At 40.4% G+C, this 114,162-nt stretch overlaps 10 protein-coding genes across 12 annotated transcripts; 6 read left to right on the top strand and 4 right to left on the bottom strand.

The window, feature by feature from the left end:
• Window positions 1–7,079: 7,079 nt before the first annotated feature.
• On the bottom strand, window positions 7,080–27,279 carry LOC306715950 (growth/differentiation factor 11-like; the record flags this gene model as incomplete). Its single annotated transcript, XM_079186456.1, has 3 exons — window positions 7,080–7,460; window positions 12,757–13,130; window positions 26,865–27,279. 3 exons carry the CDS (start codon window positions 27,277–27,279, stop codon window positions 7,080–7,082), a joined length of 1,170 nt encoding a protein of 389 aa, XP_079042582.1.
• A 3,394-nt stretch (window positions 27,280–30,673) lies between these two features.
• Window positions 30,674–37,119, top strand: LOC306693983 (uncharacterized protein). 2 transcript variants are annotated; one of them, XM_079156675.1, is made up of 6 exons: window positions 30,674–30,875; window positions 31,179–31,253; window positions 33,156–33,191; window positions 33,401–33,562; window positions 33,706–33,789; window positions 34,553–37,119. In XM_079156675.1, the coding sequence occupies exons 1-6, from the start codon at window positions 30,777–30,779 to the stop codon at window positions 35,057–35,059; spliced, it is 963 nt and encodes a 320-aa protein (XP_079012801.1). In that variant the 5' UTR covers window positions 30,674–30,776; the 3' UTR covers window positions 35,060–37,119. The 2 variants fall into 2 exon arrangements, with proteins under 2 accessions (XP_079012801.1, XP_079012800.1); XM_079156674.1 differs by having other exon boundaries at window positions 30,677–30,875; window positions 33,153–33,191.
• An 870-nt stretch (window positions 37,120–37,989) lies between these two features.
• Window positions 37,990–47,051, bottom strand: avil (advillin). The gene is made up of 20 exons (XM_079185395.1): window positions 46,986–47,051; window positions 46,626–46,740; window positions 46,338–46,412; window positions 45,964–46,160; window positions 45,772–45,880; window positions 45,561–45,671; window positions 44,185–44,390; window positions 44,008–44,086; window positions 43,692–43,790; window positions 43,347–43,500; window positions 43,131–43,231; window positions 42,663–42,800; window positions 42,335–42,493; window positions 42,067–42,246; window positions 41,329–41,486; window positions 41,097–41,241; window positions 40,771–40,959; window positions 40,622–40,690; window positions 40,141–40,251; window positions 37,990–38,678 (listed from the first exon to the last, which is right to left on the bottom strand). Exons 2-20 carry the CDS (start codon window positions 46,683–46,685, stop codon window positions 38,565–38,567), a joined length of 2,454 nt encoding a protein of 817 aa, XP_079041521.1. The 5' UTR covers window positions 46,686–46,740; window positions 46,986–47,051; the 3' UTR covers window positions 37,990–38,564.
• Window positions 47,052–51,599: 4,548 nt separating this feature from the next.
• Window positions 51,600–56,056, top strand: olfml3b (olfactomedin-like 3b; the record flags this gene model as incomplete). Its single annotated transcript, XM_079156859.1, is given in 5 exon segments — window positions 51,600–51,620; window positions 51,624–51,710; window positions 51,714–51,824; window positions 52,560–52,845; window positions 53,753–56,056. Coding segments are annotated over 5 exon segments (1,290 nt in total). The 3' UTR covers window positions 54,538–56,056.
• Window positions 56,057–56,764: 708 nt separating this feature from the next.
• cdk2 (cyclin dependent kinase 2) lies at window positions 56,765–60,715 on the bottom strand. Its single transcript, XM_079186156.1, has 7 exons — window positions 60,311–60,715; window positions 59,450–59,527; window positions 59,220–59,340; window positions 58,949–59,119; window positions 58,596–58,697; window positions 58,261–58,464; window positions 56,765–57,663 (listed from the first exon to the last, which is right to left on the bottom strand). Exons 1-7 carry the CDS (start codon window positions 60,424–60,426, stop codon window positions 57,559–57,561), a joined length of 897 nt encoding a protein of 298 aa, XP_079042282.1. The 5' UTR covers window positions 60,427–60,715; the 3' UTR covers window positions 56,765–57,558.
• A 3,833-nt stretch (window positions 60,716–64,548) lies between these two features.
• On the top strand, window positions 64,549–70,621 carry pmela (premelanosome protein a; the record flags this gene model as incomplete). The annotated part of the gene is made up of 12 exons (XM_079156790.1): window positions 64,549–64,606; window positions 65,810–65,905; window positions 65,996–66,142; window positions 66,495–66,632; window positions 67,060–67,221; window positions 67,325–67,609; window positions 67,709–68,587; window positions 68,670–68,813; window positions 68,936–69,038; window positions 69,240–69,445; window positions 69,533–69,623; window positions 70,054–70,621. The coding sequence occupies 12 exons, from the start codon at window positions 64,549–64,551 to the stop codon at window positions 70,205–70,207; spliced, it is 2,463 nt and encodes an 820-aa protein (XP_079012916.1). The 3' UTR covers window positions 70,208–70,621.
• A 4,350-nt stretch (window positions 70,622–74,971) lies between these two features.
• prph (peripherin) lies at window positions 74,972–81,488 on the top strand (the record flags this gene model as incomplete). Its single annotated transcript, XM_079186113.1, is given in 10 exon segments — window positions 74,972–74,998; window positions 75,002–75,606; window positions 77,286–77,346; window positions 77,757–77,852; window positions 78,581–78,745; window positions 78,830–78,955; window positions 79,053–79,273; window positions 79,675–79,727; window positions 80,553–80,626; window positions 80,727–81,488. Coding segments are annotated over 10 exon segments (1,500 nt in total). The 3' UTR covers window positions 80,799–81,488.
• Window positions 81,489–82,714: 1,226 nt separating this feature from the next.
• timeless (timeless circadian clock) lies at window positions 82,715–91,152 on the top strand. The gene is made up of 29 exons (XM_079156644.1): window positions 82,715–82,802; window positions 82,921–83,074; window positions 83,317–83,431; window positions 83,533–83,595; window positions 83,741–83,842; window positions 83,939–84,094; window positions 84,177–84,310; window positions 84,538–84,625; window positions 84,749–84,925; window positions 85,155–85,372; window positions 85,455–85,558; window positions 85,773–85,942; window positions 86,028–86,153; window positions 86,283–86,434; window positions 86,524–86,621; window positions 86,713–86,833; window positions 86,939–87,140; window positions 87,254–87,393; window positions 87,567–87,646; window positions 87,747–87,870; window positions 87,975–88,057; window positions 88,221–88,375; window positions 88,593–88,809; window positions 88,922–88,990; window positions 89,144–89,262; window positions 89,429–89,666; window positions 90,152–90,203; window positions 90,303–90,364; window positions 90,565–91,152. The coding sequence occupies exons 1-29, from the start codon at window positions 82,721–82,723 to the stop codon at window positions 90,693–90,695; spliced, it is 3,732 nt and encodes a 1,243-aa protein (XP_079012770.1). The 5' UTR covers window positions 82,715–82,720; the 3' UTR covers window positions 90,696–91,152.
• A 2,751-nt stretch (window positions 91,153–93,903) lies between these two features.
• Window positions 93,904–106,715, top strand: LOC306714448 (transmembrane protein 198-like). 2 transcript variants are annotated; one of them, XM_079184482.1, is made up of 5 exons: window positions 93,904–94,326; window positions 102,409–102,649; window positions 103,634–104,209; window positions 105,438–105,515; window positions 105,725–106,715. In XM_079184482.1, exons 2-5 carry the CDS (start codon window positions 102,496–102,498, stop codon window positions 105,775–105,777), a joined length of 861 nt encoding a protein of 286 aa, XP_079040608.1. In that variant the 5' UTR covers window positions 93,904–94,326; window positions 102,409–102,495; the 3' UTR covers window positions 105,778–106,715. The 2 variants fall into 2 exon arrangements, with proteins under 2 accessions (XP_079040608.1, XP_079040607.1); XM_079184481.1 differs by having other exon boundaries at window positions 105,438–105,586.
• Window positions 106,716–106,952: 237 nt separating this feature from the next.
• Window positions 106,953–110,844, bottom strand: mmp19 (matrix metallopeptidase 19; the record flags this gene model as incomplete). Its single annotated transcript, XM_079156860.1, has 9 exons — window positions 106,953–107,795; window positions 107,897–108,024; window positions 108,109–108,273; window positions 108,413–108,538; window positions 108,736–108,981; window positions 109,071–109,283; window positions 110,280–110,410; window positions 110,537–110,622; window positions 110,752–110,844. The coding sequence occupies 9 exons, from the start codon at window positions 110,842–110,844 to the stop codon at window positions 107,565–107,567; spliced, it is 1,419 nt and encodes a 472-aa protein (XP_079012986.1). The 3' UTR covers window positions 106,953–107,564.
• Window positions 110,845–114,162: the final 3,318 nt, after the last annotated feature.

Here is a 114,162-nt window from a genome sequence, read left to right as displayed (position 1 = left end):
AAGCCTCTTGAAATTTGAAAAGCAAGCCAAAAAAAGCAATTCATTCATATACACAACGGCAAAAAATACAATAAGCTCTGTGAAACCAATTTCTGTGGGACATGAAGTTAAACCAAACACGCAGAAAATTGTTCCTATTTGTGTGTTTTGTTATTTTCTTGAAGGTGGTGGTGGGGGGTGGGGGGGTAATGCTGACTTGATTGAGGGTTGTGTTTTTGGAGGTTTGATCAGTGACCTGGATTTTTTTAGTGTGTCCAGCTCTACCACATTAAAGACGGAGTGCAGCTGTGTCCTTGTATAACCGTCCTGTTTATTTTATTATATCATCCCGATGAATTTTATCTGCGATAACTCAAGAATAGAACCAGCAGTTTTGTCAATACTTCACATTATAGAGAAATTAGCATTGTGATGTTTTCATTTTGTATCTTTACTTTTCTTGCCCCCCCCTAATAACAACTCTAATATTAAAAACACTGCACTTTGATATTTCTGTGTTTTAATATGCAGTTATAGTCGAGCAACATATTGAAGACTTTGTTCCCAAAGACAAAGCGGGTTTAAGATTATTACCAGGACTGCAGGACAACAGCGTGGGACAAAAGTTTTTGTTTTTGGCTCTCGGGCTGATTCCTGTTGTTGCCAAAAGAGAGATGTCCGGCTGACGTTCAAGTAATCACATGCTGTGAGGAGCATCCAAAATAAGTAAATGGAATGTGCAGATTGCTGTGTATTGGCAGAGGAGAAGCTGGTGTTTGATGTTTTCAGTCATCAGAATGTTGTACCTGTGTGAACCAGAGAGAGAATTCATTTCTCACATTCGACTCTCCTGCAGGAAAAATGTATGTTTTGCTTATTGATGTATCTTCCCCAAAAATATTTGCAGTCTGAATTTATTCTTATTTCAACATCATGTCCTTTGACCTCTGAAATGTTTTAAATACATTATAATATCTTAAGATCATGTTTTGTCTTGAGAATATCTACATTTTACATGAATATAAATAAGGTAATTCTAGCCACTCTTAAATATATTCCTCTCTCTGGAGGCAAAGAAGCAGAAAGCTACAGAAGATTATGAGAAATACAGGACTTTCTTGTTGCTTTTTAAAAACTACTTCAACAGTTTAAGCTTTTACATGTTTGCATTATGAAAGTATTTGTGATGTTGATAGAGTCATTGTGAATTGCTGTTATTTTTCTATACTTTCAGTGTAAATTGTGCTGATATTCTCACATTAAAACACAAAAGAAGATTTCTTTCTCTTCCTTAATGCCAGATTTAATTTAGACAGATTTAATTTGAATCAAACTTTGAATAAACTTGTCTCTCCATTATTTTGAAATGAATCTGTTTACCCAGCACCGTTGTCCATCTTTCTTGACTAAGACACAGGTTCAAATAGTGCTGAATCTTTAATTTTTCATCTGAATGAAAAGGCCCCACTGCATAGAAATAGTGAAACACCAAAAGGATGTGACTATAATTAAGACCTCTGTTGCTTCCCTTGTTGGCCTGACAGTTAGAAAGGAAATCCTCCAGGTACTCTCAGATCTGTGGGACGGTGCCGCGACGTGCCCCTGCAAGGCAGGCAGGAGCGTCAGTCAGACCCACCGGACTGCACCTCACCACCATCGATGGCAGTGATTGTCAGCTTCAAACCAGATGGTGCGCGAGGAGAACAAAAGAGTGACAGCTGTCATTCACAGAGACACTAAACCACCACAGTGAACTGGACCTAAACTGATTTAACGACTGCAACTTCCACTACAGGTGAAATAAAATGAGAATGGATCCTCATGAATGACATTTTTTCAAAGTAGCCTGTTGTCAAAATTTAGAATTAATTCCAGAGTTTACAGTGACATTTTATAGCATTTTATAGCAGACTTAGCACATTTATTTCTTTACACTATGCTAAGTTAATGCCAATCATGACAGCATTTAGTACAACACAATTAATAATAACATCAAGTGCTACGTCAAATAGGGATGTGACAAGGGTGTTTTCCATGAGCATACCAGCAAAACAACTGATTTATAATCTGAAGATGATCTGGTAAATAAATCCAGACTGACGCATTCAAAAAAAAGTATTGAAGAGATCAATTAAATGAAGTAGAGCTTATGTTGCATTTGAAACAACACATTTGTTGGAAGTTTAGAATGACAACTCAGTTGAGGAGAGAAGATATATGACTTAGTGATAGCTCAGTTCAAAATACTCGTTGAAATACTGTGAGTCAGTATGTCCACGTTGAAACAAGTGAGATACTGGTGACAGAAATAACTTTTAAGATGTAATGTTTATGTTGTATTTATTACTCAAACATTTGATTTGATATCCACTTTAAGAAGGTGAAATTAACATATTATTCCTCATTATTTTGAGGTACAGCAGAGTTCAAGAAACGTAACGAGTTATATTCCCCAATTATTCCTTGTTGATGATTTCAACTCATTGAAAATCAAATCTTGTGTCTCCACTGTTTATTTTATTGTCATGTGAGATTCTTTCAGTGTGTGTGATCTTCCCTGAACAGTTCCCCTCTCTAAACAGCGGTCAGTCAACGAAACAGACAAAAAGGTGTTACTGATGACTGTGTCCAGCAATTTAAGCTATTGAGAGCTGCCCCCAGTTCACCTTCTTTCTTAACTTTATGGCTATAATTGCCATAAATCCTCTCAGCCCCAACTGGCCTTTCTTAAGGGCTTTATATAATATTCAATATTCCAATTCTACTGTACTATTTTTACTTCCACAAATTCCTCCATGGCACAGCTCAGTCATTAATTAATGAAGCTGGGTCAGAGTTCATCATGTTATTAGTCTTAAAGCTTCTAAAGCCTCTAATACTTCACGTCCAACTTGTACAACTACTCCTTATGTGCCAAAACAATAAAAACATCCATCAATGTCCTCCCTTGTCTATGTAGGGCGGGTATGACGGATGATGTGTACCGCACATTGATGCACTTGAGGGGCAGGGGACTGTGTGAATGTTTGTTTATGTCAAGTGAGGATTTGTCAAAAGGTTTATGTCATTGCTGGCATCAGTCTCCTCGAGCTTGCACTGGGTGGTCTTTGTCTGTTTGCATCCGTAAAGAGCTTCGTTCTCACTCTCATTTGTCCCCTATTGATTCTCTAAATTAGGTTGATGAGAGGCCCTTCTATCAGGTGGCATATTAATTGGGTCAGGCTGGATTTTATATGACATCCAAATAATGGCAACCTGAACCCCAAGACTAAACCTTTGTCCTCTGAACGCTCTCTTTCACCAATTAGCCTCGCGTGAATCTGCTTCCTGTCACCTCTGCTGCCCGTTACTGTTTATTCTATGAATCAGGATGCTACCGGTGGCTTAACCAAGTGTGTGTGTGTGTGTGTGTGTGCTTCTCAAGGTGTGACAGCAACCTGGGGAGAGTGTATATTCTCCAATAAAAAAAACTTGGTGCATATTTGACAAATTGATTCCAACGACTCAATCTGTTTCAATTTGCCTACCAATCAAACAACTAAACGAAATAAATAAATAAATAAAGGTTACTGCTTTTGTTTTAAAACAAAAAGATTGTCAATAAAGTTTAATGGGCCGTATGTTATGTTCCCCTGTTATTTTTGTAACTCACAGCTCGTTAAAGTGTCTTCCCATTTGTAGCAGAAACAAGCTGTAAACACAAAACTGACATATTTTCATCTTTTAAGTTGATATGATGCACATGTTAGCAAACAGTTGACTATTCACACATGTAGCAGACACGGAGAAACATAAGCATGAATTTGAACGTGATGGATGCAAATCCAATATTCACCCTCTTTTAGCTCTGTTTTTGGTCTCTACCAACTCCTGAGAGAAATATATGTGTCTTTAGCAGCTAAGTGCTCCACTGTGTTCACCAGCTAGCTGCTAAATGTCTTCTGTTTGGTGCTGAGCAGTTATAGTGAACAGTGGGTTTATCACAACTTTCAGAAATAAACAACAAATCCCATAAGCTAAATAAATGATTTATTGTACAAAAGAAAAATGACAGTAAATAAACAACAAAAGGCAAAAATAACAATTGAACAGTTATTCATATGCACAACCATTAAACTACAAAGTTGGGGTGATTTTCTTTTTTTAAAACTACACAAAGAATGGAGGAATGAAGGGGGAAAGTGAGAAAAACATTGGAAGCGGCGAACCTGTCCAAAACATCATAAATGTCAACATTTGGGTAGGTATTTACATAGAGATTTCTTACTCTCATATATTTATATGAAAACACTCTCACACATACCAGTATACAAACACTAAAATTCAAAATGCGACTTCTCACCAAGCCATAGATGTGGGCACAGCTAATTATTTCTTTTGACCACACATTACCAGAGCCGCTACCATCAGTCACTCTGTCAATAACTCAATCTGAACCTGAGAGCAAGGAGACCCTGTGGTTTTCATCTACATTTTTTGGGGGGTGTGGGTGTGGGTGTTGGGGGGGGGGGGTCTTATTGGTTAAATGTTTGCACAGATTAATCGATGACAAATTTAAAAAAGCAAGGTTTTGAGGGGGCTACAGTGAGGTAGACAGACTTTGAAATGCATTGTAATTAGTATTAATAAATAGACAATTGACCAGTTGAATTATTTCCAACCACTGCCCCTAAACCAGCTTTTTCCTCCCTTTGAAATGTTCTAGCATATTCCTGCGATCACAAAAGTTACAGCACACAACATGTCATCCTCTACTTTGGCTAACAATCCCTGGATACTCCTCCCATTCTTACATGGGTGCTTTCACTTAAAATACACACAAAGGCAAAAACATGTCTATGCAAGACAGTCGACACATTGTTTCAGTCAAAAGGACGTAGTCTCTCTAACATGGTAACAGATTAAAGTTGGTGGGCGGGCCATTTCCAGTTAAAGCATTCTATTTTCATTGATCCAGACACTTATTATACATATGACTTATCACCCACAGTGGGCAAGGAGGCCTTTCAGGCCGCTGGTACAGTACGTCCAGGTTCCAGATTGGATAAAAGTGTGTGAGTGTATGGACAGGCCCCCGCTTCAGACAAAAGTCAGGAAAGCGTGATGGTATCAAAAAGAAGTGATAACCTCTCTAGTTCATGGTTTATCACCAGAAGCTTGAATAGTTTTTTTTTTTTTTTTTTTTTTTTCATCCTATACTGTACAAGCTCTCTTGTGCTTGGTAAAACACAAACAACACTTTACCTCCTCACGCCATGAACGTCCCATAGTGCAAAATTTATTGTTGGTAAGGTAGAGTGCCCCAAAAAAGGTTTTTGTATCCCTTTTTTTTAATATATACATATATCATTTATATATAGTGTCAGAAGGCTCTTCCTTTATCCAACAGCATAGTGCTTTCGTTTACAACAAAAGGATATCTTTGCTTTGACATCCAGGAGACAAAGACAAACTTCAAGCGTTACTAATCTACTCTGTGTTCAAGCACTAACAATATTTTATGATGACGGCGATAAAGTCGAGGTGGAGGTGGATGGGGGCATTTCAAAAAGCAATCAAATATGTTCTCTAAACAAAAGTCAGTTGTTGAGTTACATTGTCTTGATCTGAACGTGTTCTGTGGTCTGTTGTGATTTATAAAAGCTATTATTTCTGAGTACAACACTGCACTTAAAGGATTTTTATGTTGTTCTGTTCTGAAACTAGCATTCAGAAAAAGTGAATGAACTTTGTGAGTAATGAAGCTACCGCTCTTTCTAAATTCAAAAGCACTTTTTAACACGGATGCAAACACTGCTGTAAGTACGAGGAATACTGTGATCCTGTGTTGTGCTATTTTCAGTTCAATAATTCACAGCAGGGTGAACATTTGAGCATTACCGTCACCCTCGTATGTTGTATTTCAGGGTATGGATTTAGCTTCCTGTCTGTTATTACATGCTCAGTCCTAGGCCCCCTTCAAGTTATGAAACTGTGCATTTACTTCTCTGTTTTAAACATTTAATGCAAAAGTTGAGGGTGTTAAAGTGAAAGATATGTGTTGGTGTTCTTGTCATCCTGCAGGATCCTGCTCCTCCTCCTCCTCTCCCAGGTGGTGCAAAATAACTTCAGAATGCTTCTACATTACAGTACTTAGTTTTAGACTTTAGTGTCGCAGTGAAACCTAAATATGTCTTATCTACATTTGCAGAATGGCAGAAATAGCTATACTGGCTTTATTTATCCGCTTTGAAAGACAGAGTGAAAATAGTACAACCTCTTCTCTCCCTGTTCCTTTTTGAGTTTTACAAGACTACACATAAAAAAAGATCAAAGTACCTGTGAAAGGTTTCATAGATACTCAAGAATGTCACACTGGAGTGTTATACATTAATAGAGGGTATAGGTTTGGTTTTGGATCTCCTCAACACTTTACATCTCTAGAGCACATCTCTAAGCATCTGTAAACAAGATTTTGGATTTATACAAAGAGTATTTCTAAAGGTAAACCCTCCTCATATTAGCATGGGTTTAGTTCTTTTTGTTAAAGTGATGGATTACAAAATAGTTCTGATAATGCCCCCGTGCAAACATTGTTGTGGATCAAATCTCACCCGTAAGTAAGCGTATGTGTATATTTCCAAACTCACTTTAGAACTGAAATTGCTTTAAAATTATTGTAAATGCTTATGTCTCCTGTCATCTCAATCCACTAACCTGGACATTTCACAAAGATGCCATTTAAAAAAACAAAAAAACAAAATAAATTCAAAACCCCACAAAACTAACACGTACTCTAGAACATAGTTTTGTCTCATTTACCGTTTTCTGAAGCTGCTCCACAAGGACAACCTCTTTAATTATTCATAATGTACTGTATTTCCATCACTCAGTTCTTTTTTTGATTCATGTTTCATTCATAACTTTTTTTTTTTTTTTTTTACAGTTAGAATCAATTTAGTTACTGGACAAATGGAAACCCAGTGAGATGATTTTGTGGCTGAGCAAAAGTGAAATCTGGTGCCGAGGAGTGGGTTCTGGTGCCAAGGGAGAGCTCCGTAAGGGTTTTGGGTGGTTTGATGGGATGGTGGCTGTACACAAGTGTGCGTCCCCCCTGCAGCCTAAGAGCAGCCACATCTATCCACCACCATCCCTGGGATTTTGCCATGAATGATCTGCTGCTTGTCATTGAAGTAGAGCATGTTAATGGGGGACATCTTGGTCGGGGTACAGCAGGGCCCTGCAGAGCCTCGGGGGTTAGCGTGCTGCACCAGGTGGGTGTGCGGGTATTTCTGCATGAACATGTACTCGCACTGGCCAGAGCAATAGTTGGCTTTGTAGCGTTTGGGGGCAATGATCCAGTCCCAGCCGAACGCCTCGAAATCCACAGTCAGAGGGTAGCGACAGCAGCGAGACTCAGTGGAGTGCTCATCGCAGTCCAGGCCGAGGTTTCTCCGAGAGCGTTTGGTCGTCTCAAGAACTTTTACTTCCAGGAACGGCTGCTGGAATCAGGGGGAGGAGAGGCAGGACAGAGAGGAAGAGGTGGTTATAAGAGAACAACAACTTGGCTGACATAACAGTGAAGAAAAATACAATTTAACTAGAAGAAGAAAACCTCTGCAGTACATGACATCACTGGTTAATGGCACTTTGTTAAAAGGACATTGTACGCTTATTTGCTCGTTTTTTTTAGTTTTGCTCTTGCCCACTAAGGCTGTGATTATCGTGACCCAAATAATTTACCATAAGGATAATATTGTGATATCTATAAAACATTTGAAGAGAAAGATGCCGATGCTAACAGTCAAATTCATCTTTTGTGTGTTTTGTCTCTTTTTTGGCAAATTAATTACACCCAAAATATGAGTGTAGGAAGGTGAAGAGAGAATCTGTAATCCTAACTGTATTATTAAACTAATTTAAGTGGCGCTGGATTATCGATGATATGATCATATGTGTATGATTTACATTATATAACTATTTCATTTTGAACTATCCCCTAGTGGTAAATGGACTTGTACTTGTATAACGCCTTTCTAGTCTTACGACCACACAAAGCACTTTAACACTACATGTCATCATTCACCCATTCACACCCATTCATACACTGATGACAGGGGCTACCAGGCAAGGTGCCACCTGCCCATCAGGACTCTAACTAACCATTCACACCCATTCATACACCACAGGCACAGCTTGTGGGAGCAACTTGGGGTTAAGTGTCTTGCCCAAGGACACATCTACATGGACTAGGCGATCTAACCGCCGATCCTCTGATTGAAGGACGACCCCGCTCTACCACTGAGCCACAGTCGCCCCAACACCTCTAAAACTCACTAATTATCATGTTGTGTCTGTTGTTTTAATCTGTGCACAGACTGAAGAGTAAATGACAAGTTGTGGTTAAAAGGGGAGTGAGGTACTGTAACTGTTTGTTGACGAATAACATTTAAATCATCCACCCGGCCCTTCTGTGTCTCTACTGGTTACCCGGCAACTTCACGGCAACGACAAGACTCTGGGAAGTTACAGCTCCGAGCAGTTATTTGCCAAGAAATAGTTACAGCATGCAAGTCTCCATAAAGCCTCAGAGTGTTCGTTTTACAGTCCTGTTTGTGGATTAAACAAAATAGTTTACAAGGTGCTGGTGTGCAGAGTTTTGAACAGAACACGAAACTAACTGTTGATGCAAGACTATATATATATCTATATATATAGATATATATATATTTATATATACGTATATATATTGATTCATATCTGAGGAGGACTGCATATTGAATTAGTTTTTTTCCAAGTAAAGACACAAATATACACAAAGTCAATTGACAACTGCACTTATTTTGTGTTCGATCCATGTGTCAGCTTTCCTACAAACTCACAGAAACTGGGTTACAAGCTACAATCGTCTGATACCTCAGTAGTCTAAAGATGCCAAAGTACAGATTTAAACTGCTTCTACAAAGTGAATTAAAGAGTTCAGCATAGAGTATTCTAATGCTGTGATTTCAGCATTCTCTGACTGCTCATATTCTTGTTGTATCATTAAATGAAGTAGACACCATGATATCCGTAAGATGAAAACTAAGTGTAAATGTCAACGGAGGTGTTAGCCACTAAACAATATAAAGAAAACTAAATCTTCCTCTTTCTACATGTCAAGGAGCTGTGGAGTGATCTTCCTCTTAATATGAATAGAAACAATTCCTGGCTAATCACACTAGTAACAGCAAAACTAAAACACAAACTGATGATCCTCTATAAACAGCAGCCCAATCAGCCTTTTTTCCACAAAAAGTCAGTTTGACTTGTCACAGTAAAAACACAGGTGTAATTAATACAATTAATTAATTAATTAATGCCATTTATCTGCTTCAGTTTCATTGTGCATGTTGACTCACTGTCACACTGTTGGGACACTTGAACAGAAATGAGTCATCGGTAATGTTCTTAGTAACACCTCTGCTACAAAATGTCTGCTGTGAAAAAGGCTAATTCAAAATCAACTAGTTACACATGTGCAGCAGTTTTCAAAAGATTCTTCTACTCCTGAGAGTAAAAGAAACCAAACCAATAAGCTTAAACTGTTGATTGTCAGTGATAGTAACATTTTAGAAAACGATAACATTAAAAGCCCTCTACTTATCTGCACCACTGGTTTGTAAAGTGAGAATCTGATCTGATCGTTAACCATGACAGCAGAACAGACCGCTTTTCACAGCAGACATTGAGGCTCGTCATAGCAGGAAAATCAGCAGGTGCAAATGATAACAAACAATTGTAATACACTGAGGTGAGGTGGTTCCAGGGTCCTGGTGTCGTGCTCACTGATGAGGTTTACTGGGACACGTGATGAAACTGAGCCGTTATTAACAAGTCAAAATGTCTCCTGTCTATCACTTTTGAGCATCTAGAATTCTAAAAGAGTTGCAAAACTATTATTAATGCAAAGTTTGGCAAACATGTCCTCACTAATGTAAATGAAAATGCATTATGTAAACATAGAGGTTAGTCTTTCAATTGTAATTTCCAGTGAATTCAAGGATTTGTAACAATTTGTACATGTTAGGTTTACATCGTAGGTGTCTAACACCCACATTTTTTAATTCCCTCAATCAGGTCTAGTTATTTTTTCCAATGGAAACTTCACCTTTTATGATGTTGGTTAAAGAAAAAAATTAGGTACTCTCTCATTTAGCTTAGCTTAGCATTACTAACAGTTAGCTAATGACCAGTTTTTCTCCAAACTAAAACGTTGACACTTTGACACCCTGAAAGGAGCCAAAAGTGACAAAGAAAAACGGTTAAAATACCTACTCATCTGATATTTCACAAAAACATATGAATTAATTTGTCATTTTTAACGTAGGAACACAATGTGCTATGAGTAGAAACTGTCCTTTTCTAACGTCGATGGCTGACTCTGTATACTCGATTTGATCCATGACCCAGCAGGTCATCTGCAGGCTACCATAACCTTGACCTTTGGGCAAAGCAAGCGGATCAAATATTTTACTCTATCATGTTTGTTTTACAAAGCCTTCCTCTCCCCACAGTGATTCCAGCTGGGCTCGAGCACAGTTTTTGTGACGCATTCAAAAGAGGAAATAAGCTGAAAGACCATCGGGGTGAGACCATGTCAGCTTGGCCTTTAGGGCTTTTGTTGCAGAGAAAAAGACCCAGAGGATCAGGGAGAAGCAGAGTTTGACTCTTTCTTTGCTTGTTGTGAATTGTTTTATTTTGGTACGCCTGCCTGTGTTTTTCATCTTTTCCTTTTTTTTGGTTCAAGAATAATATTGCACACTGCTGTGTGCTCAGAGGGCAGAGATTTATTGGCAAAGACACCAGAGCTGACCTCTGATATGTGTTGTGAAGATCTGACGCAAATGATCACTTGGTAAATAGTTGGTGTTGCGTAACTTGGATGAGTGGCCTACATAATTCAACGTAGATGTATGTATGTACGCAATAACTCTGGGATTTCTGACTAGATTAATGATTCACAGATGGTTTTGCTTCATCCATGCAAACTTATTCAATACATTAGAATCAACCGAGAACATTTAAATAAAAACCTAAACAAACAAACATAAAGCATCCTTTCAACAGGAGGCTAAATGATGAGTGAAAAGCTTTAAAGGGACGTCCAAAATATTCAGAGGAACATCAGGTTACGATCCATTCACATTTTGCAAGTAGTACAATCTTTTCTACTTTATCTTTAAATATAATTGTCTGTGCAGGCACAATTTCAGTGTTCAACTCCACATGGACAGAACAATGGAAAATGGTGCATTTGCACAGAAAATGCGTGTTCATTTCAGGATTTACAAAAGGCAAATGTGAAGAATATGTGAGTGGTGGAGGCTGATCAAAACAAAGCAGCTGTTTTTTCTCATGACTGAACTAAATATAGAGAGGTCATGACTGACATGTTCAAATAGAGTGCAATGTCGATGGTATTTAGGGTTACAAATGCACGACGTTCAATAGACTCGCCATTTTAAGTTATACAGTATGTAGTCATTTTTTTCAAATCACCTTTTCACAATATGGCTAGGATTGAAATGAATCATCTACAATTTTGACACATAATGGAGCATGTGAACATGTGTTCCTACATGTAAACAGCCTTCAAAACCTTTTGCATATATATACCTAGCAGTAACGGAAATGGAGGTCTTTGAGTCCAGCCTTCAACAGATCCCTGCTGCTTCATGCCTCGGCTTCAAATCACTCCTTTCTATGTGGAGATTTACAATCAGTGTCTTTAACTAACACAACAAATGCATGTTTGTGTTCGAGGTGAACCTGTGACATAAGTCAGGGGAAGCTGTTTTCTCAACAGTGTGACTTCACGATTTAGGTTGTTGGAATGAATGCAGCTTTACAAAAACGTGTCGGCTTGTTTGTTTAAAACCATTTGTGCTTTTACAGAAGTGTAGCTGCTAGCTGCATTGGCTGTGGCCCAAAACTTGGATTTTGATGTCAATATGGTGCACACTGAATTACCTATCACTGTTTATGTCAACAGTTCATCACAGCATTTGTTATGTTTTAGTATTTGTAATGCAGATTGATGCTACATGATGCGACGCTGTCCTTTTCGTGGGGCTCATATCTCATCCACTGAGAATTAGAAGTGGTTTTCATTCATTTCACTGTAACGTGAGAAACAGCTTGCAAATGCTCAAAAGTTGCTTATGATGAACAAACCTTTACTGTGTAAATAATTTCTGCTACAATCTACAGGCTGTGTGAGATGAAGTAGCACCGATTTTAGAATCTTGTCTCTTGACACAAGCCTGTAGTCTCTGAAGTTGATTTTTATTATTTAAATTAAATAAACAGTGGCTGCCTAGAAGGTAGGAAACAATATTTATAAATCCAAAACACAGCAGTGTACTTTTACTTTTTAAAATCTGCTCCGAAACCAACACAAATCATAAAGGATGCAAGACAAATATTGTAAGGCAACATCAAATCTGATAACTAACTTGTACATCAATATAGTAGCCTGTATTGCATCCTCAGATGTGGAGGGAGAGAAACGGCTATGACATGCAGGATGACTTAAATGCCATCCTTCTTTTTCTCTACGTATACTTGTTTAAGTCAATTTTAGTCTCGTCTAGTTATCAATACACATCCACATTCTTCTTTGGATCAAGTTTTTTCTATCTAGCATGAATTTGGCTGACGTCCTTTGATTAAAATACACATTAACATTTGCAGAAATGTGAACTTTAAGAAAAGTGATTCCCCTCCTGCCCCAGGGACAGGTCTGAGGGTCCTTACCAGCCCCTCCCCCCCGGGTCGCAGTGAAGTAACTGCCAGGTCATTGCCGCTCTCATCAAAGGCGTTGATGTCAATTCCCCAGTTGGTGTGGGGCTGTTTGAACCAGTTCTGCAGCACGTGCTTAAAGTCAATACTTTGCCAGTGGCCGACCCTGGAGTTGAGCTCTATCTTCAGGGAGCGGATGCGGATGTGGCGGCTTCCCTGCTCCGTGACGGGCTTCAGCCGGAGGATCTGCAGATAGACAGTGGAGGTCTGCTGCAGCGGCCGCAGGTACACCCACAGCTGGGCCTTCAGCACCTTGGTGAACATCAGTTTGGGGCTGAACTTGAAGAGGCAGCAGCTTGGCTTCCCGTTAACCTGCACCAGGGGCTCCGCTGTGGAAAAGAGGACAGTTACATTTATAAAGGTATTGGATATGCAGTTTATTGTATACATAACATGATCAATCATCATCATCCTTTACAAAGCGCTCAACACTGATCCCGCTGTGCGTCCAGCAAGGGACTTCGTTTTCGACGATTAAATAAAGGCATATAAATGCCAAATATTATGCATAATATTCATGTTTTTATTGTGGTGCAGGTGGTGCTCTTTTCTGTCTGTTCAGTCATTCACCAAAGGAACAAGCAATGACTCTCTTCATTCATGTATTGTTAATAACTACAATCATACAAAACTGAGATGGACCCTCTCTGATAGAGCCAAGCGAGGACTAGAAAAAGATAAATGAGAATTTACTCCCAAAGACGCACAAAGAATCCACAACATCTCTCAGCAGTTTTACGAGGAACTACCAGTAGCTCATACTTTTGTCACAGCTTCCAAAAATTCACACAGCAAATAGGAAAGTTGTATTATTGAAGTGCAAACTTTCCCCTCTATGATGCTAACAAATACTATATTCTGCATGAAACGAGAGACAGTGGTAGGTACAATTATTACAAGTTGACGCTATACTCCTTTGTGTTTATGTTGTGCCATGATCCACCACCTAACATTTTAAGCTACATGTCCCTCACCACAGTTTTCTTTACTTACGAAAAACAAGCTATTCCATTTTTAAAACTATTTCTTCAATAACACAACCTGATTCAGTGTAATTCACACCTCACAAAGAGACAAACGCTATTTTGTAATAAAGTAGACATTATAAAAGGTGTAGTTTAGAGTGTTGTGATTCCTTGGCAGGTATTCCTTGAAAAGAAAGTGGTGCATGTGTTTTGCACACTGACCTTAAAGCCAGACACTACCACAGATCTGCACTTCACTGAGAAGTGATAACAAGTTGGCAGACTTTTGTGTAACTCCAGCTCAGTAAAACACTGTTGTTGTCGACATATGGGATATTGGTTGTTTTTTGCTCTGTGATGAACCTTAATTAGGACTCTTCAGATTGAGTCCAAGTCATTTACAGGAAAAACAAGCACAATCCATTTCCCAGAGAAGATAATCCGTATCTGTCACAATTTGTAAGACCGGGGTTTCGTAACTGAATGTGAACACTGCTTATTTTGGTAAACAGACTACCATTCTCTGCCCAACTGCTCATTTTAGTTACATCTGCATGAAGGCTGTCTGTTATCACATGTGCACATGGTCCTGTTGTTTGGTCCATTCTGTCAAGTTACATTTGTGATTACATCAAGGTTGATCTATTTGCATATTAAAACAAGGATCAGTAATGGTGGCCAGTGGCCAGATGGTAACCTTAGATTCCCCTGGGTCAATCGTAATGAAATGGTCTACCGCTATATTACGAATAACAAAATTAAAACATCTCAAGTTTTTTAGTGGCTCATCCTTGCTGAAAATATATTTGGAGTGTGGATTAAGGGTTATGTCAAAGAACACAAGCCAACTCCTAAAATAGGCAGATTTATTCCTGTCATGATCCTCGGCTCTGGTGTTTCTGTGATTTGCACCATATGTCAAATCTGCTCATGGTTCATTTACATAGACCTCCATCTGATATAATGACATCCATCCATTGCATTCATACATTCATTTCCATGTAAAACGTTCATTTATTAAGGGAAATTTATTCTGCATCAATCTGGCATAATAATGTGCCAACTGAATACAATAGAATATCTAATCTGCCCATTTTCTCTGAGCGTTTTTGACATATTACAACTCTAGATGTTGCAAATAAACTGTCGTTTTCTGTCATTTAGCTTGGAGGGGAGTGTTGTTCTTCCTCTTTAGAAAAAAAAAAGCGGATAAAAAAAAACAAAAACTGTTTGGAACTGTCAATCATAGCTAAATCTGAGGTTGCTCAGGCAACCTGCAAATGCTTCCTGGGTCAAAAGGTTATTTGGCACCTCAGCCTAGTTAAGAAATGGGATCAGGGGTCAAAACCGTCAGCCTCTTTACATCTCAGTGGTGCTGGGGAGGGGCAGCCCTAATAGCCAGATTGAGTTTGAAGGTCAAGGTCGACCCCATGGCAATGGTAATGTGTCTTTTTTCACAACACACGTTTGTTTTTTTAAACAGAGAATCATCTACATTCTAAAAGACACAGCAGCACTGAAACGGCCACAGTTTGTTTTTGTTTTGATTAGGGTGGAGATTCTCCAGCCAATAGTGACTTTGTTTATCAAACCTCAATTGGCCAGGAGAGAACACTGCACCAGACTGTTTTCTTCTTTTTACACTAAACAAGTGTTGTAATTGAATTATGGGCATGCATTGAGGGATATGAATTCACCGAGGTACAGATGGACTATCCATTAGAACAGTCCAGGGCGAATATTGAATAAGGGCCAAGCCAGGGACAGACGTGGTCCTTCAGCCTGTATTTCCAGGGACAGTCATTAGTGAGTGTAAATTATACAGTGTCTCACGCTGAACAAACAATATGTCAATGTTCCTTTTGGTGGGTTGCTGGGGTCACAGCAATTAACGTGGGTGGTGTTGTGTTTGCTCATCAGCACAAAACTGGGAATGAATGATTCTGCAGTTTGCTTGGGGTTTACGTGTGATTACTACTTTTTGTTGTTTTTAATAGCTGCAGATGGGGACCGACACACACCAGCTCTTCCTTTGCAAACAGTTTGTATCGCTTTTGTTGAATTCTAGGAAGAAAACAAAGAAACACAGCAGAGCTGAAATGGTTCAGCTTCTCGAGCGGAGACCTTTTCTTGAGGAGTAATCTGAGAAGCGGGGCCCATATACTGTGATCCAGTAAGGACCTCCGTTATTAAACACACATGCACAACATATGAGCTACGTCATGTTAAACAATGACTGCATTGATAGGTGAAATCAATTTGTGCATTTATAGATCCTGTAAGTGCACAAGTAAGAGGCAAACCACAGAGGATGAATGCCTGCAGCTTAATTGCACCCCACGTCTTGGCAGAGTGTTCCACTTGTGCAAAATGAGCAAAGCTAGCTTGTAAAGACATTTAATGCCTCTACCTGAACTAACTTAGCTCCTGCTGCCATAACACATTATTGCTAAAAGAGCTCATAATTTTACTGCAACTGCAGGACTGTTTTTATGGCTTAATTTTCCTGAACAATTTGCTTAGTTATACTTCAGTTTTTCAACCCTGCAGTAAGGATATGAACTCTGATTTTGCATTCAGCACCACCTACTGGAGCAACGACAACACCTCTCTCCTCGGGCAAACTGTAGATGCAGATAGAAACTAGTCCTTATACAGAAATAACGCTTATGTTTATCAAAAAGTAAAGAACAAGTAAAGTTAAGTATGGACAGAGGCTGTGTTTTTCCAAAGGAAACCGGCTTGTTTGCTTTTCCTCCTCATGTTCCCAGCCTACTTCATTATTATAGCAGCTTATTTCCCTGTGGTATAATTGCAGCATATGCAGCGCATGAATTTTACTGCCAGCACGCAGCAGGCCTGCAGGTGAGCCTATCAAACATCTGGCGGACTCCCTGGGTACCTGAGTCCCATAGTTAGCCCAGAGCCTATATGAGTATATTAGGGGGAGACATATGTATATAAGAGTTTATTCACCATGCCATCTGTCCATTTTAATATGACCGTAGCCTGTTTCAAAGTTAAATGTTCTTAATAATCAAATGCAGTAATGTTGAGCCAGTTAAACAGTTAAAAAACAGATGGAGAGGGAAAGTTAAGGTGCAGTTATACAATGAATAGTTAACACATGTTACCGGCGAGGCTGCACTAATGTTGGCAGTATGGTAAATGGACATTTATCAATCTTTGATTTCCATATAGAAGACATGTAAAAAAACAGAGTTGGCAGAGTTCACAAAGATTTCTATGCTGCTGCTTCTCACACTTCCCCACACTTTCAACTTTAGCAACAAAGAGCAACTTCACAATACTTAGTGCAATTACAAGACCCCCACCCAATGATCATAACATGATATAATGCATTAGAAAGCATAATAAATGAATCTAAGAGTTGAAAACTGGGAGCAGTTTCATATCTCTATATCAAATTTGTCAAGGCTCTTTGTCAAATGTCAGGCAGCAAAGTAAAAAAGTAAATGATGAATTTGTTTTACAGTGAATGGTAACAGGATTTTTATATCCATTTTTTAAATAATTTATCACAAAATATTTCTAAATTTTAAAATGATCTACACACATCTAGCTCATATTTTAAAACAAATTCATTAGAGTTCACTTCTTTATCCAAACTCTTGAAAGGCGGTCACGCTGTGTACATGTGCTGTAACATCAAATCAGGTGAAAATCTGGAGCTAAAACGAGGCAGCGAGAGAAACGGTCATCTATTGTTAATATCCAAATGGATAATTTAAAATGGTATAAACCAAGATAGGAGTTTCATTTGCATATATATATCTATATTTTCTTTTCTTAATGGGAAATGCAAATGTGCCATTTTGGGGTGAGTGTGTGTTTGGGAGCCCTCATGTTGAATAAATGTGACTCTAGGGTATCCCCACGCACCTCGGTATATTAATCATCGTGACACGTTCACGACCCTTCTAATAAGACAGGGGCCACAGTGCACCCCCTCAAACATCCCACCCCACCCCAGCCCCACTCCCTCTTTGTCTCTCGGTCAGTCCCAAGGGACGGGAGAGGGTGGTGGGGGAGGCCTGGCTCGAGCTGGGGATGGAGATGAGGGGGGTGTGTGTGTGAAGTTAGACCCCCTCATTCAGAAGCCCTCCCTTGGGACAACGGCAGGCACAAGACTCCTATTAGGACTGAGAACAGTAGCCCCCCAGGAGCAACAAAAGACACCTCCTAAAGCTCCCTGTTCTAGCTCAGTGAACACACACATGGAAACATGCAACTACACATAAACACACGACATACACAAGCTCCAAACTGACTGTCTTCAGCAAACAGAATCATTGTCTTTAGTGTTGGGGTTATATGTGTTTCTATTAGGAGGGAAACGTCTGTGGGACATCTCCAGCAGGACGGGGACGGATGATGAAAAGAGCGAGCGTGCAGTGAACTGCAATTAGGTGGACAGCTGGACAGCAGGAAGCATGCTGGGGTCTTACCGCTTGTGTTTATGTGCATCCACACATACATGCAAGACGTTAACGTCAGAGGACAACGCTCTGCTCTGTTTTAAAAAGTTAAATCCAAACTCAATTTTTGACATATATAAAAGCAGATATTTAAACAAGACAAGACAGGAAGGTGGTTTTGATTGATTAGCAGGCTCTGTTTTTAATGCTGCTGCTTTGGATTGGTGACAGGCTTCAGTCAGATAAAGAACAAATACTAACATATGCATGTGAATTCAATGGGTATTTTTGTACTGTATTTAAAGGAAACACCACTGCCATATGACAGTCTAAGACAGCACTTAACAGTTGTTATATTTTAAGACTATCATGCACACTTGAATTGCATTTTAGCTGCTGATCATTGTGGTCCAATCAACATTAAACCTGTACAAGTACAGAGAAAGTCTTTAAACTAACATGACTTGGCTAAAACTATTTAGCTTTTGCTATTTGGAAGCTGAGCATAGTTTTGTAAACTCATACCAAGCAGCAGCCCGCAGTTGTGATTTTGTTATTGTGAAGCATTGAAGAGGACATTATCTTCAGTGGTGTTTATATTGTAATTAGTAATTTATATTTCACATTTCTTCTGCTCAGATGAATCTCCACCAAGTTGACAGGCATAGCCAAAACATACAGCAAACTAAAATGTTGTTGTTGGAAATGTATCTCTGTCTGAAATGTGTTGCAACTTAACAGTGTGTTAGTATACCCACGTGTCAATTTGGCAGTGACCCTCTTGAGAGATTAGCGTTTTACAAATGGCTGAAGCCCAGAGGCGAGGGCTTCAACAGGGACGTAGCTCAGAGGTGACTGATGGAAAACAGAAGGAAGAGAATAAACACTTGAGAGGCGGTTAGAATTTCAGCCATTACTGTTTAGAGAAACTTCAAACTCATATAGATTTAACAGATCGTCTCTTGATTTGCAGGCTGACCATATGCCACTGAGCATGGTGATTTGTATTTCTTCAATCGTATGCTGAGTTATTTCACTGTAGAACATGATACATCTGTTGATTATATTTAAACAACCCGAAGACAAAATGAACACCTATTATCAACTTGCACTGCAAAGGAAGTCTGTAAACAAATGTCACAAAGGAAATCTGCAAAACTGTGCATGACAGAAACCTGGTCACCTTCATCAGTTTGAGTCTTTTACAACTTACTTATTTACTCTTGCTTAATGTAACACAGCTAACCCAATATACAAACTCTGCAGCAAAAAAAACAAAAGAGTATGAGTCTACTCTGTAACAGAAACTAAAGCAGTTCAGTTCATATCATGTTAGCTAACATCACTACAACAAAGATAAATTACTGGTTGGTGACTTAGTTTGTTCATCTCAGCAGTTATGTGAAGACCTGTAGCAGAAGGATTATAATTCAAACTTCCTGACTGCTGATCTTCTGTTGTTGGTTGAATTGTTTGTTCACTTGTTTGATGGAGCAACTTTTAATAAAAGTCTGTTCTACATCATCACATGCTAGTGACCTACAGCAACACATACTGTAAAAACAAAACACAAAGACTCAGGTTTGACCTCTGAGCCTTTCTCTCTAGTGAGTCATGGCCACGGGTATTTTTTCATGTGTTTTAGAATAACGTAATTGTTAATGTGACATTTCATAAGGAAAAACCGAGATTGACATTAATGCTGTTCAATGAAACCAGAGCAGGAACCAGGTGCAACTCTCCACAGGCCATCTGAGAAAAGCTCTATTAATTTATATTACAGTACATGTGTGTTAGAAATCATTCAACAATGCCATTGAGCTGCTGTAACAATAAATTGCATTAGACACATTTTCTGCACTTTTTGTTGTTGTTTTACTATCACTTAACCATGTGTTTAATTTACTATTGAGTACAGAAAACTATTCTTCCCCCAAAGACATATAACATGTTTAATATTGTGTGTCCTATGTCTGAGATTATTTGTCTGTGATAACATGTGATTTCTTCACTGCAGAGGACCAGTAGGTTGATCCTAGTGCATTCATGATCCTTCACTGGCTTCCCAATCGTGAACACAGCAAATCGTGTTTGCTGAAATGAGGAACGACCAGAATTGAGGCACTGCTACTGCGATATGAGCTGATCATTTTTCCCCATGCCATCCATGTTCTAGACATCGTACATGACTTTTGATACTTTACAAGCAAAATAATAAAAATACCTATCCTAATTATGCAGATGACACCCACGTGTATCTCTCTCACCCAGTAGTCCCAATGCTACCTCAGACTCAGAAAGCAGTGTATTTAACAAATCAATGATTAGATAATACAGATACAGACAAAACGCATGTAGTATTTTCTCTTTTGAAACATCACATGTCTCTCTGGTAGCAGTCTGATAAACGCTCTCCGACACCAAACTAAACATGGAGAAGCACTATTAAGTTGTTATGCTCCATGTAGCTGAAACAAACTTTCAGAATATTTAAGACAATGAAGTTCACCTGTAAAAGCAGTTTAAAAACGAGTTTGCTCATCATCTTAAGACACAACATGCATGCACCATGGCATGAGGGGGACTGATCAGCATTGATGAATTTATTGTCACTCAACCTGAGAGTTCTCTCAAACTGAGCGACCAGCCATAGACTGTAGGTGGACGTAGTCATCATGACGTCCCCTGTTGGTTTATGAACTGCAGTTTTAAAGCCTAGAGTTCAGAATTCGGCACTGTCGCCATCTTGGCTTTTGGCCTTCACCATCTTGTTTTTTTGGAACCAGAAGTGACACAAAAGGGTGGAGCTAAGTACACCGAGGCTAAATTAGATGACGAAGAAATGCAAAGACAACTCCTACACCGGACAACACTGTGGCAGCGACCTGTCAATCACTAGGTAGCCACTCCCTAAAGCATACCCTGCTTTATCATCTATTTTACACTAAATGAGACCCCAACTTTCTAAATGAACATCATGCTGCATTGAAGAAGATTAGAAACTAGTGATTGAAACCATAAAGTCACAATGTTTACTGAGGTAATAAAACAAGTGAGAAGTAGGGTCATTTTCTCATAGACCTCTATGCAATCAGACTTCTCTTTGCAACCAGAGGAGTCGCTCCCTGCTGACTAATAGAAAGAATGAAGGTTTAAGGCACTTCTGCATTGGCTTACCTTTCCAGACCTGACACCAACAGGTCAGAATTGCTTTTCCAAAATACTGTATATGTCCTTGAAACTAATCAGTGGTCAATATGTGAGTATTGGATTAATCACTAAAAAAATGTGCCATATTTCTGCCTGGAAGTATTTCTGTTTGAGTGCACTCAGTTACTGAAAAAAATCTCTGAAGCCACCCAAATCTGCCAGCGTCTCGGCCAACTTTTCTCGAAAGACAACGTTTAGTTTATTGTGACCAACCCTCCGTCTAGGAAGCATTTACTCCCACACTGTTATTTTCTAAGCAACGTGAACATATCGTTCCCTTTATGAGCTGTGTTGTACATTATATAAATCAAACTTGGCTCTTGTCCCTAAAGAAATCACTTCGACTGTGAATTTTCCCTAATGAACTTCCTGGGGTGATGTGGGTATGGAAGGCGGAAATACAACCACAGGTGATAAATACAGCGAGAAGCTGCTCACCAGGAAAATGGCTAATTAAATTTTCATGTTGATAATGATGAGGTAATCCACTGTTAATTGTGCTTCCATCCGACACAGTGGCTCCCTCATGGGATCAAGCATTATGCCCATGCAGCATTTCCTTTGCTTAAACGCCTCATAGATTTAATGGACTCTTCCATAAACTGATCCTCAGCAGCTCCTTGCACACGACCACACAGAGCCTGAACGCATCCATCAACAATAATCCCCTCAATGATCTCCATTTTATCTTTTCACTCCCCTCCTCCTCCTCCTCCTCCTCCTCCTCACTCGTGTCCCTACACAGGGCTTAATTACTGGTGTGAAGTAATTATTTCCTTTATTAGTGAAACGTAACATCTGTTTCAGGTCTTTTTAATTGTACCTATAAAACCCTTGCATGATTTCTGTCCCTTTAGGATAGGACTGGGCTGCTTGTTGCTCCCTGTGGACTCCCCCACCCCCCCACCCCTGCAGCATGAGCTGCGATGCACCTAACTCGATCACTGTCTTTGAAATCCTTTAAAGAACCAACGCGGAGCTCACCAGTGCTCACCAGCAGTAAAAGGAAAGATTGTCTTTTTTTTAACAAGGGGGCCAAAAATATTCTTGCACAGCCATGTCTCCAAACTGACATTAATGCAGTCTTACATCCGTTCTCTCAAATTCTCCGTGTAGTATATTTGGTAAAGCATGCATTAATTCCGAAGCAACATATTCCAAAATGCCAAGAGAAAAGGCCGGCTGCAGGAACTGGTACACGGGAGCGTGGGAATAGGGGAAGGAGGGTGAAAGGAGTGAGATTCCTGAGGTCCTGGGGAAATTTTGTCCCCGTATTAATAGACTTTGGTCCCTTTGAAATTTTATTAGCCATAAAGTTGACAGTATGTTGTGCAATTTCTACAGACCTTTCTTTCTTATGTTTTTACTTCTTTTTAAACAAACCGGTCGTGCCCCTCAGTGTCCAAACAATTCAACACCAAAGTTTATCTTTCCCTCAACTGATGCCAGCAACTACACAGGGAGAACAGGTGTCATCGTCAAACTGAGACCTCCATGGAATAAATAAATCTATAAAAACCTCACATAGTCATCAACTTCCATCAAACACTGGCCAGTGAGTTGGAGACAGTCCGACTTCTGCTGCTCTGTCCTTTTAGCGCTCTCCCTCTTAATTTTTATGGTTCCTGCACCTTCAGGAAATGACCCTTTTATAGGGTCAACACTATAAAAGACTTGTTTTTTTGTGGGAGGGGTTAGTGGATGAGTGTGTGTGTGTGAGCATGTGTGTGTATGTGGTGGGGGATAAGTGTTCAAGTTACTACCGGTTCGTCTTTGCTGCCAAAGAAAGAGACCCGATGAGGTTAATAGTCTCCTCTTCCAATATATCACATAGCTGTGAACTCTGTGACCCTTTTTGTCAATAGGAGAACTTTTCTCTGGAGTGTGTGTGTGACTGTGTGAGTGTGTGTGCCTGAGAGAGCATCCTCATGTGTCTACACAAGTGTGCACATGTGGAAATGTGTACATTCATGCCTTTACATGTGTGTAGATGTTTATTTTTCAACTCAAGAGTTGTGTAAGCCTGTGCTTGAACTGAATGTGCCTCATTTAAAGAGGATTACATAATAATGGCAGTATAGCACTTCCTAATGTTAGCCTACACACAATCATGATGGACAAGATCAAATTGTGGCTATGAAATAGTTTAACAAAGTAAGAAGTTTCAAGAATAGCTAAATGGAAATAGGAAATGTTTCAAATGCGAAGTTCTTTATGTCTAAACCTCAGTTTTCATGCCTTTAAAATGTAAAGTTTTTCCTTGCAGATAGTCATTGATTTCCTATGTTTTGGACACACTGCTATGAAAAATGTAAACATGGAATAAAGGCTCAGAGGGAGGGTAAGTAAGTGCTGCTCTCTGCTGGATTCTCTCTTACCGGACAATGTCAAAATTACTCAAAATGTCACAGAACAGAAATTAAGTTTTCTCAAGAAGATGATGCATTAAGCTTTTCACAAACAACCTAAACTCAAGTCAAGAGTATTCCTAGGCCACAAAGGTGCCTCTTCTCCTTAAATTGTTTTCCTGATGTGCTCTGGCAGGACTGTTTTTTAGCAGTCAATGTTGCTGGAGTATGGAACAGTGTGCCGTTAATCAGCATCAGAACATGCACACAGAGACAGAGTAAAAGAAAGGAGCAATAGGCCCCTGATGGGAGAGGAAGGTCTGCTCTAAATGTCTTGGACAGGTGACAAATGGGAGACTTGTGAGGTCAGATCCTCACCACACCTCAGGCAAAACTGAGATCCAAAATACACACTACGCACGCATGATTAACCACATAAATCAACATATACAGACAGCTCATATGTTAATGCAATATATTTGTTAATAAAAATCGACACTCGTTCACAATGTTGCGCTAGAAAATGACCCTGATAAACTGCTCCAAACTGACTCATTTTTAATGCATGAACAGCAAGCGGAGCGGTTACCTACACAACACACTACATGGAGGGAGATGTTTTAGTGCCGCACTATGATATAAATAGCTGTACTTTTCCATGAAATTTCATAGTAATTAGAGACCAGGAAGCATGGACCCTCTCAACCCCCACTGCGGCACCCACGTACCTTGAGTGAATACTAAGAAGCAACTCTGGCACGTGTCCAGTTCAGTATGTACTGTGTGAACTCACATGGCCCATCAAAGGCAGTGCACGACTGTGAAAGGGTGATTGGGTTCGAGGTGCGCAGGGAATAGTGTTTGAAGTCCTCCTTCTATCAGAGAGACAGAAAAGGCACTTTTAATCCCGTGAGATCACTAAGGCGCCACAGGCAAAAAGAGATGCACTCATTCTCTCAACTCTTCCATGGGTACCGGAGAAAAAGAAGAGGAAGGAGAGAGGGGGCTAACAGGGAGGAAGGTGGGGGGGATAGAGGGAGGGGGTGAGGGGTGTGACAGAGAGAAAGAGATGGAGAGAAGGAGCAGATGATAAAAACTGCAGCTGACGTAAAGAGATGAGGCAAACAGAGCAGAACAGGAAGTGCTGTCACATGACAGATACAGCAGTAATGTCAGTCATTAGCTCCTCTGGCTGGCACAAGGCCATTAGAAATATGCAATTAGCCAGCGTCATGCATAATGCCTTTTTTTTTGGCTTGAGAAGGTGTCAAATCGCTTTCATGGTGTGTTCATGTGTGCGTGAGGCTGTGCAGAGGTTGGGAAGCAAAGAGTCAAAAATGCACTTTGAGGATATTGTTGATTTCACTTGTAATGTGTAGATGAGTGCGTTAAGCATGCAGAGTTTCATCTCGTCTGTATTTAGAGGTTGAGAGGGAATAATAATTAATGTAGGTTTGATCTGCACATCAGAGAGATAACAGCAAGTTATTATAGAAGATCTTCATTGTCAGCATGAATTGCATACATGCTGTGTGAGTGAGCAAGTGATATTAATGGAAACAGAGGGGGATACTGTAGATAGATAGACAGATTATTTTGTGGAAATGTCCTAAAAATATCTGGCCCATCAAAAAAACAGTTGACAAATGACAAATCAAACATTTTACGCTGCCTCTTTCAATTCACCTGTAAGATGTAAGACATCTCTTTAGGATTACCGGATTGATCACATCAGTCCGGATTAAAAACATCTCTCAGAGTAAACAACTATAAAGTTCACAGAGATGTTTGCAAGTAGTTTAAATAATTAACAGCTAAAAGCTTCTTGGTGAAATAGGAAGGATAGAGATCAAATTCAGATGACTTTTGAGTCTGCAGCTGATTTGCAGTAATCACAGATAATATATTAAAATATACCTATGCCAACTATAGCGATAGATAGATTGATATATGGATAGATAGATATTATAATGAGGAATTAATAGTGTCAGACATCAGATGAGGCCAAAGTCTCTTGCACATAGGCGTATCTTTGTTCGTGGGGTGAAAAAAACTGATTATTTGGAGTGTGTTTTATCTGCCTTATGCAGAATATATTACGTGTGTAAATGTTGTTGAACCCCGCGATTCACCAGGAAAAGGTCACACACTCCCCTCGACCTTAAGTGATTCTCTGTCTTTGTGTACTCGTAGTGAAAAAAAAACGAGCTGCGCCCATAAACTTCGCATTTAAAAGGCAAGTGCGGTCGAGGGGGGCCGCTGCGTGAGGGGAACAATAGCAGCTTTTTGGACACACTTTTTCTCCCTGCGATGAACAGCAGGGAAACCGGTAGAGCCGCCTATAAAAGACCGATAGAGCACAGCTGCCAGGGTTCAACAGTAATTTTATAAAATGTCTCCAAGGGGGCCTGCCTGCGGTTTATCTGTGGTTTTATGGGAAATTATAAGCGAGCGAGCAAATTGTTAGAGGGGCAATAATCAGGGAGCCTCATAACGTGATCATGACTCCAGAATTTAGGGCCTTTATGCAAAAGAATACCTAAAAGAATGAAGTGATGCAACTGCCAGCCAAATGCTGCTTTATCATTAGTAATGCACTTGACATTCACACGGGTCCGTCATGCGTTTACTCCCCGTCAAACACACAAAAGGCATCTAAAAGGGGAAAAGTTTGAACATGACAGCAGGTGGCTGAGAAGCTAAACACTAGACTGCTGCTACAACAGGGCTCAGCCCTCCATCATCATCATCATCGTCATCGTTATCATCACCACCATCTATACAAAAGTTCATCAGGCCATATTGGAGCTGTCTGTTTCAGTGACGAGGCTCTTTATACCGCTGATTATTGATTTGTCAGCTTCACGCGTAGTCCCTATTTTGACAGCAGTGGCCATCAGCTGACTTTTTTTTTAAATATTATCAGTCAGACACACAGAGTGGACCCTCAATCTCAAAAAGTAGGTTTGGTCACTGACTTGAATGAGCACCAGCTTCCACTGTCCACGGAGCAGGCCTGAGTCACTTGAACCTATCTGCTTGGCAATTACGCACATGACGCATTTGGAGAGAATAGTGTTGGGTTGTAAACTATTACTTACGCTCAGAGGCCATGGTGATCACGGACTCCGTGGTGGCGTGGTACTCATCCTCCTCCATAAACTCATCCTGGGACGACGCGTCTCCCTGGAAGTCGTGATGGTCCAGCAGCTGCTGGAGCGGAGGCGCCTTGGGCAGCAGCTGATTCACCACCTCCCGGCTGATGTTGGGCGCTTGCTTCAGACGCAGCTTGCTCAGTATCTGGGACTTGATGGTCTCCAGTCTCAGCACTTTGCTCTGCTCCCTCCAAACACAGGCGGAGCACTCGTGGGAACCAGCGTCCTCGTCCAGCAGGGACAGCCCGGCGTCCGTGGGCGTCTCGCTGGCAGAAGGCAGCAGCAGATTGGGCTCATCGCTCCCCGACTGTCCTAAGGAGATGAGCACCATTAAGCACAGTAAGAAGTTGTACCTCGGCATGACGATGCGTGGACACCAGGCAATGCAACTTTTTTCCTTTCTGTTTCTTGTCTGTTCACTCGCTATATCCCGTTATATCCCCTCTCTCGGATGTGCGCCTCTCCTTTCCTTACCCTACAAGAGTCAGGCAATCAGTGACATGCATCTAATCCAATACGATCAACCCGAAGTTGCTGTTTTTGGCAGCAGGAGATTCTGCAATCAATTTTCCCAACAAAAAAAAAAGTACGTCCCAGTGTGTCTCGGTACAGACTGTTTGGATTGAAAGTGAACAAATTACGTGTCTGATGAATGCATAGCACGCTCACGTGTAGTGTAGTGGCTGTTTTGGGATCTTCTGTACAATTTAGTCCATGGAGGTGTGTGAATGTTCAGAAGTGTCACTGAAAAATGTGCAAGTGCGGCCAAAAAGGGGCTCTTTATATATCTCAGCTGCCCGGTGTCGTAATCCGTCTCCATTGGCTAAGATTGCAACAAAAGGCTTTTAGGTCTGTCACCAAGTCAAGAGGGACAGAGCGAAGGGAGGGTGCACACACTGTTATGAGAGTATAAATGTTTTACAGTGCACAAACAATGTCTCACATTAGAGATATTGCCCAATTAGGTTATTATGATGATGACATAATACGGCTCATTGCGCCTGTTGTTACAAATGGTTTATTATGGTGTAAATTGAAAATAAGCTTCATGGACTCAAAACGAATTCATTAACTCCTAAATCACATGCATCTATATATTTGCGATGCATTTTAACAAGAAACTGATGAGGAATCTCCATGTAGACCTATGGTTAAATGCTTATTATTTAGAAGTTGCACGAGCTTGTCCGATGGAGGGCTGTCTAAACTCAGCGTCAAAGTATCTGCCAGGAAAGTAATAAGAGATCTTTTCATTTCAAATCAAGGGCTCTAAATTGCACAAACGTGGTTTTAAGAAGGCTGCATTCAACGCTAACAATAAAAGATGTATGTTTAATAGATTCATTTAAGTCATGCAGTAGCAGCAGGTCTGCTAAGACTATAGGCCTATATGCGGTTATTGACATTATATTTGCACTGATCAGGGTAGTTTGTATAAGCCTTATGGAAATGTCACATTTTAATCGTTTCCTGATTAATTATGGATTGTAGAATCTAAAGTCTTCTGAGTGTCCATTTGAGCTGTAAACCCACAGTATGTCAAGACATAGGACCTGAACAAAATGTTGCCCAACTTCAAACCACTGCTGTATTCATTACTAATAATCTGCTTAATGAAAGCTGTGATATTTCTGGAACTGATTTCTTTATGTACAAATTGTACTTCACGGAGCAATGAGCCGCCTGCTCTCAGTAAACCATCACTGACCCACTAGTGTCATCTGCTGGAGGGAAACACAGTTGCAGCTGCAGAACCGTTCATGTTTCAGTTATAATATTATAGTTACCATGTGTGCTGCATTTTTCATTGCTTGTTGCAGTCAGATTGTGGTACTTTATTGTGAAACACGGCCCAGTCATCATTTAGCTTGACAATATTAAATCTTTATAGATCAAATACTGATAGGACTAGAAGTTAGTGAGGATCGAGCATTAGAGCAACTGAAAGCAATCCTGTTGACTGTTGTCTCTTTATAAGGCTTCCCAGACATCACATTCCCTTCTTTCCACTTTGATGGAAGGAATCAGTGTTACTAAGCAACAATTACACATCACTTCACTGGTGACCTGAAACTTCTTCAAAGATTAATATAGTTAGAGTGACAAAGTTTACCAGCTTTCTCTGAATGAAATAGATGAAAACCATAAGAGTCCTCAAGGGATAAGATAACAAAGGTGTTCACCGTTTTTATTTTAGCAAAAATGCATGTCCCCGCACGATGTGTTTGAAGGTTTTCATGTTATATGCAGATGAAATGTGAATAATCAATAATAGTCTTGAGTCTCAGGCACCAAGACCTTCTTTCCAGAGAGGAAGCCTCATTTCTGAGTCTGAGATCACAGCTTCAGGACCTGCTGGACTTTTTGACCGTCAATCCAACCTTCTGATGCTGAGCATCTGTCTGTCGATGATTATCAAGAAATTCAGAGTGCAATGCTGATGCTATGGAACAGGAAGAGAGCTGTAAAGTAGTTCATATGCTCCTTTATATGAATAAAATCAATCAAAGCAGCCAACTCTTCAGTCATTGTATCCACCGTGAACCTCACTCAATATTTTTTTATCAGTGAAGGCATTTTGACAAAAAGGTGTATATTAGAATTATTGATTGCTTGATTCCATTCAGCTGCATGCTTTGGTTTCATGGTGCTGGTATTGTGCACTTTCTGTCACACTGTAATGGCTTACCTCAAATACAACTGAGCCATCGTTGATGTTATTAGTCACAGCTTTGCTTTTCCTACTTAGACAAGTCAAAATATCTGCGCATAGGCATGCATAAATCATGTTATAGTAATAATCTATCAATGAATGAAGTAAAGCACAATTTGATAGATTAATTGATAAAAGAGATCAATAAACGTAAAGGCTGCAGGAGGGAATGAGAGGGCTTGTCTCTGTAGATCCACACAGACATAACAGATGTTGTGCTCCGTTGAGTTGTCTGATCTGATACCCAGATCATGTACACCGTGGAGCAAATATTATATAATGTAAATAGAAGTTCAAAGTATTTTGTATTGTTGACAGTGGAATTATAGGTGGTTTCAAATATTGTTGCTTAATGAAAGTAGAAGATGCTGAAACTGAGTGAAATAAAAACCCCAGAGGTCATCAAATAGGGAAACTCTATAAATATTGTGCATAATCTTATAGACATTTCCCTAATTGACCCTAATTTAGCACCTTAGTTATATTTGCGATGTTATGTTTTATTTTTGCATTCTTGAACTGCTTCAAAAGTCCCTCTGGATGAATAAAGTTAAGAATACAGTTTATTTTCTTATTTTATCTTCAGCTTTTGGTATCCGTGGGATTTGGGAGAGTGTTTGAACAGTGCTTGACAATCCATCTAGCTCTTGTGATGATGATGACTCTAATTTTGCATGGTGATTGGCAGAGACGAAGATTTTTTGATGTAGCCTATTTGTATTGTAATTAAGTGTGATGAGTTGCTTTTTTCTATTATACTCTCTTCCACTGAACTTCCCTCATCTACAAAATTTCCACAAAATTCACACAAACCATAAAGCTCACCTGAACATCCCTGATAGGCCTTGTTTTCATTGAGGAGTTGAAATGCGTCATGGTTGTTAACCGAACCTTAAAACCTTTTTTTTTAAACTGCCAACAGTTTCAAAACAGTGATCTTTGACTTCTCTCTGTGTCTGTGTGGGTGGAGTGAGGGCGGTGTTAAACACAGTTTGGTCCTCGTGGCTCTCCGTAGACCACGACCTGGGCGTCGGCAAAATACTTCACTCACTGCTGCTGCGTCAAAAACAAAAAACAAAACACCTCTTCTTCACACAGAGGGCGCGTAGGTGTCTCTTACATAAACGGGGAACTTAATATAAAACATGCACTCAGTCACGCTGGACAGCAGTGTTTCGCCAAAGAAACGGACGTTATCTCGGGGGCTGAGCGAGGATGAGTCGCTCCGCAGCATTATAAAAGAGGTGAGAAATCACGACGTCATTACTGTTTGTTTAGAGCTAACGTTAACGTTGTGTTACCGCTGAGTATTGGACGTTTTAAATGTTTAACTTCAGCAAAGTTGTCAATGTATGAATTTCTGCCATTTTTTCTTAAACGTTTAAGAATGACCAACGGCTCAAAGGACCAGTTGGGCCTGTAGCGTCAGTTCACTTCCTGATTCATGACGTTAGCTAGCTAACGTTAGCTAGTTGTTGTGTTTCTGACTGTGATGCTAGGCTATTTCGCCTACCTGAGGTGTGTTTTTTGTTTGGTCTCCTTATCAGACCGAGAGTTCCTCCAGGCGTCTGACACGAAGCGACAGCCGAGCGGGCACCACGAAGAGGCGGACTGACAGTCAGGTAGGAGCCAGATAACACAACCAGGAGCCAGGAGTGGACACAAAAATCGAAACACCTTTACATTGTTTTGATCTCTAGCTAATCAAACATCTCCACAGTCCTGAATGTCTCCAGTTTATGTCTCTGATCATGTATCATTATCATTGCGGTAATACATAAGCAGTAGTGGAAATTTACTCAAGTATTGTGCTTTGCACATTTTTGAGATACTTGTTTGAGTTTTTCCATTTTATGACGCTCTATACTTCTACTCCATTACATTTCAGAGGGAAGTATTTGTACTTTGTACTCCACCAACTGACAGTTATAGGCAGATTACAATTTACATAAATATGATATAATAATCATATACAAACACAATGCAATGTTACATATTTAATCACTGATTCCCAATTTATTTATCAGATAGATTTGTTTTAAAAACAGCTTGAGGTCAATGTGAGGAACCACTGAACTCAACTAGCTAACAGCTCCACCTCAACCAGCTACAACAGTTAAATGCTGCTTACATAGTGTTGCATTGGTATTAAAAATCAATTTCATATATTATAATATATCAGTTACACAGGGCAAAATAAGTAATTAAACGTTTGATAATTTTCAGTACCTTTTGGTGAATACTTATGTACTTTTACATAAGTACAATGTTAATGAAGAGCCTTAACTTGTTATGGAGTGTTTTTGTTGTATTAGTACTTTAACTAAAGTAAAGAATCTGAATACATCTTCCTGCACTTAAGAGACATAAACTTTAGCTAGGTTCTGATAAACGCCTTTGTGTCTGTTCGGTGTCTCATGTCACAAAGGTTTTTAAACGTTTATTTACAGAAAACCCAAACTTGTGTTCAGTCACCTTGTTGGGACAAGGTGTGTACCTGGATTAAAAAAAAATCCAAAATCACATGCTGTACTTTGAAAGCTGTTATCAAGCATGGTGCTAAACAGTGTTTGATAGCTGCGATTGTGGTGTACAAAAGTCGGTTAGTTGTTGGAATTGTGACGCTAGACACCGGGGAGGCACCGTTTTCGGTAAAAGCTGCTATCACACAGAGTATGTGATAAGGTATGATTAAACATTAACGTTTGCATTCCTAACTGGGTCACAGGATTTGGTGCAATACCCTACTTTACAGGGTGTACAGTGTAAAAATAAAAGGTTTCATATTAAAAAGGTCCATTGTTTTTTGGCTTTCTGAGGACTAATAAGCCTTTTTGTTTTACAGCAGACATTGAACTAGCACAGGTGTTAGTTATAACATTAACGATGACTCCGTTAATTTGAAGAGTCCCAGTAAGTCATGACAGTGTGTCAGTGAGCCAGCAGGCTTAATACCAGCACCCTGAAGAAGCTAAATCATATTCAGCCTCATTCATTGTATTATTTACACCTGTGCTTTTCCTACCCTGACATGTCAAAACGGCCTAATAAATCAAAATAACAGCTATTGTCCATGCAGTCATCAATAGAAGTGAAGGAGCATCCTACTAACAGAAAGAAACTACTAACATTAATTAAGTACTCCTTGTTTTTTTTTAAGGACAAATAACTTCACATATTCACAAAAGTAAAGATTTTCAAAATTTACAGAAAATTCTACATCACAACACATATCTGAACTTTGCTTTTCTTATGGCTCACAGAGCTTACACAAGCCAGCACGTGGTACTTTATGGAGCTCAAAACGATTCATTTGTGAATTAAATTGATTTTAAATTCTATTTTTTGTAATTTGTTGTACAAGTCATATTATAGTTCTCATGTGTAAACGAGAGCAGTATAGGAAACAGATCCAATTGGGCCTTTTAGAACATGCTTCTCTTCATTTCACTTTATTTAAAACACTTGAGAATTATTTACAAATAAACTATTTGAAAAAAATGTTTTTTCTCCTCTTTCAGCAGTCGGAGCAGGACCTCTACATGGGACTCCCAGAAATGGTGAGTATTTCTTACTGTAATTATGAAAATGATTACTATTTAAAGACTGTTCTGTGAGGTGTCATAGATCACTACATTATTACATATGAAGGGATTGTCGTGCTCCCACTGATGCCTCTGAGAGCTTACTAAACACTTGTCCACCCACTGATGGGCATGTGTTCCACTAAGTTTGCCCACACTGATTTGTAACTGTGTTTGTGGTGCAGCTGGAGCTGCAGGCCAGCTATGAAGAGGTGGTGCAGGAGCTGCGTGGGCTGGAGGTCGAGCGAGAGACTCTGTTGTTCCAGGTGGACGTCCTGCAGGACACGCTGGAGGGTGTAGAGGAGCTGCTGGCGGAGGCCCAGAGGGAAGCTGGACAGGCTAGTCTGGTACGTCGAGGCCTCACCAACACTGAAGCACCACTTAAATTCAAAACTTCAGCAATATATAGACGTCTAATGACAAGTTTGTTTTTTGTTCCTCGATCCTACAAAGTACGACACTAACAAACCATTTTTCTTTGCACTTGTAGGATTTGGAGCGAGAGAGGGAAGCCAAGAGGAAATCGGAGAGCATGGTCTGCTCTCTGATGCAGGAGGTGGAGAGATTAAAAGAGGTAAAATTAGGGGGTTTAGGATTCTTTAGAGTTCTGATGGCTTATGAATACTTCAATGAATGAATACTTGATATTTAAATACCACAGAATTTATAGCATTGAAAAAGTACCATCTACCTCAATTTATATGGTTTGAATTTCTCCCCTTGAAATTTACAGAAATGTGATTTCTAAATCTATATGTAAAAATAATTAATACTTGAAATCGGGTCAAATTCAGCTGGTCCATAGAAACATATGATGAAATCATATATACAGATATCATGATAAACAATTAAGTTGTCTAAATTGATCATAACGAGCACACGCTAACTCAAATTTCTCTCTCAAAAAAGCAGATTATTATGCACTGAAGCTCTTGATTAAATGAAATTTGTCTAGTATTTAATTCCCACAAGATTATACATAACCATGTGGTCATTTCATATTGCATATTTATGAATTGAACTAGCAGAAAACATGCTATGTTATCGAGACGATCACCCAAACCTAATTTGAAGTTTAAATCTAAAAACTAATTTTTGAGATGTCATAAAGTCAGTGATGTTTGTTTATTTATTATGTATTCAGTTAAACTTCACAATCATGTCGTTTATAAAGTTACATTTTTCATGTCTTTTCTTTCCTTCCATAAAGATCAGAGATGATATTAAATTGACACGCACATTTAGATCAAATACTAGTAGTTTAAGTAGTAACTATACTGTGTTTTATCTGAAAGGACACTCAATGTACTTATGGACAACTCAATTTCTCTTTGCAGGAGAGGAATAACGAGGCTTCTGCTACAGGGAACACACATGGAAGTGTGGATGTGGTAACGACACAAGGACACCAAATGAAAAGGGATGCAAAGGAGATGATGAAAGACTCCTTGCCGTGTGAACCTCAAAGAAGTGAAAGCCGAGGCAGAGCGTCAGAGAAAGAGGATGAGGGAGGCGTCCTGAGGAAGATGGTCACTAAGCCCCTGGGCCAGTTGCTGTCTCTCGCAGTGGACGACCCATCCTTTGGAGACGGCATCCTGCAGAGGCCTTACGAATACGACGTCGGGGACGGACGAGACCCTTCTCCGGACAGGAACGACTCAGACAGCATAAGTGCCTACGAGGACGCGTCCGCCGAGACTCCAGAGCAGGACGGGATGTTTCCGGGTGAAGCGGGCACTTCGGAGCTGCCTGAGGATTCAGAGAAAAGTTCTACCAACAACTGCCTGCTCAATGACGAGACAACCCAAGACCCCAAAAACCCTGAAGCTTGTGTTGTGTCTTAATCTGTTTTATCTACTAGTGGACAAAAGGGCAAAGGTGATTGATTTTTGATTATTTGGTGTAATTCAAGAGCTCTTTGATCTGCAGTTTACCCACATCTGATTTTAATGTTCTTAAAAAAACTTTGAGGCCAACAATAGCAATTTGAAGACGTCACTATAGGCTCTAGGGAAATATTATGATAATTTTACACTAGTTTTTGAAATAGTTTAATAAATCAATTATTCAGCAGCTTCCTTTATAATTGGTTGTAATACACTGTAGTAGAACTGTAAGTTTTAGTTTTAAATTCTCAACAAAGAAACTCAGGATCCAGGTGGTTTACTCGCTGGAATTCCACTACTGACTACTTAAGATTATTTGCCAATCATTTCTTTTTATATCCGTCATATCTTTTTTGTAATTCGTGGATCGACATGGACAATAGTCCGTGCCGCTTTGACCGTTTACCTCTTTTAATAAGGTTTGTTTGTATACTAGCATCAGGATTTACCTGTGGACTAAACACAGTGAGCTCTGTATTACAGAGAAACATTACATCAGAAACTTTAGGAATTTAGAAACTGGCAGTTGTAGATCAGCAACGGGAAATCAACGGCAGTTGTTTGAAAGATTTACAGAAACCGAAAATGGAAAATGCCATCTATTTGCTGCCTTGCTGATCTTTACAAGAAGATACATTTTTTTTTAACTTTCCCTTTTTCCTGTTTTTATATGTTGAATTTAGGGAAATTGATTTGGCTGCATTTGCACTTTTTAAAGTTCTTGTATTGTGGCATCATTTTGTACGACTTCATTAGAAACAACATTCCCGTAACAACCAAACACGTCAGTGAGAAGTAACGAGTCGACCTGCTGCAGGCTTCTTCTCTGCTGCACGCTGATACTGTATGTTTGCACATTTGCTGAAAGTAATCTCTTTTGACTTCTCTGATTGCTGTAAACACTTTGTATTTAATCACAATTTTTTATGTTTGTTTTTATACAATGTGAGGTTTCTTTAATGCTCGAGGCAGGAATGGACCCTTTCACCTCATTCGTGATAGTTTGCATGAGCACCTAAGAATGTATATTGATTTCCAAATTGCACATGAATTGACGTCATTAATCAGTACTTTTGCACGCAGTACACGTATATAAAATAATACTTTGAAAAGGTATTTACTGCGACAATTGTTATTTTGAAGGGATTTTAATTTTGTTTGCAGATAATGTATCGTTCTGTCATTTCCTGTTCTTTCATGGTGGCTCTTTAGCAAAATCAACAATTTCAGTTTTGATGGAACAAATCATGAGACACTAATTTTTATATCTGATTCTGTTACACAAAAAAAAAAAAACGCAGCAATATCAATACATTTGAAGATGGGTAGAATGTTGCTGCATTGAGCTGCTTATTTTGTTGGTTTATGGCAGCGTGACTCAGTTGCCTTTTTTATTACTTTAATCAGTCGCATTTGAACATCATGCTGGTTCACTTGCTAGTACCTGATTATTTGTTGTGTTGGCTGCCGTGATGCACAAAGCCTTGGACACAAACCGCTCAGATTACTGCTGTTTGTTCCACAAAATATGCCGATGGAAGGTTATTGTTACTGTCGTCCTGTGTGGCGGTGCTGTAGTCAGATCTAGAGCAACCAACGTTGGTCAGACTTTTTTACATGATCATCCACAATCATTGATTGTTTGTGTTGTCCATGATTCATTCCATGTTCCTATTGGTTTCCTGTCAGGTCAAAGCATTTGGTTTGTTGTAATGAACCAGTAAAGTTACATCACTGACTTTTAACTGATAAAATATTTGTTAAACTTCCATTACTGGAGCTGTTTTGGATTTTGAACATAACAGTGGGTTTATTGACCATTTATCAAGTAATCAAATTGGTTTTGTGTTTCATTTTCCTTAATGCAAAACATCTGTTCTTACTGTAAGTTGATGTGTTTTATGGGTCTACATATGTGCTTTGTATGAAATGTTCAGATGTAACGGTAAATTACATACATTTATACTTGTAACGGAAAATACATTCCAGACATATCAAAATAAAAACAGTGAATAATGCTAATGCAAATTAGTCATTTCTTTCAACTTATTTGTAAAATATTCATGACGTGATAAAGGAATCGGTATATAGCAGATAGTTGAAAGCTGAAAACACAAGGACATTTCCTTAAGCGTCCTTAAGAGAAACTCATGGAAAAAATTAAAAATTGCATTGATGATAATTATGGAAATTCTGAAGTCAAATGTCTCTTTCTCCCTTTGCAAGGTGATCTGTTCCTGTGAAATTTAAAATGCTGTAAAAGTATAACAGAGAAATCCATCCTGGACATAGATGGAGGAACTTTTAAACATGTTTGTTCCCTGAAATATTTTGGCCTGACGTGTTGTAATAGATTTTGTCCAACAGATGGCAAAGTAGACCTCAGAGTTATACCTACTCAGTAGAGTTCAGATCTCCGTCAAGTATTTCTGGAACGACTCCTGCTAAATTCTAGGCACCGATTTGTTGTAATGTAGGCAGCTCGAAGTCATTGCACAAGACATACAATCTTGACAAAAACAAAATTAAACTCACCAAGCTGTCTGCCCGCTTAGCAGCGGTTGAGTGGCGGCGATGCACTCGCCAGTGTTATTGCTTGCAGCGGCCTCTCAAAGAGTCGTGTGTGAGGAGTCAGTCAATGGCAGTATAAAACAGGAAATAAAAGGTGTTTTGAAAGTATGAGTCACCGCAAGCATGAGAGGTCGTTGAGCATGCAGACATAACTGACCACCCAAAATATTATGCAGTTTGCTGCAGCAGAATGCGAGATTAGCAGTGGACAGACGCGGCCTACACACGCAACCTTTCACATGACCCTCTTGGCAGAAGCAAAAATAATAAAAGAAAAATAAATGTTTGGTACTGATGAGTTTGATAAATTACACGTTTTATTTTTTTATTATTGTTTTTAATGTTCGGGTTACATTACAGTCATTTAGCAGTCATTTAGCCTTTTTTAAAGAAGCATCTAAGAGCATAAACCAGAGCAAACGTACAGTGAAGAAACAAACTATTATGAATACAATAAGTGCTAAGTGGAAGGCTCAGGGTATCTCTATGTATTCATTCTAAACATATTTTTTAATATACAACAACAAGTAGTTGTTATGTCTTATTGGCCTTTTATCACATGCTCTCTTGTTCAGGCGGTGGTGTGTTATCTCAGAGGAGGTAAGCCATGACACAAAAACACACAGCAGAATAAGCAATACAGTTTATATTTTTTCATACTGTGAGTTTAAATAATATTATCACAAACAATGAATCAGTGTTGATTGTACAACATCAGCACAGGTTTAAAAATAATCAAGTAAAGAGTTGTATTACAGTAATTTGGAACTAATTTATGAATTGAAAGACAATCAGATTGAGTTTATGTGGAAAGTCATTAATTGTAGGGGAGGGGGGCTGACACAAAGTTCCTTAATAGTAGTAACTTATTTCAAATACATAAAAAATCTGATTAAAACATCCCCTTTTCTTTCTTCATGCTCAGTTGTTTCCACTGTGGCATGCTGACAAAGTCGTCTTTGGTGACCTCAAATACGTGGTTGAAGTCGGAGTCAGACAGGTATTTCTGAAAAGGCAGTTCTCAAATTTTAGTCAGTGAAAACAAAAGATTAACAATACATCTAGCAGCAAAGCATCATGCTTACACCTCACAACAGGATGCACAAAATGTTGAGTGGTTCATCAAAGACAGAGCAGGGAACAAATCAGGGACTGTGCTAATTAATGAGTAGCTCCTGAATAATAACAACTGAATCAAACATGGAGCACAATGAGAATAATGTGAAGACTTGAGAGAAAATATGTAGCAAAGCTTTGTGTTATGGGTCTATAGTTTCAAATCAATTGCCAAGGAAGTTTCTGAAAAATAAATATGTAATCTTGTACAAATAAAAAGGAAAATGGAGAGAGCAGGTCAGCCAAACATTCAAAAAATGTGAAATGTTTCTACCGTCAGCTTACAATTAAATATATATTGAGAATGAGGTTTCCAATAAAAAAAGGAATGATTAATACATACCTTTAGGTTTAAATTGAGCTTTTCTTTTAAGGACATTCCTTAAAGCCATAAAATAACGCATTATGAAATTAAGAATTTCCACTGTGGGTAATTAAATGTGGCATTTGGAGGAAATCGCTTACTTTTATTTTTGTTTGTCAATACATTTTTCAAAGTAAAAATTTCAGAATAAAGTTTCAGTTTTGTATTCTCGATGTCTGAAAAGAGTATGTGAGTCACGGCTGCGCTGTTGCTTCCTAGTGTTTCTCCCCCCCTGTGTTTCCAGCACATCCCTGTCTGTCTCTACTTGCCTCTGTGTCTGTGTCTGTGTGTGTGTGTGTGTGTGTGTGTGTGTGTGTGTGTGTGTGTGTGTGTGTGTGTGCGTGCGTGTGTGTGCGTGTGCGTGTGTGTGTGGTCCTCCTGGCTCTCCTTGCTCCCAGCGCTGCTCATCACACACACCTGTCTACAATCAGCTAATCAGCCCTCCCAGTCTGCACACCTGCTTCTCATCAGCCTGCAGTAAATCTATCCCTATCAGTCTTTATCAGATCATTTGCTCAACTAATGTGGTATCTATGCTCAGGCCCAGCTTTGTGAGTTTTCCTTGCATACTTGTTCCTGAATTAAATCTGGTCTCGCAATACACTTCATTAACCTACACCAACTGCTTTTCAGTGTCCTGCGTTTGGGTCCACCTGTACCACACTGCAACAATGTGCTATTTTCCATAAGGCATATATCACCTTCTGTTAATATAAGGGTATGTTTCGCTCTATAAGATAACAAAGAAAAAAATAAACCTTTTTGTCAAAACAAACCAGGAACATTGCAGTTCCAGGAACATTGCAGTTGTTTTGTTTTATAAAATATCATCTAGCTCACCATCAAGGTTTTATTTCTTCCATGACTGGTTGGATGATGCAGAAGATACATTGGAACTGTTTCAGGTGCAAAGTGCACAAATGTGGTGGCTAAACTTTAACTTTATCACATCATGCTAGGCACCCACTCCCCTCTCACACACACATACCTCTTTCTGGGTTGGGTCAACACCTTCAGGCAGCTCGCTGGCAAGCTTGTTGACCAAGTCGTCAGGTGGAAAAGACTGAAAGCGTTTCTCACTTTCAACACAGTCCTGCTCCTAGAAAGTCACATTAAGGTTCAGTTTAGGAGAACAAGTACTTTGTTAATGCAAGTTTTTGACTCCTGTCCCTTACTTTGTTTTATAACTCTTATACATATTCAAGGTTAGCTAGCCAAAAGTAAATATACAAAACAATCTTTCACGTCATTGTAATGTCTCTAGTACTCCTCTCAAGAAATAATTGCTAACCAGTCAATGCTTGAGGTTAGACTGGATGTTTGCAGTCCTACAGTAACACAACATCCTTACCTTAACCACTAACATAGAAACGTGTTCCTACATGTGACGTGCATTAAGAAGAATGGTAACATTTTGGAAACCATGGCATCAGACACATTTTTCAAAAAATAAACAAGACCTTACATACAGTTGTAACATTAACCGGTGCTGCTTCTTCTCCCAACTCCTTCTTCAACTCCTCATAGCTCTTTCCTCCCTAAAAGAAATAAATATATGTTATTTTTTTTCCTCGTCAATGTACATGTTGATGCTCCATTTCAGTTCAAAAACACTCACACTCCATTTAGAGGTGTCCCAGGCTGTGAACCACCCAGTGAATGTGGGCGGCTCAAATCCCTGCTTGATCAGGACGATGGGGGTGTCAGGGTCTCTGGCGCCCGGGTGGGTGCGCAGGTACTCGTGGCTTGTCACCACTGACTCTTTACGCTCTACCTCATTGGTCCCTTTACCGATCCAGAGAATCACCTGGGACCAACGATAAGAAAAGGCACTTTTAAGATTAAGTAACTTGGCACAAAAAGGCTACACAGAAATACAAGTGTTTTGGAGATGCTGCGACCATGCTAATGTACCATAGACACTAAATTAAGTGTCTATCATACCTGGTCCCATGTGTCCAGCAGCATGACATCATCCTCATTGAGGTCGTCCTGCGTGAACTGAGTCACCTCGGTCACAATGAAACGGCCCGTTTTATTGGAGCATTCGAACAAGCGCGGCTGGTAGTCAGAAACCGTCTGCTGTAATCTGCAATCAACAACGTGACATGCGTATTACCATTGCTGCAACAGTCATTTTGCCATTTTGCAAATCTTAGTATTGTGTCATGATCACCTCTTGTCACTAGCATAGGGAGCTTTCCCTCCGAGCAACTCCCAGAATTCAATGGGCTCCTGACCCTCGGCCACAATCTCTTCAGAGAGGGGCCGTGAGTTCTGGCCAATCACAGAGCTCACCTCCTTTGCCATGGCTCTCTCGTCTCCACTGGATCCCTGGCAACAAAAATTCAGTTATAGTTAGTTACCATGTACACTGTATGGCCAAAAGTAAACCGGCAACCAAACATTACACCCCATATGTGATTGTACATCTCATCCATAACCACTGGTAACAACATGCTGCTGTAACATTATTTTGGATTTTTACTTTCCAACTGGTTTTTGAACCTGTCCACCGGGAACTGCTCCCATTCAGCCACAAGAGCGCTGACTTCCTCGATCCAGTGCAATACCTTGCTTTGTGCACAAGGGCCTTCTCCAAACTGTTGCCACAACGTTGGAAGCACACTGTTGTCTAAAGCGTCATCGTACTCAAAACATGAAAACAGTCCCAGACAAAAAGTAGACAAATGTTTCTGGATGTGGGTTTCTACATATGTTTGCCATGGAGTATCTTTACGTATACTTTTTACCTTTATGTAACAATACAAACAAGTGTGGACATACATACAAAAATACATAAAATACAAGAAACCACAAAAATGCTATAAAAACTGTTATATTGTATATTCACCCTGCTAACACAGTTCAGTGAATTATCAGTGTAACTATCTGATTTTAACACCTTTCTTACCTTTCCACACCACAGATGGATTCCTGATTGGCTCTTTAGTAAAAACACATCGTTGGAGTTCAGAGAGGTGGCCAGCGCAGGAACCTCAATGGCTTTTGTGTTGGACGGGTCAAAACCATGGACCTGGAACAACCTTATCGGTGGCTCTGGGTCAGAGGGCCCTTTTCTAGACGTGCCCCCCTTTCAGGAAAACGAGAAATAGGCTGTACTGGTAGAAACTTTATACACCAGAACACTTCCAGATAAATGATTATAAATGCAGTCGTACCTCAAAGATGACCATTTTACCCTTGAACATCGCCAGAAAGTGTCTTGGTTCTTTGCCCATTGTTAATCTCACTTGAACTGGCTCATCACCATACTTCTGATCCAAGGCCACAGCCTGAAATGCTGAGGCTGCAACTTCATCCTGTGTCGCATGACGACCCTGAATAATAAGGGGTGAAATATTGCATCATATATTACAGTAATAATCAAAAAACGCTGAAGCAGGGACAGTGAAGGATATACTGTTTTTAAGCATTATTGAAAGAATCGTGTATGAACGTGAATTATTATCATTATGTAATACACTGGCTGTTAAAGCAAACCCTCACCTGCCATATGTAGAGCAGGTAGTACTGCTTGTTGTTAACCAAGTACGTGTAGAGGATCAGGTAGCAGTCTCCTCCATAGAAGTATCCGTACGATTGAGGGTCCACGGGGACAAGCTCCAGATTCTCGACTCTCCACACCTGGGAGCATCAAAGAGCTTCATTAACACAAAATCACAGAGTTGCATTTAATGTGTGTAGGGAAGTTAGTGCCCCTATGAGGCTGTAACACTCATTACACATTAGAAAAAAAGATTGTTGGTAAGAAATACAAAGCAAAGTATGTCTTTTTCACAGGACACATTTTGACATGTCATGGCTTAAGCTGCTTAGCTGCACTTTGAGCTGGTAGCATCGTAGCATGGTAGCATAGCACGACTGAAGCTGACAGTATTCAGTCATCAGTTTTTCGACCTGTTGATACAGTAGATGATAGACTGATCCTCCTTAAAGTTAAATTGTCACAGTTACCTCCACTTGACCTGAGCCATCGTCCACCATTCGCTCCTGTGCAGCGACCTCTGGCATCATGTGCATCAGAGAGGCATCAAACTTTTCCTGTTTGATATGAGCTAAAGCAAAATTTGGTCACAAAACAAAACCGATTTGAGCTTCTTTTTATTTTCATCAGGAGCATTACTTTTATCTGTGCTTGTTGTGTTTATGCAAATTTAAGAATACACATACCCACTTTTCCTCTTGTATGCACTTTGCCCAGACCTTGAGTCTGGTCCTTTACAGTCCACCTCTGGAACAGCTGCTTGAAGAGAGCTGACTCCGCCCCGTCATTTACTGTCTCCACATTTGTAGTGATCGGGTAGTTTTTAGATTTGATGAACTCCTACAATATAACAGCCAATCAGATAAAAACATAGCAAATACACTCTGGTAGAATGTATTGCAGGCCTGCTGTATGAGACTGCATTAGTTTTAGCTAGGTGTTGTATTTTGTACACTTGCAACTGAGTGCGTGCAATAGCAATCAAACACAAGCTAAGGATACATGTGAAGGTCTGATGTAAAGTCACTCACCAAAGCTTTGGCCATAGCAGCCTGTCTCTCAGCTTTGTTTGCTTTCTTCCCCTTCCATACAAACATCTTTGTCCCTCCCTGATCCAGGAAGTAGCAGTCCTAAACAGATAATTATATAATAAATCATTTCTTACCATCAGTAAATAAACTATTTGTTCGAGGCATTTGAGTCCAAACAGTAGTGAACAGGAATAGTGAAATGTCACAGTAGACGGACAACCATACCAAGTTTCACGGTGGCATTGGCACCCATCTTGGTGTGGCCATAAAATAAAGCCTAGGCGTTCTTTATTAGGTCAATATTGCACCAACTCACTTCATGGTTCAGGAGATCCTGAACCAGTGGTCTGGAAGCAACTTCTGTGACCTTCATCTGACCATCAGCATCTGTCACACTGAAATAAAAGGCACAAACAAATGAGTAGTAGCAAACTACTTTAACTGGACATGAACTACATGAAATGCTGGAAGCCACGGCCTGGGAGCAGCTCACTGGTAGAGAATGAGTTTTGACTTCTGTTCCTGGTCAGCAGTTTCATCTGGAGGTCCGTCTTTTAGGTCTGAGCTTCTTGCTCCAAGAACACCATTCAGGATCTCCATGTTCTGAGGAGAGTGTCTCTCTGCGTCACCTTCGATCACCCGGATCTCTGCCCGACCTCCTCGCTCTCTGTCTCGGATGTCTTTGGCCAACATCATACCCTGAGAAGCAGAAGTACAACACAGACAAACCACAAAATCAAGAAATCCTCGACAAAAACAAAACACCACCAGTAAGCAAAGAAATGATAGTTAGAAGTGAGATAAAGTGAGATTTCATCAGTGTGACAATCTCATTGCTAATTAGTGTACCCTAATAAACATAAACAAAGAAGTTTACACATTCAGCAAAATTGTTTTCATTAGCACACATTGACATTAATCACCTAGAAGCAGATATAAAAGTGCACCATACTGGATTGGGAGGATTTCTATTGTCTCTCAACGATTCTCAACATGGCGACAGCTGAGCCGGTGACTCGCAGCTAACGGTGCCGCTAGAGCTAACAGTGTTTACTTGAGGGGGAACTGGGGGGGGGCTACACATTTCTGTGACAACGCCGTTGTGCCGTGAGCTGACGAATGGGACACCTTCACATGCACATACATGCATAAACGATGTCAACAAAGCAAGGAGAAGCTTCGACAACAACACACACACACAGAGGGAGTGCAACATCATTCTCTGCTCATAAACATGTAACCTAACTAATGTATAAATAATATATCTGAACTAACTTAAATGTGGTGTAGACAAAATGATGTAAGCACCTAGAATATGAATATCAATGCCCTGAAAGCTTCAGTCCTCACTGCATTGCTGTTACGTAGTTTTGAACTGAGTGCAGTGGGATAATGAATCATTCATAGTTTCCGACCTTCTTGCAGGAAGAAGGAAATGAGCTACGACTGCACACTCCCACAGCTTTCCATAAAGGTTTAAATATGATATTTAGATCTGGTGAGGGCAGCACGGAAAGCCTTGTTTCAGTGTCCACGCCTCAAACGTATGTCTCACATTCAGATAAAATGCTGCAAATAGCACACGAGAGCTGAAAGAGCAGGTAAATGTGCCTTCCATGTCACTTTTCAATTCAAAATGATTATAAAACATTTTTATATAAGAACATTTAGATAGTAGAATAGGTAAAGTTATTGTTATGCTATTATTGTACACTCGAAAATACAGTACATTTGAATGCAGTACATGGATTCAAAGGTAAGCTGATTTTCTGAAATCTTACTGCATATCCTGTATTATTGAAAATGAAGAATATAAGAGTTTTTTCCCCCTACTTAACACAGACACCCATGCAGTCACATAAATCTTACTTTCATCTTTTCCTGTTTGTTACACTTGGGTCCGTTCCACTGAACGATGGTCTTGCCAATGTCCAACAAAAACACATCTCCAAGGTTGAAGCTCTTCCAGCTCATCTCCACCTGAAACAATTTAAAACATAAAGCACTCTCTCTTCCTGACGCCCCATAATGTCCCATAATGTCCCATAATGTTAATTAACCACTGTGAAGTGTGACGCACCTCGTTTGCAATCACTCTTTTCTTCCCTTTGACATGAAGCAGTCTCTTAACGTCATAGCAGTTGGTTTCAGTGTGCCTCATGCCTGATGCAACTCCACCTTTCTTATAGCTAAACAAGACAGGATGATGATTAGTAGGGTTTCTTTCACTGTCTATAAAACGATTGACTTCTGCACCAACATTTTCACTCACATTACTCCTTGTTTGAAGTAGCCCCTAAAGGCATCCGACTCGTGGCTCTGAACCTCGCGGTGCTGGACCGGAGTGGAACCCAAAAATTCATCGAGCTGTATGGTGTAAATAGCAGCTGCACCCTGTTCATCCTGGGTGGACTGTGAGCCGATCCAGTAGTGGATATCATAACAGAGAGAGCTGCTCACCTTCTGGGTCTGTGGAGAGAGGAGAAACAGAGCGTGTGGGGTGATGTGCAGACCAGGATGTTATCTGATGTTAGCATTTTGTTTCTGCTGCATTAAACAAAGTCTACAAATACATCAGTGGGCTTTACTTTTCAAACAAGCAGCCACGGCACCCAAAACCACAATTAGTGACCTTCTCAGACTTACAGACAGAAGTACGTAGCAGTCACCCTCATAAAAGTTTCCAAACGATTTCTCAGGGACTGGTACCAGCTCCATTTTCTGTTGCACAGAGAGAGGAAAAAATAAATCTATATATCATGTCTAATAACCAGTATTCCTCAATCTCTTTTTTCCCCACATCATCACTGCTGTTTTAGTCATTTACTCCAGGAGTAGCAGACTTTTTTCTCCTTTTCCCATGAAACCAAACAACTGATTTGGGAAAACTTCAGTCTATAGAAACCGTTGCGTCATACTGTGAAATCAAAGTACCTCGACTCTCCAGATTATGATCCCAGAGCTGTGAGTTACTGCTCTAAATGTGTACTCCATGTTGCTCGGATGCACTCGGTGCTCTTGTGCACTTTTGTTGCTTTGTTTTCTTTTTCTAGAAGAGGAGATCATTATCAAATCACATTTTTTTTGGTACATTAAACACAATTTCCTTCAGTACAGACCTACATCAACACATTTTGACATTATTTTAAAAGGTTTTCCTCTTTAGTCTCTTTTCTCTTGATAAACTGGACAACATAAGATTTGTAGCAAACCTGTAACGAGCCAACTTGATCAAATCTCATAATTTATATATTTATGTTTGGATATATTTATATATTATCCAACAGAACATACCTGGTGTTCTTGTCCTCTTGGAGACTTCCCTGCAATCTGATAGCAGAAGGCCCTCGATCCTCTTCCCCTCACTGCCCCTAAAACATTTGCCTGTGTTTGCATGTTTCAGGACCTCTCACAGTGTTCTACCCAATCACTGAGGAAAACACAAAATCCTGTAGGCAAATGTGCTGAAAAGAAGGATTGACTCATATTCAAATGCACAAACACACACAGTAATGACCGCCATCTTGTCACCATACCCTGTACAACCATATTCACGCCATATATGGATGTATGGCTGTCCACTGCGGGACTAATAAAGGATTATCTTATCTTATCTTATGCACAGCTATGGGTTGAAAGATTGTCTATAAATAATAACTTTGTGTTAATGGACTTTCACAAGAATGGTATGGCACATTAATTATTATAGCTACTGATAAGAATAAAGATAACAATGATTATATGTTTAAGTTAATTGTAATGGTAGTATTAGCATTCCTTTTAGTAGCATTATATACCTTGTATATCTGCTGTGCATGCTATGAATATGATGACGAAAATGTGAACTTCTACACATACACACTGCAGCAGATGAGGTCAGGCCTTGTTGTTCTTTACTCTGACCCTGACACACCTGTGTGAGATGGGTTTGTTCGGTGACATGAAGGAGACAAGGCAACAGTTAGCACAAAGGTGTGGCCACATCCAGGGCGACTCTCCACCTGAGAGGGTCTGAACACACACTCACATTAAGACATTTTGATGAAATAAAGAATAAATACTAAAGTACACACATTTTAATTTGAAGGAAAACTTTATACATCACAAAGTCTGTTCATAGGTTTTTGTACCGTAGATGTGAGAAAAGTTGTATACAAACCTTTGTGGCTGCAGAAGGAACTGTGTGATGTCTGATAAATTGACTCAAGTGATGTCACTAGAGTCAGCGTCAGTTGAGTCTGAGGACAAGTTTGAAAAAAACAAACAATCTGGAGGTGTGGAGTTAGAACGAAGTGAGCTGACCTGACCTCTGTGGATCGTGTGCTTGAGGTAAGCTGCTCGAGGCTACATTAGCGGCTGCTAGCAAAACAACACACTAATCTCAGGTTGAACTGGCGGTGGACATGTTGCATTGTGGGTAGTAAACAGAGGAATATGTGGAATAAAAAAGACGATGATTCCGCTGCTGCCTTCATTTGGACCCTTTCTCTTTCCAAACTAACCATCGTGAGTCCAACAATGTTATAGAATAGCAAAGCTGAATCTATGGAATACTCTTTTAAAAATGAAATAGAGACCGGACACCAGCTCCAAGCTTCCCCAACACAAGTACATCAAATGAATTATCAGGGGTGGATGAAACCACAGCATTTGGTTCTGATCTGATAATGAGTGATACAACACACAGGACGGCTAAGGTATCATCATGTAGGGAAAAACATGTGGCAGGATTTATGAGGCGAATGCACCGACTACTTCTGAATACATATTCCTCACCACTCAGAGATTTGACAAACATTATGAATCTCTTTCCACTGGTCTCTTTAAACGACATAATACCTAATTCTCTGTCAGTCACTTTCATATGAAAACAAGAGTTTTTAACGATAAATAACAAATGTTTGTTCCGTTATCATCAAACACAGTCACTACCCAGGAACATATTTATGTTGCATACTAACATTACCAACTACGTCAATAATAATAATCAGCTTATCCTGTTTTTAATCATATATATCCAGGTTGTTATAACAAATTGTAGGCCTGTATGCTCACTTTTAAAAATAGAATCACTGAATAAATAACAAAAGACGCATATTCAAATAAGACCATGCTTATACAAACAAACCTTGAGCAATGATGGAACAAAGTGTGATGAACTAGAGTCATAAACTCGCCTCGCACTACCAAGAATTAGAATGACTGTATTGTAAATGATGTCCAAAACAATAGACCTTCAGTTGTAGCAGCGTTAAACAGCACCATCATGAGTGGTGCCATTCGTGTGTATGAAGCTCAGATGGCCTGAGAGCCACGGTCAGATTCACAAATGAGTAACACCATTGTACACTTGTTTGTAGGAGGGGAAAAGCTTGGATTTGAAGAAGTTATCGTTGGAGCTCATCAGAGGTGAGGGCATCCATATTTGTTGTTTTATTTGAAGTTAAACCATCCACTTCTTAGGGTGAGCCATCATCAAGTTGGGACATACACTCACACACGAGCTTAGTGTGATCTCATGGCAAGTTAAGTTAGTATCAGCAACTTTTATTGTAAAGATAAATCTGTAAAAAGACTTAGTGTACATAGTTAGCAAACTTTAAATCCTTTACGTAGCAATGTGTTTTAGTTTCATCATATTGTTCTACACACCACAGCAGGACTTTGCTGTCATTCAAGTCGTGTTTCAAGGTTTTAAGGCGCACTCGTCCAATTTGACATGTGTCTAAGTTTTATTTTATCTGCCACCAGTACTACAAAGCCTGCTGTGGATATATATCTGTGGATAGCTCGAGTAACCCTTTAAAGTAGAAAGATGGATTTATCCAAGAGTATAGAATATTTTAGAATATGATTTTTTAATATTATATAATATAGTAAACTCTGACCCTGCCACATGTTTTTACATTCCTTGATTGATTTTCTAAACTGCTTTTTTGTGTGGTGGTCTGGAGCCAATAAACAAGCATGAGGCAGGATACAATGGGCTACACATCTTTTCTTATTTAAAGTGAACTATTTTCTTTTAACTTTTTAAAGCTGTCTTTTATATTCCTTTACTTAGAAGACTGTCTTGGAGAGATGAGAATTCAGGACATAACCGAGCAGTGCAGAGCAGATGTCATCTTTAACACTTCATGGTTTGTTTGCATCAGTTAGTGACATAACGAGGATGAAAGCTGCCACGCTGTCAGTTGTGACCTGGCCAACATCAGCAGGGTCTTTAGCTTGATTAAGCTCACCTGGGCCTTTCAAGCTAAAAGCTTTGGACACTCTCTCCCTGGCTGACATCCACCCTGCATCGGTGGCTTTTGTTTTTGCACTATCAACACTTCCCCACCACACTTCACATGCATCTATGCATGTCTTTCATCACTGACCTTGATGATTTACACGCTCCACTGTTTGTTTTCCATTTTGTTGGTATGATGGGACCAAAGGACCGTGAATAGGGAGACTTTCTGCCGTGGTGCTGAAATAAAGAACATGCAAAACTATGGCGTTGTAGTTTGTACGGAATGAAAATAATACTATTTTGATTTGCAAAATCGATTTACCATTTCAGGTTCACACCTTTACATAAAATCATACAAGAGAGCATGAATGAAAGACTGACTGCAATAGTTAACACAAACATATATATTAAAAACTTCTTACATCAAGTCTCTCCTCCACAAATGTGTTTCTACTGAATATTATGTAATGTTGTTCACAACCCTGTCAGACTTTAATAGACAGGAAGAATAGGCCTATTGTTGTATTAAGTATAGCATGAGCACAGTCTGAGTTTCAGAGATAACTAGCAAACCAAATAAAGCCAGCTGTGTTGAAAAAGAGGTGTTCAGTGATGTCATTACTGACTTTTTTACAGCAAGGTAGTCTCATAATTACGGGTGAGACCAGAGACACTATGTCCTATTTCCCCAGTAATTCACTACTCGCCAAACTAACCACTGGTTTTGTTAAGCTGCAGACATTCAGTATTACTACTGTTCCTGTAGGCAGACACAGCTGGAAAACACTGCAGACACTGATGTTACAAGACAAAAATATATTAAACTTCCTACAAATGTTTCACATACTATTTTGAGTAAGTCCACCACTGGTTCACATGACAGCTCAAACAATACTCACGTTTTAAGGTCCTCCACTCTCTTTTGTACCTCAGCTGTGAAACATTTGAATGACATGATGCTTCTGTTTCTTGAGATACGGGTAGTGTATAACTCATGGTTGGACGTCTAGTTATGAAATGATCGATTGTATCAAATGCATTGTTTTTTAATTTGTGTGAGCGTTACTACTGAGTGTCATTTATTTGTTGCCAGATGTGACCTCTCTAACTTGTGTCTCTTGACTTTTGTCTGACCTCCCTTTTTAGGATTAATAACGTTATTTTAGCCAAACCTCTGGATCTGTTTGCATCAATGTTTCATGTCATGTCAAAATGAAGCACATTATGAGTCTACTTTCACCATTCAGAATAAAGCTACCTGTTTGGATTAGCGCTCAAGACATAATTTAAGGAATTCATCTGTTAGAATAGTTCATATCGTGATACACAGAATAGGTCATTACTGTGTTGTTAGAGAGTTTAATGTAGTCTACATCTACAGTCGATGGTCTTCCCCTTAACACAGGAGTACAGTGCCTCACTGACTCCTGACTCCCACTCACATTACGCTTCCTCTTCCTACGTAATGTTTGGTAACAGGACGTAGCTTTTGGTCCTGTTAGTCATGTGTTCTGAGTAAAAAAATGACCACCTCCTTAAAGCCATACATACATTTAAACATCAGATTATATATTATATGTATTTTTAGTTTTTTAAACCGGTTAAAAGCTGATGTAAAAATAAAAACCAGTGTCTTGTCTCTCTTGGCGACTGTGTGCCTCCATCTTCACCAGATGTATTTGGCTCCTCCCAGATAGCTTACTAAAACATTCCAGCCCACCTCTGGGAATCTGCTGCCTCCCCAGTACACTCTCACTCAACTCAAGGAGCTAAAGAAACTGAGCTGACACAAAATGAGAGGACTTGTTGTCTTGGTCTTGGTTACTTTGCCCTGCTTTGCCACCGCCCAGCACCAAGCACTGATTGACTACTTGGAGCGAAGGCTGCTCGCTATTGAGGTAAGACTCCTTTTACCTCCCTGCCGAGCCCTGCGCTCCTCAGTCCCTCTGAGAGGAAACTTCCAGGGACTGGGCAAAGGCAATGGAATGCAGATGTGGGCAAATCCTGGGGAAAATGCTGGAAAATACAGCTCACTGAAATATATAGGGAGTATGAGCTTCTTGTTCTGTTCTTATATTGTGGTTTTGTTTATATGAAAATATTAATGTTCTGGGTTAAAGTCATTTGAACATACTTCACTAGAAGTATTTTATTAATCCCTCTATAATATATTAACAGAACTTTCTCAAAATATTTTGTATCCACATCCCATAGTTGTTTTTCTCTGTAGTGTGCTGTCAGACTTTACTGATCACCTGTAGAGAGACATTGTCCTCCTCCACAGCGAGGTCAAAGGTGAGGATCTGCTACAGAGCGTGCCGCTAGGAATTAGTGTTTCGCTAAAAAGTTTGAGCAGGGTGGAAACATGCCACGTGTGGGCTGAACCTGGCTGTTTGAAGGATGAGTGTCCTACTTATTATGTCCTTCTGTCCCGGTCTATTTACTGAGCCTGAAAATAACATAAAATTATGGCCTTCTCAAAGCTTTCTAGAAGTGCAGTCATAGTTCCTGTAAAACAGACATCATGTATTGCTCACATTACACATTACATTACTGAAGTATAAACGGATGAAAGGGGAACAATAGTGACCACTTCAACTTCAACTAATTTGTGTCTCCTTCTTTAAAAACAGGACCGGATCTCTCTGTGGCATGAACAGACCGCCCGCTACGCCTCCGAGCTGCGGGCTCTGAAGCAACAGATGGTTTCCCAGCTGGAGACCCTGGATAAAGAGAAAGAGACATTGAGAATGAATCTGGACGGTGTGGGGACGAGGGTGGATCGGGTGGAGCGTGAGCTGGACTACCTGGAGACTCAGAACGGAGCTCAGCCGTGTGTGGATGTGGACGACAAGCTGATAGAGCAGCAGGTGACGCTGGTGAAGGAGAAGCAGAAGGCCAAGTATTCAAAGCTCTCAGGTGAGATATGATGTGCTTGAACTGCACTATTATAACCTGTTTATCAGAATAACCACCGTGTTTTATTGAGGATGAACCTGAAAATACTTTGTCTGACCAACAACTAAGACTCAACATACTCAATCGAGAATACATTTAAATGGAGAAAAGCAAGCAAATCCTCAGGTTTGTAATAATGTAACAGTTATATTTTGATAGGCCACTTATCAACTACTTGAAGTGTATTAGTTGGGGATAATATTCCACACAAACACTTCACTGGTGAGTCAATGACTAGACAAAAGCCCATCCTCCACTTTGGCTTCGTTGATATGTAGACTGACTAACTTGTCTCTTAGAATTACATTGTTTTGCACACATAACTTTTCAAAAGTCCCCAAAAGTGTTTTCTGTCACCTGTGTGAGGTACGGTGGCCCTGTAGTGAAAAACACAACAGCAAGACAGAAAACGCTTTTCACAACTATGTCCAACACGTACCTACAGTTTTTACACAGCCAAGACACAAAGCCCGGTACCTGAGCCACATTTATTGAAACCACTAACTCATACAAAAATATATTATTTTGAAGACTTAGAAGTTTTGAATTAAGTGTTTGCTTTTGCAACAGATTTAAGATGTTTTATATTTTGTATGTTTTTGTTTTTACGAGGACAATAGTTTAGAAACTGTGTATTACAGTTTGAGTCTAATCAAATATTGTTGTGAATTGTCTTTGGCTGTTGTGTTGTGCACTTTAGGGCCACCGTTGTGAGGCTGTTTAGCAGGTGAACAGGAAGTGGCAATGATCTTCAAGTCTTGACCGGAAATAACATATTCCCTAAAATGTTGACTGATATGATTAAATGATAGTAAAACCGAAACATTGTTAACATATCTGTGACACCTGTCATGTCTCTCCTGTTCAGACTGCAGCGACATGATCTCCAGCATAAAAGCCATGAAGATCTTGAAGCGAGTCGGAGGGCCAAAGGGCATGTGGACCAAAGACACCAGCAGAGGCTCTGGGAAGGTCTACATTTTTAACGGGACAGATGAAGACACCATCCATGAGTTTGCCTCTGTGCAAGACTTCTCCCGCTCGCTGGGCGTTACTCTGTCCAAGAACGTAAAGCTGCCGTCCGCCTGGAGGGGAACAGGACACGTTGTCTTCAACAATTACGTGTATTATATAACTCAGGCTGAAGAGATAACGATGGTTAAATTTGACATGAAGAACAGCTCTGTGGCAGACAGCACAGTGTTCCCAGTGCAGGACCATGTCCCAGTCTACGGCCTGACCCCAGAGACGGTGATGGACCTGGCTGTGGACGAGGAAGGCCTGTGGGCCATTTATGCCACGCGGCAGAACGAGAGGTACATCTCTCTGGCAAAAATGGACGCCACCACGCTGGACATCGAGCAAATGTGGGACACAAACTGTCCGAGAGAGAACGCGGAGGCGGCTTTTGTCATCTGTGGCACTTTGTATGTAGTGTACAACACCAAGCAGCCCGGTCGCTCACGTGTCCAGTGTGTGTTTGACGTCAATGGTATGGTGACCGACGAAGACGCACCACTGATTTACTTCCCAAAGCGTTACGGATCGCACTCCAGTCTGAAGTACAACCCGCAGGAGCAGCTTCTCTATGCCTGGGATGATGGCTACCAGATCCTGTACAAGCTTATCATGAAGAAGAAACTAGAGATTTAAACTAAATAACTACCCAAACCCCCTTAAAGTACCATACCAGTGTTTTTTTTTACAAGTTGTGGCTCCTTAACTACAAAACACGTGTACTAAATATTACTGCTGAGCATTAAATGCATGCGTTAGGATTTAAGATTTTTGAACGTGCCCCTTGAAACTTACTTAATACAGTGACCGTCAAGTTAATTTTAGTTATTTTGACCTGACAGTTAAAGTCCAGACTAATTTGAAAAGCCTTAACAATTACAGATCTTTTTGTTTATGTGTGCACTGTGACATCTGAAGATAGTTTCAAGAGTCTGCAACTTGATTTTAAAACAATGCGAAAATGACAACGAAGGCTAGAAAAACAAAGTCAATACTGTCAAAAGTCCAAACACTCCGTATGCAACATGATCAGAACTGATGTGAAGTATTCGTAATTTGTAGTGAATCAACTAAACATGCAATATCACTGGTATGGGGTTTAAGTCTTAATCTCCAAACACCTAAAAAGGTTCAAAAGTGCTGGATCTGTATACTTTCATGCTTTCAGATGTGAATGTTTGACATATTTTCTCATTTTTAAAGGTATCATGTGATTTCAGTTTGTCATTGCTGCCAAACACTTATTTCTAATCAGAATGCACTTTGCTCAGTCATATCTGTGTCTACTGGTGTGTCGACTTGCCTGTGATCTTCTCTTTTGAATCACTCAAGCTTGTTTCTTTTTGTTCATGCTGCAAATATTATCATTTTAAATTGGTAGAATTTACCTGACTGCTCACTTTAATCTCACAATCCGTCCATCTTTTTATATTTTACATGTCATTTTGCCTTATGAATAACTTTTTAATACATCTTTGCTGGATGCATAAAAATATATACTGTACTGTCCTAATCAAAGTAAGTACTATGGTGTTGTCAGGTATAATGCTACCACAACAATGTTGCCACTATGGCAGGCAACCTCAGAGCTGCAATAAACATAACTTGGATGTTAGGATACGTGCATGAAACAGCTAGCTGGCTAGCGCTGTCACATTTCTCAGTGTATGCGTGGGATGAACTTTTCTCAGAAGTTGAGCACATACGTATTTTGTGGTTTTCATTTTTTTACCAGATGAAATCACAAAAAAAAGCACCACTTTTTCAACTATACATCTAATATAATGTAATTGTTTATTAATTTATATCTAAATATAACATATTGCTTTCCTACTGCTTGCTTATAATATGCAAATTTCCCCATTTTCATCTATGCTTTCTGCCTCTAATTATTGGTCATTTTGAAAAGAAAAAGGCAGAGTACATCTGTTAATGCAAGAAGTCTGTCATATACAGAAAAGAAGATACAAACATATTAAAGCCACTATGTGTGTAAGATTTAATCATTTTAGACTTTGGCACCCTCAGTGGTAGAATACTAAAAGACTGTGGCAGAAAGCAATACATTACTTTCTCTGTGATTTAGATTTGCTGTGCTGACTTTCTGTTGCTGTACGTTTTTTCTTGATTTCAATTTTGTTTCTTGAAGCTGACCTGCATGAACTGACATGACGTCTAATTACGGCGTGACTAATAAAAACTTATTTAGTTGTAGGTCTGTTTATATTTCATTGGAGCACCTAATTCGTTGTTTGGAGTCTTTTGTGCAGCTTTTTTCCATTTGCTTAGATAGTTTAAGAAATCCTGACTACTAGAGCAGAAAGAGTAGATTTCAAACTCTGAAATGAGTGTTTTAAATATCTAAGTTTGCCAAGAACGATAAATATTACACTTAAAACACTGAGGGTATGTATTACTTTGCATAATTTGACTGAGAATTAAAACATTAAGTTGTTACATCATCACTGGCATTAGCGGGTCGTCTCGGCTGCAGGAAATTACAACTGAACGGGTTAACTAAACCATTCCTCATTAATGTGGCGAGAAGCCAACCGTAGAGGTCGGTGTGTGAAGTTGTCCAGCAGCCAAAGATAAGTCAAGTGTAAGAGGAATTTGATTTAACAACGTGAGACGGCCTTTGACTCTGGTATTTGAGTCTCAAACTTGGAAATGTTTCCCTTTAATGCAGAACAGAAGAAAGCATCACTCACTCAAACCGTTCCAGACCCTCCAAATGAACCACCTGAAGTGCAGCCTTAAGACAAAAAATCATCCTCACACAAATAAACAGCAACAGTTGTTTAGACAAGTTTATTTTTGCAAACTGTAAATAAACAATATCCATAAAAAAGGTTCATTACATTTGAATAAAATCTAGAGTCAGAAAAATGCAACAGCATATTGAATTCTGTAAAAATCTGAATTTCAACAGGGAACGTTTGTATATCACAACGGTATGTACAAAGCTGAGAACTTCTGTTTGGTAAAAAAAAATCCTGCCAGCAAACCTCAACGACCGATAAACATTTCTGTGTCAAACAACCAAAAGGTGCTGTTATGAAAGAGGTAAAGAATTAAACTGCAAGAAAATTGACCTCAAAGAACACGATCGTGGTCTCGCGTTCTTTTAGCACAAACTGTGGCGCGACGACCGACACTCACATCTTTCATTCAGCCGCTGCTCAGTCTCACAAAGCATGACATCTGTTATTTGCACTATCCCACAAACCTACTCACTCATATTTAATTCTAACTACTTGACTATTTGAATTTGGACGCCTTAAAGCCAACGTATCATTTAAACTGGGGGAATATAACGGCAGACAACTAGATTGAGTCTACCCGACCTGCACTCTTAACTCCCAATCACAAATTGACATTTACATCAAAAATGGCAGTCGCACAGAAATATATGCAGAATAATTACGTTGAAAATTACAGTTTAAACGTTCAGAACTATTATAACATCGCTGCTGGAAAAAAAAACAGCGAAACTCTCAGGACGTCTATCGGCTAGAACGCTGGTTTTAGGTATTAACAAATATCCATTTAAGGATCCAACGTATCCTGTAGTGTCCACTTTTTCTGTCCATTCCAGTCGTGGATATGAGGCGTGGCGAGGAGATCCTCATTTATGCATTAAAATGGACCGATGACTCAGAGTCTCAGATGAGGGATTGGCATGGTGACGTCGCGGAAGTATCGATGTACGAGGGCGTTCTTGGCAGACAACCTTTTGTTTGGGTCATAATTCAGCATTTCCTGCAAGGACAAAAAAACAGAAATTGAGAAATATAGTCCAAAAAGAATAGTTCTCCATTATATTTATTCCACAGTTAAAAGTCACATATCCAGATTGTTTGTTTTATTTTAAAACAAACCTAAATATAATCAGTTTACTATTGTATATGATTATCAATTATTGGAATTTATGTTGATTTTCTATTAATGGATTAGTCAATGAATCAACTAATTGTAGCAGTTCTACTATAAAGGTTTAATATACCTGAATGGTGCTGTGGATTTTTATTTTTTTACTGTATTTTCCCCTTGTTTGCTTACAATGCAATTTCATATCCTTGATAGGACAAGTGACAAAATAAAAACTAAGACATAGCTGTGTACTTCTGCCACAGCTTGTAATGAACAGACTATATCCTGGGACACATGTGCCTGGTTTTGGTTACATCTAAGTGCAGTAGTTCCTGCTCTTTGACTCTTTTCACCAACTCTAACATATATCTCATCGTCATCTTTGGATCTCGCTGAATAACACACAAACATACACACAAGACCAACTTCCTTCTCAGAGGCCATTAATGCTAATTGAATTCATGAATTATTGACAAAGGTTCTCACTCCAAGCAGTTCTCTTCCATCCTCATCAAGAATCGGCACCACTTTGGATAAATCCTGCCGGGCCCACTTGGGGAAAGACGGTTTGTAGTCGGGCATTGATGTGACTCCCGGCCAGGCGGTCTCGTCGGGCGTCCCCAACGTTCGGAAGATTCGGAATAACTGATCAATCTCAGAGTCGCCGGGGAATAAGGCCCTCTTGGTGAGCTGTACAACAGTGGACAGTGAGGGGAGTCTGTTGGTTAGATGCGACGTTTGATCCGTGTGCATCATGTGCAGGCTTCATTCATTCACAGATATACGCGGATTGTAAAATATGAAACCGAGTGCAAAGTTACCATTTCAGCAAAGATGCACCCAAGACTCCAGATGTCGACAGCTGTGGAGTAGTATTTACAGCCCAGGAGGATTTCTGGTGCTCTGTACCAAAGTGTTACCACCTGAAAAAATATCACAGAAGCAGTTTGTATTTAGGAAAACATAATTTTCTCAGGAAGAAATTAACCCTGAATTAAATTGTGAGATGTTTTTCTCTTGACCATATCGCAATACTGAATTCACTTAAGAGGAAGCATGAAGGAGTGCATTTTGCTGCTGCGGTATGGTCATGAACATGCACTTTAGACCATATAACTAACGAACCATTTTCCTGAGGAAGCCTGTTGGGTGTGTGTGTGTGTGTACACGTTACCTCATGAGTGTATGTGCGGACAGGCACCCCGAAGGCTCTAGCTAGGCCAAAGTCAGCAAGCTTGATCTCCCCCTGAGCATTGATGAGGAGGTTCTGGGGCTTCAGGTCTCGATGAAGAACCCTGTGAGAGTGGCAGAAGGCCAGGCCTTGCAGCAGCTGGAAAAGGTAACTCTACAAAACACACACACACAAAAACACACACCCAGGTAAGTCACCTCCAGAGAATATTTACTCTTGATTTATTGGAGGAAGTGAGAAAGATCTGTTTTACCTTAACCAGAGGCAGCGGGATACCAGCAACTGTGAAGGAGTCCATGAACTTCTTCAGATCCTGATGAAGGAACTCAAAAACAAGGTAGAGCTTGTTCTCGGTGTGGATGACATCACGCAGTCTGAAACATGTTAACAGGCAGGTTGGCTTAAAAAAAACGGACAGAACCAAGTAAAACGAGAAGCTTGTAAACAGGATTTAGCTAAAAATCTGTAACATCAGGCACTTACTTGACGATATTTGGGTGACTGAGCTCTTTGAGAAGGGAAATCTCTCGGATGGCAGTGCTGGGAACACCTTCTGTTTCCCTGAAGGAAAAACACAGTAAATGATTATGTTACTGAAGCTTATTCACTTATCTCAAGTTATACTATTTTACTTCAATGTTATTTACTGCAGCTTGGTTATTACACAATATATGTGCTTGTTTCAATAAGATATTGGAATCCTTATATTCTACATTTTGTGTATATTCACCGGGCAAACCGTCAAAGGCAACTTAATACTGGCACTGCATGTATATATCACTGCCAGCTAACATATCAGCCAACAAAAGATAAGCAGAGGAAACACTGGGTGAAGTGATGCCACCTGCTGAAGCCCGGGACACCCTGCTCCTTGGCACAGCATGGGGGCAAATGAATATTGCAAACAATGAGCAACCTTTAAGGCCTACATAAAAGGAAGCATGTTGTAATGGCACAGTGCACCGACACAACAATCAGATCCACCGTTAAATATGCAATACGTATATATTTTTAATGGTTTTAAATATTTTTATATATATATATTTTTTTTTATTAATTATTTCTGGCTCGTGACCCCTTATAATGAAGCGATGGCTACTTGTGACCCTTCAATACGTATTAATGCCTAAGTGTGGACATAAATTATTGGACATGAAACTTCACTACAAAAAAATAGTCTTTTCTCCTCAATCAAAGTTAAGTAGCTGCAGTAAAATGTGTAGAATGTCATAAGTATTATGTGAGCAGTACGTGTAAAACAGGAGTCTGATGGGAGAGCAGCACACTTTGAAGCAACAGAGAGCGTTAGCTTGGTGATGAACCGACACTCATGAGTGAACTTACGTGTCCAGACGGATCTTCTTGAGAGCAACAGTTTCTCCGGTGACTTTGTTCTTCGCTTTGTAAACCACTCCATACGTCCCTTCTCCGATCTTTTCCACCTTCTGAAACGTATCCATTGCGCTTCTTCTTCCTTCAAGACAACAGTAGCAGGAGGTCTGGCGGTTGTTTAGCTCGTTAGCAGGACTCCCCTCTTTGTGTGTGAGCTAACGACTGCTCGGTGGCTACAGAGACAAACGTTGAGGAGCAGCATATAAAGAGCGGTCTCACCTCTCGGTTCTACCGGACCGGATACAGCCTGTGAGCAGCTGTCAACGGTACTCTGTTTTGTTTTTTAAGATCAGAGCGTGAACGCTGTATTGTGGGGTCAGGTCATTTACTGTCTCTGATAATGATGATCTCCGTAAGGATACGTATTAGTAGCTGCTTCTCAGCACTGAACCAACACAAGAGCATTTCCCGCGTTACTTTACAGTAGCGCTCGTTTTTGTGTTCACGACACACCGGCAGATGGTTCCAGGGGGGGTGGTGTTTTTTAAGCTCAAAGCCTCTTTCCTTTAGGAGTCGTTGTGAGGAACACTGGTGCCGACAAGTAAAGACAATGTTGTCATTGTTTTTAAAAATATATATACTGTCAGTTGAGTTTCAATTCTTGGTTCGTTGGTAGTCCAGATGCGGAGTCGTGTTATACCGGGAGAGGCACAAACTGCCAACAAGCAAACCTCACCGGTCAAACTGTGACAAGACGATGACGTTTTACGTCATCAACGTCACAGACGGAAGTGGCAGCAAATAAAAAAGCGGACTGTTGGTTTTTTGTTGACACAAAAGAGCAAAAGTACAAACTTCTTGTGCTGTACTACAAATAAAACAGGTAGATGAAATATATTTCAAGAACGGAAAAATACAATAAAATAGCAACATAAATATGTATACATATATTTATACCTGTGTATATACACACATATATATATATATATATATATATATATATATATATATATATATATATATATATATATATATATATAAACATATGTACTGTCTATATAAATATATATATATATATATGGAAAACAATAAATATATATATCGAAAATATATATATATAAATAAAAAGGTATTATTCAGTTTCATACATCAATTGGTCACACAATATATAGGTTAGACAAGCAGTTTTGTTTATTTTTGCATACTTTTTGCACCGTAACCATGCGGTCTGGTATGTTTCTGAATGTCAGATACTGTACTAAATGGCCCCATGTTTTCCTAGTGTTCTGAAAAGGACAGAATGAAGGACAAATACAATTTCTCCCTCTACTGGCAGTAGTGTAGCTGTGCACCCCCTCTCTGGAATTCGATCATGCGCCTTTGTAGAAGCCAGATAAAATAGAGTCATAGACATCAGCAGACATTTTGACTTGTCATTGCAGGAAAAGCACTGGAGAAATCCACACTATTCAAGATGTCTATGCTCCATCAATCATTACAACATGTTGCAGCAATTCACTGTTTTTTAAATGATCCTTGTGAAGAAGATCATTTCCACTTTGGTTTCACTCCCATCATGCGCAGTGGCTTTGTGTGCCTTCAAGGGACTGATTAACCAGTAATGTGACCACAGAGCTGCTGGGCCCCCTATGAAACCTCTTTGGGTAATGTGCATTAAAGGTCCCCAGTCAGAATCAAGCTGGCATGTCAGTAGGAAAATTACAGGTATAAATAATGAAATTAGGGCCTCCGGTTTCAGGGTCCTGGTATTGTGAAGGCTGGCTGGCTGATGGTCACACTGCCGTGGCTTTCTGGAATAGAGATAGCTTTTGCTAATGCTATTAGTAGCGCCTGTGCATTATGGCAAGTCAAAATGTGTGCCGTGAAAAAGACAAAGGAGTGGTCATGAGGCATTGGATGTCATCTGTTACTGCATGAAGAAACAGCCTCTGTTGGAGGCGCTCTTACCAGCACTGCACATGATCAAAGCCCAGAGGCCTGACGTGCATCCAACCAGCAGTTATGTGAAGTGACGACTATTTCTCTCATGTACAAGTGTATCCTATGACTGAAAGTGTTGCTTTGTGTTTGCAGAAGAATGCTGGTGTTTGTAGCAATGAGGAACTCAAACGACCGACAAAGAGAAGGAATTAGGATCATTGACAAAAATTAGGGAAATTTGTTTAAGTCTTGTGAATGCACCAAATGACTGCTGCCCGCTGTATTCGTTAACTTCATTTTCCTGTCTGGTTTGATCTAGTTCTAGCACTTCACAAACCAGATGGCCTTATTGCTATGGCTTTTGGCCTATAGTAAAACACAATTACTATTGTCTGTGAGTTATTGTTTAAACAGACAGAAGGTTTGTCAGTGTGTGTGACTGCAGGAGGAGGACAGGCTCTGTATTTGTATAATTTTTTTTATTTTTCCGATGACTTCAACAGTCTGAAATACAACTCTGTTAATTTTAGAAATTCTCTAAACCTCAGGAACAATGTTATCAAAACATTATACAATGGAGACTAATTAGAAGCTAACAGTCGATTATTCGTGGTATGTTAAGTCAGTAGCTCTGTGGGAAGGATTTATTTCCTCCTGAACTCTGCTGTTAGCACATGAGGGGTCACATGTAGTGCAGCCTGAGCAGGCATGAGATAGCATCAATGGGAAAACCACCAATTACGATAACACAGCCCACAATGCCTTTATCTTTAGAGTAAAAATGTTTATTTGTTATAGAAATATATTCCCCTTTTCTCAGTAAAATATAATTACATAATAATCTATTCTCTATTTAATTGTATTACATTCCTAAAATGTACACACAAATGTAGTTACAGAGATGAAACAAGTCCAAAGGAAACATGATACAAGCTATTACGCACCCATCGACTTTTTAACATTATTTTCGTCACCTTTTTATAACTTTACGTTCTCTTGTATACTGCGTTATTTTTCTTCAGATTCATTTTTTAAATCCATGTACAACATCTGGATATTAATGTATAGTATTATAGTGGAGGTCCTGACCAACAATGGTCAAGCCAGCCTCTTTTGTAGCAGCTATTTTCATATTATTAGATTTACAACATCTCTCTGCTTTACTGTAGAGTATTTCAAGGGTGGATTGCAGGCTCCAAATGTCCATTTTCAGGCTTTGTAGAACATGAACCCAGGCAATCAGATTAATAATTAATTGTGATGTATCAATGATATCTTGTTTCTGGATTCATTGACGTTGTTTCCCTTGTGTGACTTGAAAAGTCTTAATTTGGCTAAATGTGCATATTTGAAGTACGAATAGACGTGATACAAAGCTTTAGTATACAAGAATGTGCCTTTTGTGATTTTTAGTTTTTGAATTACTTCCAGAATCAATCAGCTCATTCCTCTAAATGTATTCTCGTCCTCATCTCAATGAAACTTTAAGTTATGTCTCATAAACTGAGCATGGGTGTGTCTGCGTTACTGCGAGCACAGATTCTTAGAGCTGCAGCAGCCTGAGGTGGACAGCAGGTTACAGAGAAATGGCTGTGGAAATAAAAGGATGCTATTGATTTGCTGCCCACACACTCCTCTTGTGACGCCCGTGCACACATAGCTCGGAGGTCATATGTCAAAATCAGGCATGACTAGAGCTTAGCTCACAGTTCTCACCACTCTGTCCGTCCTGAAGCAGGCATCACGTACACCATTTTCATTTATACTGTGCAGAAAGCATCCATTGATTTTCCAATAATGCGCTCAGAAAATATTGTCTTCCTTGAGGTATATTTGCCACTTTGTGTTCATTTGAATAATTTATGTGCACTATATCTACCCTTTGGAGGTTTATTTTATTAAGTTACTGTACAAGTTCATGAGCTTTGTTGGAGATATTGCATTTATTACTAGAAACTGTAAGAAAAAGTTTGGCGTAAATGTGAAAAAAACACATTAAGTAAAAGCATTTCTACCACAGATGGGCTAAAACATTTAATATAAAAGATAATAACAATGTCAAAAACTATGGTTAAACTCAACAATGTATTGTAAAAAACACCAACAGCTATCACAACAGTACTCATATCTGTTCTTACAAAGGGGGGTGGTGCCGGATTGAGACTCACAATGATGTCAGAGGTGAGAAGAAACCTTCTTAAAGAGAGTGGGAGGACATTTCTTAAGTCTCTTTGGGAGTTGTGTTTGGGTTCAGGACTGCCGGGTGAAGATCGGGGCTCAGAGAGCGGAGACAGACGACGAAATACAGGATGAGGACTCTGGAGCTGGTGCTGCTGGTTTTGACCTTTACATTTGCAACTGCGATAAGTGAGTACATTTTTTTTCCATCAGAAACCACTTCAAATCAAAGATTTATTTGAGTATTTTTTCACCAACATTGAAATTTCTGGTCTTATTTGACACTCTTACAAAAGATCCAAAGAAACCGATAAAGTGGAATTACCTTATTAGCACCATTCTTCTGTTATGTTTAAGGGAAACAATGTTTAAAAACTGATTTTAAATTATTTGTTTTAATAGAGTTTTTGCTGTGTGTGACATAACACCGTATACCAACACAGTTTAGCAACAGGGAAAGTGATTACTTGTCACTCTCTGTGACTGATGTAAATCAACACATTTCCTGTCAATTACACACTCAAATGTTAGTATTTCTTAGTTTGGACTACAAAGTGGACAGCAAATTGATTGAGCTGTCATTTCACGCTTATTTCATGGTAACCCACTCCACACTCTCTTAAAGAGAGTGAAGATATGCAAACTTTTACATGCCCCCTTATCTTATGCTGATGTGCATTCATGACTATATGTAGGCTCAAATATGTTTCAGGGTGTGTGATTCAGAATACTGTAAATAATAATGGTGTTTTCTTTTCAAACTTGTACAATTCAAAACTATTTGCCATGTTTTTGTTAGGGTATTTCATGCAAAAACTTTTTCACACGCGCACACACACACACACACACACACACACACACACACACACACACACAAACTGAGAAACCCAGTGAGTCAGTTGTGTGGGATCCCTCATTCCTCTCACTGGGATTACTGATGCTGCTGCTCAGCTGATAGTCACATGAAAGGGATTGAGGGGGATTGCAGGTCGTGTGACTCCCACCGCCAAGGACCCAGACACTCCTCTCCCCTCCTCACTAAAAACACGGACCTGCTCTCGTTTACATAAGCATTTCTATCATTATGTTCAAAGCCTTCTTGATTATAATAGAGAAGTTGTGCCTCTTTTAAAAAGCCTACATAACTTTAACTCTACTGAAATAAGTAGTTAATGGTACACAACCATTGAGCTGACACCAAAAAATAAATAAATATAATTTTGACTACAATAACAAAGAAAATTGAAATACATTTTTGCAGGTGCCGCTCAGGTAATAAATACAATAAAATAGCCTTTTATTCTATTTTCTTATTGATTTTGTAGGAGAATAGCATAAATTGCAAGATCAATAGCTTCTTTTCCTGAAATGTGTTTGTGATATTTCTTCCAGAGCCTAGAAGTCAGTTCACACGTTACCGCTCATGGAACTCGCGGATGTATCCGGTGTGGAAAGATGGAGACCCAAGATTCAGGAACTGCTGGTCTGGTGAGGCCAAATTTCCTTATTTCTCAAAACAGAAATGTTACAATATTCTGTCTGCCAGTCTATATTAACATTATAAATCTTTTTTTCCAGGTGGTAATGTGACTTTTGATCTGAAAAACGACGCACCCACATTGACAGGAGCAAGAGCAACCTTCAATGTTAATCTTAACTTCCCACCAAACCAGACGACGCTCTCTGATGGGCAGGTGGTCTGGGCGCAGAACTGCACCATCAATGGTAAGAAAGCCTTTCCACTGAGGGCAGGTACTGCAGGTTCACTTTTCATCCATGCTCAAACCACATAGCTGATCATTTTATCACAGATTTGAATACAAAATTATCTTCATTTCAAGTTTTTGATGCTGTTTTCTAAAGAAAAAATATTGTCTTCAGACTTTCCTTATCAAGAAATAAGAAGAAAAAATGTTTTTAATTAGATAATGTATATTATCATGACAGCACAAAAGACAATGAACTCTTATTGTATTTCACCTGTGTTGCTTCATATTGATAGTGATATAATGTATATGATCCAATGTCTGTTATTGCTATTGATGTATGTTTGACCGATGCCCGATGACTTTTTCAGGACAACAGTACCAGGAGGGCCAGGCTGTGTATCCTGACCAGGACACCCAGTCAACTGGAGTTTTCCCCGACGGTACACCGTTCACCAGGAGCCAAGGAGACAAGAAACCCCACTACGTGTTTGTGTGGAAGGCATGGGGTAAAGATATTTAATTCTGTAATATTTCATCTGTTAAAAACCTGGGCTGCTCCTTAGCTATACTGCAATAGGACATCCAAACCTTCTAAATGCAGCTATGACTACATTACATTAACTTGTAAAACCTCCATAGAGATAAAGAACAGACCATAAAGGGGCTGTAAAACAATACAGGGGAAGTTTCTCCTCCAGGCAGTGCAGCCCCAGGCCGTATCACAAACAAAGCCCTTTTAGTAAACAGAAGATTGTTGTTGGTTTATGTCTTCCTTAAAAACGGTTAAACTTTATAACCATAACTGTAGCATCTCATGTAGCCTACAATATGATGAAAGTGACACCTTGAGTGTCTCCAAAATGTGTGAACTCAATTAAATTTAGCTGTGATTACCAGACCACTCTAAATAATTACAATGTTGCTCTATTCCAGGGCGTTACTGGCAGGTGGCAGACGGACCATCCTCTTCCCTCTCTATCGGTACAGACAACATCCCCCTGGGCTCCTACAACATGGAGGTTGTTATCTATCACTGCCGTGGCAAAGACAAGTTCGTTCCTCTCGGCTATGCCTCCACAGTTTTCGCCATCACAGGTGACCTATCAAACAATTTCTCACCTAACTTGAGAAAAAAATGATGTGGTTATTTCTTTACAATCCTCATCTTAAAGGTCTACATCTTTTACTCCGTCCTCAGACCAGGTTCCCTTCACCATATCACTTGCCCAAGTCAATGATGTAAACCAGGACGACCAGAACTTCATCCAGAACCGAGCCATTGCTTTCAACGTCAAGCTCCATGATCCCAGCCAGTATCTCAACAGTGTCGACGTCAGCTTCAGCTGGGACTTTGGGGACAGCACTGGCACTCTGATCTCCAGAGACCTCGCCGTCACACACACATACCTCGCAGTCGGGACCTTCAAACCTCAGGTGGTTCTGATGGCAAGCATCCCCAACGGCTGCGGAAACCCCCCTGCTGGTTAGAATTTAAACACATTTTATCTTTTAGATCTCTCCTATAAGAAGTCTGAACAACATTTTGCTCAGTTGTTTTATTTAACTGAAACTTTTATTTCAGTTGTTCCTATGGATGCCTCTGCTGCTCCAGCAGTAGTTGTGATGGCATCCACCCCTGCCGCTGTCCCAGCAGCACCAGCCGAGGGAGGAGATGTAATTGCCCTGGACGTTCCTGCTTCTGACGCCACTCCACTCGCTGTTTCTGTGCAGCCAGCTGATGCAGAGGATGGAGAAGCAGTCATTGATACTGACACGGATGCAGTAGAGGTTGCCTCAGTAGCACCTGCAGGAGTTGACGCCGCTGTTGTTACAGAGGAACAAGATCCCGCCAACACTGCTGTTGAAGCAGATGTTGCCGATGCAGCAGCAGTTGAGGTGGCCACTGCTGCCCGAGTTGCAGTTGAAGAGCCAGCAGATGCTGATACAGCTGCTGCAGATGCTGATACAGCTGCTGCAGATGCTGTTGTTGCAGATGCTGATACGGTTGCTGCAGATGCTGATCCAGCTGCTGAAGATGTTGCTGCAGCTGCTACAGATGCTGATCCAGCTGCTGAAGATGTTGCTGCAGCTGTTACAGATGCTGATACAGTTGTTGCAGATGAAACGGCAGTGGTTACAGATGCAACTGAAGAAAATGCGCCTGTTATTGATGCTGCTGCTTCAGTTGCACCTGTTGCAGAGGGAGAAGAAACGGCAGTTGAGGCCGCTGTCACTGCTGCTCCAGCAGCAGAAGTAGCTGTAGAGCAAGAAGCTGACGTTGTGGCTGCTGAGGCTGCTGAGGCTACGGCTGATGATGCTACTACAGAGGTTGTCCAAGCTGAAACAGAAGCCCCTGCTGATAACGTTGTGGCCCCCGCTGCCACTGAGACCACAGCTGTAGAAGAGGCAGCACCAGCTGATGATACCGAGGCTGAAGTTGCAGCTACTGTGGCTCCTGCAGGTGAGTATTTACAGTAAACTAAATTCAGTATACAATTTATTTTAACAAAAGAAGTTTGACAAAATTTCACTTATTTTTTCAGAGCAACCAGAAGCCGTTGTAGCAGAGGTGGAAACAGATCCAGCACAGGTCGCCCTTGTTTTGGCTAAAAGACAAGCACCAGAGCTACCAGCTGACTGCATGGTCTACCGTTATGGCTCAGTCGCCACCTCTGTAGATGTTGTCCGTAAGTCAATACAGTTTTTGTAACTATGGGAGTTTAAACCTAAACCGATGTTAATCTGCTATAATAAAAACTGTATGATTTGATAGTGGTATAATCTCTCTTTCTACCTTTCAACCCTGCAGAGGGTATTGAAAGTGTGGAGATTGTACAGGTGTCCAACGTCATAGCGATGGCAACTGAGTTGGTCCAGAATGCTGTGGACCTCACCATTACCTGTCAGGGAAGGTGAGCATCAACATCAGCATCATCAACTCAGCGTCAAGAGGTTTACTTACTGTTCAGCTAGACAAAAACGATCCTCTAGTTAGACACAGAAACTGTGATTTATGATGTCTTATTATGTATTATGTTTATGAAAATAACATATACAGTTGTGGTTGTTCTCCTTGTATCTACATCTCTTCATTCTTATGATCCTTCTTTCAGTCTGCCAAATGAGGTCTGCACAGTTGTTTCAGATGCTGACTGTATCACGCCAATAGAAACTGTCTGTAGTGCAGCTACACCCTCTCCAGACTGTCAAATTATCCTCCGTCAGTTCTTCAATGACTCTGGAGTATTTTGCATCAATGTCTCCTTGACCAATGATGTCAGTCTTGCTGTGGCAAGTGCAAGAGTCAGTGTAACAGTAGGTGGGTGAAAGAAAAATTACATAAGGACCACTAAAGTACTCAATCTATAGATTATTCTCTCATCTGTGTGATGTGTTTCAATTTCAGCCTCCGGTGGTTCTCCAGGTGGAACAGCAGCCACAGTCCTGGGGGTTATGGTTCTCGCCTGTGTTGTCTGTTGTATTGGTTTGATGTACAGGTGAATACCTTATTTATCAACTTTTCATTTATGAATTTAATTTGGGGCCAAAAAATAAATACAACAATGTATACATGCAGTTGTTTAGCAGGTAATATGTACCCTGGTTTCCATCTTAGTTTAACACGTTAACATGCTAACATTCACCAATAAGCACTGGACAAAAAGTTAAACCGAGTGATACTTTTGCAGGTATTAAACCAAATTATTGGACAAATTGAAATTTTATCCCAATGATGGAATCACCAAAGTATTTACAGCTCATACTGATAGGAACATGAATGTCTGTTCAAAATGTAAAAGAACTACCTTCCTCCCATTTTACAGTTTTTATTACTTGTTTACTTTGTATGATTTTGTTGTTGATAGAGATTTGGGCTTTTATTTCATGCCATATGAACTCTTAACACTGTTTTGTGTCTGCAAGCAGGCGGTTCAAGCAGTACCAGCCACTAAGAGAAGACCATGGTGACGGTAATGGAGGCAGCTCGGCGGTGACATCAGTGCCTTTGTTGTTGTGGAACTTGCTGAGCCGACAGTCACCAGGAGAGAGTCGACCACTGCTTCAGGGGAGGATTGTTTGAATATCATCATCAGCTCATGCACTCAACATTTACAGCATCTGTTAAAACATTGACTTTATACACATAATGCAATATTATAACTCCTGCTCAATGTATTAAACCAGAACTAATTAAATGAACCAGCCCTGTGTACAGCATGTGCAAAAATAGAAAGGAATCAAGTGTGGAACAAAGAAGTGTCACAAGAATGTTGAAACATTTGTAGGGGAAAGTGATATTTATTTTGACCTACATATTTTGTATTAATTAGTACTGGTAGTTTATAGAAGCCATAACTTAGTTTCTTATTTGTGGCCTACCTAGAGTAAACCAATTGGAAAAGCATTGTTAACACATTCCAATTCATTCTTTTTACAAAGTAATTTAAATCACTTACATCACAGAATGTTATCCTGTTTGCTACCCTGAAATGAATAAAGTGTTTATTATCATCATGTGTTTGCTTTTCCCCATTTATTTTGTTTTCCACTGCATGTGATATTCACAGGCGTTTGTGTCCTGAATGAATGATAATATAATGAGTAGTAATCACAAATGCAAACATTTGGTACATTTACTCAATAATAAGGTCAATACAAGGCGATCCATGGCAGGATCAATAAGAAATTGATTAATCGAGTAACCAACACAACATGTTTAATTTATATATTTAAATATCGTATTTTATGAATCTTCTTTTTGTTATTACAGCTCTGATCAATTATTTCACATTAAGGTATTGTTGCACTGCCCCAAGTAGCCAAAAAGTAATAAAACAAATACAAGATAACTACAGTAAAAATCCTACAGATCATTACCACTAAACACCCATCAGTGCTAACCTGCTGCAACGACTTTATGTTTAAAGAAAAGCATAGATGAATAACACTGTGAAATGGGCTCTAGAACACATCCCATGTTTACATTGAGCCACAGATTAGATACAAGAACATTTCGACAAAACAGAACAGCTTATAGATTCTGTCTTAGAAATAATATAAAGTAGAATATTCTTTAAACAACAAAGATGCCTTGTTTAGTAAAATATGCATGTTATAAACGTTTTACATGTGGTTGCAGGAACACTGCAGCTGGGTGCGTTAGAAAACTACTACCATCCTGTCTCTCTCTGTTCAATTAAAATGATTTATCAAGATGTTGTAGGCTACCTTCATGCACTGAGTTGACGAAGAGCTGCTGATCGTAACATGCACATCGTATGACACACTGCAGTGCAGGAAAAAAGGCTGACGTCAATGCAGCAAAATCTTTAATGGAAGAAGGCACATGGCCTGGCCTGTGCGGTAAAAAGAAGATGTGGGGTGATAGGGAAGGAAAGCAAAAGATGACTCTTGATAAAACCTGGTTTGCTTTTGTGAAGTGAAGGTGTGAAGTGACAGAAGGCTGTTGCATTATGTCTTAATGACTGATTTTACTGAATTTAAAATGCAGTCTATTGTATTACTGCACTAGAGTGGGAATCTATAATGCAGTAAAACATGAGACGCAATAGATACATACTGTGCACCTTTCTCAACAAAACGATATGGGATATCAGGAAGAATCTTGTATTGTGTGGTTTCACTCATGCATGCGCCATAATGTCCTTTCTCTGTCTGTGTCTCTTTACTTACATGAACATGTAGACTTGTGTAACACTGCAGTGCTCCATTACAGTAATTACACAAACACAGCCATTAATCATCCTCCACCGTTAACGTGTCCCTGGGTCACATGTACAAAGTGTGGTCCAGCCATCTCCGTTCTTTCCGGACGTGCGCTGCACTGCAGCCAAGACAAAACCCCACAGCTCTGCTGGAAGGCCATCATTTTTCACATGATGATCTCTATCTTGGACCTGGCAGTCCTCCCGGATCTTACCAGGCCTGCAGCTTTTAATAGGTCAAAGCATCCTCACAAACTTGTCACAGTTCAGCCAGTTGAAGCTCCAGAAATTGGCTTCTCTTTTCCAGATAACCAGACCAGAAGTGTTGAGTCCTCTCTGGACAGTGAGCCTGGAGAGGAGTCAGTGGGGTGACACCACACAAGCAGCTTCACAGCTCAGATTGATTTGAACAATTCTTTATTGCTCACTACTCCCTAGCAACGGATGTTAAAAGGGATGCAATTTCCTTCATCTGCTCTCTCCATTGCAGAAACCATCACAGTCAAGGATGTTTTGATGAGTCTACAGCCCACATTCAGCATCATTTCTACACATTTTACCATCCTAATAGTAAAGTGTCCGATTTGAGTTAAAACATTTAACAACTCATTTATTTCTTCTTAATGAGGTACTCAAAAAAGAAATCTAGCATGTGAACCATTATTACATTAATCACTTGACTGTTTGGAGGAGTTTATTTCTATATAAAACTAGTTGATGGAAATTCTTTACAAATACAGAACTACATTTGTTTTGTATTCTCGGTTTATAAGAAAGCTGCAATATGCAACTTGCACTCCAAGTTGCCACAGTCCATAACTGATTATATTCATAATGAATACTCCCAAGTGGATTCATAACCATACCGTAACACTAGTTTATTTGCACCATCTATATGTAACCTTAATCATACTATAATCAAAATGTGCAAGAATGGTAGAAAGCTAGTTTACTTTTGGTAAAACAGACAAACATTGTCATTTAAAGTAATCCAGAGTGTTTGCAAATGTGGTCAATATGGATGTTCTTGCCTAGCAATTGTGTTTGGATATTATCGCTACGATTCGCCAACGTTTGACTAATTTTCTCATCAGAGGCCACACCCTAGACATCGTGAACATAGCATCATAGCACAATATTTCATTCACTTTTATCCTGAAAGCTAAATGCCTGGTTAGGTTTGAGATAATGCACACATACTGTGAGTTCAATAAGCGGATCAGATATATTCTATCCTGTCACTGTCGAAGCTGCATGATTGGATTTATGGGCCCTTCGGGATTTCTCAGAGAACCAGAAGGATCAATCGCCAATGGTAACATCTGGTTGATGGTTAGAATTAGTGATACAGCCCAGTTCAAAACCATTTCAATGTCTGTGTGTTTGCATGTGCACTTGTGTGGCTGACATACACACCCTGGAGCAGGATCAGGGGAAAGAATAGAAAGTGAGATATGCCCTGAGCAGACAGAGGGGGAGGGAGAGAGAGGAGAGAGTTACTGACCATAGAGCTGGTTGATTAGATTACAGAGCTAAGACTAACATGGGCCGTTTATTACACAGAGAGCCAGACCTCTGCAGTAACTGCCATGCAGACCTAGAGAGAGAGAAATCAAGTGTGTAAGTGTGTGTTTGTGAATGACAGACTGAAGAAGAGATAACTATACTTGTACTACAGTGTACTCCAGATGCTCCATCAGGAAGAGGAAACCCAAAGTTAAATTTAATCAGAAAAAGTAGTGAGTGCAGGTCAAAAGAAAGGCTGCTGGTTGATGTGTAACAGTGTGTACATGTGTTTGAAAAAGAAACAAATATGACTCAATATATTATAGTTGGTTGTGCAGACACAAGAGAGCATAAATGGACAGGATTAAGGTACCAAGCATCACAGGGAGGGGACACAAAGAGAAGAAAGTGCCACACCCAGTCGCCACAGAGCATGCTCAGAACTGCGTCAACTTTATATGAGAGTGGGAGCCTGTCTGCAGTCCTCAATTAAAATGGCTATAGAGCTCTCTCACACACACACACACAAAGATGTGAAGGTGCAGCCTTAAAGACATCATTAACGTAACATTTTTAGCCAACATTTGAAGCTTTTGTACATACATGAAAATGTACAAACAACAGTGAAAAGTATGAAATAGTGTTCATGGATCTTGCTGCATGCTTGACAAATAGTACTCACATCTCTACAGAGAAAGAAACTATCTAATACACTATTACTGCAATGGATTTATAGCACTTTTTGTACCTGATAAAGATAGGTTATAATGTCAAGAGCAAAATATATTTACAGGTAAAGGTGCTATAAAGTTGTATGTTTGATGTTGAGCAACAATAACATCATTACCAAATGTTGACTGAGCGTAAATGATTGCTTTCAATTGTCCTGATTCAGACTCTACCTGCAAAACCCCCATTGTTCACCACAAATACTGACAAAGTTATTTGAAAACTCTCTACGAACAGGGATTACTGGATATAGTGCATTTTAAAGGATAGAATAACTGCAGAGTCATAGCTCTGCCTGAGACACCCAGAATATCAATAAAGTGTTCCATTACTGTAAAAGGAGAGAGAGACAGAGAGGAGAGAGGACGGGAGACAGATAGACAGCGAGGAAAGAATTAAATCAATGTATCCACGTGATTCAATTTACGCTACAATTTCACAGTTTCTTAGTGAGAAGCAGGTAACAGAATCCTTGACACATACATGTGAAAATGGGTGAAATTATATATATATATATGAATGGTGTGGAGAAACAAAAATCAAAACTAACTGAGTGAACAAGTGTCAACGAGGGCATGAATCAGAAAGGCGAGGAGGGGTGGGCTTCAGGAGACATCTTTAGATATTAAAGCAGTAATGTGGAAGCCAGTCTGGCCTCCTGCCAAGTGCTCTGGTAAAAAGGGTGGAGCTGTCGAGACAGCGAGAAAGACAGAGAGAGGCTGGGTCCATCTCTGAAGGGTAGGGAGTGGCCAAAGCGTGTATGCTGATAAGCGAGAAAGGAAGGGTAGGTGGGTGGGGTGAGGAAAAATGAGGGAGGGGGGAGGCGTAAGGATGATGGGATAGCCAGCCTGTGTGCATAAAAACCCCCAGCACTCCTCAGTCTGATGTCCTGTAGCTTCACGAGCATCTCATAGCCTCCAACTCTCCTTCTTTCCTCTGCAACAGAGAACAGAACAAGACCAACCATGAGCCACCACTCTTCAATGAATACCTCAACTTCCTATAGGCGCACCTTTGGAAGCCCACACCCCATCTCCATGTCCTCTTACTCCCCTGTGTCCTCCCGAATGCCCGCTTCCGGAGGGCGCTATATGCGTTCAATGCCACCTGTGGTTGCATCCCGCTCCACCACCTACCACCAACAACAGCGTTCTCGCTCCGGCGCCCAGCCCCCTCGCCTCTCCTACGACAAGGTGGACTTCACCCTCTCTGAAGCCATCAACCAGGAGTTCCTAACCACCCGCAGCAACGAGAAGGCCGAGCTGCAGGAGCTCAACGACCGCTTCGCCAGCTTCATCGATAAGGTGCGGTACCTGGAGCAGCAGAATGGTGCACTGCAGCAAGAGCTCAACCAGTTCAAGGGCCAGCAGCAGCAGGGTCAGCCCAACCGCGCCTCTGAGCTCTTCCAGGAGGAGGTGAGGGACCTGCGCCGCCAACTGGACGCCACCGGAAAGGAGAGGGACCAGTACCTAATGGAGAGGGACAACCTGGCTGAGGACGTGGTCCTGCTCAAGCAGAGGTACAACATGATGAGAAAAAAAAGTGTGATGCATGATAGATAGATAGATAGATAGATAGATAGATAGATAGATAGATAGATAGATAGATAGATAGATAGATAGATAGATAGATAGATAGGTGCAAAAGACAGAACCTTTAAAGAATGTATGGCTACAGATAAAACCATATTGTTCCAAAAAAGTCAGAGGTCAAACTCCTCCTTCCAATATTTCTTATTATATACGTTGAGCCCTGTGTGTGGGCTACTCATCCCCCATCACATAATTAATTGGCGCTGTTATAATTCACTGCACATGGTCCCCTTTAAGTACAGTAAAGGAGGAGAGTCCCCTGGCGTTTGTAACTTGAGTACTCCAGTGATGAGATTGCTGTAGGGCGTGGCACATGTCCAGACCGGACACCACAGAGCGGGAGCACGATAGAGGACACTGCACTACATCTTGCGCATAAGTTTGTTTCTATGTTTAAGTGTATATGTTTACTGAATGTCTTGTGCACTGGCAGGATTCAACAAAAATCAAGGAGAAGAGCCTCAGTACATGACAGCAGAGTGATCCACAACCTCTGACCCAGTACATGATGCCAAATTAGATAAGGAAGTGTTTGGTAACTCCACTTAGATGATGAAAATGTATGGACTTTTATAAAAACACACAACTATGAATTACACACACTGAGATGAGAGGAGACTGAGGCGAGGATGGATGGACCAGACACAGGGTGGGGCCGACTGAGGAGCGGCGAGAGAGAGAGAGAGAGAGGAAATAGGACGAGAGGAAGAGAGGTTGGATATCAGGCGTGGTGAGAATAGCGTCAGGGAAAATCAATGTGACTCAATGACTCCATTAGGTGTGTTTTCAGTGTCCCTTTATGCTGATGGGATAGTGCCAGAGACCCCATTAGGACAAAAGGACCCCTGTAACACAACATGAATTAAAGATGAGGAAGCAGGGCACGCTATGCGATGCTTTCCCCTCTAATCTATTTCATGTCCAGTCCGGACAAGACTTAAAATGACAGGACAGATGGAGCCCATCAGTCACAGAATAAGCAAATATATGAATTGGACATTGGGATATCATTTGTGATGACTCATTATCACAGTGCCTCATGGATTGTAACTAAGTTTGCATTATAAAATATATATTTCATTTAGTTCATTTAGTTCATTTTTGCAGGAGCATCAAATTACTTTTTGGATTGAGACATTCCACAAATGACTTCGCTAAAGCACATCCCACAATAAACAGATTTTATATAACTGCCCTGTAAATGTCACTCAAATTATCTGTACCCTGCAGTTTTTGTGACATCATTGTAGCCAATATCAAAACGACCATTTAAAATCTTTAAAAAAGAGGGTAAGTGTGTGTACATAACCTTATTGAGTGTGTACCGATGACCTTATTGAACTGTAGAGAAACCGCATTAGCTGAAAGGAGCAGCTGCTGATCCCACTGGGAGCACTCCCAACCCCTTTTTACAGGACAGTGAATTAACAAATTGATCCAGAAAGCTTTTTGCCAGCTGAGGCCCTGGTGCAACCTTAGACAGAAAGGGGGTTCTTGGTCAAATTTGACACATTCTCCCTCTCCCCTTTTTGTAAAAAAGAATATTGGTGCCTGAAGGAAATCCGTACATTGTTTGAATATTTTGTCTTGCTCTTTTGTCCTCAAGGTTGGATGAAGAAGCCCAGAAGAGGGCAGATGCTGAGAATAACCTGGTTGCTTTCCGCAAGGTAAACGGGCTCAGCTAGCTGCGCAAAATGGACAGCTGTGCTCTGTCTCCAACGCAATAGTGTCACAGTGACAGGGCAGATTTCTAAAAAAGAGACTTTTTTTGCGACACACTTCTTTATTAAAATTATTTCCCCCCTAAAGCTGCAGAGAGATGAAACACAAATCAAACTGTTGTTGATTAGAGTTACTCTTTTTGTTTCTGGTTTACTTGTTTTTTATCCTAAAAAAAAATCCACATGTATTATAACCTGGAATTTCTCATTATAATTTCTGCGCATTTAAATTTAATCTTGGAGGTACTGTAATATAATTTTTTTTAATGTATGTTTATGATGAGATGGTTCACTTTAATGGATGACATATTGCAGTTATGAAAACATCAACTATCTTTGCCTCATATACAAATTAGGATGTGGATGATGCCACATTGTCTCGCTTGGAGCTGGAGAGGAAGATTGAGTCTCTGATGGATGAGATTGAATTCCTTAAGAAGCTCCATGATGAAGTAAGTTTTTCCACTATGCTTGTATAAATGGAGAGGTTCTTTCTTATAGGACTCACGTATAACAGTATATGTTATCTAGACTGTAGAGACCATAATGGTAACATATGCTATATCTCAAGCACCAGAGATGCTGCAGGGAGTAATTTTTTGCAATTTAGAGCAAAATAATTTAATTTAGAGCATAAACACCAAAAAGGTTTTCAAATCAGATATGTTTTGAAAATGTTGGATTTTAGTCTGCAGTTGAAGTCTTCTTAAATCTGATGTGAAGATCTATTCCGAGAGCTTGTCTGTGAGAAAAGGCAGCAATATTGGCATGGCAAGCAGTTGCTTGGATTCAGCAAGAGAAAAATAAATGATTAGTTGAGTGTTTATCTGCATAGAAGTTGTATGAAATGTGATGTTTAGTGATAACAGCAGAAGAAAAGAGTAGGGGTCCCAAAACTGAACACTGGAGGATTCCAATGGTGAGCATGCATGGAGCTAAACTGGCTCCTTACACCTAAATTAGGGCTGGAAGATATGGAGAAAATCAAATATCAAGATATTTTTTATCAAATACCTCGATATAGAGTTTGCTAGCAGATTGCAGGGTTGACTAGATTTTTTTTTATAAACGATTATGATAAAGGCAAATAATTGAACAGTTAGAACAGTCTGGTAAGTTCAGAAAATATCATCACTTGACTTTTTCTGACAATATATTGTCTTTATCTTGGTATTCTCAGGAAATCCAGGACGTACAAGTGAGCGTCCAGACCCAGCAGCTGAAGATGGAGGTGGAGAGCACAGCCAGGCCTGACCTAACTGGAGCTCTGAGGGAAATCAGGGCCCAGTATGAAAACATTGCTTCAAAGAACATGCAGGAATCCGAGGACTGGTACAAGTCCAAGGTAGGCAGACAGACGCACTGACAGTCACACATGACCATACAAGCAAATATTCATTATTGTGTGTTTCATCTTTTGTTTCTGCAGTTTAATGATTTGACTGAGTCTGCAAAGCGCAACACTGATGCTCTGAGGCAGGCCAAGCAGGAGTCCAATGAGTCCAGGAGGCAGATGCAGTCTCTGAACTGTGAAGTGGATGCACTGAAGAACACGGTGAGGCAACATACCACCCGTCATTTGTCTATGTTAATCTATATCATTATATTATTACAGCTTCTCATCACGCCGTATGTGCTACCGTGTTTATCAGAATGAAGCTCTGCTGAGGCAGATGCGTGAAATGGAAGACCAGTTTGGCAATGAGATCGGCAACTACCAGGACAACGTGAGCAGACTGGAGAATGAGATCCACCACCTGAAGGATGAGATGGCTCGCCACCTTCGGGAGTACCAGGACCTCCTCAATGTCAAAATGGCTCTGGACATTGAGATCGCGACTTACCGTAAACTACTGGAGGGGGAGGAGAGCAGGTAAAAGCATACTTAGGCTCAGGTTCAATTTTTAGCTTTTTCAACATGATTTTTTGATTTCAATCACTGTAGATCTCTCTCTCTCTCTCTCTCTCTCTCTCTCTCTCTCTCTCTCTCTCTCTCTCTCTAATTAAGTCAAGTGTTTGTCAACTCACAGCTAAAAGGACCTAAATAAAGTTGATTCTGATTCTGAACTCAATCCTAAACCCTTCCCACAGGGTGTGGATGTTTGGGTCCTCCAGATAATCTAGTTTTCTGGCAAATAAAAAACAAACAAACATGCAAGACAGATGTATATACATTGCTAATAGCAACTCTATGCAAGTCTGACCTCAAGTAAAGCAAATTACTTTTCATTACAAATCAGTTTATAACACACAACCTTCATATTCCCTGGTTAGGATTACTGTTCCCATCGGCCATTTCAGCATGAGCAATCACCATGGTGAGCAAGGTAAGCTATAGTTCTCTTTTTTCAAAATAAGATATAGCGATTATACGTCTCTGGAATCGCTTTTACTTTTTAATTATGGAATTGCAAAGTGTAAGTGTCTGGAGGAGGGTTTCCCATTTAAATTTTTATTTCAGCAATATCTTTAATATAACTCTGCAGTACTCGCCTAAATAACATAACAAACCTGTGGGTTTATATCAAGTCCTTATTTTTTGGATTATTTCAACTTGTCTGTCAGTTTGTTAAGAGGGATGGCTCTAAATAATAAATAAATAAAATGCCCATGAGCCACAGCCAGCGTTGGTATGTAGAAGAAGCAAGTCAGAGGCTCAAATCACATTTGTAGCAAATTCAAAACACTTTACGTTGCTGCTGGCAACCAAACACAAATTGACCTGAAAATCCAAACGTAAAGTGATTTAAGATTCCCAATTAAATTGTCATTTTTCTAAACAGGATCTTTAACCTCCAACCTTTAGCAGCTTCTGTAACTGACTTTTAAGATCTTTGATTGTATGTTATTTTACTAAATGCACTTTGGGAGTCATATAGATAAAGGTAGACAAGCTTGTACCTTTGATCATTCCATCAGTTGGAGTTTAATGCTGCCTATCTATGAGAAAAATGTATCATATCTTTACTTCCAGAACCAGTGAAACCGAAACAGCATCTGCGACTTTGCTATTCTTTAGAGCTTATCCCTGATCAATAACAACTCCTGATAGTTCCACCTTTGAAGTGAATCTTTAAAAACTTCTATTTTGTGAATGCAAATGTGTCTGAATGTGAATAATCTCAGATTTGCATTAATCTGACTTTTGACAGACTATGACCACACTCCAAGCAGCATGAGCAAGAGGACTGTGGTGATCAAGACTGTTGAGACTAAAGACGGAGAGGTACAATGATTTATACAGATATAACTACCTTGGTATATTGATATATTTACTCATACCATATGAAAGTGAATCGGTAATAATCTGTTTTTTTCCCCATCAGGTGGTGAAGGAATCTAGGAGGGAGAAGGACAGAGAGTCAGTTCGCACCGACAAGGATGATGATGACGAGTAGAAAAAAATGATTAGAAAATGTGAAGGCCTGTGCCACGAAAGAAAAGAAAACAAACAAAAACAAGGAAAAAAATAGAAAAAACCTCAAACTCTGATCTAGTTCTCATTCCCACTTATGTGTTAAATCCTCTAGCAGACAGTCTCCAATTGAATGAATGAATCCTTTAGACAGTGTCACTTTGGTGCTATTGAAGCCGCCCAACTTTTGTTAAACACTTGTGTCATCTGTAGGGCTAAGCAAAGCCACTTTAATAACATACCACTTGAGGCCTTAGTTTACAGCGCAATCCCATGGAATCCTCAGACGACAACATGTTTGTAGCAGAGTATTAAACTACAGGTTGGAATAGAATGTTTAAATGAAAGATTTTAGTAGTTTGTGTCGTAGATACGACTTACTAACAAAACTTCAGACACTGCCGCCGCCCATTGGTCAATACACCTTAAAAGACAGACTGATAATAAATGGACTTATTTACATTTGTTTTAGAAGCTTTGCTATCCTCTTATAGTGCAAACGAACAAATCAACAGATACATGGATTATTAATAAACATGCAACACACTGGAAAATGTTGACACTGAAAATATGACAAGTAACCAACTGAAAATAATTTAGCTGAATGTGCTTTGCAATGATGTGTGTATCTGACACTATTGATGAATGAATATGCAATTGAAAATAAACTTAACTGCAGCAAATCTGTTTTGTCTATCCACATAACCCATTATGAATATACATCAACAGGTTTTTGGGGGGTCTTATACTAATTTCCTTTTATTCTCAGCAGTGTTGAAAACATACAAATGTGTAACGCCTCTTTAAACCCAAGAATGAAAACTTTCACCACTTGCCATCTTTATTTATTTTTTATTTCAGTGCGAATGACGGAGCTTGGTGACAAAACATAGATACACTTTACATTGAACAAAGAACATTTTCAGGCATAATAATAAAGTAGCCAAATTACCATGTGAGTTACTAAGGACGTTTGTAAACAACTGCAAATGACGAGTTTTAGTAAAAGGAAGTCCTTACCCATTGAATTCCTCTGCCCTACGTACAACCTTCTAGGCGACACATTTGCTAGCCCTGCACGTATACAACACGCAAAGGTCAACTGTGGCTTTGGTCCTACTTTCTTTGCCTCAATCTGACACTGCAAATTCATTGATTTTGGTTAATTTAGAGGTAGATTCTGTTGGAAATACACAGACTGTACAAAGTCAGATCGCTAAACCTTGAGAGGCACTGCCTGAAATACCGAACTCAGGGCAAAAATACCTGGGGAAAACATTGTACATCCGCTTCCTGTCTACTTCAGTCTTGGCGCGAGACTTGTCCGATTCTCTCAGACAGCAACAACTTTCACAACTAACGGAAAAGCTCTTAAGTTTACACACCAACGGCTACTGAACACGGAACCCGTCGAGTTCGATCTGGTAAAACAATCACTGTTGTTTGTCTTTATCTGAAGCAAGATTCCAGAAGTCATTGCGCGGTCAGACCGCTGTAAACTGAAGCTAACGTTAGCTGTCTGTGGCTACATAACATTAGCATTATGTGGAGACAAGCCATCCTTTTGTAGATGAAGCTAGAGAGACCCCTTGGCTAATATAAACCCTTGACTAGTGTAACGTGTCATGTCACAGTGAACATTTTAATGTCCCGAAGATTTAACTACAAGTTACCTAACTTTAGTAACGTTACCCACTTTAAAGTACTCAGCTCAATCAGGTTCAAGTCAATCAGTTAAATGCTTCTTAGTTTTTAATGTCTTGTGCTGTATAAAACACAACGTGTAAATAAAGTGTATTATTATGTATATTATGTGTTAGTCGCTCTGTATCCTACTGTACTGTGTGGTTGAATCCACTGAACCTTCACCTTTAGGCTGTCTGATGGTGAGTGGACTTATTCAGGATGAACTGCGAGCTTTTGGCAACGTGCAGTGCTCTCGGCTTTCTGGAGGGAGACACGTATCACAAGGAAGCTGATTGCTTAGGTTAGTATTTCTTTTACATACACGTTCTGCATCATCAGAGGGCATGTTGATGATATGTTGATAATATCAACAGGAAAACTCCTTTCCTCCTCCTAACTATTATTTTTATGTGTTGCAGAAAGTGTAAAAGACTTGATCAGGTATTTACGCCATGAAGATGACACCCGGGATGTCCGCCAGCAGCTGGGTGCAGGTCAGATTGTACAGAATGACCTTCTGCCTATTATCATCCAGCATGGGCAGGACAAGCCCTTATTTGATGCCTGCATCAGGTATAAACACTAACATGGAACTTTTGTCTTCAACTTAAAATGTTTGCTGATGAATAGTTGTGAATGAGGGGGACATACAACCAATTTGTTAATATATCGTAATAGGGTCGTCTAAAATGAAATATTGATACACTAATGCCAATATTGTGATACATTATTGCTTGCTATACTAGTACCAAGTATTGTTTTATTAAATATAATATTGTCATTATATTGGCTGACTGTACTCTGTTTTTCCTCAGGCTCATGGTCAACCTTACTCAGCCTGCCATGCTTTGCTTTGGTAAAGTCCCTGATGACCCAGTGTTTAGACATCACTTTTTACAAGTGACATCTCATTTACAAGCATGTAAAGAGGTACATTCATCATAGTACAACAATCAGAAGTTATGCCATTACGGTTTATAATTTACTGGATTTTATAATAATAAGTAATATTTGTGTCCTTTTATTTTCAGGCATTTGCCAGTGAAGCAGTGTTTGGCATTTTAAGTGAGACATTATACACGCTTCTACAACTGGTGAGTGTTTCAATGGTAAAAAAAAATCAACAACATTTCTTTTTTTTAATTCACCGCACCTGTTTCCTACAATATGTCAGTAAAATGTTTCTCGTTATTCACGTGTTTCTTTCTGTCTATCCCAACTCACTTTCTTCTCTTTCAGGACTGGGAGCAGAGGCAGGAGGAGGATAATCTGCTCATAGAGAGGATCCTGCTGCTGGTCAGAAATGTGCTTCATGTACCTGCAGACCCCTGTGAAGAAAAGGTCTGACATACACATACTGACACATACTGATAAATACAGTATATTAGACTTCACCCTTCATCTCACCTTCTTCCCTAATGTCTGTCTTTTCGGTAGAAAGTGGACGATGACGCCAGCATCCATGATAGGCTGCTGTGGGCCATTCACATGAGCGGCTTCGATGACCTGATCAAGTTCCTTGCGTCGGCCCAGAGCGAGCAGCAATGGAGTATGCATGTGTTGGAAATAATCTCCCTCATGTTCAGAGACCAGGTTAGAGAGAAGAAAACCCCTTGGAGGCACACGCACAGGTTTCCAACTGTCCTGTGTTTGAGCTCTTCTTCTTTCCTCACAGACGCCGGAAGCTTTGGTGAGCGCCGGTCATGCTCGTTCATCTGAAGAGAAGCACAGAGACTCTCAGGAGCTGGAGGCACTGAGGCAGAAGGAGCATGCAGCCAAACGCTCCCGCACATTACAGAGAGGATCCAGGTACGATCGAGCCCGCATAAAGTCTCCGCGTTCTTTATTCTACAACCAAAATGTGTTTTATTTTCTATCTTGGTCTGAAAAATCTCATATAGAACCCCTGCATGTTATTTACAGAAAGCCTTTGTTGATGTCCCACTACTTATATGGCTTGTTTGAAGTACTGGAGCTTAAAAAATAAATGTATGCTGTATTCTGTTTGTCCGTGTGTGTCAATGTTATTCTTTCAGACACTCTCGCTTTGGAGGGTCCTATGTTGTTGAAGGCCTCAAGTCGATTGGGGACAGAGATGTGATTTATCACAGAAATGTTCATAATGTGAGTATTGAACTCCTGTAGCTCATCTCTGTTACCAGGCAATCTTGGTGCAGTCAGCCATGCAAAAAATGATTTCATTATGAATCTGAAAGTTTTGTTTTTCTTCTTCTTCTTTTTTTTTAGTTCAAAAGCTATACTCACGACACGGGCAAAGCAGTGAGACGTGTTCCCAAGAAGAATCGCCAGGCGCGGGAATGTAAGGACAAACGCCGCTCGGCATTAAATGTTCGACTCTTCCTGCGAGAGTTTTGTGCGGACTTCTTGGAGAACTGCTACAATCGCCTCATGTACCTCGTCAAGGTCAGCTGCTTGAACATTAAGGACTAATTTGTAGCACCATTACAACAATTATACAAATGGTAAAAAGGCCTGAAAGTGTTTAAATACATTTTTATAAAGATATATTGTCTCTGATATGTTCAATAAGTGACTCATAAGTCAATTCTTAGTGGTTTCTTAAGTTGCTGTGTTCAAGTACGTTTTAAGCACAATGCTCTCAACACTTTATATTTGCTTGTCTCCTCTATAGGAGAGTCTCGTTCGAGAGCAAACTCAGCAACACGATGAGACGTACTACCTCTGGGCCCTCAGCTTTTTCATGGCTTTCAACCGGGGCAACGGTTTCCGTGCAGACTTAGTTTCCGAGACCATGTCCATCCGTGCTTTCCATTACATCGAGCGTAACATCACCAACTACTATGAGATGTTGCTAACAGACCGCAAAGAGGCCACGTCCTGGTCACGCAGGTAAGATCATTAGGAAGCTTGCTAATAGGGAAGTGTCAAACCTGTGCGTTGTTCCCAGATTGACGTCACTTGTTCTTCGTAGGATGCACCTGGCTCTGAAGGCATATCAGGAGCTGCTGCTGACTGTGAACGAGATGGACCGCTCACAGGATGAAAGCATCCGTCAGAGTTCTAGTGTTATTAAAAGTAAGATGCTAACAGAACGTATTACCGTTGAGTACTCTTTTCAGTTATGAGATATGAATCAATGGCGTTTGCACATGGTCTTATCACTGCATAATGCTTCCAGTATGAGGACGTGGTACTTTGTTTTAAATCTTGTTCTACGGCTCAAATAGGAATAAAAAGGGTTTGTATGTTGTATACCTTGTTGCCTCATCTGTTTGCCTTCACTTTCTAGGCAACATATTTTACCTGATGGAATACAGGGAGATTTTCCTGACCCTGCTGAGGAAGTATGATGAAGCCAAACAGCCTCACTCCTACCTCAAAGACTTGGTGGAGTCCACTCATCTCTTCTTGCGCATGTTGGAGCGCTTCTGCAAAGGTCGCAAAAGCTTGATGGTTCAGGTAAGTGCCCAATTTGTAATGTGTGTAAATTCTTGCTGTTAGTGTCTGCTTAACATATTAATATCTAGCGCCGCTGACTTTGCAGAAAAAGAAGGTGAGGCGGAAAAGGTCTCACGGTAAAAAAAAGCCCTCGGCTGCCGATACTAGTCCAGAGGCCCTGGCAGAGATCTGGAAGGTTGTGGAGGAAGAGCTGAAGGCTTCAGGGTTTCAGGTCAGTGTGAGAATCAACCTCTAGGGGCAGCAGAGTGCCCCCCCCCCCCAAAAAACACATTCGTCTGACGTCAGTGAATTGAAAGTCTTTTCCAACGCTGAATACAACCTTCCTGTCTTCTGTGTGCAGTTGTCCGAATCGTTAACAGAAAGCATTGTGCCATTTGATGCCACATCTGAAACTCCGCTTGAGGAGCAAAAGACTGAGGCCATGGTGCGGGTGCAGGATGCTCTGCTGGTTCGACTGGCACCAGAAGCGCTGGGGCTGCTGCGTGCTGCCAGGTCTGGGAGACTCAACATGCCGTCGACCCCTCACACTAATCACACATGTTAAGTTATTTAAGTATTCATTATCGTCTTGTCATTCTCAGAGAGGTGTGGCCAGAGGGAGATGTGTTTGGTTCTGCTGATGTGGAACCTGAGGAGGAACTGGAACTCCTTAAGCAGATCCTGCATGCAAACCTGCCAAGTACGTCTTTTTTTATATAATCGCTTTTATTTACGAGATCCTTTGTGTCACAGCATCTATGCAGCATTCATACCGTTCCTTCTGATTTCAGGGTCATCTCCTCCTGAGCCTGCAGCAGAGGAGGAGGACGATGCAGCAGAGTTAGAAGAGGAAGAGTTTGAGTCTGTCCAGGTTTCCGAAAAAGAGTTTGACTTCCTAGACTTTATCAAGAGGTGGGGAAACCGGTTGTATTTCAGTAACCTGCTGCCAATGCTTGTGAAATAGTGCTCTTGTGACCCTCCTAATGGGGCATGTTGCCCTTCTCTTACACCTCACAGGTTTTCCAACCCCAGTATTGTGCGTCCATACCTCCTCTTATTAAAATCATACTCAAAAAACACACCTCACACGAACCACTGCATCGCTCGAATGCTGCACCGCTTGGCTGTGGACCTCAAAATGGACGCCCAGATTTTCCAGCTGTCAGTCTTCAACCTTTTCAACAAGATCCTGAGTGACCCCGCTGCTGCTGCTTATAAGGTGCAGGAATGACATGAGGAAAATGCCCTTCTCTGTTGTCAAGCAAGCTGTTTGCGATACAAGGGCAAGTGTGTACGACACACAGGAGCTTACTTTTATTCTCTCCTTCACAGGAACTGGTGACCTTTGCCAAGTTTGTGCTGAACCGTTTCTTTTCTCTGGCAGCACAAAACAACAAGGCATATGTTGAACTGCTGTTCTGGAAAAATGTGGGAGCTGTTCGTGAGATGACTGAAGGCTACAGCAACGACGGGTTGGTGCTTGTTTTTGCGTGTCTGCCATTGTGTGTCTTGTTAAGCTGACTATTGTTGCCCAGTTACAGGTAAAAGATGCACATGTGTACAATTCCAAGACATTTATTAAAACAAATAGCAAAGATTTGGGTTCTGCTATTTGAAATATCGCATCTCGTTCTAAATATGTCAGAGAGGGAACGAAACCAACGTGGACTGAAGAGGAGGAAGAGGAGTTGCTCAAACTTTACGAGGAGCACCGTCATTCTGAAGGTCTGCGTTCTTTTGATTGTTGAATTTTAAGTTACAAGACACATTTGCACACATACTTAAGTGTCGATTTTCTTCATTGCCGGTCCATTCTTGTGTTCAGTGCCAGATATAGTGGAAGCTCTGCTGCCATTACTCAGCAACAGCACCCGCACTCGGCGCCACGTAGTGGTGCAGCTGGTGCATATGGGTCTGGTGGAAAATGCTAAAGCACTGAAGAAACAGAAGTATGTACTCCAGACAGAATCAGTAATATACTGATGGTAATCTAGTGAGGAATATATTGCAGAATTGGTTCTAAACATTGCAATTTTGTTTTGTCTTCCAAAAGGAAAGGTACCCAGATTGTTCTTTGGACTGAGGAGCAGGAGGAGGAGCTGCAGATGCTCTACGAGGAGTACAAAGACTCTGATGGTACTGGACACCGTATTATCATTTGATAGTACATGGGAGAAAACTGAAGTAGCCTTTCAGTGTACCTCTGTCCTCAGCGCCAGTCCTTGTACAACAGTCTCAGGAATGCTAATACGTGCTTTTTGTGGTGACCCTCTTTTGTGATAAAACTGTATTTTCACAGACGTGCTGGGTAATCTCATGAAGAAGCTCACTGCCAAGCGGTCCCGTGCACGTGTGGTGGACAAGCTGCTCAGTATGGGCTTGGTGTCTGAGAGACGACAACTTTATAAGAAGAGGAGTCGCAGTGCTCATGAGAAGAGCTCTGGAAAAAGAATGGTAAACTTATTTTAACTACTTCTTATTACTGATCCATAACACAGTTATCATCTTATCTTTTACAATAACACTCTGGACCAGATTCAGAAATGGGAAACTAAGACAAGTATATGTTTAATACAAATAAATATATATATCAAAAATAGAAAAATAACATCTATGATAAGAAATAGTTTAAGAAATGGTGCTTCAATAAAGGTCACTTTTTCTCTTTTAGACTGAAGAAGAATTCCTTGAAGGACTAACACGAGGCGTACCAGATGATCCTGATGACAGAGACGATGAAGAAGATAAGGAAGAGGATGAATCTGAAGAGAGTGACGAAGAGCAAGAAAAAGAAACACAAAATGGGAAAAGGAGGATCCAGAGCCTGCCCTCTCCAGTGGAGAGGAGACCTGATGTCGGCCCCATAGTGTATGCTTTACGGCAGGAGGGTGAGACAAAGGCCCTTTGTGTGTTAAGTGGTTTCAAAAAGTACATCTTTCTTTTCCTCCATTATGCACTCTTAGGAGTAGTTTCATGCTGTTGTTTTCTTTTTTATAACAGACATGTCTGGACCTTTGTTATGGTTACAAAATAGTCTGTACAAAACAGCCGAGGACCGAAAAGCAGATGGTAAGTGCAACTGTCCCAAAAGAAAGTATCCAAACAGTTATTTCTTTATTCTATTTCAAGTGGGTTTGACTTTCCGTCAAGTTACAGGATGTGTGAAAAACGTATATGTAACTAACTAGTGCTGTTTGGTCTGTTGATGTAATTGTTCTGAAGATTTGGCCCTGGCTGTGCCACTTGTTCCTCTGTCGGAGGCGAATGAAGACGCCATGGAAAACAAGAGCTTCCTGAGGCTGTTGCGCAAACTGGGAATGCGGCCACCTGCAAATGAACAGGTGTGATATTTCACCATTGATAGTCCTTGTTCTTTCATTTAAGACTGTGTTGGAGTTTCTCTGTTTGATTGCAAAATCATCTGAAAAAAATACACCTGATGGCAAAATACTATACAGCTGATACCTTTACATTAAATTGAGTTGTTTTTTACTTTTCTGTAACCAGGAGACTTTTTGGAGGATCCCAGAAAACATCAGTGTAGCCCAGCTCCAGAGTGCAGCTGCAGCTCTCAGTCCAAGAGAGGAAGAACCTAAAGGAGGCGGGGAGCAAGACGGCTCCAGGAGTCCAACCGGAGAATCCCAGGAGGAGGAAGAGGAGGAGGTCTCGGGTGAACAGCGAGCTCAGGCTCTGAGAGCTCTGCTGCTCACACGCAAGAGGAAACACCACACCTTGGAGCATACAGGTATGCATGGGAGCTTCAGATTCTGCAATTTGTCTCAGATGACCGCTGTAAATTACAGCTCTGTCATGTAGGTGAGCGTTAAATGACATGCCTACTAGAATAGCCTGCTCTGGCTAAACTAGCAACCACAAATGTGGTGTTACATCATTTTAAATGTAAAAATCACTGTTTGTGCTTCAATTTCCCGAGAATATAACAGAAATCCAGTCAAGTGCTGTTTTAGCCTTGAACTGGAGAAGCAGCAATGTAATTGTGACCGTAAAAAAAACCTTGTTTTGCATCTCAAAATGTCAGACATATGAAACATAAAACATCAAGTTTAAAAAAGGACAGTGAGAATTACACTTAATATGAAGTTCCTTTGGTATAGCAGTTTCAAAGATACTTCCTACCGCCTTCATAAGCGAGATGTGAAGCCATTGCATGAGATGAGTCGAGGATTGAGATGACTTTGTTCATTTATTCAACTTTTCTCTTGTTTTTAGCTCCTGTGTCAGATTTCAGTCCTACTGAGGATACAGACGATACACTTGAGAGGTGAGGCATCGTTCTATGTTTTTTTGTTAATCAGTTAAGCCCCACAGCTGAGAAATATCTAATTATAAACACTTCTTAATCTATTCCTGTTCACATCAGGTCCCGGGAGAAGACCTCAACTAAAAGAAGCAGGGTGTCGGACGACGACGATGAGGAGAATGGTATTTTAATGTGTTCGTTAAGAGGTCACTAAGTGGGCTGTCGCAACACTTGTAAAACTAAAGGTCGTCACTCCTTGTTTCATGCTCAGCTTAGCAGCTGTGCTACGGGAGTCCGGGGCCAGTAACGATCCTCTGATTATATTGGTGTTTAATCATGACTGAGCTGCAGCATTTTGGCTCACGCATTACTGTCTTTACAGGGGACGACTCTGCCGTGGCGGTGGATGTGGAAGCGAACGGTGATTCAGATTCAGACGGGGAGGATATCTCTGCGCCTGTGAAGCGTAGACGGAAGCTGGTCTTAATTGATGAGGACGACGATGAGGATTAGTGACTTTCTGTAATGGACTGTAAACACTGCAGACGGGGGAGTCATAAAAGGTTCTTACTTTGCTCAAAGGTGGATACACAGCCCTCTGGAGGTCTGTAGTCCAGAGAGGAGAAACTATTAATGGAGTACCAACCCAAAAAAACAGGTCCTTAGACCGCCCCCTTGTGAATACATGGATCCTGTTAAGCAATTTCATGTCGTCATCCCTTTGGTAAGCTTGATTGGTGCCTTTTTGTAGTTATGGTGTATAAGTTCTGACTTCTTTTTTTGTTCATCGTTCCTGTTCTCTTTGCATCCTCAGCGTGTACATCATACAGGTTTCATCTGTCTGTGAAAGATTTGCATCACAGGATTTCATCTATAACTTTGAGCTGCACGTTCATTGTTTCATTATTTTAGTAACATTACCTTTTGGATTTCAGAGTAAAAGAATTCATGCCTACGTATTAATAAAAAAGCACTGATGTCAAAATATTGGCTCACTGGCAGCTTTTGTTGTCATTTTGTTGCACTGCATCATTTTCAACAGTAGAGGGCACTTAAACGTTAAACTGTTGCGTTTGTGAATTCCTTAAAAATGATTTGAATACCTGTATGTAGAATATCAAATTTAAACTCTTGAATATATCGTATATCCCTTTTAAATTTAGTTTTTCAGCAAAACTTTTAATTTTTTTTTTATCTCTGTAGTGCGTGAGAACAGCCTCGGATTATAATCTCAATCTGTCCATGTGTGTTTTATACTTCTGCAGAGATGACATGAACAGATGTATTTGGAGTGAGCTTTCTTCATAGAGGATCCTGTATCTGTATATGTGTGCAGTTGCTGCCTGTAGTCGTCCACGTATTGCAGCTGTGTCGGAGGTGGTCTCCTGTCCCCACATCTGGACCATGTTAGTAACTTCCTGTCACAGCATCTGTTCTGCCCCCATCCCACAGAGCCACAATGCAGCCCTGGCAATCCACAGATACTGCCGTGAGGGAAGCGTGTGAGCTCAATGGTGGGTGGGTGTAGTTCATGAAACTTCAGAGGTTAAAGGTGTATCTCTTCCTCTGCACAGAGAACTGTCCCAATATGTCCCCATGTGTTAACCTAAACCAGGCTTGGACAGTCTGTAGATTGAATTTACAAGGATGACTCATTGTTTTGTAACCAGAACATAAAAGCCTGGAGGCTGTTTTGCATAAATGTTGGCAACAGACGCATTATACAGTCATGTCATTTAATCAGGCAAACTTTCAGCAAATAGAAACCATACTTTTATTAGTGAAAATGAAGACTTGGCTTTTCATTTAGAAGCTACAAAAAGTCACGGAAATCACCCTCAAGTGTTGGAGTTGATATGTTTTCTTGAGAAATGACAGGTTTAGGATTTAACAATATATTAGGTAGAAAATAGGCATTAAAAGGTATTTCAAGCATAAATGACCCTCAAAAACTCAGCCACAGTCAGTATTAATGTTGCTGCTTATCCACAAATGGATCATTCATTTTTAAATCCCGCAAAGGTTGGAGAAGCTCTATGTAGGGAGTCTCCTGCTTGGGTCACAGTCTAATTTAGGGAAATTTTCAGGGAAATGTATGTGAAGGGTGGAGGAAAAACAACCTCATTTGTTTGTCACGTTTTTCCCAGAACTCGCTCGGGTTGAACTGAGATTCATATCTCCACACAACACCATGCACACGTAGCCTTTACCCATCTGTTTTCATGTGTCGGGTAGTTCATAGAGGGACATTTCTTTGTGGAACCTAGAAGCCATGTCAAAGTAATAATCTCTAATCTTAACGATCTGCTAATCAAGTCAAACTTGACTGAACAGATCATAGAATTAGCTCCATTTGTAAATGTAGACTGTGAACGCCCTGCAAATGGTGAACAAGGAACACCTGTGGGTATAGCTGTTCAACTGTTAGTGTGGTGGCCCTGCAGTCTATGGTTGTTGCTATAAAAATACAACTCCCTGGCTCACACACGTGCAAGTACCTCCTCCGGTTGACCCTGTGGTGCAAGCGAAGTGCTCCTACAGTCTCAGCCTCACAGCTGTAGCTCATTCCTTCTGAATGTACCAACACAATCCATTCCACAGGGTCTTATGTCAACAGTTGCTGCTCTAAACAGCAAATACCCAACCATCTTCAGTGTGTAACTATGAATACAAAAGAAGAAAATAATGAGTTGGCCTCTAATACATACAACTTATCTGTATAGTTCATGTCTTTACCACTTTCTAAAAAAGGCATCCTTTAAAAAGGATTTAAAAATGGTATTTTACTAATAAATTATCAGTTAAAAGCCATCTGAGGATAACTTCGGAGTTGTCAGGCAGTAAAAAAATATTTTAATAGTCCTGTCATTAAAACATTAGTCAAAACACGTGTCATCAAGTCGGCAGTTATAAATGTCACTATGTGATTACTGATAAGGGACAAAGGTTTCTCACTTTCTGATAGCCAGCAGTAAACATTAGGAAGTCACTAACAAAACTTAATAATAATGAGTTTTAATTGTCTGTTTTTATTTTTAATATGTGCATACCCAAGATTCCATGGAAAGCTGTATTGATACTGAGTGGATGAACCTGGTGAAATTAAGTACATTTTGTGGAATCACTCTGTAAACAAACACAACCTGGCAACCCAAAATGTGTTCATGTTGTTTTTTGCCCTATAAAACATTAATAGTTATTATTAAAGCCATTAATTACAATTATGAACCCGTTACAAATAGTGCTTTATTAAAAAGTGGCACTGTTATAGCTAGCACTTTCAACTAAACCTTAATTAAAGGCAAACAGCTGTAGTTTAGCCAGTGTGGGCAAAGATTTCTTTGTTGTCATATGGGGAGTTTGGGGGGAGAAAATAAAACACAAGGTTAACAGTTTGGTGTAGATGTACTTCTGTGACTCCTATCAGTTCTTTATTATTTATTCTGTTAAAACTGAGCGCAGAAACTCAAAGTAACTCCCGTTAATTGAGTGAGTTGATCAAAGGAGCTCAGGTAAAGCTGACTCATTAAAGCTCGGCCCTCGTCTGTGGCCCCCCCTCAGCCGTCACCCGCCACCCCTCCCCGCCCCCCGGGCTCTTCCAACGGCCCAACTGACGACGCTGGATGGAGATAGAAAGGGGGATTGCCTTGGAGCGAACCACTTTTTCTCCTTTTGTTTTTTTTTTTAAGTGCCGTTTAGTTCAGCGGAGAGAAGCGGGGAGAGGGGAGGTGTGTGAGGGAGGATCGGTAAGATTTTCCAGAGAAGAAGGGTCGGGCTTGTAGTAGTTCGGTTGTGGAGTCACAGACGGGAACTCCAACGGTTAATTTGGACACAAAGTTGTGTGACTGACTGAGGCACCGCGGAGAATGTAAACTAACCAACCGTCCTCAGATCAGCTCTACTGCGGTCACAGCTAGGTTGTCGTTTTTTGAAACATTTCCATGAGGCAGGGATAGGAACAAAAAAAAAAAAAACGATGCCGTTGTTCTCGGTTTAGTGCAGCCCGTGAGTTTAAAAAGAGCCTGCGGAGAAGTTGAGAGAAAACCGGTTTTCCCTGGTACCCTGCCGCCGCTTTTGTGTTCGTGAATGGTGGGGTGTTTTTCCTGTTTGACAGGGCCAACTGTGGAACACACAAGACTCATCGGTAAGTTTTTAAAATCACTTTCATTAGAAAATATGAATATTTTGTGTTGCAGATGTCTAATGACTCAATTAGACGACTCTTCGTTTTTAAATCCCGGTGATTGGCTCTCTGTTTCTTTAGCTCTCTGCTAGTGGAACGTTTGAATTCAGTTAACTCCGGTGTAATCCTGGAAACAATAGCCGCTCACTGTACTTCATTACCGAGGATGAATGATAATAGCTGAGTGATGGCCCTCGAGATCCTGACTGATCAGCTGATAATGTTTGTAATAACATGTAGCAAAGCTGTCTGCTCCCCCTTTTATAACATTTCTACACTTGAGGCTCATAATGCTATTTATCCTTCATCCAGACATAATGATCCAGCATAATAAAGGCTTTATCGGTGTGCACTAGACCTTACATTTCGACCAAAATCCTCCAGTACTGTGCTTTTTAATTACTGACTGACAACTCTGGGTTTTAACTTAGTTCTGTGGTAGTTGTGCTGGTGGAAGATGGTAAGTGGCTTGCAGCTCTAAACAAAAATGAATAATCAATACATCATTTATTTACATCTAGTTATACGTTATGTATAACAACGGATTGTTTGACAAGTGTGAACACTTGGAGGAATATAACTTGTATTTCTTTATAACTCCCATAGTGCCTATATGCATATGTATGTATATAACTATACAGGGACATCCTTCCTGTTGGGAGGCGAACATGTCATGTGCCTTCTGGCCCACGTAGCGTGCAAGAAGCCCTGTGGTTCTGCTGTGTGTTCCAGGGTGGGAGTGCCCTTGGGTTTTTGGGCTGTGTGATGATAGCCTACAGGTCCTGTCTTTACTGGGGAGTGCAGTCTGTAGTTACACCCCCCTCAGTGCACCCCCCCCCCCCCCCCCCCCCCCATCTACTCGACCTACTCTGTCAGCTTGCACCAGATGGTTTTGTCCCTTTGAAAAAAAGGCAGAGAGGAAACCCTTCCCTGCGTTGAGGAAAGAGAGAAGGCAGGAAAGGAGGCATGAAGAGCAGGGTTAGACTGCACATGTTGTTTTGCATGGTGCCTTTTAATTAGCGCGGACACAATGGTGTCATGTTTTGTCTTGTATTTGGTATCAAAATGTGTTAAAAGCATGCTCGTGTCTCTTATCTTCAGCGATTAAAAACACATAAAACGTGATTGAAACGTTGCTTTTCAGGAGAGCGTTGTTGGGGAGAGAGTGTGCACAGTGAGAACAGCTGACACGCACAGCAAAGCAGGAATTCCCTTTTTATGAGAACAAACTTTAATTTGAAGTTCGGGTAATGTGTTTGGATATGCTTTCTTCTTTAAACACAAACAGTCTCTCTCCCCCCCCCCCCCCTTAAGATAACAGGGCCATAGGAGAAGGCTTATTCTTCTTATTAAGGTATTGGCTTGCTGGCTCTCGCTGTATCTTCCAAACTGTAGATGGCTGCATTGGTAAACTCTATGTTTTGTATTATAAAGTACAAATAAAGTAAACAATTCATACTTTTTAGTGTACATTATGAAATAAATGTCTTTGGCTAAAGCTGTCTGAGAGCCCATATTACAAATTACTTTCAGCTGTTGAAATAGATGAACTTTTTCTGGTCTATGTTTCCCAGTACTTTAAAACACAAGTATTACTCAACAACAGGTCAATAATAATTATTTAGGTGAGTCTACCTCACAGGTCTTCAGAATTGTTGGGTTAGCTCTCCAGCTCTGTCAGGCCACATGTTCAAGCCCCCTGCAGCCATCTTTATGCTGCACATGGGCATATATATGAGGAATGACTCCAAGCTTGTCTTGGTAAATAAGAGCTCATTAAGGAAGAGCTGTGCTGTATAATACAAAGACTCATTGCTGTGGTTAATCCTATATGGAGACTGCTGTGCTTTCTCTTCTTGGAAAGTGCATCAATTATTTTTTAATGTCCTTGTTGTTTTTAACGTGGTTAAAGGTAGCTAATTCAATATATTTTTAAATTACCCAACCAAAGGTGTAATTGCTATTATCAGCAAATGCAATCAATGCTGTCTTTCTGTGTTAATAAACTAAAGAGGCCTAACTGAACATGGCTGAGCAGCAGTTTGTTGTTAGACTTAGAGACGTGGGATTCCTGGGTGCAAGAAAAGACCCATTGTCACATGGAAACCACATACAAACTGATACCAGTTATTTTGAAACATCCACCCATGTGCTACTTATAGCACTTAAACATTGGTTATGGTTAAGACATGAGAGGGGCATTGAATTGGCTTGGAAAATGAAGGACGCACATGATATTTTAGGCTCGTGAGATCGCTGTAGGAGGTACAATTATTGTCGAGTGGAATTTGACAAAGAGGGTTAAATGGCTGCTCTAAATGATAGAGCTGCAGACATATATAGGCACTGCATGGAGGTCTGGACCGCTACTGTGTTCTGACTCCCCTTTCTGCCCCTACAGCAAACCTATCTACACAGTGTCATAACTCAATAAGTGGCCTATTTGATTTACTTTGGCAGTCTGCTTCAGCAGATATGTTTCTTGCAAAAGAAATAAAAACACATGTTTGATAAGAGCTAAACAAAGTTCCAATAAACGGCATAAAAATATAATTATTCCCCAGCTCGACTTCATACAGAACACAACTTGAACTGGTAAAGCGTTGGTGTCTTGCTCAGGGACACTGGCGCTCTACACTAACCTAGTGTTCATCAGAAGCATATATTATCTCATACACAGTGCCACACTGTCATGCTTTCACTAACATATGGACATCAGACTCCGCCGCACCGCCTACTAAATGCTGCTCTCTAACACAAACCCTAATAGAGTGTTGTGGAACTGCCCCTCCTTGCTGCACACACTGTGCGCTCCTTCCTCTGCTGCTGGATCACAACTTACTGAGTGTTTACTTGGTGTATGGATATTAGTCCTAGCTATGTTAATGACCATGTGCATTTCTGATGTACAGTATACATTCATGCAACCATCGACACGTGACTCTTCAAAGGGCTACTTATTGTGTTTCTGATCTCTATAAGTAGCTCTCTGCATTTTTGTGTTGAAAGGCCTCTATTGTTTAGACTAAAGTCAGGCATGAGGCTGAGAGATTATGAGGGAAAAATAAGTTAGATACTAATGAAATACTGCCACAAGTGACCGTTATTGTGGTCCATTGCCAGAAGCCAAACTATTTGGCAGTGAGAATTATGAACATGATCTTTATTTGGAAATAGGAGACTTCAGTTAAAGTCGTACAACTGCCAGTGGGATTGTAACTGACATGTTGTCACTTGGGCTGCTTCCAACTGTGTCTCTATGAAGCTATTAAGTGCAATCAAATATTGCAAAATGGTGTGAATTTTCAAAGCTCTGGGCGGTGATCAAGATGTTAGAGTTGAATAGAGTTGGTTGGTTGAACTGAGTCAGCTTTGGGAGGCAAGTCATTTTGCATCAAATTCACAATTTTGGAAACTCAAATTGAGTTATGAAGTGTATAGCTGTAATGAAGTGTGAGCGGGGAAGGATAAATCTGAACAGGAATGTGACAGTAGAGGCTTGTGGCACTGGCAGGTATTGATATGTCGATATAAAGTCTGCATGGATGTCTTCATTTTTGCACATTCGTGATCAGTGCATCATTTTGGTTTGATGCACTGAGCATGGAGCTCAGTGCATCACTGAGCGTATGATGCACTACGCATGGAGCTCAGACAGAGAGTATATCAACATGAAATTACAAAACCTCTGAGCATGAGACGTCTGGAAAAAAGTGAAACTATGTGGTGCTTTGTTCATTATACCAGTCATTACAGCACACCAAGCACAAACTCTGTGCTGAAATAATTTCAATCACGTAAGCAGAGATACAATGGCAAGTGTTATGTGTAGATTAGCTTGCGAGCCAGACAGATTACACGATTGTTTTCATCATATTGCAATGTTGCTGTTTCCTAAGACGACCAAATTGCTCAGGTCCAGCAGTGCAGATCCCTAGGTAGCTGCGTTGTTTCTCATTTGAAATCAGGCAGTGTTGTTGTTGAGGTGAAGTGATGTTTCAGTGTTGGTGATCCAACTTCTTGTTCCTATCTGCACTGTGTCACAGACACAAGGGCCAGTTCCTGCTGAAAGCTGATGTTCCACTTCCTCATCTGGTCCTGAGCTTCCTGCTGTGGAGAGACAGGAAGCTCAATAGCGGCCGACACGATGTCTTGCTCAATATGACTCTGAGTGAAAGCAGATGTTATTGGGATGACGAGCATACATTTATCCACGTTATCCAGTTTTATGCTTAGCACAATATGGCATGAGCCCCACCGTGACAGTTAGCTTTATTCCCATGGTTCCTGTTGTCTAGACCCGATTAGTCTTTCAGCTGGTTGGGGTGTTTCGGCTGAAGGTGCCATAATTTATGGCTGAAACTGCAGAGCGCAGACAAGGGTGCATCTCACACCCTTGGTGGAGTCTTCCAAGTGAAGTTGTCAGACAGCCAGGTCATAAAACTACATGTTTTTTAGCTTCTCAGCTGTGGTCGTCAAATTGGAGGAGCACTTGGAGAATCCTAGGGTGTGATCACACACACACACCCCTTGATTAAACACACCCAAATTAGCTATGTGGGGAACTTGTAGTCGGTCCTGCCTGTTCCTCAGCAGCTGAGCACTCAAATCTGTGCTGCTCAGCCCCCTGCAGTGTTTGTTCAGGGGGTGTATACTCTTAGGAAGATTATTTCCAAGAGCAACATAATATTCCAATAGCTCATCTGAAGCTGATGCTTACTGTGTGTCCATGCACTGTTCCCACTGCTATAATGTAAGTGATACTTCTGGAGGTCATTATTTGTGCTTTTGTTCTTGTGTTGCCATTGGAGTCCAAGTAAATGCAGAGTTGACACTTTTCAAACCTCTACTGGTCAAGCTAATCCATGCTGGAAATCAAATACTCGCCAAACTTTTTAGCCCCGATCGACCGGTTGGCCGATCCATCACCTATTCAATTAATTTCCATATTTGTTTTGTACTGGCATTTATGGTCCCAAGAGGATAAATCCGTCTGACTTTGGTAATTCTTTGACCTTTAGCGCCATCATGAAGTTTTTATGGATTGTCATGAAATTTACTACTGGTATTTAAGGTCCCTCAAGGATACATTTTAAATAACTTTGTTGATCCTCTAACTTTTCATCTAACACTATCACTTGATCTAAATTTGAATATTGTCCAATCCTTTGCTTTATAACCAAAAACCTTAAAACACAAATGATATTCCCACCTGCCTGAGCTGTACTTTGTGTTTAGCTCTAACTAGGAAATTTCCGCATTCCAAGAGGTGAATATTGCTTGTAAAACATTCGCATGTTAGCATTATCCCTGTGAGCATGTTAGCATGCTGATGCTAGCATCTAGCGACAGCTAAGTTAGTAGTAGCCTCACAGAGCTGCTAGCATGGCTGTGGACTCTTAGTCTTGTTGACTTGTATTGTATTTGTTGCCAGGCAACTTTAGCTTGTAGAAAATTCAGCTATGAGGAATCATTGGGAGGTTTAGGGGGCTCCAGTGAGATCAGTCATTAAGACAGATAGCTCTGTTCTAGTTAGGTACCCCTCCCTTCATCACTCACCAGCCCTCTGAAGGCAAATACTTGGCACCCATCTTACAGCAAACACACAGGATCTACCAGTCTCCTTGGTGCTCTCAACCATCTTTATGCCGTCTGCATGGTTTCCTCTGAGTGCCACTAGAGGTCACAGCATGGGCCTCAGAGTCTTTGTTTTGCCCCATAATGGCTCTATTCTCCCACAGCAGCGAGAACTTCCAAGCCTGCTAGACATAGGACACCATTGTGCATCATGGAGGGGTGACATGAGCAAAGACGTGCAGAGACATGGATGTGCTTGTTAAGTTAATTATTGTTAAAATGGTGTTGAAATATTAAATAGTTCACACATAGTGCACCCATTACTGGTAAACCCCCACAAAAAAAGGGTTTTACCATTTTCAATATATTTAACAATAACCAAATATGATATGTGGTAAAGGGGAAGAGACTGGACTAGTATTTTCTAATAGCGCTGATGACTTATTATCATGATTTAACTCAATTTAATAAGCCGACCACCAAAATTTAATTCAGAGGAAGTTGTGAGTGTCCACTTACACCCTGATGAAGGCCACAAGCCAAAACACGTTGGTCTTACAATAAAGTTGTTTTATATAAACTACAATAGTTGCTGCAGTTTTGACCTCTTCAAACTTTGACTTCAGACTGTGCTATAACTGCTCTGCTTAGTGTTCCATTACAGCAATTACTGTAAAAGAAGGAAACTACTGTCTAATGTGATGTGTTACTATTTTATCCACCTCAGAAATGTTGGTACAAAGCTGTATTAAAATTTGACATGCTGCATGTTGATTACAAGAGACATTAAATTACTCTTTTTGTGATAAATAATCATTCTTGAAGATAAAACTACGGAAGAATTATATTAGCTTCACATTTATTTCACTTAAGTGGTGTAGATTAAGTTACTTAGCCAATCTATCACAAAACATACACTACACATTTGGATTTCTTCCTTCAGTGCTGCCCAGACCTCTGTGTGTAGTTTTATATGATCCTACAAAAGAGTTTCTTTCTTTCTTTTAATTTGGCTTAGGTTGATGTGAAGATTATAGTCTTTATGGTATACAGAGATCTTTCCAGCAGTGCTTGTTTTGTTTTGAAAAGTTAGAGAAGAGGATAGTTACCGAAAAGATTAGAGTGACTAAAGAAGAAAAGACTACGTAAAGTAATTCATAGGCAGGACATACAAATTACCCTGTGTCTGAGAAAAAAGGCAAAACAAATTAGGCATATTTCAGTGTAAAAGATGAATTAGATTTAAGATCGGGGAAGTTCCAGCTAAAGCAGCGGAAGTGGATAGACAGGGCTGAAAGCGAAAGATCTGGCAAATAGTAAGGAATAAAGGCAGGAGTCCAGTTCCTGACTGTTTGTCTCAAGTAGAAAACGTGAGTGAGCTGTAATCGGATCTCAGCTGTGGTGAGATCATACAGGAGGCCTGCCAGCAGCCTCAGAATGAGCAGTCCACCCATAAGCCTTTAGCCCCACTGCAGCCCTCTGTGGCTCTCTACAGGCCTGCCAGCTTAAATATCATATATCAATTTTCACTAGTACTAGTTTGTTGCTTGAAATTGCAGAGGTGAAATGAGAAAGAACTACTAAAACATGTTTTAAAGCACTGTTCTGCACACATTGTGATAGGAAAAGGTGGGCTTCATGCCATTAATGTATATGCTTGTAGCTGTCAAGTGAAAACCCCGTATCACCAAATCTGATGATGTTTCGTGAATCTTTTGGAACCGAAAGATTACGTTTTTCATTATGAATTGAGAAAATGTTCCTACTTCTTATACTAAATAAACCGTTTCACAGACCTGAAGACACAGTGGAACACAAATGAAAAGTCAACATTTTGGAAATACATGATTTTCACAGGAGGGTAACATCTTCTGCTCTGCAGTAATTTTTGATACTGTGTCCACTAGTTGTTATCATAATAAATGTATCAAATAACTGTATGTGTGTCTATGTTTCATAAGCAAGGGTGCCACGAAGGACAAAATCATAAAAAAGCTAATTCAGCATGAAACCAAAGTTACCAAATTCCTTACAAAACACATTGCTCGATGGCTCTTTCAGTTTACTTCTAAAAAGAACAGTTAAAGTTAGATTTTTTGAAATTGTGTTAGAATCTGATAAAGTAAATCAAATTACTCTTCTCGGCTGACCCACCACTACAAACTGTCAGAGTTCATGACCCTAATGCTTGAGGGGGAACTGAGATAAGGACCGGGGGTCCTGGCGCATGGATTATAGTCAGTGAATGAGTTGCTTGTGTGATTGCTCGTACAGGATTGTAGAGTTGCATAGCTTTGTGTGTTGAGTCTATGACAGCTGCACATACAGCGAAGCTACGAAGAAGTCACAGTTGACCTGAAGATTTCACACTTCACATTTACGCCTGGAGTACTTTAGTTTTTCTGTGTTGTTCACACACTCTCTTTATTCTGTCGTAATCCATCAACTTTTGCTCTCCTCTTACAGTCACCAGACCTGCTCAGATGGGGTTGAGATAACGCCACCAGAAGTTCCACCCTTGTGCCGAACTCGAGCCTCCCGCATTCACCCAGAATGGCAGATCCCACCGGACTGAGCTCTGAAGGGGCCGGGTCAGGCACGGCCGAGGTCGACGCCTGTAGTTTGGAGATAGAGAGGAAGTATGATGTCATCCCCGCTGTCATCTGCTCCATGTGTTGCCTGTTTGGCATCATCTACTGCTTCTTTGGTGAGGATCCCTGCCGGCTCACAGACCTTGAAATCGATGACAGCTAAAACTAAATGTTTTTTGAATTACTCAACGAGAGTTGCTCAGATATTGATAGCAGTATTGGAAATGCCTAAAATACTGGATTGGGTATTGGCGAGTATGCGATATTGGGTCGTTATATCACTTGCATGTTGCGCATGTGCAACTCTCAACAATCATTGTAATCACTTGTAATTTGCTCCATAGTGCAGCCTTTAGATCAGGGGTCCCCAAACTTCTTCCTGCGAGGGCCACATCACTGAACATATCGTTTGACCTAGGGCCGCACGATTATGGGGGGGGGGCTACTCGCAGGTGAGCGACTGTTGCATCGTGCGCGCGGATCGGGGCGGAACACCGCCGTGCGCGATACAGAGAGCAGGGGAATTGAAAACGCGCGACCATGTAGTGACAGACATGACATGCCGGCGTGTAAATAAATTAAGCACAAGTACTCGTCCTTCAAGCTCCCGTCTCTCTGCTTCTTCTTCTTCTTCTACTCTTCTACTTCTACAGGGTGCGCGCATGACAGCTCTCATCTCGTTCGCCCCCTGGTGGTTGGCCGATTCAGGAAGCGTTTGATTTGATATGTAGCAGAGCACGTATTTTAAACGTCAATATCGCAGACGATCATGCTCATTTAATCGTGGCAGCCAAAATCGTGATCGCAATTAAAATTCGATTAATTGTGCAGACTGAAAAAAAAATCATAATGCGTCTCTGGTATTGTTCAGGGGGCCGGACCAAATGTGGAGGCGGGCCGCATCCGGCCCGCGGGCCGTAGTTTGGGGACCACTGCTTTAGATATATCAAATCAAGTTGGCTAAACCTGCACTTTTACTTACTTTGACACAAAAACACTCTGGTTGCTTTGTGGAGCTTATACCTTGTGTGCATTATATTCATATAAAAAGGGATAACTGTGTTCCTCATTGTAGATCTCTCCTGTCTCTCCTCTTCTAGGTTACCGCTGTTTCAAGGCTGTCATGTTCCTGTCCGGTCTGATGTTTGGCTCCGTCATCATTTTCTTGCTGTGTCACAAGGAGCATGTGCTGGACACCCAGCTGAGCGTGGAGGCCAGTGCGGGTATCGGCCTCGGTATCGGCCTGCTGTGCGGTCTGGTCACTATGCTGGTGCGAAGCGTCGGCCTCTTCATGACCGGCCTGCTGCTGGGCCTCCTCCTGGCTCTTGCCGCCCTACTGGTCACTCAGCAGTTCTACACTCCAACCACAGTCTGGGTCCCACTGGGTTCACTATTGGGAGCGGGCATGCTGTTTGCTGTGCTGACACTGCAGTGGCAGAAGGTCTTCACCATGCTCTCCACGGCTGTGTTCGGGGCAGCTATCATGACAGTGTGTGCTGATTACTTTGTGGAGATGCTGGTTTTGGCCACGCATGTGTATGAATGCTTGCGCCTCACACCCGGGCCACCTCTCTGCTGGTACAGCTGGGTCATTCTGGGCATCTGGCCTGCTCTCAGCCTCATAGGAGTACTGGTCCAGTGGAAACTGACGGATGACAGCTTCTCACACACTGAGGGTAAGGAGTAAATATCATGACCCTTTGAGTTTAGGGACCATATTCATCCAACTTCTAAGAATTCAGGCGTTGCGGCGATTAGCACCCGGGTTGTACAGCGGTGTGGGAGTGTCACTTAAATGGCCAGTTTGTGACATCAATTGTTTTCAAGCCTGATAAATGCAAAAAATATATTGAGTTAAATAAAATGAGGTGTAACATCCGATGTCCTAATCAAATAATAATAATCTAACTATAAAGCAAGATATCTCCGCGTGTGGTGTTCACACAGACAGCGTTGCTTCTGCTGCTTTGTTGCTGCCAGCCATTCAAAATGGCCAGTATGTTTAATTTCATTATAAATGTAATTTATAGACGGGTCGGGTTGGTTGCCGACATTGCTAGAGACCGCACACTGAGGAGAGTCCGCCCTGATTAACAGTTGCAGGGGGCTCCGTCACTCCCCACAGAGAGAGAGAGCGCAGCAAGTACTAAGTTCACAGCTTTGGGAAGCGAAGTCTGGGTTAGGGGTGATTTAAAGCTGACACAGCCTGAACCGCGAGCCACATGATTTTTTATGGCATGCTATACTATGCCTTTTTTTTAGTATACCATACTCTGGCTTTTTTTTGACATTTTTATGATATATATATGATCTATTCTATTCTATACTTTTTTTTTACTCTTTTACGACATACTATGCAATGTCTTTTTTGTTGACATTTTAAAGACATATAATAATATGACTTTTACATCTTTAATGACCTTCTATACAATTACTTTTTGATCCCTTTTTAAGAAATGTAATGTTTTTTTAATGGCATTTTTATGATATAGTGTACTATGACTTTTTTATGGCATTCTATTCTATAACTTTTTTTACATACTGTACCATGACTTTTTATGTCTTCGCGCCATCGAAAGCAGTGGCATTTAGTTTGCAAGTTGTTCCTCTATCTTACCTTGATTGAATCTTTTGGACTGAAGGATGAACCGATTAGATTTTAGGTTGTCAAAGGTCAAGGTAGCTGTGACCACACAGCCGTTCCATTTAATTTCATCTGGCACAGAAATCCACTTTGACTCAAGGATGAACTGATAAGTAATGGTGGTAACAGGTTATGGTCAATGTAACCTCAAAACACCGTTTTTAGGCCATAACTCGCTGAGTATGACAATTTCATTAAAATATCTTATTTCTAATTCTAGCTTAATGAAGCTGCCTTTGAATTTTCTCTTCTCCTTGTAGTCGTGATCAGTCGGAGACAGAAGAGAGTCCAGCTGATGCGAATTCGAGAGAAGGACGCCAAGAAGCGACAGCAGGCAGGTGGGCAGGAAGGCACGTACCGCCGTAAACCCACCCCAGTGAAACGTTACGCTGGGGATCTACTGGCGCCGGTCAGTGTCACCCAACATGGCGTGTGCTGTAGATGCTGATTATTGTGTTTTTATGGCATCAGTTATACCAGTGAGCCTAACAAATCCTTGTCAAGTTGACGTTACCTGACTCATCTCTCCATGTGTTGTTCTTCTTAGAGCTACCTGCAAAGTCTGCGGGACAGACAGATGGGCACAGGCACTTCCCTTAGCAGCCTGGGCACTGCCAACCACACCATGATCGACTTGGACTATGACACCGGGTCCACCGCGCCCCTCACAGCTACAACCCCAGTCGTCAGGGTCTGAGCAAAAGGGACTACCTAGAGCTCTCTGGTTCTCCAACTTTGTCTTCCTAACATAGAGTAGAAGCAACAAACTGATACCCTCAGCTAAAGGTTTATTGTGCCCTTTAATTAGTTTGGAGAAAGAGGATTGTTTGGTAAAAGACAATGCTGCTTTTTGGGGAGAAGTGAGAGGTGTCACCTGTTTGGTGAAAGCTATAATATAACCACTACAACTACTGTGTTTCTCAGAGAAACACTTAAAAACAGATACTAACAAAGTAAGGTCCTCCATTTTTTTCATGATGTATTAAATACATAAATAGCAAGTACGAGCCTCAAAAACGGTTGTATATCTGTTATGGTAGTGAAGTGACGAAGCAATTTGTTTTACATTACATGTACTGTACTTAAAAAGTTAGTCATTGCCATGAAGTGTTGTTATTACCTGTCGTACCTGTTTAACTGTGTGCTGAAAGGTTTTCATTAAAATGACTGTGTATTTGTTTAAATGGAGTTTGGTTTGGTGAGAGAGTAAAATATGACGGGTGGATACAAGTATGACAAAGTGAAGCAAAAAATAAACGGTGCAAAAGAAATACTTTGTATATCCCGTCAGAATAGAGTAGGTGAAGAATTTAGACTGTTGTGTATGCTTGTGGAGTGAACTTTTTATGAGTTAATTTATATATTGACCAAGTACATGATAGGGTTAAAAAAGGACAAAAAAACAAAGCATGTTTGTTGTTAATTTGTAGATTTTTAAAGAATTATCCATTGTGATGTTTGAATTTTGCAGGGACAATGCACTTGTTTCCTGAATCTGTACATACCTGTTGATAGAAATTGCAAAGATAAATAAATGTGTTTCATACAAAAGCAGTTTTCACTCATTGATTGAGTCAGATTGATTGCACTGCTGGTCTCTTGTGGCGCTTAGCAACACTGGTAGGAATCCTCACCAGGCTTTTCATGGGCAATAAATAGGTCATGGGGAGGATTTCCTACTCTGTAACTGGTTGGGGTTGTCATGGCGCCTCCAACGTTTGTTTTTTTTTGCAGACAACACAATGCAAGACAGACTGGCATTTCATTATAATGAACGTTACATTTAATTGTTTCATTATAGAAAATCTTACATTTTAACTTGAAAACTGTAAAAGAAATCTGAACACATATCTATGACACATGATTTGTCACAGACCAGCGTGAGTCATAAGATAATGGAAGTGTTTAGTAACATTTTATTTAATTAAGAACAATGAACAAACTTTTAAAAGAGTTGCATGATTGGTTAAAAACAGAATGTCTGAAGAGGAAGTGCACACTCCCATCATATTACATCTTACTGAAAGTATTAACACACATAATCCAACACATATGTTTGAGAGAAAAACAGAAGGCCTCCCTTGATTTCTCCCTGAGATCATACAAAAGCTTACATAATTCTCAAAGTCACAAAAACACACATATGTGCTCAAAGAGCAAGCTTTACAAAAACCTGCCTGCCACAGAGGGAAGGAGTAGTTTAGTTAAAATCAGATCCAGTGAAATAAAATCAATTCCCACACTATTTCTGTTCTTTTTTCTTTTTCATGGTCGATACAATTTACAATCACTGCTGTTGAGGTTGCCCGGTTGTCAATGCCTCTGGAGTGGAACCGGCACCCCTGCCGTGGACCTCTTGATCCATGCTGCCCCCTGATGGTTGGCCCCTAGCATCGCATCCAGCGCTCCCTCTTGCTCAGTGGGTATCCTCTGTCAACCCTCAGCAGCTTATTCACACGCCAGTACTCATCTCCCTTAAAGAAGAAGATGTTGCCGTTGGTCCAGGTGAAGGCTGCATCCGGACTGGACGGCACTCCAGTGAAGAGCATAGAGAGCGGTTTGGGGTAGAGACTTAAGTCCGTGTACTTCAACTCATCCCACTGCCAGTGCTCTGAACCCTACACAGGCAGACAGCAAAAAGATAACAACTAAATATTTCTGCAAGAAGAATATCTGAGGACGCACTGACACGTTTAAATGCCACCACATGTTTTGATACCTTGATAAAGACCAACTTCTTGTTCTTCTCCAGGTAAAGGGCTGCATCAATATTAGGAGGGATTCGTTTGACCTCTTTGGGGTAGCCGTAGTCCAGCACGAACATGGTATACCTCCACACTTTATTGTCTGGGACCAGAAACAGTATAAATACTCACACACTCACAGCTGGAGAACAGAAGAGCGCATGGCAGAAGTATTGGACAACTGTACCTTTAAAAAAGTATGTCTTGTTGGTTCTTTGAGAGTACACCACAGCATTCAGGTTTCCAGGGAGGGCCCTCCACAGCCTGTCAATCTTTATCGGGGTGTTGTGTCCCAGATCAGAGATCGTCCAGACGTAATCACCACTGAAAGCAAAGGTTTTCCTCCATGGACCTGATTAAATATACAGAGAGGTACTTTGTGACACATTTTGTGATTGGACTAAAAACGTGTTCATGTAAAGTCAGGCTACAATGCACACTGGTGGGGCTTCTACTGTAAATACTCTAGCAACAGCTAATCTGTAATTTACCTAACATGATGGCATCCAGTGTGGCAGTGCAGGGGTCAGGGAGGTTCTCAGTATTGTGGCTGCTTTCTGTGGGAAACAGACTGTCTGGAGGTGTCGGACTGACTAAAGTGCTGGAGATGCGTTTACCTATAAAACAAAGAAGGTTTTAGGATGTATGCTTTCCTTATTTTGACATAAAACACAATGATTCAAAGTCATGCAATCACATGAAGTGTCAGGTCAAATCATACTGATTTATGCAAATTCACAAATACTGATACAATACACTTGACACAAAATGGACAGCACTGATCTAGTCCAGCTGGCCTTCTTGATGCACTCACCATATAACATCTGGATGCCTCTGATATCATCTGTATGCAGCCTAAAATTGGCACGGTAACCAGCGTAGACTGGAGCCATCAGAGCGCTTCTGAACTGAGAGTGGCCCAGGCCGAGGGCGTGGCCAATTTCATGGGCAGCCACAATACGCAGATTAGTACCATAATATGCTCTCTCAGTCCAGAACTCATCCTCATCAAAATGGACAATACCAGATTCTGGTGACTCAGCGTGAGCGAGTACAAGACCTGCAGGTGGTACAAATAAACAATTTAGGTTTGTGTTCCAGGGGATAGTAGGCCCAATAGGAGCTATATATCTAAATGAAAAAACTGACCACGGCCATCAAATGGGGTGGCGCAGAAGCCGTCTTTCTTATGAAAGGCGATCCTGATGTCTGCTCTGCCATAGTCGACCTCTCTGAAGGTCAAAGCAGCCACATCACTCCAGTACTTGAAGGCAGCGTGGACGGCCATCTTCACCTCTACCTTCTTCATGTCAGGTGTGTAGTTGTAGATGCGGTAGGTCAGACTCCTCTTTCTCCAACGACCTGTAACAGAAGAATCTTTTTTTATGACATACTATACTATGACAAGTTTGACTTTTTATGACATATTGTACTATGACATTTTTTTATTCTAATGACATAATAAACCATGAATATTTATGACTTTTAAAATGTATACCTGTAATTTTTGTCAACATACTTTACAATACACTTTTCCTGACTTTGTATACTTTGACATTTTCTGACATTTTCTGTGTCAACTATAATATGACGTTTCAAAAAAAATACTATACTATTACGTTTTTTAATGTATTTTTTGACATGCCATGCTATGATTTTATCAACGTTTTAATGAGGTACTATGGTATGCTATATTATGACTTTTTACAATATATTAATATGACTTTTTTGGGACATAATATACTATGAATTTTAGACATTTTAATCACATACTGTAATATGACAATATATGACATATTATACTACATATAATAACACACTATACTCTGCCTTTAAATTACTTTTTTTAACTATAATGTTTTATGACATTTTTATGTCATACTAAACTATGACATTTTTAATGACATTTTAATCACACACTATATTATTAATTTTTATTATTTTTTTATGGCATAATATAATATAATTTTTAAATAATTTAATGACATACTGTACCATGAATATTTCATGACATAGTATGTATGAGTTTTTATGACATACTTTATCATTACTTTTTTATGACATTTTAATATACTGTACAATGACATTTTCATAGCATACCACGTTATGACATTTTATGCACAATGACCTGTTTATTACATTTGTATGACATTCTATACTATGATATTTTTTACATTGTATTGAGATACTATGCTTTTTTGAAATTTGAATATCATACTGATTTTTACATTTTGTATTCTAATGTCATTATATTGATCCATGACACTTTGTAACAACATGGCCCACAGATGTCAAAGTTAGAGCTACAAATATTTTTTACATTGTTTACACTGGTGCCCGTGGATTTTCTTGACTCACCCATCACTCTGTATTTGTGATGTTTCTTGTTGAAGGGGTCTTCCATGCCACATCGCGGCTGTCTCATCAGTTCCACAGTAGCTTCATCTAATTCTCCAGTAGGTGGCAGATCATTCACCCCCTGGAAAACCCTGGAGACAATAAGTAATCAAACATCTGCAAATTGAGGGCTGCTCGCATCCTTCTTCACTGTATCAGGGATATTAACTTATAGTAGCTATGCATGTTTCCCCTGAAACAGCATTAGTCTATTTTACCTGAGAGCTTCAATGACCTCTTCCAAGTAATGAGGGTCCTGTGGATCAGCAGGGTCATTCAGGTATCCAAACTGCCTCAAATAGGCCTGTGAAGTGGAGGCAGACAATAAGGATCACTGAAAGGAGTACTGTTAACGTATTAAACATGCATATATTGCTGTTGACATGAATACAATTGTGAATGTATGTTTTAAAATGTACAAAGCAACCTTTACCTTTGCTTCATCAAATTCTGTCCATTGCACCACTGCACAAATAGCTCCTCTGAGGTTGAGCAGCAGCAGCAGCAGCAGCCATGTGTAGTCCATATTCAAGTTCTCAATAATCCAGGGTTGATATTCAGAGCCTGAGAAGTGCACAGTCCCACAACAGACTGTTTGTTCTCAGAGTGCTCCAGCAGTTTTTAACTGAGCCCGGAGCATGAGTCAGCCCTGTGGCTGCGATGATCCATCCCTGAAGAATGAGGATTACAAGAGAAGCCAGATGATCTCCAGCCAACATGTCTGCTGTTGAATTGTGCAGCTGTTCAGAGAGGACGCAGAGCTGCAGCAGTGGTCTACACACTCGACCAGTTTAGAGGGTCAAAGTAGTGTTCAATCACCCTGAACAAAACTATCACTATAACATTCACATATTCTTCCCTCAGGGCCAATGCCCTCTTGTTGATTCCCTGTTGTTACAGCAGTGTCTGTCCTACAGGTATGTATTACGGTTTAATTATGGGCCTCCATTTCCACATTCCTGTTGTCCCCACACCTATCTGAAACATGTAAGTATACTACTAAAACACAATTTCACCATTGGACCCATCCATGCGGACATGTAACAAAGGATAGATCAGATATACCAAAGATCTGCTATGCTGTTCTTTTGTGTGAAACAAATGTGGTCTGAAATGTTTTACGGCAAGAGTCCAGGTTTCAAATGCAAATTGTCACCCCACCACCAAAATACAAAACACTGGTTTGTCATATCACTCCTAAATTGATTGATGAGTGTTTTAATAGACTAACACCCGACAGCAACTTCATCTAAGCTGTCAATCTTTCCTGACAGTTTTGTTCATCATCATCATCACTGCTGTGTATATAAACACATCAGCAATATTCGATCACTTTGAACATTGTTATTTAATTAACAAACAAATGCTTGCTTTTTTATTATTTAAACATGCCTCAATCAATATTTTATATATTAACAATTTCACACATCACTAAGTGGAATAATAATAATGTAGAGTTGCTCTAAGGGAACCACCAGAGAATGATGACCCAGTCCACATATGTACTGTATGGTTCAGTCTTTTTGCTCTTAACAAGCTAATAAAACTAATAAAAGCTAATGAAAGCTAGCTCCCAGATAATGCTGCAACACTAGCTCTCCCAGCTGCCCAGCCCCAAAGAAGCAACCAGCTGGCCAGAGTCTCGCATCTAGGGAGCAAAACACCCAGAAATCTGAGGAGTTGACAGAAGCGAGTGAAAATAGAACCTAAATTCCTCAGGTGGTCAGAAACACTAGTCCCAAGATAATCTTGCTCTGCCTGAACGACATTAGTGTTTGTCGACTTGTTGCTGTTATTCACCCCGAGTGGCCAAAATTTGACGAATAGCGCTTTAAGTGAAATTCTTAATAAAAAAAAGAATTAGAGATGCGTATTAGTCTTTATTCTGGCATGATCAGAAATATATATTATGCATTATATTGCATTACAGTCATTTAGCAGACGCTTTTATCCAAACAACTTACAATTCAGATTATATCACATTTCTACACCGTAGGCACAGCTACAGGAGCAATGTTTTGGGGTTAAGTGTCTTGCTCAAGGACACATCAACATGCGATTAGTGGAGCCAGAGCCGGGGATCGAACCACCGACCCTCTGATTGAAGGCTATCCACTTAGCCACAGTCGCCCCATTATAGAAAAGATAATCATGATAAACAATCATACTAGTGGGTCCATGCTTTATATTTGGGTGGTTGTGTGTTACATGACCTTTTGTTTTCAAATAATTAAGTCAAAGAGGAAAGAACTTACCAATTCCTGCTTGTTGTAGAGGCCTATTTTACATCAGTTTTCAGTTGTGTAGAATTGATAAAAACCTTGTTTTAAAGCCTAAGCAAGGAAAAAGAGTTTATAATGATCTGGTTGTGGATGACTGAAGGTCAATATTGTCCTGTGAAATTCTCACAATGCGAAGACTTAAAACTTTATTTGGACATTTGTACGGTAACTTTGCCTTTGGGAATAGGACGACAGCAGTGGAGTTGGTATAAATGTTACAGCAGCATGAGCCGACAAAGCAGCTGGTCTCAAGATGTGAGTGCATGGTTAATGATTGGCATCGTACACTCAGACTTAGACCTGAGGAAACATATTAACAATAAAGGTTTATCTTTGTATGCCAACAGCAGAATTTCTCTTTCAGATTTTCCAAGCTACTGCAGGTGCTGTTAGGCCCTTTGTTTTATTCGCATCAAACTAAGAATTATTCATACAGACAAATAGGTTTCACTTTTTCTTGTATATACCTTTGATGATTTTCCAGGTCTGCATGCTGCTCATTCCCCACCGTATCACAACTTATCACACAGAGGAATTAAACCAAAGCTTTAGTGCCCTGGTTTGCATTTACCACCAATGTGACACAAGTGTCTGTATTTGCTGACCTAAGGAGGAAGTCAGGAAGACAGCTCCATCTGTTTCCTATCTACTGTATTTGTCATTGTTGAGACAGAATCCTTATTACTGACAATGACAAGAAAGGAACAGAAAGAAGGAACAAGCAAGAAGTGGGAGTACAGTATAGGATTTATTTTTCTATTTCAGGTATCTGAAACATTACACAGCAGCATAATAGTGTTTGATGCACCAAGGGTAAACAGAGCATGTAGAACATTTTGTCCAAATCATCCAGCTTGACACCATATTAATGTCTCATCTGCTACTGACGGGAACGGATATTTGTCATTTCTTTTAAGTATTTGTGAGTAGTGCATGGTTTCACTCCCCTGCACACATACTCATAGCCGCGTCAGGAGTCTGAACCAAGAGGATACATAAAATCTCAGTCGGGGTCGACTGCAGAGCCATGTAGTATATTTCATGCTGCAGTGATGTTGAAGTGGTGATCGAAGGAAGCTCCGCGGACACTGTTCTTGATAGTATAATGAAGTTTATTACAGCAAGCAACACATGTCATACGGCCGGTTAACACGGCCGGAGAATCCTCAGTCAAATCAAAAAGGTCCTAAAGTGCGGAGAATCCTCAGTCTTCTTATATCCCGCTGATGCCCATCCCCAGAGGTTAGAGGAGATAACTCACAAGGAGCGTAGCATGTTGGCCGCTCTAGGACCCCCGATAAACATGTCTCGGCCATGGGCCCCTGGTCCGCCACGCACCCTGCTCCGATAATAAGGAACATCTGGACATGTCACCGGGCGCATAAATTGAGGACATGCCTCCTACACTCCCTATCTCTGCTCCATACAAAGGACATGAGTTCAAACACTTATGCTGTTTAATGTGTAGGCGGAAAATACACCACATAATCCCCCCTTCGAGACTTATACAAAGTCTCGAAAAAATCAAAGAAGAGAACATACAGGTGCATAATCATGACAAA

This window comes from Pholis gunnellus, assembly GCF_910591455.1.
Source record: "Pholis gunnellus genome assembly, chromosome: 3".
NCBI lineage: Eukaryota > Metazoa > Chordata > Actinopteri > Perciformes > Pholidae > Pholis > Pholis gunnellus.
The sequence above is the reverse complement of the archived record's forward strand: the minus strand, read 5'-3'. Positions and strand labels throughout refer to the sequence as shown.

Excerpts from the sequence above, each read along its gene's own strand:
- LOC306714448 (XM_079184481.1), top strand. The coding sequence starts at position 102,496 with ATGGCAGATCCCACCGGACTGAGCTCTGAAGGGGCCGGGTCAGGCACG. Across the intron at positions 102,650-103,633 it reads CATCATCTACTGCTTCTTTG|GTTACCGCTGTTTCAAGGCT; the intron begins GTGAGGATCCCT and ends CTCCTCTTCTAG. Across the intron at positions 104,210-105,437 it reads CAGCTTCTCACACACTGAGG|TCGTGATCAGTCGGAGACAG; the intron begins GTAAGGAGTAAA and ends TTCTCCTTGTAG.
- LOC306693983 (XM_079156674.1), top strand. The coding sequence starts at position 30,777 with ATGCACTCAGTCACGCTGGACAGCAGTGTTTCGCCAAAGAAACGGACG. Across the intron at positions 33,192-33,400 it reads ACATGGGACTCCCAGAAATG|CTGGAGCTGCAGGCCAGCTA; the intron begins GTGAGTATTTCT and ends TTTGTGGTGCAG. Across the intron at positions 33,790-34,552 it reads AGGTGGAGAGATTAAAAGAG|GAGAGGAATAACGAGGCTTC; the intron begins GTAAAATTAGGG and ends TTCTCTTTGCAG.
- cdk2 (XM_079186156.1), bottom strand. The coding sequence starts at position 60,426 with ATGGATACGTTTCAGAAGGTGGAAAAGATCGGAGAAGGGACGTATGGA. Across the intron at positions 59,120-59,219 it reads TCCCGCTGCCTCTGGTTAAG|AGTTACCTTTTCCAGCTGCT; the intron begins GTAAAACAGATC and ends TGTGTTTTGTAG. Across the intron at positions 58,698-58,948 it reads TCCGCACATACACTCATGAG|GTGGTAACACTTTGGTACAG; the intron begins GTAACGTGTACA and ends ATATTTTTTCAG.
- avil (XM_079185395.1), bottom strand. The coding sequence starts at position 46,685 with ATGGAGTACACATTTAGAGCAGTAACTCACAGCTCTGGGATCATAATC. Across the intron at positions 42,494-42,662 it reads ACCTGCTCTACATATGGCAG|GGTCGTCATGCGACACAGGA; the intron begins GTGAGGGTTTGC and ends CTTATTATTCAG. Across the intron at positions 38,679-40,140 it reads TTGACCCAACCCAGAAAGAG|AAATACCTGTCTGACTCCGA; the intron begins GTATGTGTGTGT and ends CTGCCTTTTCAG.
- timeless (XM_079156644.1), top strand. The coding sequence starts at position 82,721 with ATGAACTGCGAGCTTTTGGCAACGTGCAGTGCTCTCGGCTTTCTGGAG. Across the intron at positions 88,376-88,592 it reads AGAGCTCTGGAAAAAGAATG|ACTGAAGAAGAATTCCTTGA; the intron begins GTAAACTTATTT and ends TTTCTCTTTTAG. Across the intron at positions 88,991-89,143 it reads CGAGGACCGAAAAGCAGATG|ATTTGGCCCTGGCTGTGCCA; the intron begins GTAAGTGCAACT and ends ATTGTTCTGAAG.